The sequence below is a fragment of the Ictalurus punctatus genome, chromosome 19 (genome assembly GCF_001660625.3).
Source record: "Ictalurus punctatus breed USDA103 chromosome 19, Coco_2.0, whole genome shotgun sequence".
Taxonomy (NCBI): Eukaryota; Metazoa; Chordata; class Actinopteri; order Siluriformes; family Ictaluridae; genus Ictalurus; species Ictalurus punctatus.
In genome coordinates, this window is record NC_030434.2 from 7,677,001 (window position 1) to 7,821,179 (window position 144,179).

Consider the following 144,179-nt stretch of genomic DNA (forward strand, 5'->3'; position numbering starts at 1 on the left):
CTCTGCAGGGGTCTAGAATATCCCTAGAATGTAAATGTCTATAAGGGGTTATCTGGGATTGGGTTTAGAAATAATACCTTATACGGTCCAAAGATACTATAGGGATACCAAGGCAATGGTGAAAGTGTGACAAGAGAGCAAATTAAACTTCACAATTCTCTATTAATACCAGGTTTTAGAATAATTATAATTGATAGTGGAACACTTCAAATAAATGAAAGCAACTTTCTAAATGTCTTAAACAACACACCTCGTATAAGAAGAGTTTAATTTGTGTATTGTACATAGACATTAAGTATATACAGAGTAAAGATTCTTTCATTTCAAGTCAAAGACAAAATGTCTGTAAGGACCCCATTAAGTGCATGAGAAAGATGTAGTCCAGACAGAAGCCAATTATAAGGACCCTAAGAAAATTTGTCTACAACCGTAGTAGAAGCAATATCTCCAACATAGCAGTATATTGTAGCTCCATGAAACATTAACCTTCCACTGAGGCACATTTCTGTTGGTTACATATATTAATGTTGAACTCTAAGAATGTACAGAGTTAATGCTGCAATGTTGAAATGAAGAACCAAAAGACACTGAAACAGCATGCCCTATAATCCTGTGTTCAAAAAGGCTAAATCTACAATCCATAAGAGTTCATCCCTCTGGGGGAACTCTTAAGATTTCTATGAAACCCGTTTAACTGACCTCCACGTAGTAATTCTGTTGATTAGTTTAACAGTGGTCTATCTGCCATCTAGCCCAGGTTCCTCCCCTGAAAGAGCATCTTGTTTACAAAAGATCTGCATACTCTTAAAGCCAAAGGCTGTCAGCTGGAGCGACCATACATAAACCTACTTTTCATTTGCAAATGTATGAACAACTTATAATTTTGAATAAAAATTCTATTAAAGCTACTAAGTCATCATATTATTCTAAATTAATTAATGATGGTTCTGGTTATTCTAAAACTCTGTTTTTCATAATCAACACACTCTCAAAGAGAAATGTGGCTATTAATAGCAATATCAGCTTCACTCCTCACTCTAACCCAAATGATTACCGATACTTTGCCCTCCATTCACATATCTAACCCCATTGATTACCCATACTTTGCCCTTCATCTATCTAGCTTCATGATAATCACTGTTTGTGACATTTCAAACCTCATTTCTAATTTGTGGACCACCACTTGCTCTATTGATCCTATTCCTACATCACTCCTAAACTTGTTTACCTACAGTATGCCTGCAAATAGCTTCCATCATCAACATCAACTGCATGTGTTAGGGTCACCAATTGTCTCTTGATGTCAGTCGATTCTCCTAGATGTAAATGGTCAGTCATACCATGTTACTTAATTATATTTACAGCATTTGGCAGAGCGTCTTATTTGTTTATCTCATTTATACAACTGAGCAGTTGAGGGTTAAGGCCTCAAGGGCCCAGCAGTGGCAGCTTGGCAGTGCTGGGATTTGAACCTTCCAGTCAGAAGTCCAATGTCTTAACCACTGAGCTATCATTGCCCATGGACAAAAACTTCAGGAACAGCACTGAAATGGACTGAAAAGTCCTATCTATCTGAACGGTCTCACTCTGACACTCTCAGGAGACTTGGTGTCTGTAAAAACAAACTGTCCCACAAAGCTCTGTTCTCGGCCATATTTTATTCTGAACTTACATGCTGTCTTTTGGGCAGAGAATCAATTGAGCCATATCGGGCTATGATTTTGCAGATGACATACAAGTTTACATATCCCCCAAACCTGGCAAGACCGAGTCTACAATGATCCTCTCTGCTTGCTTGCTAAGGGATATTAAAATATGGATGCAACTTTCTGAAACTCATCTGTTCAAAAACAGTGGTTATTCTGAGTGGGACAGGCTTATCAATTAATAAAGGAAACAAAATAAGCCTAGCCAAAAACAATACTCTAGTATCCTCATCTTCACTGCATGCACACAGCCAGCTTATCTATGTTGCATCAGCTTTGTAGCAGGCTAAAACTAATGGGTGGTGGTGCCTTTTTTTTTCCTGTTCTTTTTGCAGTGCTTCCCAAACTTTGGAACGCTTTGCCCTATGAGTTCAAAATGCACATGGTCTCTTAAAACCCACCTTTTTCAGAAATGCATTTAACAGCATTAGTTAGAGTCCGCTCTGTTACTACAATCATGTGACATGTTATGTGCTTGTTTTTTATATTGCAATTAATCAATATTATTTTTGTGTGTTGATGTTCCTTCTTCCTTTTTTTTTTTACTATTTAATCCTTTAGTGCTTTGGGTCTAGAAAAGAACATTATAAATATATGTGTTATTATCCAAAGAATATTTAAGGAGAGAGAGTATTTAACCTTTATACTGGCTCAATACTAACTCACAAATCCCAGCATTTTATCAATGTAAAAAAATCCAATAGCCTGAGGCTATGTAAAAATTATTATTGGTGGAGGTCAGAGCTCCCCCATCATAAGCTTTGGGATGGCTTTGGCACTGTAGAAAAAGCATATTTTTTCCTCATATAATATAGATATAAGTCTCTTTCTGCCCCATGTCTGTAGTGTTAAAGGTGCATCTGTTTCATATTAGCCTATCCTCCTGAGGTTTCTGATTATTCAACATACATATTTTCGGAGCCATACTCCCAACAGGAGGGGAAAAAGCAAATTAATGTAAAAGAGAAATGTATAGTGACCAGTGTCATGTTATGGTTAAAATAAGATACACCATGCAGCTTGCTCACTCTCTCTAACTCCATAATAATAATAACAAGAAGAAGGAGAAGAGAAGAAGAAGAAGAAGAAGAAGAGAAGAAGAAGAAGAAGAAGAAGAAGAAGAAGAAGAAGAAGAGATGAAGAATCAGTCTAAAATGCCTAATATATTTGAGTTATTGAATGTCAAACTATTCAATTCCTTGAATACAATTTAAATTGACTAAAGTAAACTTCACTTCCTGGTCATAGTTTTCCAATATTTTTATTACCAATACTGCAGCAAAATTGTTGCAAGTTTAACACATAGATAGCAAAAGGATTGCTGCTCCCTAAAGACTGATTCAATGCATTGTTTAATTAGAGACTACTCCCGTATCTTGTGTGTTTGATTTTGGTAATTGTAGAAGTACTTGTCTTTAATCAGAATGTGCTTGACTCAATCTCTGGAAGTCACGTTTATTATATTCAGGTCAGTTTGAAGACAAAGTGCAATAATAATGCTTAAAATAACAGTTTATGAATAATAAACAAATAGTCTTTTAGTCTCTCTTACATAAACTACATCTCTTATTTGCAGACTCACATCTGCACACACATGCCTGCTAAGGGGTTTTGTGTGTAAATGTAATTTTTTTTTAAATACAGCTGCAAGAGGTTACAAGTATATCCAGCACATAATAATTAAGCCTATGTAATACATTCTTTATGCGATGGCACATGCAAACATTTTACAAAGCTAAGAAGTTACAAAGCTAATAGCTATTCACTAAAACAACCAAGTCACGTACTGTTATGTCATATTGGGCACTGGTCCACAAATGGCAGCCTCACAGAGTTGTATGAAATCTTAATTTGGTTCTGAGACAGTGCTGAGGCTTCTTCTGACAGCTCAAAATATCTGTCTCCTTTGTTTCTGCTTAGCGTTTCCTGTTACAATCTAAGGGTGAACCACTGATGGGATCCAGATGCAAGTTGTAAGAAATGGGCCTCATCTTTCTCATTTATTTGAATTCCCACCCAACATCCCCCCCCTCCCCCTCCCCCTGGTCCCATGATCAAGTATCAGAAGTGCAAACAGCTCCCACTTAGAACTTACCACAAGTTACAAAAACAAATGATGATGACATTTGCCGGCCCTAAGGAGCTGACTTTTTATGCATTCAATTCTATGTGGATTGATGATCAACATAACTTCACTCTACCTCTTGTTCATTCAAATAATGTTTCATTCATAATGAGTTCATACAATGGATAGTAAAAACATCTACAACCCCGTGTTAAAATGGCAGGTTTTTGTGGAGTAAACGAATGGAAGTAAGATAAAATCTTGCTGGATCCTTTTTCACCTTTAATGTGTGATTATAAAGTATACAAGTAAAGTGAAAAACAATCAGAAAATTTTATACAGGAAAAAAATAAAACAATAAAACATTTACATTAACCTAGTTGTGTAGGTGTGCACAGCCCTAAACTAATACTTTGTTGAATCATCTTTTGATTTTATTATACCATTTTTTGGGTAAGAGTCTATCAGCATGGAACTCTGTCTTGCAAAAACATTCTGTATCCATCAAATTGTAAGGGTATCTCCTGTGCACAACCCACTTCAGGTCACCGCACAGATTTTTTGTTGGATTCAGGTCTGGGCTCTGGCTAGGTCATACACAAACATTGATCTTCTTCTGGTAAAGCCATTAATTTGTTGATCTGGATGTATGCTTTGGGTCATTGTTGTGCTGAAAGGTGAAATTCCTCTTACGAGCTTACTAGCAGTTGCCTGAAGGTTTTGCACTAAAATCGACAGGTATTTGTACCAATTCATGATTCCCTCCACCTTGATAAAAGCCCCAGTTCTGGCTGAAGAAAATTAGTCCTAAAGCACGATGCTGCCACCACCATGCTTAACCATGGGTATGGGGTTCTTTTAGTGCTGTACTTCTGGTACTTTTTTTTGTACCAAACATACCTTTTTGAATCATGGAATTATTATGCCTTTTTGAATTGGTCTCACCAGACTATAATATATTTTGTCGCATGGTTTGGGGTGAGCCCCATAGCTCAGATGTGTGAAGAATGCTAGAGATTGTTGTCACATGCAGAGCACAATCAGTATTTGCCAGATATTCCTGCAACTCCTTTAATGTTGCTGTAGGTCTCCTGACAGCCTCCCTGGTAAGTTTTTGTCTTGTCCTTTTGTAAATTTTGGATGTATGTCCTGTTCTTGGTGATGTCACTGTGGTGCTCCATTTGCACTTGTTGATGATGGCCTTCGTGGTGTTCCATTGTACATTTAATGTTTTGGTAAAAATGTTGTGCCCCTCTCCTGATCAATTCCTTTCGACAGTGAGATCCTGTACATGCTTTGTCAGCTCTTTGAAGACCATGGAGTCAGCAGATGAAATCAAGATGTCAAGAAAGTCCTACAGAAATAGCTGATCTTTTGGGGTGTTAAACAGAATAATTTAATTGGGAAATGTTCTGACATGATTTATCTTTGATTTTTTTTTTTCATCACAAAAACTAGATTTTTATATCCACTGTACATCAGTATTCCCTCATCCACTCTTCAGCAGCTGTAGAGCAAGAGCTCTAATGCCCCTATGTTTTAAAGGTTCTCTGAAATGAACTGAAGTGGGGCTTTTTGATGTGCAAGTCGGTGATTTCCCCTCCCACACACATGGAAAAGAAGAAACAATCAATAGGGCAGGCCTGAAAACATTTCATAAACTTGTTTCAAAGAGATTTTTGACTCTCAGCTTAATGGTAGTTAATGTTTAAATGATGCCATGGTCTTTAATGTACCTGTGGTATTGTTTCAAGCATCAATATGTTCATCGACTCTGTAATTATCTGGGTTAAATTATACTCATAAGTAGAGAGTTAAAAGTACATCAAAACATAACAGAGAAAAACAGCTGTTTAAAATTGTTCTACATTCAGTTTTTTTTCTATTTTGTAAATAAATGCATACCTTAAAGATTTTCATGTTTTGTTTTGTTTTTTTTTATAATCTATCAGCTTTTAAATGTTCTAGGAATGGTAAAGAAATGTGGCAAAATAAATATAAATGAAAAATAAATTAGGCAAAAATACTTCAGTAACATGTGCTGTTTAAAACAATCTGTTAACTTTGACATTTCCAATGAATTCCCAAGAAACAGTTTATAGTACTAAAATTAGTGTCACTGGTATTACTTTGCAAATCATTCAGTTAACAACTTGCCTTCATATTAATGGAAATATACACTCACTAGCCACTTTAATAGGAACAACTGTACTCATTCATTGCCTGGTCTTTTTCTAAACTTTACCTTTCCCGTTTGGGTGAGCCTGTGCCCACTACAGCCTCAGATTCATGTTCTTAGCTGACAGAAGTGGAACCCTTTGTGGTGTTCTGCTGTTGTAGGCTATCTGCACAGTAAAATCCCTAGTGATGAATTAACACCCAGAGTGTTCATTTGTGTCCAATAGACTTATATAAACACTGTAGGGTGTGCATTCAACACTCTGGGTGTTAAATCAACACTGGGGATTTTGCTGTGTGCCTCAAGGTTCAATGTGTTGTGCCTTCTGATATCCTTTTCAGCTCACCACAGTTGTAAAGAGTTGTTATTTGAGTTACCATTGCCTTCCTGACAGTTCAAACTGGTCTGACAATAGTGGGCTGTCACAAGGTGGAGGGACAAAGAAAGGCCACATTCACCAATATGGGAGCATATTGTAGTTAGTGAATTACTTGTGGGCAGCTTCATTACTGTGTTCATTGAATCCTTTTCAGTTAATTTTTTAACCTGGTCAAGGTCTGTTTATGTTGCAGTCTGTACTGTCTTTTTTCCTTATGGTGTTTAAAAAACATATTTGATCAGATTATACTTTATATATTATATAAGTTATATTTTATTGTGTGCAATATTTTTTTCTATGATTTAAGAGTTGGGTTTCTCTACATTTCCCCATATCCATGCTGAGTGTAGCTTCCCTCTGCTTTTCAGCTCAGTTTTGCAATCCAACATTTTCCTCATTAGCAGGCCTGTGGTTATCTACTACATTAGATGAATTATTAGCAACATACTGAGTATTGCAGCCAAGCCCTGTTCAATTCTTACTTCTCTCTGCTGAGCCTATTTCCTTGTTGTTTAGTACTTCTTTGCATCACTTTTCTTTGCATGACAAACCACGGGACTGTGATACCTGCTACTAGCATGGTTTTCCCTTACCATACCACATCCTACTGTCACATTCTGATAACATACATACATGGGCTTTCCCTGTATCTCTGCCGAGCTGGCCTCCTCCAGCACTTCAGCTCTGTTCCACAGCCCCCACAGCCTCTTGACTAGCCTGTGGCTATGCTTAATTTTTTTTAGTTTTTTGGTAATCGATAAACAGCAGAGTGGTATATTACCTCAACATAGTGGTATGGAGTGTGGACCAGTATATTTCCAAAAAAACAAAACAGACTGGGGTTGAAGCTTTTTTTTTTTTTTTTTTTTACATCTGAAGACTAACGGGTCTGTGACTTGATGGTGCAGATGGTGCAGTAATTTTGTTTTCTCCACTGAGCCATTTTTACTCTCTTATTCTCTAGTCGGCATTCACGTCCAGTGCTGTCCGATGAGTACTAGGCATGTGACTGCATTCTACTAGCATAGTGTTTTTTCCAGCATAAAGTGCACTTTTCATGGATACAAGGATGACCCCTGTGACAGTTGTGCAGTGACACCAATTGTCCTGCTTCCAAGCCAAGTAAGTGATCAGAGTGTCTCTCAAAGCAAACTATTTCTGCAGTCATGGAGACATATTCTAGCTCACAGTGAACCAACAGTTGAACCACAATGTTCAACTTCATCAGCATCCGAAAGTGAATCTGATTTAGCACTTACCAGTTTTCATGCACTGCTAGCAAGCACCAAACTGTCTTGGATAGCCATTCTCAAAATGCCACTTTTGCAAGTGACTTGTAATGACTACATCACCCCGAGGAAGTGGGGAAAACAACCCAAATAAAGGCACACAACTGTGATCTACTACTTGGGTTTCCACACAAAAATAATTTTTATTAAAGCTAAAAAAAACTGGCCAAGTATTATTTAAAACCAGAAATCAACACAATCAACAGTCATTGGTCGGGTGAAACAAACACAAAACAAGAAGGAATTAACAATATTCATCATAGGAACACCAATCCAAATCATGCCCACAAAATTCACTGCAAATAATGACACAGCAATAATAACGACCCTTAGTGAAGTAAAGCCTAAAGTGCAGCAAAGAACACCCCCACCTCAGGAAGCACTCAGCTCCTACAAGGAGAAAACAAACAATTAAAATCACATTAAGAAAAATAATTATCAAATAAGCACCAATGCTACTAAGCAGCAAAATTTAAATAATAAATGGAAAAAAAAACAGTAATTCCAAATCAATTATTCAATCCAATATTATCAAAACAAAGCCCAAGAAAATCAATTGCAATATACTCAAAGTAGACAAAACAAAAAAACTAAATTTGGGGAAAAATATTTTAAGGAAGAAACGAAAACAAAAAAAAAATACTTATACTGGCACAAAAGCACAGAGATAACCCTAAACTCAAACTGATTACAGGTAGTAAGGTTTCAAAGAATGACCAAAACCACTACTACCACAAGGCAGTAATCGGCACGATTGATAAAGACTGTTACAAAACAGTCAGACTCAAGAAATCTGAGGTTATATTATATTGTGTGCAGTAACAAGGCACAAGGCTATGCCAACACAAATAAAGCAAAAGAAAAAATAATAATACCAAGACAACAAAAAAAGGGAGGGACCTTCCTGTCCATTTGGGCATTAGCTGGAGATCAGACTGGATACCAAAAGCAGCAATGTGGCTCAAAGACTGAGGTGGAGGTGGGGAGCTGTACTGATATGACTGCATTCACTCACCCTGCCTTAACGCATGCAAAAAGGACCCTAAGTACAACAAACAGATGTTACAACCTCAATTTGGGAAGCATATGAGATCATTTAGCTCTTATATATATAAAAAAAAAATGTACTTACCATGATCCGATGACATAATACTCACATCGGCACATACAGAAACCATACGATAGCTTATTTAATACCTACAACAGCAACAGCTGGTGATCCGACCTGGGCTGCATTAAATTGCCATGCTGCACAGATGGGAACCCTGATGGCACACCGCACTAAGAATGAGCAGCACACCACACATGCACACAGTCTTGGTAGCCCAACGTCACACTATACAAGTAAATCGCATGATATGGCTGGACAACACTAGCATCGAACAGCTAAGCTACATAGCTAAAAACACATATCTCCATAGCCCGTAGCAACAAAAGGAGGGGGCAGATTTTTGACCATGACGCACTGTGAGGCATAAACAACAAGCTAATATCCTGTGGTAGGGCTATAGCTCAATGGCCACGTATTTAATAATGCTGACATTTTAAGCACGTCACAAACCTCACTACATTCTACCTCCTATTTTTGTATCGTTGCCTCAACATTGGGATACAAGTCATTGGTATTAATCCTGAGGCCTAAATAACCCAGACCTAGATACAGACCCTGGAACAAATGCCGCATCCCTTACAATTTCCACCGCTCATGGAAGAAGGTGGACATTAGAATGTTGTCCTGCTGTGGTTCATTTCGTTCTTCGCACAGCTCCAACAGCATCCCTAGGCCCGGGGGGAGAAAAACAGATGTACCCGTAGGGCAAAGACACTATGTCAGAGGGCCCTACTACTTCTGGAGGAGGTGGCACTGGTGCTTCTGGAACACAAGAGATGCTGGTAGTTCTGAAGCAGCAGTACATAATTCCATGATTCGACCTAACCCGACCTGAGAGGCCTCTGGAATGGAATGGCCAAGACAGTTGTCTAACTGCTGGGGGGCTTTCAGGAGGAGCAACAACTGGGGAACCTCAATGTATTTAAGTCTTCATCAGAAAACGATGGACATGCCTGATCCTACCCGGATCATCCACGGGTACAACGCCATACACAGACCCTCCATCATTTGATGCCCACATAACCTGATACACCACTGAGCTCCAAAGCTCCTGGATTTTATGACATGCTATGATCCCGGAGATAAACCAGTTGACCCTCCCTCGGTGGTGGATCACGAACGTGTTGGTCATGCTCCAGATGGTCTCTGTTGGCTCCCCCTCAAATGCCACATTCATCCTTGCTCGATGCTCTACAATCCACAGATGAACTTCCCCCTCGGCAGGTTCCTGAACCCTACCCAACAGGAAGTCAACAGGGAGTCTAGGTTCCTGGCCAAACATCAGGAGATATGGAGACTCACCTGTGGCCTGTTGAGGAGTGATGTTATAGCAGAACAAGATCTGTGGAAGGCAAGATGCCCAATCCCACTTCCTGGAAGCAGACTGAGTGCGTAGAAGGTTATGAAGGGTTTGGATGAACCGTTCGCACTGGCTGTTACCAGTTGAATGATAGGGCATAGTATAAGATTTTTCAAACCCATAAAACCTACAGAGTTGTTTCATAAGGGAAGACACAAAATTTTAGCCCTGGTCAAAGTGGACATGACCTGGGACCCCAAACCTAAAAAAACACTCTGTGACCAAGGCTTGTACTACCGTCTCAGCCAACTGATAAAGCTTGATCCATAAAGCCCAGGGCAAGCAGTGGAGTTTCTGGACATCTGACATCGATCGCATTCCTGACACTACTGTGCCACTTCTAAAGACATCACTGGCCAATAACACTGCTGATGTATTAGTTCAGTCACCCAGGTGTCTATGGTGTTGATGCAACTGTATTGTTGAGTCAATACTTCACATTTTAAAGTTGCAGGCAAAATCAAATGTAGCACCTCCTCACCCCCATTCAGAGCATGACACACTGTGATAAAGGACTCTGTCCTTTTTCAAGAGATGATTCCATTGCCGAAGCAAAGTCAACACAAACTTGGGGAACTGCTGGTGCTCCGCAAAGCTGGGAAATGACCTCTGCTTCCAAAATGCCAAAATCATCTGAATATCAGGATCCACCTCCTGTAGCAAACTCAGGTCCTCAAAGGAAAAACTGGGCAATTCACTTATCACTGCTTGATTGACCTTTACTACCGGTTCTGCCTCCGCTGCCTGCCTCACCACTACTGGAATAACAGTAGCTTGTAAGAAACTCTCCCATGTCTCCTGACAAAACTGAGTCTTTCTAGAGGGAACGTCAGCATTCCGGTTGCTCATCCCAGAACTATACCGAACCTCAAGTCGAATGAGGCCAACGTTGTTCAGTAGCTCCCAGTTTACCAGATGCCAGGTGGCTAAAGGGATTATTGTCTGTATAGACAATGCACTTCTGGCCCAGCTGAACTTCTCAGTTATGGCCCACTTGAGTACCACAAAATCCAATTTCATGGAACTACAGTTGGTCATATTGCACTCAGTGGGCCTAAGACTGCGACTGGCATACGTGATAGGGCGCACCTTACCTCCTTGTTCTTGTGAGAGGACTGCACCAAGCCCACTAGGGCTAGCATCCACTTCTAGGATAAAGGGCCAAGAAAATTTCGCATAGGCCAACACTGGAGCAGTAGAAAGCCTGTTCTTCAGTCCCTCAAAGCTCGTCTGACACTGCTCTGTTCAAGTCTTCGAAAACTCCTGGTTGGTTCATGTTCAGGGTCCTGATCCAGCACATGCCACAACCAGCTTATGCAGGGGGTCCATCAATTTGGCAAACTCCTTCACAAAGTGGCGATAATAGCTGGCGAAATCCAGAAACCACCGCAACTCTGCCACGTTGGATGGACCTCACCATTCAGTCACAGCCTCAATCTTTGAAGGATCAGTTGATACCCCTTCAGCAGATATGACATGGCCCAAATACTTTCGAAGATCACACACTTGCTTAACTTGACCTTAAGTCCTTCATGTACTAACCAATTCAGGAGTACCTGCAAGCACTCCAGGTGTTGAGCTACCGAGGCAGAAAATACGATCACATTGTTCAGGTTTAAAAGCAAGAATTGGCACTGTTGGTCCCCGAACAACCTCTCCACTAACCTCTGAAATGTGCCTGGAACATTACACAGGCCAAAGGGCATATGGTTCCACTCAAAGAGTCCAAAAGGCGTATATAAAACTGTCTTAAATGGATCTTTATCTGTGACTGGAATCTGGTTATACCCACTGGCCAAGTCTAGGGTAGAAAACCAACAAGCACCACTTAGGGAGTCCAGGGATTCATCAGTTTGGGACAAAGTCAACACGTCTTTCTTTGACAAGCAAATTGACAGTTTGCTTTACTAAGAGCAATGTACTTACTCTGGCAGTGAAATGGTGCAGCAGATGCACTGATGAGGCAGTGCAAACACCCAGGAGAGTAATGCCTGCACCAAGAGGTGGTGCAGCAGATCTGGGAAATTCATCCAGACAGATGGACCTTTTTCTGACAGTGAGTCAGTTCACTGTTGAGTGTGGGTCTCCTTAGTGGAGCCGAACAAGCCTGTGGCAGAAGATAAGACTGTTCCTTGTGGCCTACTGTATATTTTTTTCACCTTCTTTTTGGATTCTGCCAATGCTACACAGCATTCTGCAGTCAAAACACAGATTTCTAATCAAGGCTCCAGAAATAGCCAGAGATTCATTTAATTCACGCTACTGCTTTTGTTTGTGGTTGGGATGCACAGAGAACCTCCTCCCCATGCAGACACATTATGACAGATTAACACGGAGGTGTGGCAGCCGCTTGGAATGGTGGGTAAATTGAGGATTGTCATAGCAGTTCAGAAAACGATCCTTAACACTAGAAATGTAACATGAGGACCTTGTATGTCCTCCACTGGAAAGTGTTCCAAAAATGCTGTGCACCATGTTGAGTCAACCCAGTGTTCTGCTCAATAACTAAAGTGCTAGACCTTTTTGCAGGGGCCTGGTGATTTGAAGTGAACCTATTATGGTTTTTCAAATATTACCTTTGTGTGCTATATAGCTGTTTATTAATGTAAAAATGTCTGCAAATTTTAAAAAAAATCAAAGCACACAACAAACTGAGTTATTGACTCCCAAAAGAAGGAACCGATTCTGAACACCTGAAACGAGTCGTTAGTAATTCCAGACTTACTTCTTGTACAAACCTACATAGGTTTGTAACAAAAACCCCACCTCTGGTCTTCATTGGCAGCTTATGAACAGGTGGAGATGAAACTTGTTATGGTAGTGGGCATTTCCTTTTCAGCCCAAACTGATAATGGTAGACCAATCACAACAGACTGGGACATCTGACCAATCAGAACAGATTATACTCTTATAAAGGAGGAGTTTAGAATAAATCCTTTAGAACGGATCATTGAACGAGTCATTTGTGACACTGGGGGAAAAAGGTAATGTTGCAATTTAAATTATGAGCACATTAAAGTGTTTTTTTTACCTTGGATGCATGTAAATCTATTGAAAAAGAACTTTAAAACAAAATTAGGCATGTTTCAAAACCATTATAGATGCACTTAAAGGTTAGCATTGGCACTCCCAGTGAGAAGAGTATGATGATCATATCCAAACAGTTCTGAGTTGGTTCCTCATAACATTGTGATATAGGTTATCCAGTTGTTAAACACCACCCTTGGGGTGAACTAGAACACTACCTATATGTAACTGTGGTTCTATGAACACCAGGGTTTCCTGTCACTCAGAAACATTGCTGAACCGGCAGGAACTCAGCAAGGTTTCAAGGACAGATATCCATGATGGTGGTAGTTTATAGTAAGTACTGCATCATATGGTCATCACGTACAGTGGGGGAAATAAGAATTGAACACGTCAAAAAAAAAATCAGTAAATATATTTCCAATGAGGTTATTCACATGAAATATTCACCAGACTTTGTATTAACTCAAGTAATCCACACACATGAAGAACTCCAAACATTACAGTCCATAAATTAAGTTATGTCTAATAAAGTGGAATGACACAGGAAAAAAGTATTGATCACGCTAACTGAAATGTAGTTAATATTTCGTGGAGAAGCCTTTGTTTGTAATGACAGCTTCAAGACACTTCCTGTATGAAGAAATTAATCAGCCACAGTATTCAGGTGTGATTTAATTGTTTTCTCTGAAACCAACTGACAGTTTCATTTGCTGTATGCTTTGGATCATTGTCCTGCTGGAAGGTCCACCCACATCTCATCTTCATCATCATGGTGTATGGCAGCAGATTCTTCTCAAGAATCTCCTGGTAAAGGGCTCCATTCATCGATTCATCGTTCCTTCAATTATATGAAGTCTGCCAGTACCATGTGATGAAAAACAGCCCCACACCATGTTGCTTCAACCTTCAAACTTCACTGTTGGTGTAGTGTTTTAAGGGTGATGTGCAGTGCCATTTGTTCTCCAAACATGGTGTGTAGTATGACAGCCAAAAAGATATTCTACACTCTCCCAGTTTTTCATAGGCTTGTCCACATGAGTTGTAGCAAACTTTAAATTAGCTTCGTCATGCCTTTTCTTTAGTAATGGAGTCTTACAGGGTGAGCATGAGCAGTGCATTGCCTGTTGTTTTTTCTGTGACGATGGCACCTGCTGCGTCCAAGTGTTTCTGGAGCTCTTTCCGAGTGGTCCTTGGATCTTGAGCTACTCTTCCGACTATTCTCCTGACTCCCTGGTCAGAAATCTTGTTAGGAGCTCCTGTGCATGGCCGGTTGATGACGGAGTGATGTTGCTTCCACTTGCGGATAATGGCCCCAATGGTGCTTACTGGAGGATTCAGAAGTTTTAAAATACGTCTGTATCCGATTCCATTAATATGTTTCGTAACAATAAGGTTGCAAAGGTCTTGGGAGAGCGTTTTGCTTTTATCCATCATGAGATGTTTCTTGTGTGACACCTTGGTAATGAAAAATCTTTTTATAGACCATCAATTTACTAACCCAGCTGATATTCATTTGCAGAGATAGGAGGGATAATTACTTATGGATTTCAGCTGGTTCCTTGCCTTGCCTTGCATTGGAGAACTGCATTTTCTTAGAATGTTCAATCCTTTTTTTCCCCGTGTCATTCTACTTTATTACGCATAACTTTATTTATGGTCATTAATGTTGTGAATTCTTTATATTTCTGTATTTCCTGAGTTAATACTAGTCTGGTGAAAATTTCATGTGAATAGCCTCGTAAAATATATTTACTGAAAGATATGTTAACACGTTCAATACTTATTAACCCCCACTGTAAGTTTGTGGTAAGGCAATAATATAGGTTTAATATAGGTTTAATATATGATGTCTTCTATATGACACTCTAATTGACTTAGCCTTAAGCAATTGTAATAGGCATAATTAGATTACAAAACTGAAGCCCAGGTGCCAGAATCATTAAATGAAACATTTTAATCACTAAAGTTATATGTTAGGTGACAGCATGTTTAATCAACTCTGTATGGCATCTGGAATTTCCGTTTAGGTTTAAATACTGTTCATGCACAACTGTGAGAATGATGTATGTTGTATATTGCAGTTCACCATTAAAAATGTATAAATTTTATTATCCATAGCTATGTCTAATAGTAATTGCCAGAAGGTATATTCATAGCAGCATTTACATATTTCTGTGTTCAATTTGCAGGCAGTCATTTCTCATATGTAAACCAAGATTAATGTAACCTTGCCCCAGAACCATATGTTGGGTATTGATCTTCATCCAAGATAAGTAAAACTAGACTATTGCTTCCAGGATTCTGGACAAGAAACGCAGTCAAGAAGATCTTCTATATTCACGTCTCCCAGGGGTGATGTGCAAGATAAGCTCCCTAGCTCCCTCCTGTCAAAGTGAATACACAGGCGAGGTTCTTGCCACACCATGAAGCTTAAGTAGCATGGTCACACCTGAACCTTTTTGAAAAGGCACACCATTCTGAATGGCTTCACTTTAAACCATCATTACCTAGAGAAAAACAGCATGCTAAAGTGGTAAAACTAACCTGACCTTTCCTCAAAACCAGTACTTCATAAATAAATCTTATAGTCCAAGTCCATGGGGTTCATTTCGATGGCAGGGTTCCCTGCGGCACTTCAAACAAAACATTAACAAAATAAATCAAAGGAAGCAGAAAATATTGTAAATACATGACTAACACAATTCCAGATGCACCTAAGGGCCTGGCAGAAGACCACAGAGTAAATGGATGCTGATAGAGGCAGGAGGCCTTATCTGGGACAAAAAGTGGTTAGATGTTCCCACAGTGAATAGTGCAAACAACAAATAAGAAAAACATGAAACAGCTGGCACACATAAACTCTGGTCTCTATTATTGAATTACTATTCTTTGAACCTCAATAGTTTAATCCATAAATGAACCAAAGCAATTGGTTTCTTCCTATGACGACTGTTCCAGAGGTGTCAATTCAGATTCAATCTGTTGCAGTTGGCTGTTATTACTACTGCTGTAAACTTTGGGGAGAACTGGTTCTTGGATGGGTTAGGGTTTTAGTGGATCTTTTCTGAAATGAAAACCCTCTGCTATGGAGCCAAACAACCAAAGAAATCTTTAATATGCTAGATGAAACTTTTTAAGAATGTAGTACATGTAATCAAATATTCACTTGATCATTAGCTCAGAAAGGTTATTGATGAATATGTATGGACATTGAACATACATATTATACATATAATATTTTAACACTACAAAGAGGGTCATTTTTTGTTGTAATGAAGCAGTACTGATGTTGAGCTTATGTTAGGATTTGTGCTATTACCTTTACATCTTGGTTCTACCAGACACATAAAACTGTACACAAAAAAATTGTATAGTAAATGTATATTATGTTATGTTTCAAACTGATGGAAGTTGTACATTCCCATGTTAGACAAGAAGTCCAGTGTTTATATTTCCTTTTTTTCTGCTTGTTTCTTTTTGTCTTTTACCTTTTTGCAATAGTATGTCTCCTAATTAGCCAGATGCTTCAGCCTGAAGAAGCACTTGATCGACTGCCTTCCACTTTACAGTCATTTCTCAACACCTACTTGCAGCCCTCAAATAACAACACAGGATACGTAATCAGGCCGTGGCTTTGACGTCCTGGTCACAGAAAACTCACTGCACATAGAGGTTAAGGACAGAGAGAGGAACAGACTCAAGTTGCTGCAATGAATGACCCCCAGCTGAGACAGAAAAGGGGGCAGAGGACAAAGATCACCAGGCTGAAACAGTGCTGCAGTCTCCAAAGAGCGTTTTCACAGAACTTGGCCTTTGAAACGAACAGTACATCCTCCGAGTACATTTGAGTGTCCTTCAGTTTGACAAATTGTAGGCTTTCATTATGTTGCATAGAAAAGGAAAAAGACTAGATAGAAAAAGACTTTTTAAATAATCGTTTTAATCTGTTAATACATTTCAGCTGGTTTGTTTCTATGTCACTTACATCTTGATATGTACTGTATTTTTAAGATTGTGCTAGTTTTGTGGTGGAAACAGCTGCCACCTATCATTTGCCACTTATAATTGCCCACTACACTCCATATAAGATTAGGAAAGCATATCTCGGGCATTGAGTCTGTTTGCTATCTGCAGATCAAATTCAATGTTATCTACCAACCTGTCAAATAATCTGTGGCTATATAACCCACTCTTACAGGATTAGATGGTCAGTAAGTTGTTTTGAAGTTAAACACAACAAGTTGGAGAAGCTGCACAATGGTGTCATGGTGTGTGAACGTCTCAAAATACAGGATTGCCCAAGAAAAAGTTGGAACGATTTATAAAGACTCCTGGTAGAGATTAGGATATCCCAAATTTCTACATGAAACCTCACCGCAGTCACCATACCGCCCCCTATTGGAACCTTTGTAAAAGAGCAAGACTTACAACACAAATATTCTCTGCAGGTTTATGGATTTTGAAATATTTAAAATTGCGAAATTCTAAAAATTCTGGGTAACCTACATTACACTTGGGTGAGTCTGATACTAGATATGATTTCCTCAAACACCCCCATCAGCTTAATTCTTGTGGGACACATGTGGCAAGACTTTAGTGTAAAAATTTATGGAGTCAAAAGGGCTTTATGTGGACAGATGATGATGATGATGATGATGCAGTTTTCATTGCTAATTCCCAATTTTCACTCTTGTGTCAGTTTTGCAGTGTCTGACTTTACCCTTCACTTTAATGTTCTAGTTATATAAGTGTTATGGTTTTAATAAAAGAGGGAGAGAGAGGGAGAGTGAGTGTGTGTGTGTGTGTGTGTGTGTGTGTGTGTGTGTGTGTGTGTGTGTGTGTGTGTGTGTGTGTGTGTGTGTGTGTGTGTGTGTCTGTGTGTCTCTGTGTGTGTGTCTGTGTGTTTGCATATATATTCATGTCATCTGCCTCTGCAATGGTCATCTGATTTTTTGGACGTGCTTCTCTGGGCACCATGGAAACGCCCTGAAAGAGTGTGTGGGGTCATGGTGGGAAACGCAGCAGTGGCTCTTTAGTCCTGACGTCATCACTCAAAACCCATTTTGAAACTTGCAAACTTGTAAAATGAGCCTGTTGATTTAGTTAGTGCAGATGAACATCTTGTAACCCTTCATATGTCTAACAGTGCTTTATCTGTGATCTTTTCCAAGTCACTCAGGTCTTTAGACACAGGCAGCCGCATTATTTACAATCAAAATAATATAAAGAGAACTGTTTCTTATGGCTTACTTTTTATATAATGAAAAGAAATACCTTTGCTCGTTAGACTTTTGAATGAAAATGGCTGATGCTGAGTTCACACATATAATGGGCCACACTTTATCAGAGTAAATTGGCAAAGCCTTTTCTGCATGTCATTTACTACTGAGCTGTGAATCGATATAATTTGCCACTGCCACAAAAAAAGAAAGTCAGTAAGTGAAGTGTTGTGAAGAGCTCAAAAGAATGTAAACACTAAACAGAAACAATCCATTCACACAACGCAAACAAAACAGGGAACAGGAATATTACAAAAATGTAAGTTCTCAGGATTCTATCATTGTCCCGCCCATGCTGTGTCCTGCATAGCATTAACTCTAATGGGGCTGGCAGACGTCTTGCAGGAAGGCAGTGCCTACTGAAGAAAGAAAGAGAGAGAATAAGACATTGAAAGACAGAGAGAGGCCTAACTCTCCAGAGACCTCTCAAAGCACATTGATTCTTTCAGAAGAGACTCTGCCACTCTGCACGTACACCCGAATCCTCTCCAGCTGCCTGGCCTCAGAGTGTGAGAGTTAGAAAAAAGGGAAGGAGAGATGGAGAGAATAGGAGGGAAGGAGCAAAAAAAGCACGAGGAAGGGAAATAGAATGGATGAAAGAGAGACCTTTGTTGGTACTCTGACTGGTGAAATTTTCCGTCACTGGCACACTGACATTTCCCAGATTTCTGATCATAGTGAATACACAGAATATACTAGGAAAGTCTGGATTTCAGAAATGGCCCTTCTGAAAAACATAAATTCAGACATATGGGGTTAAATAGATTTTTTCTCAGCATATCTAAGTGGGATCCTTTAAGCCAAACATTCAGTTGATTTCCTTGCATCCACAGTTTATAAAATGCAAAACAGTAAATTTCAAACCACCCACCCATCAATCTGGCCAGTGATGGAATCATCATTCCCAAAGATATCTGGTCCAAATAAAATACTACCAGTGAAGATGTTGAAAGGTGTTGCATCATCATATTTAGTCCACTGTCACTCACCGACAAAATACTTTGTTAGTCACAAAAATAAGTCATTTACTTGTCACTGAATATGAGTAAACGACCTAATATTGGACTCTGATCAGGGTTGTGTCTCCTTGACTTTAGTGCAGCTTTTGATACTATAGATCATACTATTCTCCTTGATAGACTAGAAAATGGTGTTGGCATTAATCTCCTGGCTCAGGTCGTATTTGACCGATCTCTATCAGTTCGTAGATGTAAATGGCGACTTCTCCACGCATACCGAGGTTAAATTTGGTGTTCCACAAGGTTCTGTTTTAGGCCCACTGCTCTTTACTTTATATATGCTACCTCTGGGTCAAATTATTCTTAAACATGGAATTAGCTTCCACTGTTATGCTGATGATACACAGTTGCATGTTTCAGCAAAGCCAGAGGACAGACAGCAGCTGCATAAAGTTGAGGAATGTGTAAAGGACATTAGACTTCAGATGCTTATTAACTTCCTTTTACTTAATTCTGACAAGACAAGAGTACTTGTACTGGGACCACGTGCAGCGATAAGTAAACTTTCTGATTGCATATTAACGCTGGATGGCCTTTCTGTTTCATCATGTACAGCAGTAAAAGTGTGATTATTGACTCCGTCTTTCATTTAAAGCTCATGTAGATAATATTACTAGGATAGCCTTCTTTCATCTCAGAAATATTTCTAAGAGTATATTTCTTATGTCACTGCATGATGCAGAAATATTAGTTCATGCTTTCGTCACCTCTAGACTAGATTACTGTAATGTCTTTCTGCCTGGATGTTCCAGTAGGAGCATAAACAAACTCCAGTTAGTCCAGAATGCAGCTGCAAGAGTCCTCACTAGAACCAGAAAGTATGACCACATCACCCAGATCTTATCCACATTGCATTGGCTCCCAGTGAAATCTTGCATTGATTATAAAATGCCATTATTAACTTATAAAGCATTAAATGATCTCACACCACAGTACCTGAGTGAACGTTTGGTTTTTTATGATCCGCCACGCCTACTTAGATCAAAAGGTGCAGGATATTTGTTGGTACCATGAATAGTGAAGGCTACACCAGGGGGAAGAGCTTTCACTTACAGCTGAGAGAGTTATGGAACAGCCTTCCAATTAGTGTTTGGGACTCAGACACAGGCTCAGTGTTTAAGTCTAGGCTGAAAACAAATTTGTTTACTCAAGCTTACCATGAATACACTTTCTTTTACGCAAAGTTTACAGTCTTATCCATCACAGGATAGTAAGCATACCTAATAATCTCTCCCTCTCTTTACCTCCCTCTCCCTCTCTCATTCTGTCGAGCCACACATGATTTTATGGAGATGCCAGTGATCCTGACCCTTTCTGCTCTCTGGACCTGCCTGATCCGTCCTGATGCTCTACCTCTGGATGGAGCTCTAATCAACTTCAGGCTACAGACTGGAGAATGCTTAGGATGGTACCGCTTGAACTACCATGGAAATGGTTTTGGATCTCAATTCCACATGGATATTCTCGCTGTGTTGCTGGGACTAAGGTTGCTATTATGGCCTTGAGACTGCAATTACCACATGCAGTTTTCATATCATCTTATGAATGCCACCGCCACACCATCTTATCAACGCCACCGCCTTGTAGGGATAAACTCACACATTTAAAATCTGTATCCTGTGTTTATATGTTTCTGTAAAGCTGCTTTGAGACAATGTCCATTGTTAAAAGTGCTATACAAATAAAATTTTATTTAATTGAAATTGTTCCAGGGGTGCATGGTGACTTAGTGGTTAGCACGTTCGCCTCACACCTCCAGGCTTCAGGGTTTGATTCCCGCCGGGGCTGTGTGTGTGCGGAGTTTGCGTGTTCTCCCTGTGCTGTGGGGGTTTCCTCTGGGTACTCCGGTTTCCTCCCCCAGTCCAAAGACATGCATGGTAGGCTGATTGGATCAGGAGATGGGTATAAAAGAATTTCAAAAACATTTAATCTTCCATGAAGACAATTATCAACAAGTGGAGAAAATGGAGTACCACTTTGACATTACCAATAACAGGATGTCCCTCCAAAATGTACAATAGACAAAAACTTACCAGGGAGGCTGCCAAGAGACCTACAGCAACATTAAATGAGCTGTAGGAATATGTGACAACATTCTCTAAAATTTTTCATATATCTGGGCTGTGGGGTCTGGTGGCTTTTTCTCACAAAAAACATCCAAGTTCAACTAAATCACCCCAAACCAAGTGGCAAAATTTGTTATGGTCTGATGAGTTGGAATTGGAATATATGGCATTATTATACCAATTCCAGAAGATATGTTTGGTGGAAAAAAAGCACACCAACAAACGAACACCATAAAAACACGGTTAAGCATGATGGTGGCAGCATCATGTTTTAGTTCTGCTTCTCTTCAGCCAGAACTGGGGATTTTATCAAGGTGAAGGGAATCATAGATTGCTACTATACAAATACCAGTCAATTTTGGTGCAAAACCTTCAGCTGTCTGCTAGCAAGCTCAAGATTTAAAGGAATTTCACCTTGAGCACAACAGTGACCCAACGCATACATCCAAGTCAACAAAGGAATGGCTTAATCAAAAGATCAATGTTTTTGAATGGCCTAGCCAGAGTCCAGACCTGAATCCAACAAGTAGCATCACTCTTTTACTTCACAAAAGCCTGCCATTTTAACCCAGGGTGTGTAAGCGTTTTATATCCACTGTATCTCTAATGGAAAAGGTCTACATAACCTCTTAAAATTAAGGTTTTAATGATGTTAAAAAAAAAAAAAAAAAAAAAAAAGAAAGAAAGAAAACTAAGTGTAACAATTTTTTCCACATTTCATGTGATATACCAACAAAATCCAAGTGAAAAATCAAATACAAATGTTTTAGGAAAAAACTTATAATAACCTGACTAGACTAGACCTGACCATCTTCACTAGAGCCCCAGTCTCAGCCGAAGAGCAACAGACCCATAGCATGATGCTGCCACCACCATGCTTCACTGTGCGTATGGTGTTCTTTAGGTGATAATCTGTTTTGTTTTTGCACCAAACATATCTTTTAGAATTTGGTCCAAACTGTTTGGTCACTACATTGGCCTCATCAGACCACAGAACATTTTGCCTCATGGTTTGAAGTGATTTAGCCTGCTTGGCTGATTGTTTTTTATTTTCATGACAAAGGGCTTCTGTCTAGCCACATTACCCTATAGCCCAGATGTAAAGAGTACAAAAAATTGTTGTCACATGTGGGGAGTGATCAATACTCGCCAGCTATTCCTGCAGCTCCTTTAATGTCATTGTAGGTCTCTTGGCAGCCTCCCAAATAAGTTTTCTTCCAGTGCTTTTGTCAAATTTGAAAGGACATTCTGTTCTTGGTAATGTCAATGTGGTGCTCCATGGTAAATCTAATATTATGGAAATTCTTTTGTACCCCTCTCCAGATCGATACCACCAATCAACAATGAGATCCTGTATATGCTTTGTCAGCTGTTTGTGGTAGCTTCAGCAGTCAGATGAAACCAAGAAAATGTCAAGAAAGAATTCTACAGAAACAGCTTTTCTTTATTAAGGGGTTAATCAGAATCACTTCATTGATTACAGGTGTATGATATTTACTTTTGAACATGAGTTGAATGTGATGGGTTCATTCTGAGAACAGTCACATGACCCATTATAAAAAGTGTTTGCTCACTTATGCAACCAGGTTATTGTAAGGTTTTTTTTCTTTTTCTATCTATCTATCTATCTATCTATCTATCTATCTATATATATATATATATATATATATATATATATATATATATATATATATATATATATATATATATATATCTTTGTGGTGCAGTACAAGATTCAACTCCAGAAACTTTCAATAGATTGAGTAGCATTGAGCAATATACAAGCTGCTACATGGAACTTTCCCTTGTTTTTTTCTACTATCACTCCAGCTGCTTCAATCCTTATGCCTCTGGAAGAGCTAACCTTTCCATACACATGCTCTTTTTATTGCCTGCAGTCCTGCAAATTAATCTCCTTTAATTTGCGCTCAGCTCTGAGTTTAGTATTTTGCATATCAAAGCACTCTGAGAAGGCAGACACATAAAAGGACATATTCTTGGGCTGTCTTTCATCTGGGAATGTGACGGCCAAATTTATTTGGAATTAGTTTTAATAATTCCAAAGTTACAGCCTATTTAGTATGAAATTCCCTCTTATTATTTACACAGACTGAGGTTCCTCACGGATCTGTGGCAGAGTGGCGTTTAAGTCTGTTGACGTTATCTGGCATTTACTACTCAAGACGTGCTCAGAGAAAAGTTTTTTTTTTTTTTTTTATTGCACATACAATAACATGGCCTGTATGTTCTGTATGTCCTGTATGTATCAATAAATGTTTTATTGGTACTTTTTTGTCAAATATACATAGATAGATAGATAGATAGATAGATAGATAGATAGATAGATAGATAGATAGATAGATAGATAGATAGATAGATAGATAGATAGATAATTTTATTTGTCCTCAAAGAGGAAAATTGTTTCCACCGTGGGTGCATAGAAAAACATAAACACAACAACACCATACATATTAACCATCAGAAACAATCACAGACATAGAGGGGAGAAGGATACAATAAAAGAGAAAACATCAGCATAATACAAAAAATGCCAGACCATAAGAAGGCATCACAATGGCTGATTACCTATGTGTATATAGGTATAGTCATAGGAATAAAACTCCTACCATAGCTGGCCTTTCTGCACACGCATAGTCTATACCTGCGGCCAGAAGGAAGGGTGTTGAAATATTGATAAAGTGGGTGGTCTGGATCATCTAAAATTTTATGTGCCTTCCGGAGCATATATGAAATGACACAGTCTGATAAATTAGGGGTGGGACTACAAATATTTTTTCTCGCTAAATTAGTTATCTTCAAGAGTTTGTTCTTATCGGTAACTGTTAGCATATGGAAAAAACAAATGGAACCACACATAAGAACTGGTTCAATAATACTTCGATACAGAAAAAGAAGCAGACTAGGCTGACAGATATTTAAGTTTACGAATAACTGTGAGTCTCTGTTGACAGCACTTGTAAATACCTAGAGTGTGCTGATTGAAGTTATGATGTTTACCCAACGCAATGTCCAGATATCTGAAATGCTCCACTATTTCAACCATCTCTCCGTTAATGATAATACTGGAAGGATGGGTCAGTATTTTTGGAAGAGCTAAAAACCAGTTCCTTAGTCTTTGCGATATTATGGTGGAGAAAGTTATCATCACACCATGTACTAAAATGTGCTAGGGAGCGTTGATAGTCCAAAAAAGAATCATTGTCCTTACTAAGCAATGCAAGAATGGCAGTATTGTCTGCATGTTTAAAATAATGAATGGTGGTGACTCGACTCTGACAATCATTTGAATAGAGAATATAGAGAAGTGGACTAAGTACACACCCCTGAGGGGCACCAGTGTTGAGAGCAATAATGGGTGATAATGCATTGTCCACCTTTACCACTTGTGGTAAAGAAAGGAAATTATAAATCCAGTGTACTAGTCGTGATGGGACTTGCAGACATTGTAGTTTCTTGATTAGCTGATGATGCTGAATTGAGTTAAAGGTGGAGCTAAAGTCAATGAAAAGAAGTCTGGCATAATTTCCAGGAATATCCAGGTGTCGAAGTAGATAGTGCAAGAGACAAGCCACTGCATCCTCTGAACCTCTCTTCCGCTTATATGCAAATTGGAGGCAGTCCAAAAAGGGTGCAACATTTATGGAAGCATAATGTTTTGAACCATTTCCTCAAAGCAGTTCATTATCATCGAAGTTAATGATTCCGGCCTGTAGTGATTTAACTCTGTTGGATGAGGGTTTTTGGGAACAGGAATAACAGCTGATGTTTTAAATGTGACTGGTATTGTTATAGTACAAAGTGATTGAAGCACAAAGTGAAGAAAAAGAGAACGAAGAATGGGGGTTAATTCCAGAGCTCGGTTTTTCAAGACCCGACCTGGAATTCCATCTGGCCTGGGAGCCTTATCCAGTTTGCACCTAATAAGCTGGAAATATGATGATGTAATAATATAATGAATATATAATCATGAATTAATGTTTGAAATTCAATGTTGAATTCAAGTTTCTTCAACTTTCACATTGAAATCAAATTTAGACTTTTAGAGGGCCTGAAACGACCTGAAAAAGACAGACTCAACTTTGTTGAGACATCTGGCATAGTTGTCTTTTCAATGAGTTTTTGCTGGATGTAATACATACATGCAGACTGATTGAATAAACATTCCGAATGTTTTAACTGAATAAACATTCATTAGAATGATGCTGAATGTATGTTCTCACTTTCCAGATTAGATTAGTAAAAATCTGTTGAATGTTTGGCTGCAGAATCCCGAGTCACAGCACTGTAGTGTACATGTTGCCTAGAGGTCTAGACTGTAGTCTATACATCATTGCAACTGTGACAAATATTAATGAGAGTTAACGAAAATTCTTTTTGGGAAGCATATCTTGAGCGGTCATATTTTAATTAAAGGAGTAAGTATTGGCATGAAAAACTTAAGAAATATGTGTTTGGTTCAAAATCATACACATCTGAAACACATTTTGTTAGCACTATATTTGAATCACATTACTCTTTGTTAGATGAAACAACCTAACAAAATCCCTTTGCAGCATTCATTTGTATTCACCTAGTGTTATATAAGTATACATAGTCTAGGTTGTAATTCAACACTGAAAGTGGTTATTTAACATTGGGCTGGGGAATTTTTTAAAGAAACATGCACCAACCCATTTCCCAGATTCGAGATGAGGCTACGTTATCAATCAGATTTAACCAGTGACAAGTTGGACTAATGGGGGGTTGGAGTAATGAGAATTAGGGGCCATGGGAGAGGCAAAGAGGGTCTTTAGTGAACAAATATTGTCCTGGTGAATGAAAGTTGTCATGGACAAGGGGCCCAGGGGATTAACCTGTCATGGGCCCCAAAATTCCTACCAGCACCCTTGTTTGTAGATATCGTAATTGGGTGTTGCTAATTGTGTACACAATCTGACAGTAAGCTTATGAAAAGAAAATTATGCAGAGTCTATAGTGAATTTGTCATCTAGCCTGCTTTTGCATAAAAACTGTTTTACCATTGTGGTCATCTGTCTCAGTGATAAACATATAAAACCCCAAACACTCAAAATGTTGCATTCCAAATAGTTTTTGTGTTGCAAATACTTTCAACAGACACTAAAAGTTTAGGTTAATGGTACATAGACTAGCTTAATTTTATTGGTTCACAGGTATCAAAATGAACCATATCAGAAGTAAAATTCAATTAATTTGATTGCCTTACACATCCCTTTTGAGTGTTTTGGAACAGATTCAGTTTAATTTTAGGTCCTCAATTCTGTCAAGCTAATCTAGTTCTAGGCAAATCATAGCACAAATAAAGTAAGCAAGATAGCAAATCAACTTTATCAACACACATATGAAAACACCAGATAACATAGCACATTTCTAAATGAAGATTACTGTGTATTGTATAAGACAATCTTACAAACAAATTTTCTCGTAGCAGGAAAGAAGCTAACTTTTATCTATCAAAATGATTTCCTAGAAGAATAAGTCCATTTGGTTAATGAACTAGTGTAATTATTAAATATTTATATTCCTGCATATACATAATGGGCTAAATCTGAAGTAACCCCATAACAACAATGGTTACTATATAGTGTTTTTCGCTATTCTAAATAGTCTTTAGGTTCCAAGATAATATCTATATGCTAACTTCTTGTCCGTTAATCAGTCCCTTAATCATTTGTGGCATGGTGTGAAATCAGTGGCATGAAAAAGTACTTGCCTCATCCTTATTTCCTCTTTTATCACATATTTTTCATATCACATATAAAAATAGTCCCAGTGCCAACTGAAGAAGCAGCCCCATAGCATGCTGCCATCAACATCCTTCACTGTGTTCACTGGGTGATAAGCTGTCTTGTTTTTGTGCCAAACATATATTTCAGAATTGTGCCAAAAAGTTCTACCTTGGTCTCATCAGACCATAACATACTTTGCCACATAGTTTGGAGTGGCCTGTACTTTAATAGGTTAGTCAGTCCTTAAATAATTTATAGTGACATTAAAAAAGTACTTTCTCCCAACCCGATTGCATCATTTATTGTATATTTATCTCATTGAATAGTTTCAGATCATCAAATAACATGTAATATTAGTCAAGGGAAACTTGTTTTGTAAGAATGCATTTATTTATTTAATAGAAAAGGTAAAAATTTCCCATTTTGCCGACATGAATAACCCCTTCAGTATTACTACTGAAACAAAGAAATCAACTTAAAATAATCAAGTAATTGTTAATTAGATTTAGGTGTTTGAAATTAGATTCAGTTGTTTGAACACAGCAAAGGTGGAGTTTAAATGGCATATACAGTGTATTGAGACTTACTATCAGAGAGAAGTAGTCACTACAAACTCTATACAAGCAGTAGACTTTTGGGACAATATTCTATGAACAGTTGGGTCAAAAGTGGAACTTTTTGGAGGGTGCACGTATTGCTATACCTGACAAAACAAATACAGCATTCAGCTGTAAGGATGTCACACCTACAATGAAACACGGCGGTGGCAGTGTGATAGTATGGGAATGTTTTTCTGCTTTGGGAAATGGGCAATTTGCTATTATTGAAGGAAGCATGTATGTGGTGATGTACGAGAAAATTATTAAGGTGAATGTCTGACCATGTATGTGTTAGCTGAACCTGGAGTAATTGTCTCATACAAAAGTAAAATACTTCAAAACACCGAAGCAAGTTTATATTGTTAGGAAAGAGCTAAATGTAAATATTGGAGTGGCCTAGTCAAAGTCCTGACTTTGTCCTGTGGAAGTACCTGACAAGAGCAGTTCAAATTTGTCTTACAAAATTGATCAAATTAGAGGAAGCATTTATTTGCAGTTGTTCCCACTAAAAATGATCCAAGTCCAACCAGTTATTAGGTTTAAGGGGGCATTTAGTTTTTCACAGGAGTGCGAGAATAGGGCAAATACTTTTTCAAGCCACTGTATAAACATGGGTCATGTAAATTCCTAGAAATGTTTGTAAAACTGTGCTTTGAGGACATGACTACCCATCCATTTAAGCTACTTATTTCCTGTATGTTCTGCTACTGACTTTAAACTTGGCAATGAAAACTTGTATGCTCACTCAAAAATAGACAATGGTCAGGGCAGATGGTTTATCCAAATTTGTCATTAGTTCCTGGAAGACTATACTCATCACAACAAGTGGTTGGAAGTTACCACCACATTCGTTTCCACCAAACAAGGTTCACTGACATTTACAGAGCTTCTAAACAGTGAAAGGATATAAAAGTGGTAAAATACCGTGCACATAGCAGCAGTCCTGATTAAACCAGCTATAAAGTTCCTTAGTCTGAATTGTCCACAGAAAAGTTACCATAAACCCTTTTCATGTCACTTGGCCCAGACTGTATTTTGCATTCTGAGAACAGTAAGCATACTGTATGGCTGGCCAAAAATTATTTTTCTTTGTTAGACTTCTCTTTGCAAGTCACAGTGGATATAAGTGCCTCACAGATTTAAATGATCCATTTAAGTGGAAAACAAAAATAAACTGGATGTCTTATGGTCAAACTCCCTAATGAATGTAAAAATTATTTTACTTATACAACTGAGATTAGAGTCATTTGCACCTAGGAGTAAGTGACTGGTCTTTGTAAAGATGAAATAAGGTGGTTTTAATCCTTATCACATTTCCTTCATGTCTTATTTATACTCATCAGTATAATTAGGAGGTCAAACATGTAAAGGGAAAGAGACAGTGACAAACTCTATCTCTATAATTATTGTATTAAAAAATGTGAAAACTTTGTTGCAGTATAATCAAAAGATGTCAAAAGGTTTTGAATGGATGTGACTATGGCAACAACAACTATAGGTAGTACATCCATCCATTTTCTGTACCGCTTATCCTACACAGGGTCACGGGGAGCGTATCCTAGGGGACTCTTAGGCACAAGGCATGCAACACCCTGGTCAGGTGCCAACTCATCGCAGGGCAGAATCACACAACGCTTGCCTTTAGATAGGGAAGGAAACTGAGGAACCTGGAGGAAACACCAAACCACGAGCAGAACATGCAAACTCCACACACACACTCTCAAACCTCAAAAATACACAGAGGTAAATAATATCTATTGCTACAAATATCTGTTGTTAGCTACATTTAGTATTTGTGTAGCCTATCCTTTGTTTTCACGTGATGTCACACAAATGTGTGTACTTTTCTGTCCACTATTTTGATTCCCCACACAAACGCTGCATCTCTGTGGGAAGACTGCCACACTGTGTAGTAAATATACAAAACAAGTCAGGCTTCTTCAAGCTTCCAAAAGTTATTACGAATCAAGGCTCAGAGTCTCAGACACTGTCTGGAAAAAAAGTAAGTTGTGGAAGTGTGACATTAATCGTAAGGATATCATCACCAAGGAGAAGTTGGCTCGAATGAACGTATGGTCAAATATTTTTGCTCTTTCAACGTCTTTCGTGACAAAATAAAATGTTACATAATAAAATACGAATTTACATAGTGAATTCTGAACTACCAATCTTTGATTACCTCACCCAGCTTACAGTTGATTATGGTAAAATTAAACGTATGCACTGTTTAACTCATTCATTCTCACAACTCCATAGATATGGTGGACTGAACAAACTTTGATATGAGAAGTACAACTTAATTAGACCATTTTATTTATTTATTTTTTAATTCTCAAAACTATTGTCAAACACCAAAGTTCTTTCAGGTGAGATCTGAAGTCCCATCTTGTGGCTAAAGTATAAGTAGATACATTGTTACTTGAGATGAATGCTTTGACTATAGGACATTTAATGAGTATTTAATGTTGCTTTTCAACAAATTGGAAAGATTGTTTTCAAGAAGTTACAGTAAATGTCATATTTAGAATTTCAGGTAAGAAGGCCCGTCTGCATGACAAGACCAAATTCATTAGGTATAGGCATAGAGTACTGCAGGGATGACGTATTTTTGTAGGTCAGCCTGGAAGTTAGCATCACCCTTGTTCCCTTGACAAAAAGCCAATGGGATTTTTCCATTGGCTTTTGGATTATTGCAGAAAATAAACTCTGTGTCCAACAAAAGTTTATGCTTCTTACACTTTTTCATTCATCAAGATAATCTTCACAAATGAACACAACTTTTATGAATTTTGAAGCCTAAATACAATCGCCAGAAGTAAAAAGCTAAACGTAGGCTATAAACGAACTACATCCTGGTCACATGACTTCAACGTTACCACTACTAAGGTTTATAGCACTATAATTTGTTTAAAAAAAAAACACTACAATTGGTAAATAATATAAAATGATAAATCTACAAGTTTCAAAGTTTGAGTTGGAGTAGCTTGCAAGAGCGCAAGTATAAACACAACGAGGATGTAATAGATGAGTTTTCCTGCTTGGCGTGATGGCGTTTAATGTCATCGACAACCTCTGTAGTCCCATTTAGCTACTTCTTATCAACCGTCTTTGGGGTATTACTAATGTATTTTATGTTGTAGAATAAAACATGAACGTTTCTTGAGCTTATGTTAATCACAGATCTTATTTCAGGCCTTTAACTGAAAAACCCCAAAGTGCTAAGATGCTAACTAATTTCCGGGTGTTAGGACTCGTTTTTGCAGCACTCTATGTAGCTAGGGAATTTAAAATCGCTGTGTATTCACTAGTTGCATTTTGAGTAATTGAGTAGATTGTGTTGTGACAGCCTGCTGTTATTATCATCATATGATTAGGGATTCAGATATCCAGCTTTAATGTGTGCTTGCTCACATGTCTTGGTGAAAGATGACTAATTTACTGATTAATATCAGTGTATGATGTGAAGTGCAGACTGTGGGGTTAGAAGATGTGATTTCACTTTTACAAGATTATTTGTGTAGGTTGTGTAGAGGAGTCTTTGCACTTCTCCCACTCTGAACGGTGATAAACAGTCACGTGACCACAATACGAGGCTAGATGGAGGATATTTGAGAGGAATTTCACTGATTTCATAACACAGAGAGAATCACTGTGAACCAATCATTGTTGTATCAACAGGCCCTAATGTGAAGCTTCCAAAATTATTACTTTTCTTTATTTTTATTTATTTATTTATTTATTTTAAATGAAGTAATTAAAAACAATTACAAATGTTTTAGTAAGGAGAAAAACTAAAATGATGACGAAATGACTAGTTGCTTACGTAAAACCAAAGTCTAAGAAAAAATTTATATAACAGCGCAAGAATTAAAATAAAATAAAATAAAATAAAATTTAAAAAAATGCAGCACTTGTATGAAAATATGTCCATAAATTGGGTTCGGAGCCAGTGGGCGGGGAATTAACTCTAACGACACGCCCCTTTGATGACGCGGAAATTCGCTACAACCAGGAAGTGAAGGTCGTGAGAAACATGGCGGCGCTCTGTGTGATGAAGTCTGTAAGGACAGCGCTCAGTGCCGTCCACTGTGCTATCAACAACAGTTTAATACCGAGGTTATTAAATGGACCCCAGCTGTCGTTTTTCGGCTGCACGTCGAGTCGTGGTATCCGGCAAGGTAAGTTTTATGAGCTGTTTATTTATTTAACCTGTTCAGTTAGACACATGTGCATGGTGCAAACGATCAATGTCAGACTGAATCTCAAACTGCACAAAAGTTAGTTCATATCCTGTCTGTGCACTATGTGAGAATGTGCTGTTTACATGTCAAATCTAAACCTTATCCGATTAAATGTTGGATGGTTGAATGTTCCTCAATACTTTCTGCATGGAAAATCACCATCAGATCTGTTATCATCACACATATACAGCTGTTTACACTCTCACACAGTTTACTTTTAATATTAAATTCAGATTAATCCTGAGTATTAGCACCACTTAGAATATAACCTATGTATAAGTCTGCTTTTAATCAAGAGCGGTATTTGAGCATGTTGTGTAACAGTGGTAGATGTGAGTGCATACACAATATCTAAAGGGTTCAACATTAAAATTGAACATAGTGTGTAAAAGTGAAGATTTTATTTATACACTTAAAATAAACGAGTGTGGCTTGTGCCACTTGTGCACACTCTTACCCTTCCTGTGAATTAAAAGCCAACTTTTCACCCTGAGACTAGAGACTAGCACAAATAGACGCGCTGGGCGATTTGGTGGAAATATCATATCATGATACTTGAGGACATTTCTATGATACACAACGCGTATGCCGATATGTAATGTAGCTAACAAACTGTCCGCAAAACAGTAGTAAAATAAACAAAAAAATGTTAAACTGAGTTTCACGATACTTTTCTTTAATGCCTACAATGGCAAAGATAGTTTTTTTTTTTTTTTTTTTTTTTTTTTTTTAAATGATGTCAGCTCAACAGTATCCGTTCAGTACCATTTATTATGTAATTATTAAAAATGTTTAAAAAAAAAAAAATACATCACCATACCAAAAATATCTCAGAAAAGTGTATCGTGAAAACATTTATAATGATATCAGTACTATATTTATATATCACCCAGCCCTAGTTGGAGTAAAACTGTCAACATCTTGCTCAACTTTACATGTATTGGTTTTGCGGTTGCTTTTACGCAACTGACTTTGGATCCAAGCGTGCACTTTTGCTAGCTCTGAACTCGCTGAACAGTCTTATGTAGAAAAGGAAAAACAGATGATGATTCAAACGCCAACCTTTCTGCGTCACTCGAAGGAAGAAAAAGTCATTTGGTACTGCTCTTGTTTTTAAGTACACAGATTTGCGTTACTGGCTGTGTAAATTCTCAGTACTGGCATTTTAACTTCCAACCTTCAGGTCACTAAATCCCCATCGTTGATGAACCTGAAACCAGTCGAATCTCTTCAAAATTGTTTTCAAAAGTTTCTGCACTGTCTTCACTCACAGCCCATTTGTCGGAGAAAGTAAATCAAAAGAAATGGTGTTTAAATTGGTTAAATTGGCAGTAATGGGATAATGCAGGGTAAAATCTCACTTTATATTCATATGTGCGGCCACATCAGGATTGTAATTTTCTACAAATAAATGAGTGATCCAATAATGTGGTCAAGGGATTGTGATGCTGATTCACAGCTCCAGGGTCAGGGTCATGTTCTCCAGTTTTGTTCTACCTTCCAAAAAACATTCCAGTTGATGGTAATTTGGAGTCACCAATCCCAGTGTGTGTCTGGACTCATCTAGAATCTCACCATGATCCGTTTTAAAGAAAACTTGGAAATTGTCTTGTGTTGATTCATGTTCATCCTGATGCAAGAGTTTGCACTAAACTGATTTGGGTAATGTTTGTCTTTTTTGTTGTTGTTTTTTTCAGTGGTGGAGAAGCAGGAGGGGAAAACTACAGTGGTAGGTCTTCACAAATGCATTTTGTTTTGTTTTCTTTTATTTATTAACTGGTGTTTTGTATCGTTTTTCAGCAGTGGATTTTCAGCTGTTTGTTTTACTCCTAGATTGAGGGTCTGACAGTGGCTGCACCCGAGAGTCCGCAACCTCCTAACCCAACCGCTAAATGTCCGATTTACCGATGGAACCTCCAGAACAAGTACACATACACAGTAAGTGCTATGAGTTGAGTGATTTCAAGCAAATTCACAAGACTCATAGTATTCACACTCCCCAGAACACTCTCTAAAGGGAAAAGCTGTCTTTTAATGGGGCTGACGGAGTAATGTTGTCAAATCAGAAACAATTCTCCTTTTACTGTTGCTCAAAGCAGTGTTTCTCACGTCTAGTCTTGAGACCCCGCTAACCTACTCGCTGTAATTTTTTCTTTATCCACCTCATCCAGCCTGTTCATGAGCTAGATCAGGTTTATTACTTGTCCCTGTATACAGCATCGGTTCCGTAGAACTACAATTACGACACCTTGGTGTAAATCAAAGCAGCACACACTGTTTATTCATTACCGTTCCTGGGGGGTTTTTGTCAATTAGTAATTCTACTAGCACAAATAGTAAATTGCATATTTGTTTCAAGGTTTTGTATACCTTTGTAGAAGCTCTACCGCTAATTTTACCTGAGTAGCTAAGTCCATTTTTATAGTTTTGCAGTGAAAACAGTGACCAGTCTTCTCCTTCCCACAACCTCCCCACTAAGTATACCTCACACGTTGGCTTTTAAGAAAAACAGGACCTGAGCAGCTTTATTCTAACATGGAGTCTTTTTTTAAAGCTGAAAAAAATGGTATTAGCAGCCCGATACTAGCTAGCCACATCTATTGTATGGAGATCCTGGGGACTCTATAAATGGAGAAACAAAACCATTGTGTAATTTGTTTTATACATTATATAGGCAGGCATGGTGGCTTAGTGGTTAGGACGTTTGTCTTGCACCTCCAGGGTTGGAGGGTTTATTCGCGCTTCCACCATGGAAACTCATGGAGTTTGCATGTTTTTCCTGTGCTTCAGGGTTTCCTCCGGGTACTCTGGTTTCCTTTCCTTTTCAGTCCAAAGACATGCGATGTAGGCTGATTGGCTTCTCTAAATTGTCCGTAGTGTGTGAATGGGTTGGCACTCCGTCCAGGGTGTCCCCCGCGTCCCCTGGGATAGGCTCCAGGATCCCCCATGTCCTTGTGTAGGATAAGCATATTTGTCATTTGTCATATTTCTGATGTTGTACTCTACAATTTTGATTAATGAGCTCCACTCTTCTACCATTTCTAAATCTATAGGATGTTTTACTACTGAGTCAGTTCATTCGTTCAGATGGAGGGATGTTGCCAAGACGCATCACTGGCCTCTGTGCTCAGGAACATCGCAAGATCGCCATATGTGTGCAGATGGCCCATCGAGCAGGTCTGTAACATCACTGGCTTTAGGTAGTGAATGACAGTGTGTGGCTACACAGCGTCGGGAAATACATGTTTTGTGCCAACTATTGTAAAAGAAAAGATCAGAATCAAGGACGTTTGTCACACACATTCAATATCAGAATTAAATGCATTTGACTTTTCATTAAATTCCAGTCAGTTTTGTAACCTACAAAGGTATAACATAACAACATTGTAACATGTCAAGCCTGTTTTTGAGAAACTGGAAAGCACAAATCTCTCATTCCTGAAGGCTCTCTTGGCAGATATAATGCTATATCAGACTTCTAGTTTGAAGTGAACGTGTTATCAGAGTGAAAAAGGAGCTACTCTACTCTATTGCTTCTTTCTTACTGCTCCAGGTCTCCTCCCAGACCACAGACCACATCTTCCTGAAGGCCACGTACCAAAGCCCAAACCCAACCCGCCACTCAACAGGTATGTATGTTCCATCCAACACCCTAAAGACTTCATTGGTTTGTTCCTCTGGGTGAATAAAGCACTTGCATAAAAACAAAATGATTTTGGAAACATGCTGTGAAGCTTGCTTTTAACCAAGCAGTGTTAACAACATTAATGAGTTATAGTGGGGGAAATAAGTATTGAATGCCTCAACATTTTTTTCAGTAAATATATTTCCAATGAGGCTGTTCACATGAAATTTTCACCAGACATCAGTATTAACTCAAGAAATCCACAAATATAAAGAATTCACAACATTAAAGTGCATAAATAAAGTTATGTGTAATAAAATAGAATGACACAGGAAAAAAGTATTGAACAGGCTTAAAAAAGCAGTTCTCCAAGGCAGGGAATCAGCTGAAATCCGTTAGTAATTATACTTCCTATCTGTGCAAATTGATATCAGCTGGGTTTGTAAATTGATGGTCTCTAAAAGGGCTTTCCGTTACCAGGGTGTCACACAAGAAACGTCTCATGACGGGTAAAAGCAAAGAGCTCTTCCCAAGGCCTTCGCAACCATATTGTTGTGGAACATATTGATGGAATCGAATACAGACGTGTTTAAAAACTTCTGAATCTTCCAGTATGCACCATTGGGAAGTGGAAGCATCACTCTCTCATCAACCGGCCACGCACAGGAGCTCCTTGCAAGATTTCTGACCAGGGAGTCAGGAGAATAGTCAGAAGAGTAGCCCATGAGCCAAGGACCACTCGGAAAGAGCTCCAGAAACACTTGGAGGCAGAAGGTGCCATCGTCACAGAGAAAACAATAGGCAATGCACTCCACTGCTCACGCTCACCCGCAAGACTCCATTACTAAAGAAAAGGCATGTTGAATCTCGTTTAAAGTTTGCTACAACTCATTTGGACAAGCCTATGAAACACTGGGAGAGTGTAGTCTGGTCAGACGAGAGCACAATTGAACTTTTTGGCTGTCATACTACACACCATGTTTGGAGAAGAAATGGCACTGCACATCCCCCTAAAAACACTACACCAACAGTGAAGTTTGGAGGTGGAAGCATCATGGTGTGGGGCTGTTTTTCATCACATGGTACTGGCAGACTTCATATAATTGAAGGAACGATGAATAGAGCTCTTTACCGGACGGTTCTTGAGAACAATCTGCCGCCATCCACCAGGATGATGATGAGATATGGGTGGACCTTCCAGCAGGACAACGATACAAAGCATACAGCAAAGGAAACTCTCAATTGGTTTCAGAGAAAAAAAATCAAGGTGTTAGAAGGGCCCAGTCAATCGCCTGACTCGAATCCAATTGAACAAGAAATTATAATAAAAAAAAATAGAATATTATAAAAAATTAAAGACAATATGTTTAGAAGAATGGGCCAAAATCACACCTGAATACTGCAGCTGATTAATGTTTGGATTTCTTTATATGTGTGGATTTCTTGAATTAATACTGATGTTTGGTGAAAATTTCATGTGAATAACCTCATTGGAAATATATTTACTGAAAAAAAATGCTGACGTGTTCAATACTTATTTCCCCCACTCTAAGTGTGAATGCAAGCCTATGGAGAATCCTTTTTGTGTTATCAGTGCATTCTAGAGAACACTGATTTCCCAACAATATCTGGGAAATTTAAGCAAATAAGCTAATACATTTACTGGAAAAAAAACAGATGATGTGCTTTTGGATGACTAGATATCCAGTGATGCATGGATATCCTTTAAAACAGCTGTTTTGAAGCAATAGCATGGTGACTCAAGTCTTGTGAGTTCCACAAAATACCTAACCTACAGCATGAACTTAAAAAAAAAACTAGAACTTAAACAGTCCAGGTTCCTCCTGTGGAAAGACACCTAAATGCATGGCCAGTCTTTGGGACCCCCTGTAGACCCAGACTGGAGGACCTGGTTGGTACAGAAGTTCTTGAGAGGCAGAGACATACACTATATGGGTAAAAGTTTGTGGACACCTGACCATCACACCCATATATCATTTTGAACATCCCATTCCAGATTTAGTCTCCCTGTGTTTGCTGTTATAATAACCTCCACTCTTCTAGGAAGGCTTTCCACTAGATTTTGGAGCGTGACTGTGGGGATTTGTGATCATTCAGCTACAAGAGTATTAGTGAGATCAGGTACTGAGGAGGTCTGGGGTGCAGTCGGTGTTCCAGTTCATCCCAAAGGGGTTCAGTGGGGTTGAGGTCAGGACTCTGTGCAGGACACTCGAGTTCTTCTACTCCAACCTTCACACACCATGTCTTCATGGAGCTCGCTTTGTGCACAGGGACGTTTAATGCTGGTATAGATTTGGGTCTCTTAGTTCCAGTGAAGGAAACTGTAATGTTACAGCACACAAAGACAATCCTTACAACTGCGTATTAGTGGCAACAGTTTGGAGAAGAACCACATATGGGTGTGATAATCAGTCCACATACTTTTGGCCATATAGTGTGGTAGTATATACTTGGAATGACAGGATGCTGGTACATCTGACAGTGAATGGATACGTGCTTCTGTTTGTGAGGAACTATAGTAGCTAGGTTTTTATTAGGTTATGGTTTCTTAAGATTTTTAAGTCCAAACAGGCAAGTTAAATGTTTAAACTTAAAAATGTATACAAAGAATGCAACTGTATTGGTGTAAGTGGCAGAGCTGTGATGAACTTAGTATTGACTTGAATCTGATGATGATGTTTTTTTTTTTTTTGTTTTTTTTTAATAAAGGTACCTGACTCGTTACTCTGTGAAATCGGTGAAGCCCATCTACAGGAAAGGGATGAAGTGGTGTAAGATTCGTATGCCTGTGGGACATCCAGCTCTCAAGGACAACATCAGATACAGCCCTAAGCCACTGTACACAAAACACTGACGCATTTCCAGTTGCAACAATAAAGGCGTCAGTGTAATCAGAACAGCTGGAACCTACAGAGATCTGCAAACTGATAATTATTGGGTTTTTTTCATGGCCAGGACATGCTGCTTTTGATGGTGCTCAGGCTGCTTGTTCACACACACACACACACACACACACACACACACACACACACACACACACACACACACACACTTTTGACAGAATCTGTTAAACTGTGAGAACTGAATCTGACATAACTTCCCTGGAAATGAATGAATCATACTCAACACATATTTTTTGTCTTTAATATGCCTTCACAGTCACCTCAGTTACTGTTACAAGTTCTGTGTCTGTGGGAAGCTGGCCCTAGCTTCCCGAACTACAAATGCTCCAAATAAAAAGTTGTGGCTTTGTGTACCGCACTGAAACAGCTGCTATGAGTGTATGTGTGTGAGTGAATGTGTGGATGAGGGAGTGTGTAAGTGGGTGTGTGAGTGAATGTGGATAAGGGGGTGTGTGAGTGAATGTGTGAGTGAATGTGTGGAAGAGGGGTGTGTGAGTGAATGGATGTTGGATGTACATATGAATGGGGTGGGAAGTTCAACTGACAAGACAGCTTTAACACTTTACCTTTTTTCTGTACACTTACAAAAAAGCTCATCACAAGAATAAGACATTTACACAGACTGGTGTGATTTTAATCCCTCTACATCATGAAAGGCAGGTCCATGTTCTTGAGGCCGTCTCCTATGTAGATGTAACCATGTTGGGAGGTTACAGGCACGTGGAAGAAGGTCAGACCAAACCACAGCAGACTTCGGATTACGCAAACCCTGCTGCCATGCTCAAACTGCAAACTCCACGATCCTGTGCACAGAACATTGTGAATGAGTGTCAGTGCTGCTTTCGAATCCGTTCCAATTTCACAAAGGCACTTTTACTTGACCAGAATCGAAATACTGATGTGGCAGTTGAGTGAAACAAGACCTACCACAATTCCTGGAAAATGCAAGCAGAAACCAATGCATTATCAGGAAATAAGGATCATGTGCTTTTTGGTGACTAGTTATCTCATAATGCACTGATATCCTTCCAACAGATGTTTAAAAGCAATAGTGCAATGATGCAACAAAAGGAGGAAGAGTCTGAAGTAAAAACAGATTGAAGAATTATGGAATTATAATAGAATTATAGGAAAGAAGAATTATGCCAAGATCGAAATTCGCTGTCAAAGCTCCAGCAGAGAGCCTGACGTAAAGAGTGAGGTGATACATGATAAATAAGCATAAGTATTTGAACCGTAAATATCAACAAATTCACTGTGTATGGAATTTGTTTATGTCCTATGTAACTGGACTTTCCTACCATGAATCCATGCATTTTGGTCAAAGTATAAATAAATAATAAATAAATAAATAAATAAAAGGAGAAATCCAAGGTGGAAAGTCTTTTCAGGTTGAGTGTGAATTTATTTATTTTTTTGTAAGGAGTAATTTTTTTTATGTGTATGCCATGTACACAGGCTCTGGCTGACGTATTGCCAGAGTAACCCTTAAAAATGAATGCCACATGTAAAATAAACATTACCTACCCTAATTTTGCATTATTAAATTCACTCACAGAACAGTTTATTAGGAACACCTGTACACCTACTCATTTGTGCAATTATGTAATCAGCCAATCGTGTGGCAGCAGTGCAATGTGTAAAATCATGCAGATACGGGCTGGCAGAATAGGGAAAAAATGTGATCTCTATGATGTTGATCTTGGCATGTTTGTTGGTGCCAAACGGATGGTTTGAGTATTTCCTTAACTGCTGATCTCCTGGGATTTTCACACACAACAGTCTATAGAGTTTACCTAGAATGGTGCAATAAAGAAAAAACATCCAGTGAGCATCAGTCCTACAGGTGGAAATGCATTGTTGATGAGAGAGGACAACAGAGAATAGCCAGACTGGTTTGAGCTGACAGAAAGGCTACAGTAACTCAGATGACCACTCTGTATAATTATGGTGAGCAAAAAAGCATCTCAGAATGCACAACACATTGAACCTTGAGGTAGATGGGTTACAACAGCAGAAGACCACATCAGGTTCCACTTCTGTCAGACAAGAACAGAAAGCTGAGGGTACAGCGGGCACAGGCTCACCAAAACTGTACAGATGAAGACTGGAGAAACATAGCCTGGTCTGATGAATCTTGATTTCTGCTGAGGCACACAGATGGTAGGGTCAGAATTTAGCACCAACAGAATAAATCCATGAATCTAAGGGTGTGTCAACAGTCCAGGCTGGTGGAGGTGGTGTAATGGTGTGGGGAATGTTTTCTTGGCACACTGTGGGCCTGTTAATATCAATCACCCATCACTTCAATAGCACAGACTATGTGAGTATTGTTGCTAACCATGTGCACCATGTCTATTTCCAGTATGATAATGCACTATGTCACAAAGCAAAAGTCATCTCATGACTTTTCATGAACATGACAGTGAGTTCGGTGTTCTTCAATGACCATCCCAGTCACTGGATCTGAATCCAGTAGAACACCACTGGGATGTGGTAGAACTGGAGATTTGCAGCATGAAAGTGCACCTGAAAAATCTGCAGGTATTGCGTGATGCAATCATGTCAACATCGACCAGAATCTTAAAGGAATGTTTCCAACATCTTGTGGAATCCATGCCACAAAGAATTCAGGCTGTTTTGAGAGCAAATAGAGGCCCTGCCTAGTATTAGTATAGTGTTCCTAATAAAGTGTTCAGTGAGTGTATATTTCCTATGTATCAGGGTCAATTGAATGTCAAAATCTCCTGACAAAAATTAATTAATTAGTTAGTTAGTAATAAATTAGTTCATTGTACTTTTATGTGACATCAGACCTTTGGAACTCCTGGATAAGCAAATGGGAAAGCATCCAGATGAACCCATTCACTTTAAGAACATGTTTTTGTCTGCATGGGAAATGTAAGAAATATTTGTTCTTCTTAAGAAAAAAGTGCAAAAACAGTTTTGAGGGATGAGGACCAGAGAAAGTGTGTTCTAAATAAGCAAATGAAATACCAGGCCAAGGCCAAGTGTCAGGGCCATTTTTTCATGTTAACTTTCAGTGCAGTGATCCAATGTCCGAGTGCAGTATTTTTTAATAGAAGCCCAAAGACTTGCTTTAGGGAATTCCTTAAATATTTTATTTATTAAGTAATCCTATATCATAATGGAAGGCATTCAAAATATGGCACTGGTTCACAGAGTTGTCAGTTTGGCATTTTCAGTGTATGGGTGGTGACTGGAACAGATGAGATTTTGGAGTAAATATATGCCTAGACTTCACTGCAGAACTCATAATGGCTAGAAACAGCAGTCACGTTGAGTGATAGCTTGCTAAGTTCCCTATGATATAGATTTATATAGATATTACTAATATATAGAGTTCCCACCATGGATGGGAGCCATGCTTCTGTCTTTTCCAAGGACTCCAGGGATTTCCCTGCCATACTATACTATTAAGATTCCATCTGGCTTAGGAATATGAGCAAAACATTCCATGGAATGAGAAGAAGCTTCAAGTAAAGGCAAACTACAAGTTGAAAGTCATTCAGACTGGACCTCATTCCCCACTCATAAACCACAATATGAGCACTCATCAGCAAAACCACCACCTAGTCTGACTATGAGTTTTAGTAGTTTTCCTTGCCAGACACAGTGAAAGTTAAATAACAGGAATAATGGATTTTCATGGTTGTCTCCATGTTCGTGGTTGTGTCAAGAGAACCACCAAAATATGTGGGAAAGAATGATTGAATTATTGCTCATCTCTTATGGGAAACAAAATGGACATGGAAAAAGAGAGAACAATGGAATCACAGTTCACAGTACTATGCCTCCGTTGTGTCTCGGATCGGCCAGTTACCAATTTACATCACTCAACAGATGGGAGTGTTCCTGCTACACAGAGCAAAAATGTTCACTGATCATTGACATATTTAATCCATTATCACATTTCTCTTGGCCATTAGTGCCATTTGACTGTCATCATCATCTCTTCGATTGACTTCAAACTGCACACAGGATCATCATTCACCCCATTCTTCAGAGTTATGTGTACTGGATACCAAGTTGTTTAAGTTCTACTCAATTATCAGATATTGTATTACTGTGATTCTTAATTTAGAACCTAAATTTTTTTTTAAAAAGAGTAAAGTACTGAGTAATGTCATGGACTCTGAAGTCATGGTCTCCGAAGGTGCCCTGTGGTATCTGACACCAGGACCTTAGCAGCAGATCTTTTAAGTCCTGTAAGTTGAGAGGTGGAGCAGCCACGGATCATACTTGTTGTTCCAACATATCCCACAGATGCATAAACTAATTGAGATCTGGGGAATTGGGAGGCCAGGGCAACACCTTGAACCTTCTTCATGTTCCTCAATCCAATTCTTGAACAATGTGCCTCATTTATCAATTGTTTAGTAAAGTTGTGTGTAAATATTTACATAAGCCAAACTGGACTAACATTTTCAGCCGGATTTACAAAAGGTTCACCAACGCTGATTATCACTGTACTTGCATACAATGCAGTTTAGGTTGATCACCCATAAAGTGCAAAGCGCATTTGCATTTAGTGACACCTGGAAATTCCATAAAAGGTTGCGTGCACAGACAACTGGGAGCATGAAATGAACGAACAGGTTAAAGCTTGGAAGACAAAAATAGAGGTTATTTTGACTCACTTTTATGCCAAGAAATATTTAATAATATATAATATTAATAATAAACAAGTGCCAAATATTCCATCAGCCTAGTCATCCAGCACTTCTCTAACTCTGCTAAATAAGAGCATCTGCTAAATGTTCTAAACATAATAAAAAAATAAGTAATTTACACTTTACATTTATGTAAATGCTCATGCAAATGATTTCTGAATACATTTGTTCATATCCAGCTTGGCAGGGTGTATAATCCTGCTTAAAGAGGCCACTGCCATCCTGGAATACTATTGCCATGAGGGGGTGTACTATGAGAACTGACTATTCACTCAGCGTCTAATATATTCCTTGACCTTGACACGAGCCATTGTTAAGAGATAATCAACGTTATTCACTTCATCTGTGAGTGGTCACAATGGTTTTGGCTCATTGGTATATGTATTGCGTTTTTAAAAGTTTCACCTTTGGGAATGTCATCGATTAGAGGATCCAAGAAGTCAATGGAAGGATTCAGATCAGCCAGTTCCAAAATGGACTTCTTCTTCAGGTTCTTGGGCTCAGAGAAGTGTAAATAATTGTTCAACTTTCCTGCCTCTGTGGGGTTCAGGCCTAAGGATAGAATACCGAAAATTATATGAAGGACTATTCACACTGTTTCCTGTATTGTTCCTGCGTAATACTGTCACATATTACTAACACATTATGACGAATTGTTATTGGTCAAGAACTTAACACTACAGTACTACTAGTTTTGAAACAGTTCGATTTTTCCTGAAAACTCTGAAAACTTACTTAAACTAAACCATGAAGAAAGAGGTACTAAAGCTGAGTCACTGTAATACTTACAGACAGCTGCATTCTATCTCCTAAAGTAAACACAGACACACACACACTCACAAGACAGAAAGTCATGCAGTAACCATACCCTCAAAGCTGCGGTTCGTCTGTACAATGCCATTAGGGCTCTTAATGTATGCGCCACGTGGTACAACAGCCACCTCATTATTGATGGTAAAGACAGTCACAGCTAGCCTCTTCTCTTCACTCACTTTCACCTACAGAGGAGAAACAGCATCACTGCAACATATTAACAAGCACGTATTTAAAAGTGCCTTGTAGATCATACTTCAACACACAATGTCCTGAGTCTAAACATTACAATGTAAACACCTCGTTTATCACAAATTTATGTTTACTCGGACTGAATTCTTTACAGATTCCAGATTTACAAATTGGACCATTCATTTAGAATTGTTCGTACTTCATAACTGAACCAGTTTCTGTAACCATTTGCCAGTTTAAAGGACTTATGTAAATATACAACAATGATAATATTAAGTCAAAATGTCATCCAAGACTTTTTTTTTTATGTCATATCCGCTATTGTTTGATATGACTGTGTTATTACTGGCTGAGTATGCTGGCTAGTGACTGTCCCAAGCATTTCTCTGACTCACCATGACTTCTTCCTCCACAGCATTATCTCCTTCTCCTTGGTGCCGTATCACAGTGTGCTGGTATTCATGTGATGGTTCGCCCATAAAACGTCCCCGAGCTGCTACAGCCACCTCTGCTGTCAGGGCCTCGGTGGCGAGAGGGAGCAAGTGCCAATCCATGCAGTTAAAACTAGATGAGAATCAAAGTTAACCTTTAACAAATATCCTTAAATATCTCCTACAGCAAGATATTTATGTGAAGAGTTTTTTAGACACACACGACCAGTCAAAAGTTTGGACTCAATAGATTGAATATATATGTCTGCTTGTCTTAAAGACACGGTTTATACTTGGCATTTGTTTCTGTCCATTTCTGAATAAAGCATTTTAATAATTATAAACTAATTATAAACTTTATGCTTCACATAACAAGTAGTTTTCATTTAGAACGTTGGAGAAGCAGTGCTTATTTGTGGAATTTTAGGAAAAGCCTCCAGCGAGAAGTTCCTTCATGAAACTGTTTACAATGTACAGTACAAAGCTTCACCAGGAATGCTGTTAGCAATGTAAAAGGGTTGTTTTGCTTAAAATTCTTCTTGGCTACTAGGGTTTTAATCCCATATGTGTTATTTCATAGCACTAAAGTCTTTATGACTATTCTAAAACAGTAAAATCTAGTACTATTGAGCAGGTGTGTTTCAAATGTTTGACTGGTATTGTAGGTGTAAAGGAGCTGGAGACAAACATGCATGTTCATGTATATCCAAGAGAAAAAAACGAGTTGCCTGTTTACTGAAAATAATATAATAAGGAGGGCAAAAAGCTTATTTGACTGGCAGACAAATCCAGACGTTTCCCTGACCAATGCCAGAGGTTAGACATAAAGATAATATATGCATACAGTACATCATATATTGCCTTTTGTGTACACTTATATGAATATACGGTACCTCCAGAAAGTACCCCCCCCACACACCATCCCCCCCCCCCCCCCCCCCCCCCAGTGATTTTTTTTGTCTCTTTTTGCTGTGTTCAAATGTAATTACAGTATATTACAATTGGATTACTTTCTGATGCAGAAATTAAATTAAATATAATTTCAGATGTCCTCAGATAATCTATTAATTTAAACATAAACATCTATTAATCTAAATATTGCATAATTTATTAGTATCCCCACTTACTCCCTATCTACCATATCTCAACACAAAATTTCTCCCACTCTCTCAATTTAGAGAGTCCTTCCAGGGATTTTTAAGTGGTTTTAAGTCTGGGCTTTGACTTGGCCATTCAAAACAAAACCTCTTTTTTTCTCAAGCCATTCCTTTGCGTATTGTCTTGTTACATCGTAAATTTTCGCCCTAAAGGGGTCCTCAATCATCCACAAAGGACCGGTGTGACTGCAGGCTTTCATTCCAACCAAGCAGGAGCTACACCTGATTCCACTTGTTTAATCAGTTCATCTTGGTCTCCATTCAACTATCAAGTGTGCCTCCTATTTGACTGCAGTGAAAGCCTGCAGCCTCACTGTCCCTTTGAAGATAAGATTAAAGAACCCTGACATAGATTTCTGGCTGACTAGAACAGGTTCTCCCTAACAATTAGCTTGGATTTGGCTATATCCATGTTGCCTGTGATGCTACCACCACCATGCTTGGTAGTAGGAAAGGTGTTACCTGGCTGTTGGATTGTATTACTCCAAACACAATACTTTGCATTTAGACCAAATATCTCAAAATCCTTTTGGAAAAACTCACAGATTTTGTTACATGCCCTTCTAGCAAACCCTAGGCATGTCTTTATGTTAGCTTTTCTCAGGACTAGAATCTGAGGCCAGATCTGTGAAGAGCTGATGACATTGTTGAGGTCTGCACAGGTTCTCCTATTTCAGCCAGTGAGCTCTGTAATCCGTTCAGTGTTGTAGCTGGATTCTTGGACACTTCTTTAACAATTGCCCTTCTTGCCCAAGCACTCAGTTTGGCCTGATCTTGTTAGTGTCTGGGTTGTGGAACATTTTCTCCACTTTCTCCACTGTTATAATGGATTTCACTGTGCTCTTAAGAAGGCTAGTACCTCCACTTTTCTGGGAAGGCTTTCCACTAGATTTAATAACGTGGCTGGGTTCTTCCACTCCAAACTTAACAAATCATGTCTTCATGGAGCTTGCTTTGTGCACCAGGGTTATTGTCATGCTGGAACAGTATTTCAAGTAAATAAGCCTTATTGATGAGAGAGGTCAGAGGAAAATGTATAGATTGGTTCGAGCTGCCAGGAAGGGAACAGTAACAAATATAATCACTCTTTACAACCGTGGTGAGCAGAAAAGCATCTCAGCATAAACAAAACATCGAATCTTGTGGTGGATGAGCAACAACAGCAGAAGAACACATCGGGTTCCACTCCTGTCAGCCAAGAACAGGGATCTGAGGCTATCATTGGCATAGAGTCACCCAAACTGGGCAGTTGAAGATTATTAAACAAATCACCTGGTCTTTTTTTCCCTAACCCTGACCCTTTGCAACTTTCCAGGTGAGTCCGTGGTCATGGGTTCAGAGATGCTTTTCCGCTCACCATGGTTGTAAAGAGTGCATATTTTAGTTATTATAGACTTTCTGTCAGCTCAAACCAGGCTGGTCATTCTCCTCTGATCTCTCTCATCAACATCTCTCATCCAAGTACAAGGAAGCCCCTTTGTTGTTCTGGCACCTAGGTGGTGTAACGAACTTCCCCTAGATGTCCGAACAGCTAAGTCACTGGCAGTCTTCAAATGATGACTACAGACCTACCTCTTCATGAAGTATTTGAATTAGCACTTTATTTAAATACATAAAAAAAAATATTGTGTTATCTGTGTACTTTTCTTACTATATTACCTCCGCAACAAAGATTTTAGGCTGATAATACTCTTAGTCTGTAACCAAACCAAATGAACCAGTATCAGGGTGCATTTATTAATCGAGACTTCAATGCACTTCTGTAATTCACCTTGAATAAAGGCAGCTGACAAATGCCATAAATGTAAAAGTAAGTGTACAAGGTGTTTCACCCTGCAGGCCTTCTGCTCAAGGGATGTCTTTTGTTTTTCGCACCATTCTGTGTAAACTCTACAGACTGTTGTGTGTGAAATTCCCATGAGATCAGCAGTTTCTGAAATACTCAAACCAGCCCTTCTGGCACCAACAACCATGGCACGGTCACAGTCACAGAGATCACACCTTTTCTGATGTTTAGATGTGAACATTACCTGAAGCTTTTGACCTGTATCTGCATGATGTTATTTATTGTTCTGCTGCCACATGATTGGCTGATTGGATAACTGTATACATGTGCATGTGTACAGGTGTTCCTATTAAAGTGAACGATGAGTGTATTTCTTACCTGTATAAACACTTCCTGTCCCTCATTTCATCTTCTCCAACCCCCTGAGCAATGAAATAATCCTTTTTAATTCCCAGGATTTTCCCCCAAAACAGGACTCGGTTGAATTTGTAATTTCTCTTCAGAATGAGCAGAGAGGTGTGCAGAGCTGCCTTCTGCTCGGTGCTCAGGGTCAGCCCGTTCCCACACACTAAATCCAATGAATACATCAAAGTGCTGGAGTCCATCTCTGTTAGCTCATATACAAGTACTGATTATAATAATCTGAAGCTGTTAACACTAGTTTGCAGCCTCCTAGCTGTAACAGTGTGTTTGTGGTTGCTACGGTAAACAAACTTCCTGGATACTAGTTGCCGTAGCAACACGACACGGAAGCGCGCCTGTCGTAACAGCAGAGCTTGTTTTTAGCTGTGTAGAATTTTTATTTTTATTTGTTTATTTTTATTATTTTTTCGAATATGTGTGCATATTTTAAGATTCTCGCTGATAATGTCCTTATTATGGCTTGTGTGCACGTTAGACCTTGTTGACTTAATATGTTTTTTGTTTTTTTTTAATCTAAAAGATTTTTATGAAGAAACAGTTAAAATTCCACATATATATGCAATATGTTTGTACATATTAAAAACGAAAAGCCATAACACAAAAGCACACGTGTATTCCACAGTTTTGGCAGAATGTAATGTACACCTATACATATACACTATAGATGCCAAACGTATGTGGACACCTCACCCTCACACTCATATGTGGTTCTTCTCCAAAGCATAGAATTGAACATGATGTATTTGTATGCTGTAGCATTACAGTCTCCCTTCAGTGGAACTAAGAGGCACAAAGCGTTCCAGCATCACAGTGTCCCTGTACACAAAGCGAGCTCCATGAAGACATGGTGTGTGAAGGTTGGTGTAGAAGATCTTGAGTGTCCTGTACAGAACCCTGACCTCGACCCCACTGAACACCTTTGGGATGAACTGGAACACCGACTGCACCCCAGACCTCCTCAGTACCTGATCTCACTAATACTCTTGTAGCTGAATGATCACAAATCCCCACAGTCACGCTCCAAACTCTAGTGGAAAGCCTTCACAGAAGAGTGGAGCTTATTATAACAGTGAAAGGAGACTTAATCTGGAATGTGAGACCATATAGTGTATGTTACATACATAGCACTGAAATAAAATACCTATGCAGGAATGCAGGCAGGAATTTCTTTGATAAATGTTGGCCTGACTCCTAACTGAAGGTTGGTCTAAAATATTTGATAACATATCTCAAATGTCATGCTCTGGGGAGTAAGTTTTTTTTTGTTTGTTTTTTTTGGTCATATTAACAGGTATCAGTAGTTTCATCAGTAGGGTCCCCTCTGAAACTATTGGAACAGCAAGGCCAATACATTTTGTGCTGTACACCAAAGATATTTGGGTTTGAGATCAAAAGATGGATATGAGACGAGAGGTTAGGATTTCAGCTTTTCTTTCCTGGTATTTACATCTCGATATGTTAAACAACATAAAACATAGCACATGTTGTATAAGACTTTTGTAGGTATGCAAAATTATAGAAACAGATCAGTCTTGAAGTAAATTAAAGTAATTAGCATTTAATATTTGGTTGCATATCCCTTGCTTGCAATAACTGCGTCAAGCCTGCAACTCACTGACATGACCAATCTGTTGGTTTCTATTTTTTTGTGATTTCCAGGCTTTTACCACAGCTTCTTTTAGTTGCTGTTTGTTTTTTTTGGGGGGGGGGGTCTCCCTTCAGGCTCCTCTTCAGGAGGTGAAATGCTGCTTAGATGGGTCAAGGTCTAGTGATCAACTTTGACAGTCTAAAACCTTCCACTTTCCCCCCGATGAAGTCTGTTGTTGAGTTGGCAGTGTGTGTTATATCATCGTCTTGCTGCATGATGACGTTCCTCACAATTAGATTGGATGCATTTCTCTGTAAATTGGAAGACAGCTTGTTTCTGTAGACTTCTGAATTAATTTTCCTGCTACTATCATGGTTTACATCATCAATAAAGATTAGTGAGAATGTTCCAGAAGCAGCCACGTGATCCCAAGCCATGACACTATCTCCACCATGTTTCACAGATGAGCTTGTATGTTTCGGATCATGAGCAGATCCTTTCTTTCTCCACACTCTGGCCTTTCCATCACTTTGGTAGAGGTTAATCTTGGTTCCAGAACTTTTACATCTCATTTCTGTATTTCTTTGCAAATTCAAATCTGGCTTTCCAATTCTTACTGCTGATGAGTGGTTTGCATCTTGTAGTATGGCCTCTATATTTCTGCACTTGAAGTCTTCTTCAAACGGTGGATTTTGATAACTTCACCCCTGTCCTCTCAAGGTCATTGGTAATAATCACTTACTGTTGTTTTTGGGTTTTTCTTCACAGCTCTCATAATGTTTCTGTCATCAACCTCTGTTGTTTTCCTTAACCACTCTGTTCTATATCTGGTTGCTAGAACACCAGTGGTTTCTTTCTTTTTCAGGACATTCCAAATTGTTGTACTGGCTATTTCCATTGTTTGTGCAATGCCTGTGATTGATTTTCCCTCTTTTCTCAGCTTTTCTTTGGTCTTCATATTAGTTTAACCTTTTTAACAACAAACGCAATCTTCACAGGGTAAACTTAGGGTTCAAACCAAGAGTAGACATTCAGAACTGTTAATTCTTTAAACAATCAATTTAACAGGACACACCTGGGCAGCAGGAAACAACGAGTTAGGTAAAATTATGTACATATGTTTATAATCTTATTTATTTATTTCAAGCATGGTTTGTAAATTGGAACAGTTTCAACGTGGAGTGAGAGAAAGTGAAGAGATATAATGGATGTATCAAGTGATGCATGAAACACTCCAAAGCTATGGTTGAATGATGAATTGATGGATTTTATATGTATTAAATTGTGTTTTTAATTTAAAGACCTAAACCAGTGAAAATGTATCCCAAACGTAAACCCCTCAAATAGCTCAGGGCTTTTATTGGACATTGACTGCATTTCTGTGCAGCACAATTTCCACACACTGATCAAAGTGAAATGCCGTGTGACTGGGAATTACATTTACTTCTGATACGAAGTTAGCCTTTACTTTTGCTATTCTGTCATGTTGTTTACTGAAGAGATGTAAGGTCAAGGCAGTGTAGGACTTATTGTCTAGCTTGGAACATTTTCTGCACGTCAATAATGCAATGCATCACCATTTGAGTACTGCATTTCATGTTCTTTTACTGCTGGGATTGCATTCCTATTTTAAACAAAATCTCACAGTGAAATGCAGTGCAGTGGTGTGGATAGCTTTTTAATGTTGGATCACATTCACCTCTGATGCAAATTCAGCATTTATTTCTTAAAAAGCCATCCTCCGCTCTTTGTATTTCATTGAAGAGATCAAGCGACATAAGAGCTTGATCTCTTCAATGAAAAGCAATGAGCAGAGAACTGCATTATTGAGGTCTTACATCTCAGTGTGGTATGGTGCCCACATGCCACAAATGAAAGTCTTTGTATTGCATTTCATGTTATCAAACACACATGATTGCTTTTCTCTCTGGTCTCCTCCATAAATGAACACAGACACACACACAAGCACATAGAAGCTCCAAAACAAAATTGCGCCTTGTTGTTTCAGCAGATAATATCTGTCTTATGGCTGCTTTACACCATACAATTTTTTTTCCAGAGAAAAAACTTCTCACAATATTTTTTTCCCTCATTGTTTATATGTCTCTATTTTGCTCTACGTAATAACTGGGCCAAACTAAGAGCATCTGAAAGGAAATGGCGAAAATCTAACAATCCAACTGACCTAACCAATTACCAGACACTTCTCTCCTCTTTTTCCAATAGCATCTCCATTGCTAAAGCCACATACTACCAAGAGTAGACTGGCAGTTCTCCCAACACCTGTACTCTCTTCAAAACCTTTTCGTCTCTTCTCTGTCCCCCTCCTCCCCCTTCCTCTCTCACTGCAGATGACTTTGCCACTTTCTTCTCCAACAAGGTTACATCAATCAGGAACCAGTTCTCAACCCCAGACATGCATGCTCCTCCTCCATGTAACTCCCAACTGACTTCCTTCTCTCCCCTCTCAGAGACTGATGTCTCTAAACTCCTCTCTAGCTGTCCCACAACCTGTCCTCTTGACCCTATCCCTTCTCATCTTCTACAGTCCATCTCTCCCACACTATTACCTGCACTCACACACATCTTTAACACATCCCTCTCTACTGGCACCTTTCCTATCTCATTTAAGCAGGCCCGGGTTACCCCACTGCTTAAAAAACATCACTTAACCCTGCTGTAGTTGACAACTACAGACCTGTTTCCCTCCTCCCTTTTCTTTCCAAAACCCTTGAAATAGCCGTTTTTAATCAACTCTCCAATTTTCTCACACAGAACAACCTCCTGGACACCATGAAGTCTGGCTCCAAGAGCAATCACTCCACAGAGACTGCTCTGCTTTCCATCACTGAAGCCTTATGACTAGCAAGAGCAACCTCTAGATCATCTGTCCTCATCCTACTCGACCTCTCTGCTGCTTTCGACACTGTGAATCATCAGATCCTCCTGTCAACTCTCTCTAGCCTGGGCATCACTGGAACGGTTCTGTGCTGTGTAGAATCCTATCTCTCAGACAGATCCTTCAAGGTATCATGGAGGGTAGTTATTTCTGAAACTCAGCAACTCACAACTGGCACTCCACAGGGGTCAGTTCTGGGTCCACTCCTCTTTTCTATCTACACTACTTCTCTGGGGCAGGTGATTGAGTCTCATGGCTTCTCTTATCATTGCTATGCTGATGACCCCCAGCTCTATTAGTCCTTCCAGCCTGACGATCCATCCATCTCTGCACGTATCTCAGCTTGCCTGTCGGACATCTCGGTCTGGATGAGGGAACACCACCTTAAGCTCAACCTGGCAAAATCTGAGCTTCTCGTCATCCCCGCCTGTCCCTCAATCAACCTCAACCTCACTGTACAGCTCGGCTCAACCACACTCAAGCCAACCAGGATGGCCATGAACCTTGGGGTGATTCTTGATGACAGCTTGACCTTTACAGACCACATCTCAACAACTACACGGTCCTGTAGGTTCATCCTGTACAACATCAAGAAAATCAGACCCTACCTCACCGAACAGGCTTCACAGATACTAGTCCAGGCTCTTGTTATCTCAAAACTGGACTACTGCAACACACTACTCTCGGGCCTCCCAGCCAGCTCCATCAAACCCCTTCAAATGATTCAGAACGCACCAGCACGCCTCGTCTTCAACCAGCCCAAGAGAACCCATGTCACACCTCTCTTCATCTCCCTCCACTGCCTTCCTGTAGCTGCCCGCATCAAATTCAAGGCCTTGATGCTCACCTACAATACCTTATCTGGAACAGCACCCTCCTACCTCAACTATCTCCTGAAGGCTTACGTTCCCTCACGCAATCTGCGATCGATTAGCGACCGACGCTTAGTAGTACCTACTCAGCGTGGCTCAAGGTGCCTTTCAAGAACCTTCAAACTAACTGTTCCTCAGTGGTGGAATGAACTTCCAAACTCAATCCGGACCGCAGAATCTCTCACCAGCTTCAAAAAACAGCCTAAGACCCACCTGTTCCGTGAACACCTAACCAACCCATAAAAAATAATAATAATAATAATAATAATAAAAAATTCTCTGTGCACTTTGTTTCTTCTGGAACTCAATTAATGGATCTTGTATGGTAGCACTACTTGTATTGTTCTCTGCTTTATATATCGCTTTGCTTGTATTTTCTCATTTGTAAGTTGCTTTGGATAAAAGCGTCTGCTAAATGAATAAATGTAAACGTATTTTCACTCATTCCTCCTGACAGAACTGGTTGGTGGGCCTCCTCAATCAGACACACATTTTCAGTTCAGTCCACAAACTTTCTGTGGGATTCAGGTCAGGGCTTTGTGATGGTCACTCCAATACTTTACTTTGTTGTCTTTAGCAGGATGCTTATAGGATCATTGTCCTGCTGGAAGACCCATTTGCGATCAAGTTTACCTTTCTGTCTGATGACTTGAGGTGTTGCTTCATTATTTCTAGATAATCCTCCTCCCTCATTATGTGCATCAGTGCCTTTTATAGGAAAACACCCCACAATATAATGCTGCCACCCCTATGCTTCACAGTTGGGGTGGTATTCTTCAGATTAAAAGCCTCCCCCATTTTTCCTTCACACATAGTGCTAATCATTACGGACAAAAAGTAAAAAATTTTGTTTCATTTGCCCAGAGAACAGTCTTCCAAAAGGCTGATGATTATCTGCAAACTTCAACCTAACTTTTTTATGCCGTCCTTGGTGTTAGGGCTTCTTCTTGGATTGTCCCATGGTATCAAGGGCAAAAACACACTGCCTCTAAAGGTTCTTTTACCACTTAAAGTGGCTCTTTTACAGCCATAGGTGCACTCCCAGTTCACTCCTAATAATGAGCTTTTAAAAGTCATTACATAAATTTCTGGAATCTTCCAGGCTGTATAAAGAGACAGTTACCTTGTTGTATGTAAACTTTTGAACCCTTTGGAATTCTGATATAGTGAAATAAAGGTGAAATAAATCTGTCTCAATTGATTGTTTTAAAATGACCTCTGATGTGAACAAATTAGATGTCAAAAGAAATGTATGATAACATGAAATGTGTGGAGTGTGGAGTGAAAAACTGAGATTTATATTAGATATATGTAAATTGCACAACTCTTAGGAGACTCATGTTAGTTCACAGTCACAGGGCCAAAAATAAGCACTTATTCAGGTAGGGTAACAAGAATAGTAAAAACAGACCTCTTAATCTTGCAAATCTGTGGGATCCCGGGATCCCTGCACAAGCCATTAGATGGAGTCCTTCCCATGAATGCAGGCATCATAGAGGAGGTTGGGAATGACACAGAAATGTGTCTGCATACTACAATGCTTAAAAAGCAATTCCACCAACTCATAAAAATTTTTACAAGATGAGTTGACAAAAATAAATCCTGAAATATTGATTAATTTGTAACAGTCACATTTGTACACCTGCAACAACCCAAATGAAACCTGCCTATGTGCATAAAAATGCTCCTTACTAAATAGATGAGAACATGCATTTATGCCAACCTTAAAAAAAGACTTGCGATCTGGCAAAACCTAGAAAAAACAATTAGAGATCTAAATCAATCCCTACCACCATAGTAACAATAGTGGTAAGTCTTTCTAGTGTCTCTTGAAAGAAAGTACATATTAGAATGTAAACATTTCAGAATGCCCACTCTGCTGGATTTAATTAAAGTTTGGAATATTGTTCCTGCAAAGCCAGGCCTCTAACATTCTGCTACAACTTTGGTGGTTATGTTACAAGTAACTGCTTGTAAATGAAGTACAAATCTTTGGAGAGTTTTATTAGATCATGCTGTCCTGCAGGGCCTCCAATGTCCAGTACACCACGGACCTGAACTGTAAACCTGGAAAAACCTACAACATTTTCAACTTAGCTTCATTAAACAACATAAATTATTTGGTTAATAGACTAATCTGAGAACTTCTAATAAATCTGAGAACCAAACTGTTGTGAAGCACACAGGGAAGTATCAAATTAAGCTGACCATTCTCACTGCCCCGGTAAAGTTCAGTGGGTTTTTAATAGTGCTTTTTCACCTGTCTTCTGCATCAAATCCATTGGTTCTACACCATATGAGACAACTTAAAGTAGATTATAGTCATTTCATGTTTTATATGTGAACGGATATCTGGATTTAATACACTTTCTCAGTGGAAATGAGGAGAGCCAAATACCGAAGAAGAAGGCAATAAATTTTGCCTAGTCATGCGCATTTGGTTTATTTGAAATTCTAGAGGAAAATGACTGGCTTGTATTTTATGCATGCTGCTCCACCCCAAATGGGTTATTGTTTTGGCTCTATATACCAGCACATTGGATTTAAACAAATGAATGTGGGGTTAAAGTGCAGACTGTCAGCTTTGAGGATAAAGCCTATATTTGAGGATTCAGGAATTACTAACCTCTTTATGCATAGGCCTCCCATTCCAGGGAACCATATGTTGCTACATAAAGTAACACAATTGTGGACTCGATGATGCTCAGTCAAATCAGACAATGAATGTCTGAAGTCTGCAACCCAGACATAATGCAGATATTTGCAGTTCCTGGGTTTTCTAACAATACAGATTAAACTAATTTATTTTAAACAATTGGTGTAATTTATACTTATACCAACACCACATTTTTTTATCATACTTTTTTCCCCTCACTTTATTTCAGTATACACTTCAGTAAGAAGTAAAACAAGACTGTATGAAACAGAATTTCCAACCACACAAGAGCAAAACCAAACCTTTGAATGTAAATCCAAATATCCTCTCTGATTAAATGCTGAACCCTTTAATAACATAAATCACAGCGAAATCAGCATGCAGTTGAAAACTTTATTTGAATGTGTAACGAACATATGATAAAATCTGATCTGCGATTATTTTTACATTTGTCTTCAGCAACTTCTTTAGTAACAAATCATTGGGAGGTGGGAGGAAACCAGAAAATGTAGCGTAACAGCATTCAGATACGAGAACATGTGAAAACTCCGCACAGACAGTAACCCGAGCTCAGGATCCCAGACCATGAATCCTGCACCTGTGAGGCCACAAGCAAACTACAAAGAACTGAGATTAAATGTTAAGCTATTGGACTGTAAGACAGATTGTGGCCACAACCATGGCAAACTTTTATTCTTTTTCATTATGATCAACACCACTTATTTTCATATAGTGGTATACGGCACTTGTGACAGGCCTGTTCCAGCATCAGGTTCCATTCCAAAGTGGCAGATGACAGGAAAGATTGTTTAAAGTCATTTCCTTACATGGCAGTGTCAGAAAGACAGAAAGATGCACCAGGTTAGCTTCTCTGAACCTAAAATGTATACCTTTATTATCCAGACTTCTATTTTATCTAGCGAAAAAGTAATACGGTGGGATTTACAACTACTATAACTTATACTTCAAACAAACTGATTACTAACCAGCATTAGTGCATAACAAATTTTATTCTTCAGTGATGCCACAAAAAAACCCTTTCTAGTCTGTGACTGACAGATGTGTTCATATGTGAGGCAATAAATTGTGTGAACTTCCAGGAAGTGTTGGCTCTGCATGATGAAACACAGGCTTGAGGAGACATCTTATTGTGTGTGTGTGTGTGTGTGTGTGTGTGTGTGTGTGTGTGTGTGTGTGTGTGTGTGTGTGTGTGTGTGTGTGTGTGTGTGTGTGAGAGAGAGAGAGAGAGAGAGAGAGAGAGAGAGAGAGAGAGAGAAAACAGACTTTAAAAATATGCAGACTCACTTCTCATAACTTAGAGATAAAAAGGGTAAGAAACAGTGGAAGGATACACAAGACACAAACAGAACACCATATTCTTTTGTCCTGCACCAAATACAAAAACATCACGTTTTTCCCCAATACACTGAAATAGACATCTGTTTATGTGAAAACCAAAATAAGAGGAAAAATATGTAAGTCTAGAAGAAACACCAGACAAGTCAATCCAGTTATACAACTTGTATATGAAAACAATAAAATTCTTGTTCTACAGTAGTGTTTTCCTACCGCTAACATATATATTGCACAGGAAATAACAACATACAGAGAAAACATCCAAAAAACATGAGAGACAATTGCACAAGTTTGAGATTGCATCTAATATGAATAGCGCATGTTATGAATGATAGGTAACACAATATAGTGCAATTAGTGGTACAGAGGTACATGTATGCTTGTATACATCACCAAACACTTCAAAACAATGCATAGTATGTAGAATACACTATATAGCCAAATATATGTGGAAACCTGACCATCACACCTATATGAGCTTGTTTGACATCCCATCCCATTCCAAAACCATGGGTATTAATATGGTGTTGTCTCCCTTTTACAGTTCTTACAGCCAACAATGTTCTGGAAAGCCTTTTGTTTTTGTGCATTTTTTTTTACATGATTTTGGAGTGTGTCTGTGGGAATTTGTGCCAATTTAGTAAAAAATTTGTGAAGTTGGGCACTGATGCTGGAGGAGAAGGCCTGCCTTACAGTCGATGTTCATCCCTAAAATGTTCAGTGGGGTTGAGGTCAGGGCTCTGTACAGGCCACTTGAGTACTTTCACTCCAACCTTGGCAAATCATTTCTTCACTTTGTTTACAGGCACACAGTCATGCTGGAACAGGAAAGGTTCTTCCCCAAACTGTTGCCACAAAGTTGGAAGCATACACTTGTCTAAAACAGACCCAGACTATTATCCCCACCTCCACAAACTTTACTGTTGCATTCAGATAGGTAGCATTCTCCTGGTATCTGCTCAAACATAGATTCGTCTTTCAGACTGCCAAATACTGAAGTGTGATTTATCACTCCAGAGAAGACTGCTCCAGAGTTCAGTGATGGTGTGCGTTACACCACTCCAGCCAATGCTTAGCATTGTGCATAGAGATCTTGGGTGTGCAGCTGCTCGACCATGGAAGCCCACTTCATGAAGCTCCCAACGTACAGTTCTTGCACTGATGTTGCTTCCGGAGGCAGTTTGGAACTCTGCATTGAGTGTCGCAATAGAGGATAGGCAACTTTTCAGCACTCTGTGGCCCCATTCTATGAATTTGCATAAACTGCCACTTCCTGACTGAGCTGTCATTGCTCCTAGACACTTCCATTTCACAATAACGGCACTTACAGTTGAATAGGGCAGATCTAGTAGGGCAGATATTTCATGAACTGACTTGTGGCAATGGTAGCATCCTATGTCAGTAAAATGTTTAAAGTCACTGAGCTCTTCAGTTATGACCCATTGTATGACTATGTGCCAGATTTTATGCACCTGTTAACAATGGATTTGGCTGAAACACCTGAACTTAATCTTCAGGGGTGATGTCCACATACTTTTGCCCATATAGTCTATGTAGAAATAGTATGAGTCTATGAGTATAGAAATAAAGATGATGCTATATTTAAATGAGTAGTGTCTTTGTAATTACATTGAGAGGAACATTGAATCCTTCTGCCCTCCAGACCTGCCTGAAGGTGCTTCCTTTACCTGAGAATCACTCACCGCTGTTGAGGATGGCCCTGCTTGGATAGCCTAAAAATTGCACCTACGACTTCCGGCCGAGCGATAGCTGGAGTAAGACGCAACTTTCGTAGCTCCTGCAACAACTTTTAATATTATGTTATAGGCACTTTTTTGTGGATTGTTTTTGTTGTAAGTCGTGTCCAACACCTTAATCTTCACTTTTAACGTCCAAAATGCCAGCAAAAGCCAAAGGCGGGAATGTTTCGTCCGCACCGCTTCAGCGGCCTGCTCCACACGCTGCTTCCTTGCCTCGTAGTGGACCCTCCTCCACCTGCAAAGGCGTTGTTATGCCTGCTGTCCCCCCCGGTTTCAAGGAGGAGCTCCTCGTTTCAATCCGACACGAAATGGTGGCCATTTTCAAAACTCCAGGCGGCCTTGGGCGAAAACTTGACTTCTATTGAGGCAGAGCTACAGACTGTAAAGGCGGAATTAACAGTCAGTATTACGGTTATCCAGTCGGAGGTGAGCACCTTGAAGAATACCATGGGTGAGATGGAAGCTTCACTCTCCAGTTGCTGTGATGACATTGCTACGCTACAGTCTAAAGTGGAACGCTTTTCTGCCGACCTGGGGAGAGTGGAAAATAAGTGCGAGGATCTCGAGGCTAGATCACGGCGCAACAATCTGAGAATCGTAGGTGTCCCTGAAGACTCGACCAGTGCGTCCACATCAGCAGCTGTTTCCACTCTGCTTAAAGGGGCTTTTAAGCTGGACAAAGAGCCACTTCTGGACCACGCTCATCGCACTCTGCAGCCGAAGCCCAAACCCGGCGAGCACCCCCGTCCTATAATTGCTCGACTCCATTGTCATGCGGACTGTGTGGACATCCTTCGGCGGGCCAGAGCCCAACAACAGATGAAGGTTGGTGACATGGTTATCTCTCTTTCCCGATCATACCGCGAAGGTAGCCCGTGCTCGTGCTGCCTTCAATGACTACCGCCGCCAGATCCATGAGTTACCGGGAATACGGTTTGGTCTGCTTTATCCAGCGCGCCTAAGTGTTACACACGACGGAACTGAGAGGGAGTTTAAATCTGCGGAGGACACCAGAGCCTTCATTAAGACACTGATCAAGTAAGAACACTGATAATATAACAGGCTGATTATCCGCCTCTAGAAGTGAAATGGACGACTATTGACTCTACAACACATGATTGTGCAGTGACTATGTTTATGTGCCTTGCTCTTTATCATTGTTTAGTTTGCAGGAGCCCAACCTTGGTTGACTATTACCATTGGGTCAACAGCTGTTAGCTTTACTCTTAGGGATTTGACTCCTTGTGGAGTTTGCACTGGGTTCTCCATCGTTTGGGGATGGGGACGATGTAAGTGCTATGGGGAGGGGGGTGGGGCTGTTCACTGTGTTTGTTGGGAGTGTGTGAGTGTTTTCTCTTCTATTTTTATATTTTTTATATATATCTTTATTTTATTTATTTATTTACTATCACTTTTTACTTTTCCTTATTTTATCTTGGTTTTTGTCTTTTTTCTTTTCTTTTCTTTTCCCCCTCCTGTTTCCTCTCCCCTTTTCCTTCTCTCAGAGGCGATGCTTCATTTTCATTCTCTTCCTGCCATAAGCACTTGATAGATGCCCACTAATACTGGTAATTCTGGCTCACATGTGAACTTTGTGAGCTGGAACATTAAAGGTATGGGGAGCCCTATGAAGAGATCTAGGGTATTTGCTCATCTGAAACGGCTCAATGCGGACATAGTGTTTCTACAAGAAACTCATATGCGCACCACAGACCAGGTTCGGCTTAAATGTCCATGGATTTCTGAGCTGTTTCACTCTAATTTCAACTCTAAGGCCAGGGGAGTCAATTCACTTTTCATCTTCCGAAGTAATATCAGATGAAAATGGCAGATACTTAATAATTTCAGGTAAACTGTTGCATGTCCCTGTATTATTAGTTAATTTTTACGCCCCAAATTTTGATCACCCACACTTCATGAATAAGCTCTTTGAGCGCCTCCCTTGATTACATAATACTCTCCTTATAGTTGGAGGAGATATGAATTGCGTTGTTGATCCTAGGTTAGACCGCTCTACTCCCAAGACCATGACACCCTCACTAATGTCAAGTACGCTTTCTGATTTCATGGCCAAGAATGGTTGCATTGATCCTTGGAGAATCTATAATCCCAGTATCAAGGAATATTCTTTCTTTTCGCAGGTGCATAAGTCCTTCTCTAGAATTGATTATTTTTTCATCGATGCCAAACTGTCAGACAACAAATTTAATGCATTTATTGTAGCTTCAATTGACGATTTTATTGGAATCAGTCAGAACGAGATTGAACCTATTTCCTGTTCCCTGCTGTGGGAGTCACTAAAAGCATTCTTGCGGGGCCAAATAATTTCCTACTCCTCACATTTAAACAAAACACGTACGGCCAAACTTCAAGAGCTATCGAGTAAAATTGACGAAATAGATAAATTGGTCACTGGCCCCTCTTCTGCTTTACTTAAGGATCGGGTTGAATTACAGGCTGAATTTGACCTTATTACAACTGCCGATGCAGAGCGCCTTCTACTACGTTCACGCTCCGCATATTATGAACATGGTGATAAGCCGAGCCGACTCTTGGCCCACCAATTGCGACGTCAGGCAGCTTCGCGCATAATCCCTCAAATAAAAGATTCATCTGGCATACTCCACACAGACCCTAATACCATTAACTCTGTCTTCTGCTCATTCTATTCCTCATTGTACAGGTCAGAATTTCCATCTGGGACTTCTGATATGAATGCTTTTTTTAAGCAGTCTCAACTTCCATACCATTAACCCAGATGTCGCTAAAGATCTTGATTCTCCATTAACCTTAGAGGAAATCAACCTAGCCTTAAATAGCATGCAAAACAATAAAGCTCCTGACCCTGATGGATTCCCAGTAGAATTTTTCAAAAGATTTCAATCTAAACTGTCCCCTTTATTGCACTCTGTACATAAGGATCTCTACAGGATGGCTCTCTTCCTCCTACTTTGCAACAAGCCTCTATAAATCTGCTTTTAAAAAAAGACAAAGATCCGAATCTCTGCAGCTCTTACAGACCCCTCTCTTTGATAAATGTGGATGCTAAGATTCTTCCTAAGGCTTTGGCTAGTTGCTTGGAAAGAATTCTTCCTGTCATAGTTACAGAAGAACAAACTGGATTTATAAAGGGGTGTCAGTTATTTTATAATGTCCGCACCCTTTTGAACATTATCTACTCCAAATGCTCTACTACAACCCCCGAAGTGGTAATCTCAGTCGATGCTGAAAAAGCGTTCGACAGGGTTGAATGGGACTACCTGCTTACAGTATTACATACATTTGGATTGGGTGATGCATTTATCTCTTGGATACGCCTTCTGTACACATCCCCGCAAGCTAGTACTTCCACCAATGGTATTCAATCAACTTATTTTACTTTATCCCATGGCACTCAACAGGGCTGTCCCTTGTCTCCTTTACTTTTTGCATTAGCTATAGAGCCCTTGTCAGTTTATCTGAGGTCCTCCCTCTCTTTCACTGGGATATCACATTTAGGAATGGAATTTAAACCATCTCTTTATGCAGATGATTTATTACTGTATGTTTCCAACCCAAGTCACTCTTTACCTGGAATTCTCTCCTTTATCCAGAGATTTGGTTCATTTTCAGGTTATAAAGTTAACACTTCCAAAAGTGAGTGCTACCCGGTTAATACTTTGGCATTATAACTAAATCGATCTAATATCCCCTTCAGAACGAGCCTCTCTGGCTTTAAGTATTTAGGAATTAATATAACCAGAACTCTGACTTCACTTTTCTCTGCTAACTTCTCCCCGTTGATGTCTAAAATCAAAACGGACCTTCAGCGATGGAGGTCTTTAGCTCTGTCGCTTATTGTCTCCCTCTATTCTTATCAAAGCGTTTTTTTATGATTATTGATCAGGACATTTCTAGGTTTTTATGGTGTGGAAAGACACCCAGAATAAGTAAGTCAATGCTTCAGAGATGTAAGCTCAATGCTGGCCTTTCTCTCCCAAATTTCCAGCTGTATTACTGGGCATCACATATTCATAAAATCTTATTTTGGTCGAGACCAGTGCATTCCCCATGGTGTACGTTAGAGGTACATTCATGTGGCTCGTCCTTTCCGATGGCTCTGCTTACCTCATCTACTTCTACCAACTTTTCTGGGTTTACAGATAATCCTGTGGTTAGCTCAACTCTAAAAATCCAGAACCAGTTCAGGAAGAATTTTCAATTTGTTTCCGCATCTGCCTTAGCTCCGTTACTGAAAAATCACTCAATCCAACCTGCATCATCTGACCCCACATTTGCTATCTGTCATGACAAAGGTCTCAAAACCTTCAAAGATCTCTATAAGGACGGGGCTTTTTGTAGCTTTGCAGATCTCTCGAGTGAATTTCAGCTTCCACCATCCCATCTTTTTTGCTATTTCCATGTTAGACACTGCGCAAAATCACTGTTTCCTACTCCCCTCCCCCAACCACCCAAATCAACTATGGGATGATTTTCTCTCTTCTTACCCTCTTCAGAAATCTCATATTTCAAAAATTTATAATAAACTTTTGTCCTACGATAGCTCACCTATCACTAAAATCAAGGTTGGTTGGGAGGGAGAATTGGGGTTGACCTTGCATGAAGCCTGGTGGGACGTTGCTCTTAACAAGATCCACTCAAGTTCATCTTGTGCTCGTCTCTCTTTGATACAGTTCAAGGTATTGCACAGGATTCATTTCTCCAAAACACGTCTGTCAAGATTTATCCCACTGTCATTGACAGATGTGATAAATGTCATGCCTCTCCCTGCAACCTAACTCACATGTTCTACGCCTGCCCATTGTTACTCTCCTTCTGGCAGAAGTATTTCGATAGCATCTCAAAAATACTGTCCATTACTGTTAAACCCTCTCCCCATATTGCCATATTTGGGTATCCGGAGGATTATAACAGGTACAACTCGAACCAATTAGATCTCTTGGCGTTCACTTCCTTGTTAGCAAGACGGCGCCTTCTTTTCCATTGGAAATTCACAAAGCCTCCCTCCAGCACTCAGTGGCTCAGGGATGTAATGTCTTTTCTAAAATTGGAAAAGATTAGGTACTCTCTGGGTGACAAGTTTTACAGGAAGTGGCAGCCTTTCTTAACCTGCTTCAAATCTCTGCCATTTTTGCCTTCTGATTGAGGGAACCCAAGTATTTTATTTATTTACATTTTATTTAGTTTATTCATTTATGTTAATATTTATTTAGTCATTTAATTTTATTTGTATTATTTTCTTTGTGTTTTTATTGGGTATGTATGAACGTATGAATGTGTGTTCTAATCTGTACAAAAAATAAGTTTGGCTCCCGATTTGTTGATTCACTGAGATACAAAATAATCTCTGTAACTTTTTTTCTCCTTTTATAAATGTGGTTCTCAGTGTACTGAAGGTTTTTTTTTTCTTTCAATGTGCCATGTCTTTCAATAAAAAATTTTTTTTTTTTTAAATAAAAAAATTGCACCTACAAAAAACAGTCTACTCATTCATTATTCAGTGGATAAATTTACTTTGATACTAAAAACTAATAAATAAAAAGAAAAAGAAAACTGTGATGCTCACAACTTTACAACACACACAATACTGTTTGACTTTATAGTATAATACATTACAGCTGTTTGACCTTATATTATTATGTAATACAGCTGTGAATTAGTAACGATCCCTTCTGAGTCTGGTTCTCCTCGTGATTTCTTCCTCATGTTGTCTCAGGGAGTTTGTCCTTGCCATTGTCACCTCAGCATTGCTCATTAGGGATCTAGATCTCTATCCATATCCAGATTTCTGTAAAGCTGCCTTGTCATCATGTTCCTTGTTACAAGCACTACATAAATAAAATTGAAGTGAATTATATTGAGGTTCAATTCAGTTTTATTTGTATAGCGCATTTAACAATGGACATTGTTCCAAAGCAGCTTAACAGAAATATATACATTCAGGATATAGATTTTAAATGTATGAATTTATCCCTAATGAGCGAACCAGGCAAGGGTGACAAGGAAAAACTCCCTGAGACGATGTGAGGAAGAAACCTTCAGAGGAACCAGACTCAAAAGGGAACCCGTCCTCATCTGAGTGACTCCGGATAGTATGAATCCGTTCTATAAATGTACTAACATTATATGTGCAAATAGTGCAGTTGTGTAACCAGGAAATTCATTACAGTTTTTAGATGAAGTCTGTTTTTGTGAACTTCTCCACTGTACACTGATGGAGACTTGAGTGCAAAACTGTTTGTGGCAATTGCAATCCTAAAGCTATCATACAATTGTGGTCCTAGACATCATAGCATAACTGTTCATATGAATTTAGGTCCAAAGAAATCTTTATGGTTTGTAAGTGTTACCATCCTCAGCAATCTCAATGATATTTAGGCTGCACAATGTGCAGCCATCCTCAGCAGCAGCATGTGACTCTCAATTAATGAGAACTTCAATCAGAAGTAGGGCATCAGGATGGGTCAGACAGGTGTGGAAAGCAGAAGGGGAAGTTCAGAATATGTTTTCTGAGACTTACACTTACACTGAGACTGTGTTTGATTCCCGAACACTAATTGGAAGGCTGTTCCATGACTGTGGGGCTTTGTAAGAGAAAGCTCTTCCCCCTGCTGTAGCCTTCAGTATTCAAGGTACCAACAAATAGCCTGCACCTTTTGATCTAAGTAGGCGTGGCGGATCCTAAAGACCAAAAGTTTGTTCAGGTACTGTGGCGCAAGACCATTTTGTGCTTTATAGGTCAATAGTAGTATTTTATAATCAATGCGGGATTTCACTGGGAGGCAGCACAGTGTGGATAAGATCGGGGTGATGTGGTCATACTTTCTGGTTCTAGTAAGGACTATTCCAGCCACATTCTGGACTAACTGGAGCTTGTTTATGCTCCTACTGGAACATCCAGACAGTAAGGCATTACAATAATCCAGCCTAGAGGTGACGAAAGCATGAACTTATTCTTCTGCATTGTGTAGTGACATTATATTTCTTATCTTAGCAATATCTAAGCAATAATGGATTACTTATTTGTTTCCTTTATTCTACTTTGGCAACAATTGGTAAATACAATTCATGGCAATAAAGATATTCGAAATGGAAAATGAGAGAGGGAAAAACAAACAGAGAGAGTCTGAATTTGAGGAAATGCAAATTTACAGAGAATAGTACACATCTCTACATGAATTCTATTGAATTGTGGGCTCTTTGGCCAGAAAGACAAACAAGAGGATCGAGAGGAATAGAAACAGATGGATATGAAAGGAAAATACACTAGTCTTGTTATGAAATGAAAGGATTTAGAGTATTTTCAGAAACAGATGGAAAATAAAACATGTCAGCTAGATGGTGAACTCAATGTCACCATCATTCAGATACAAAGTGTGCTATCTTATAATTGGCCTATGGATGTGGATAATGAGAACTGCCACTATTGGGCCCTCGAACATCTGTTCAAGACAATAATATCTGCCAAATGAATGGGACTGTGGTTTGTACATCTCCCACTCTATGTAAACCATGCTATTCTGAATAAAATTAAAAACAAATTTACAAGCCTACGACATACTTCCCTCTAAACATGCTGCTTTTATGAAGCTAAATACTCTCAGGCTCTCTGCATAGTGATTTAGCTAAAGAACATCAACTTGCAAAAATGGCAATACATTTACAATCAGTGCTAGTCACTGGATGTTAAAAATAATATTATTCTAGCTATGAATGGTACAACTGTGTGTGTGTGTGTGTGTGTGTGTGTGTGTGTGTGTGTGTGTGTGTGTGTGTGTGTGTGTGTGTTGGAGAAAGGGGTTGGTGAGAGAAAAGAATAATTGAACATATGGTCAAAATGTGTTGGTTCATTTTGAAATATCCCACGCTGCAATCTGTATACCGTCCAACCAACACACCCACTCTGTAAAAACAATTACTCAGCTACAGGATTTCAACAATTGTAGTCCATAGCCAGCTGGAACAGGATTATCTAAAATGTGCACTAACCATTGAGGTGAACTGAAGTCTACAGCAGACCACATGCCACGTTTGAAAGAGACCATAAACATGGTGCAAGGTGCTATAGAAAAGCACAACTCAGGATAAGGTTTGGAAACAGAATGTCGACATGATCCAGAAGAACAGCAAGGCCAAATCACTCCCACTCCTGCTCCAAAATACTCTCTGGATATCGCCTCTGGTTCCCATGATCTTTCCTAATGCACTGGCATCAAGACTAAGCATTTTTTCTGCTTATCGACTCCCTCCTCTCTTCCCTCTAGGTATTAAGAGAAGGGTGTCACTTTGATATCTTCAAGATTTTATGACAAAGTATGGTGCAAAGGAGAAAACAAAATGTGTGGGTTTTTTCCCCCCCTCTAGGCTTTGTTTTCTCATAAATTATAACTTGAGCCAGACTAGACTTTGAACACCCCTGTCTGACTATCCACTAGTGGAAAAATGCTCAGATCCTCACACAATAAATACATTGAAATACTGTGTGATGTGGCCAGAATCAGATCGTGCCTTCAGTATCCTCATTTGTGATTAGAATACAGAAATTGGATTGTGTATGTACAAAAACTGAGCACTTTATTAGGAACACTATACTAATACTAGGCAGGGCCTCCCTTTGCTCTCAAAACAGCCTCAATTCTTTGTGGCATGGATTCCACAAGATGTTGAAACATTCCTTTAAGATTCTGGTCGATGTTGACATGATTGCATCACGCAATACTTGCAGATTGTTCAGGCGCACTTTCATGTAATGTATCTCCAATACTACCACATCCCAATATTAGTATTCTATCAGATCTATGTATTCTATCGGATTCAGACTGGGATGGTCACTGAAGAACACCGAACTCACTGTCATGTTCATGAAACCAGTTTGAGATGACTTTTGCTTTGTGACATGGTGCATATGGTTACCAACAATACTCACATAGTCTGTGGTATTGAAGTGATGGGTGATTAGTATTAACAGGCCCACAGTGTGCCAAGAAAACATTCCCCACACCATTACACCACCCCATGCCACGGTCAAAATCCCAGATATCACATCTTTCCCCATTCTGATGGTTGATGGGAACATTACCCTGAAGCTGTTGGGCCAAATCTGCATGATTTTATGCATTCCAATGCTGCCACATGATTGGCTGATTAGATAATTGCATGAATGAGTAGGTGCACAGGTGTTCCTAATAACGTTCTCGGTTAGTGTAGCTCTATCTACAACATATATGCATATTATACATTTTAACCTTCTCTGCCATTTCCTAAAGTCAAGGATGACTTCTCTGAACAATGCCATGATCTGGCTTCAGCCTACATGCATGTGCACACCTACAAATACCCACTACATACAATGTAAGTCCAAATGTATATGGACACCTGACCATCACATCTACATGTGGTTCTTCCCTAAGCTGTTGCCACAGAGTTAGAAGCACACAACTGTATGGAATGTCTTTGCAGGCTTTAGCACTGCAGTTTCCTTTCACGGGAACTTAGAAACCCAGACCTGTTTGAAGTGGAACTTTCGAGTTTCCTGCACAGAGTCCTGACCTCAACCCCACTGAAAACCTTTGGGATGAACTGGAACACCGACTGCACCCCAGACCTCCTCAGTACCTGATCTCACTAATGTTCTTGTAGCTGAATGATCACAAATCCCCACAGTCACGCTCCAAAATCTAGTGGAAAGCCTTCCCAGAAGAGTGGAGCGCATTATAACAGGAAAGTGGGAATAAATCTGGAATGGGATGTTCAACAAGCACATATGAGTGTAATGGTTAGGTGTTCACAAACTTTTATGCCATATAGTGTAGCTACAGCATATAGTGAGTCTCAGTGCAAAGTTGAATGCAAAGTGCATCCAAGCTAAAGCTCATTTTGAGGCACACTTATCAGCCCTGGGGCAGAATCTTTTGCTAATCTATATTTGACCTGTCTGGCTGTTTAAATATTACTGAGCTACATGCTTTATAAGTATAAACCACAATATACCAAAAGCCTTGTATCAGTTGTGCTTGGTGCTTACTGAGGCACACTTTTCCGCCATCAAACTCCATCAGGGATTTACATCTGAGTTGGCTGGTTGTTTTAAATGGCACCTATATGGTGTTTTATATACAAGTTCATCTTCTGGTTATTGCCCTACTAAGCCTCTTAAATGTTCTGAAGTTTTTATTTAATACAAAGCTGTTTCGAGCTGTCGTATTTTACAGGAAATAAAGCTATGAAATTGTATATATAATAAATGTACGGGTTTATGTACATTTTATGATGCTGTGCACATGTGGTTTAGAGAATAGAAATCTCTCAGAGAAATGAAATACATAAGTTTATCCCAAGGCAATTTTTTTTGACATATCATGTTTAAACTGCCTACATCTATGAGTTTATATCTGTGCCATTCATTAAAACGTTACAGTAGATGACACAGCTACAGAGACAAGGCAGACAGCAGACTCTTATCTAACATCAAATGTACTAATGTTCTTATTATAAATAAAGCACAGGGCCTGAAACAGACATGGTCTGTTTACAGAGTCAGTGGGTCTGCAGTTCTGGAAGAGTTTGTGAAGTTACCAGCCTTTGTCTTTTCATTATTATGATGCTTGTTGGATATTCCGAAACTGTTCCCATTAAAATCTGTTTTCAGCTCTAAAAGGCATCCTAGAAAAACAGTGCCATCTACAGAGTGTATTTCAAATGAGCACTTTTAGCACTTATCATCTTACAGAATGGTATAGGAGTCAAGGAGCGAGCGCGCACGCGCGCACGCACACGACAGCATACGACAGCATGGATAAAACTCGTACAGTGTATTTTTCAGAAATCAGATTTTTTTTAATATATATATATATTAGAAGCATCAACGTAGAATATCAAACCGTTTCAAAAGCAGGATATCAAATCAGAACATGTCCGACTATAATTTTACATTTTCTAATAATACCTTTGATTTTCATTTATTTATGAACATAACACAAAAAAATTCAATCGTCATTCATTACACTGATAGAAAATGTAATCAGTCGTTTCTAACACAGCTGTTCAGCCTATGAACTCATTTGGTCAAAGTAACTTTTAACCCAAAGACAAACAGACATGATTTATTTGGCTTCTTCTCCTTGGTAAAAGCTCCAAAAGGCTTGAGCAACATTTGGATTACGCCCTTCATTGGAGCACTGAGTAAACCATTCTTGATGAAGAAGAAAACCCCAGAGTATATAGTTATAATCAAACAATCCCATCCCACCATCCCTGAATTTATTCTAGCCCTACAAAGTGTCCATTTTGTTGTTATGTGGTCACAGTCTGGGGTGTAACGGTATGAAAACCAAACAAACTGATGTCATGGCTTTCAAGACATCATAATATTTACTTACAACTTTATAGGAGCGGATGGCATTAAATAATTGTGTCACACGCTGTGATAGTAAATCGTTATGACACAACTCTGGACTGGCAGTACAAACTATTTGTTGACAGGTCTGCTCTCATCCTTCAGTAATGTATCAAAAATTGACTCATGTTCCTTGTTTTAAAACTCATAAATATGACACCCCACATCTGGAAACAACATTTTTGTGACATCATTAAAATATTAACACCATGACTAATTTCAGATTTCAGGTCCGCTTTGTATACTCTGTCAAGCGTCACACCCCCGTCATCTCAGCTTCTTACACCGTCCGGCTTGCATTGTAGATTAAGTGCATGAAGGCGTGAACGTTAGACTGCTTTTTAGTTGCTTGACGGCCATGTCAAGTGTCCTAATCTCACTGCAGTTCTTGCGTGCTGAGAACAGCTGGGCTTGTGTCCGTAGTTCCGTATGAATGGGGCTGGCTGACCACCGCAGGAGATTCGGAGGCATCTTCAGGGTACATAACCTTGGGAAGGTACACCTGCAAAAAAGACGAACGCATGGTTTACTACATGACTTGGCAAAAATAAACAAGGTTTATTGAAGAAAAGGGTAAAAGGGAAGTAAAAGGGAAATTCCATCTGTTATAGGACACTGAGAATAGCAGCATTGTTTCCTCATAACGCTTCTCATTTCACAGCAAAAAAGAGCAATGCGTGTGTGTGTGTGTGTGTGAGAGAGAGTATGGGTGTGTACGATCGGGAGATGGAGAGAGGGAGAAAGAGAGAGAACAGATAAACCAGCAGTGGACTCAATGAACTAAGTGGGAACTTACAGAGCCAGTGGAACTTTCTGAAGTTGCATCAGAGTCTTCATCTTTGTCCTTAACCTATTTAGTATGTGAGAACGTACACACACACACACACACACACACACACACACACACACACACACACACACACACACACACACACACACATACACACACATACACACACACACACACACACACACACACACACACAAATCAGGAACTGAAAATTGAAAACTGAAAAAAATCACTGTGTTTTGCTTGTTATAAATGAGAAAATGTAAAAATTAATTGAAAAAATATATATATATTTTTACTTTAGATGAGGCTCTGAACTACAGCTTCCCTTAACTGAAATATATTTCTTTTCTTTTTCTTTTTTGCATGTATCACAACAAAAGGTAAAAGGTATTCATTTTCAGTAACAGCTTTGTCCTGATCAGGATAAAGCACAGTGGATCCAGAGCCACTCCTGGGAACATGTGCCATTCATTATGTGAGGAAATAACAACGTTTAAGACATACAGTATTTAGACAGACTGACTGTTTTTTTTTTAGCACACAACTGGATCCTTACTCAATGTGATCTTAGCCTAGATTATGAGGAGGAAAAAAGAAAAAGTTTTCCTAGGCCTCCACTTATATTTTATATCGTAGTTCCAAGTAATCGTAATCAAACTATTCCTAAGAGAAAAGGATTGTTTAAAAAATGACTGATATGAAAGACACACTTTTCCTGTAGTGCTAGCATTTTACAGTTCATTTTTCCTGAGTAAACAAGGGAGTAAATATATGCACACACAAAATGATCTTACAACATAGTTATGAGGACTGAGGTACTTGAAGTGGCCAAAGCATGTGTGACTAATGCCAATGAAAATGGTCACACACAGAACCACCAACGTGAAGAGAGAAGTGGCAGCCATGAATCCTGAAAAACAAAAACACACATATAGGGAGTCAAAACAGTTACAGGTAAAATTGTCAGAAGTTATTACAATAAAATAATTGTTTGATGGATGGGTTTTACCTGTCCTCAACACAGAGAAGAAGAAGAGCCAGAACAGACAGATGATTGGAGCGGCAAGGGCTTGATTGACAGCTCCCAGGTGTACCTGTCGGTCGAGGCGAGCAGGCAGGTACGCAAAGTACAGATTGTGTTTGTCCACCAGGTACTTCAAGGTTATATACAGAAAACCTGCATATGTACACAGACACTGTATTTGTAAAACATGTCAAATTTGTTTGTATGGTGTGATGTAGGGAATAGGGCTGTAGTCAACACCACCAAGTCCAAGACAATTACAAGATCAGGACTAGCAGAGATCGAGTCAAGCCCGAGTCTCAAGAGGGTCGAGGCCAAGCCAAGATCGAGTCCAAATAAAAGTGAGACCGAGTCAAGTCCAAGACTGAAAACATCAAATCCTTTTCAAGGCCAAGCCTGTCCTTCAATTAGTTGGCTTCATTTGTGCATTTCGCCAATGATTAAGCTGTTTGTTGTCAAAATGCATGCATGCGAAAAGGCCAACACAAATATAATTTCTTATAAACTCTCCGTAAAGAGCAAGAATAAATTTAATGAGACCAATGCCCAAGTACAAGTTTAAGTCAATACACAATGCGCACACAGTCTCTCGCTCTAATATTATACACACGCATTTTATATATATATATATATATATATATATATATATATATATATATATATATATATATATATATTTTGTATATAGTGGCCATTTTGATAGTCATTACAGTAAGAGCACACTGAATGGGAATTTGCCATCTAGAATCTTTTATCTGAAATGTTGTGCCCATTCATTCTAAAAGGGGAGCGGTAAAAAATACAGGGACTGTGGGGCCGTGAGCAGGTAAGACTTTCGCTACGTGGCAGCAGAAAAATTTGAGCCGATTTCAACCTAAATTACAAGTGGCAGCCACGTAATACTGACCCATCGTGACTGTCTGGCCACAAATGATGGTCCGCAAACACAGTATCTACCGTACGTCATACATTCCTCCCAGAAACTGAAGCACAAAGAGGTATTTATTCAGGTTCTCTGTAATCCAGGACTTGTGTACGAATCTGCACTATTGTAACGATAAAAATAAAAGAAATGTCATCTGGCAGATGCTTATCCACACTGTCACTGCCCACTTTGAGTGAAAAGCAGGTAGAGGCTGAACTGCTATATTAACGGATTAAAATAACATGTCCACTGTTTAACTCACCCGCCTATATAGACAGGTAATGGAAATGTATATGGAACAGACTAGTATAGAGCATCTTCAGTGTCCTTTTACAACGAAACTTAATTGCAACTTCCTTACTAGATGCTATATGTTTGAAACTTTCAGGTTCATTGGTAAATCTTCTCAAGTTCAGTGTACCTTTAGCCCTTCTCATGAATAAAAACATACGCATGTATTACTTACTTATTAAACCATAATGCCATCTACAAATGATTATGCCCCATTACCTGAGTGTAAACTGCCTGTGATTGAATAAATCATGAGTCATCAACATCTATACATGACTTATGCATGCATTGTAAGTAAGACCTAACAAAAAATTGTTTTGGACCATAATATGGGTGCTGCGAAATGAATTCTAATGGTTCAGGCCAAAAGTAAATTTATAATCGTTCTACATCTGTTTACTAGTGCACTCCTACAGCTGCCCTTGATTATCCTTACAACTGGTTTGATTATTACAATTACAGATGCAATATCCCTGTAATTATGGACTATTATTTTTCCAAACATGGTTAAAGCTGTGCACATCCAAAGGGCTATTGCAGTTTTTGTCCATATAAGCACAGGTCTAACTACATGCAAAAGGATGGGTTGAAGAGGAAGATAAATGGGAGAGTATTTCATTAGAATTGTCTGAGTCAACCTTATTACTCATCACACAGCGCTCATATTTGTTATGCAAAGAGCGCACTTCTCTTACCGAATGGTGCTATAACGGGACAGGTGATGCTGTAGGCCATGATGACTGTGAAGACACACAGAGTCCATCCATACATTGCCCCATATTCAAACTGGTATGCCTGATTCTTCACAGAACAAACAGAGATGATGTTTGTCACCAAAGGTGCAGTATATAATACAGTAAACACTTGCAATAAACATCATACATTGATATATTAGGATCAGCAGATGGAGAATATCTCAAAGCTATTCGCTAAGTAACATAAGTCAGGAGTCATACATTTACCTGTTTAACATATTTCCTCTCTGCAGCAGAACGTGCAAGAGCCATGCGCACAGTGTAGAGCAGTAAACTCGGCAGTCTGAGCAGCTCCATCCCGGAACCTACCAACGCAGCAGTGATCACGTAATTCACAAAGAACGCGCCCTGATCTGGCAAAAACACACACCTGTGGCAAAAATGAAGAATCATCAATTATTGTTATGTGTCACACTTTATAACAACATCAATAAAATAATATAAAGGTGTTGTCGTGTAAAGGTAACGATGTAAATACCAGAGAACACCAAGCTTAACTTACTCAAATCTCAGCTTCCGCTCTGACTGAGAATCAAAGAGCCATCGGAAAAACACATCTAAACTGTGAGTGGAAAGGAACAATATGCAATAATGTAATGTAATAATATTGTTAAATTAATAAATAAATATACAAATACAGTGGGGGAAATATGTATTGAACGTGGCAATATTTTTTTCCGTAAATGTATTTCCTATATATATATATATATATATATATATATATATATATATATATATAAAATGAGGCTATTCACATGAAATTTTCACCAGACTTCAGTATTAACTCAAGAAATCCGGAAATATAAAGAATTCACAACATTAAAGTCCATAAATTAAGTTATGTGTAATAAAGAGGAATGACACAGGAAAAAAGTACTGAACACACTAACTGAAATTTATTTAATACTTCGAGAAGACGCCTTTGTTTGTAATGACAACTTATATATATATATATATATATAAAAAATTTAACTGAATATTTATGTTAGAATATTTACAGTTACGGTGTTGAAACACCCACATATTATTTAATTTGATTACTAATGAGAAGGAGGGAAGAAAAGGAAATAGAAGCGAATGTAACTAAACAGAATGAAATACAACTGAATGCTCATTGGAATGTAATGTAACAAAATATTATTGTATGTTATCGTAATGTAATAGAATAGAATAGAATGTTCGTTGCAATATAATACAATAGTGTGTTCAATGTAATTTAATGAACACAACAATTTATTTAGAACAGAATAGAATGCTAACTGTGAAGTAAAGCAATAGAATAGAATAGAATGATGTATGTAATAGGTGTAACAGAACTGATATAGAAGATAAAGTCTAACCTGGTGAGGCCCATCGATGGCAGGATGAGTACCATAAAGAGCAGGAAGATGTAAAGCTTGTACATCATACTCATATTCTCACTCGACCTAGGCACAAAGTCTTCCAATTAATTTCTGTATGTCTAAGAGTGAGTTTGTGTGTGTGTGTGTGTGTGTGTGTGTGTGTGTGTGTGTGTGTGTGTGTGTGTGTGTGTGTGTGCGCGTCTATACCTTGTCCAGTGGGCCTCCAGCAGTGTAGAATAGTAGACTATAGTGGGCAATAGTGCAGAGAAGGACCACAGGAGCAGAGTTGGGAAGAACTGACTGATGATAGCACTCTGGTGGATCAGATACACAACAGGAAATATAAGTAACAGAAGGAACCATCAACAGTGTAAGAACACATTTGTAGCACACAGTATGTGCTGTTTGTGCAGATGTGAGCTACAGTGCAATTGTGCAGTCACACACATTTAGGTAGTGGATGGGTTTTGTGACATTGAACTTGTCAATAGTAGAGATGATAATCGATGGAGTGGTGAGGAAGAAGAGCAGAATGAAGAGTAAGATGTTCAGCATTAGATATCGAGACCACCAATACCAGCTCTGCATCGACAGGTTCTCCCTGAGAGAGAAAATGACATTAGGAAGATAGAAGATATTACAGAAAAGTCATCAAAAGAAACAACTCAAGTACAACATTGTATAAGAAATGCAGTTAATAATTATTATACCAATAGATGTTATTTGGATGGGTTGCATAGCTCACTCTCCACTTTTTTACTTTCAGCTGTTCACTAGTGGATGAAGGCTGAGGCTCCCTATGACAGCCACATGTTATTTTTCTCACTCTTGCCATTTCCTGAGACCCAGTTCCACATTCAAGAGCATTGAAATCTTTTAGAATGCTGAGAGAGGACGAGAGAGAGAGAGAGAGAGAGAGAGAGAGAGAGTGAGAGGGGACGGCACACATATCGTAATCAGAAATTCCTTCTGAGAGATCTCACGGCTCATAAATATTTTAATACACTAATAAACGCAGACTGTTGTCAGAATAATTGCTAAAAAAAAACAAACCAATAATGTGGTGTGGTCAGAAAACGCATGATGCGGTCTCTATGATCTTTTCTCGTTAATTATGTTTCATTCTTGAGACTGCCCGCAAAAATAATATACTTCTGTCAACCATATTTAAGCACTTGTAGATTTTACAGCACCAATTAGTTCATCACAATTCAAAAATGTTTAAAGGACTCAGAGGACAAAATTCAGAAAGAAACACAATGTACTTTCGTCAGATGTTTTTAAGCATTGCTGGGTTTTCTAAATGCCAATCTTGTTATGACCAACTGCAAAAATCACTGTGTATCAGGACAATAGACATATCACACAGTGCACACTCGGTATGAGGAATAAACACTGGTTTATAAGCACCATATTTGATGTATAAAAAATAAATTGTGAGTACTGATGTGGTAGCATGTTCTAGGGCCATTGTTTAAAAAATGTAAACAAAACAAGATTTTGAGAATAAAGTCAGAATATTTCAAGGATAAAAGTCCTAGTATATTGAGAGCAAAAAAGTCAGAATATCTTACATTATGAGAAACAAATTGAGTATTACTGAAATATCATATTAATCAAAGTTGTATTAAAAAAGTCACTATATTTCAAGAATAAAGTCATAACAATACTATGGCAAAATTGTATCAGAGCATAATTGTGTTAAAATGATGAGTGATGAATGTTAAAATGAACACAGTATTTTTAGAAGAAAGAAGAAGTATATTTAGAAGAAAGAACCATGAGTATACTAACAATCAATGGCAACATCTGCGATGTAACAGCTGTAACTCTGGTGCACTTAGTACAGCAATCGAGCATACAATGCGTTATGGCATATGGACTTGCCATAAGGCTTAGATTGATCATCTACATGCCATAATGCACTGGGGACCCTATGCCGAATGCGCCGGAGTTCCATTCCTTCAAGATCGATAAATTTGATTCTCAATGGCTCCTGTGCAACTATATACCCTCTTGAATGGCATCCCTTTCACTGCCTATGATTTCTCCATCAACCAAAGAGACAATAACTTCACCAAACTCTCACCGTCCCTCATTTTAACACACAAACTTTGCCCTGATGTGTAGAATGAATTTATTATGATTGATATGTGTAAAAAAAAAATAAATTAAACAGTGGCCCTAAAACAATTTGGTATGTTTCCCTTTGAAGGACATTGTGTAGAAATTTACACAACTGAGAGCAATTTTTACAAAAACAGCCTTCATTTGCTCACTGCACCAATAAACACTGTTAAATGAATACTTACTAAGCTGCCATGGATTCAGTCTGGAGCGTGACAAAAGCCATTCCCAGTGGACGCTGCATGTTACTGTCTTTTTGCCTTCTCAGTTCTTCTTCAATTTGAGCCAACTGAGAACTGTAGTATTCTATAGCATCAATCTGTACATGCACGCACACACAAACACGCATCCACTTATTAATATTTTGAGTCACAGCTCTTTGTAAGGAACATTAGTGTTTTCAATGGTGCCATACATTGTATAAAGGTTTGTATTGTACACCTATGTTACAGAATTCCAAGACATTATGAAATAAGAACATAAACATTATGTATTATAATATAGAATATTAAGCAGCAGCTTTTCTCTGGATTCTGGCTTGGCCCCTCATATTGCATATGATTTTCCCATTTGGTCCAGTGAAGTTGCAATTTCATAATATACACTAATAGTTAAGTCCATGTTACCCCATTACACCCTAGGCATGTGCAGCAGCTGCAGAGATGCCCACAAGGCCGGGGGTTGATGAGTTCCTGCTGCCCTTGGGAGTCAAGGACCTTGCGGTAATACAGCAAGTTTTTCTCCGCTCTCTTCCTGTGTGAGATCATCCAAGAAAAAAAAATAAAAAATCAAATGAACTCTTCTGAAACATTTTGTTATCCTTGTGAGATGGAATATGAACAGTATACCGGTTTAATCAGGCTAATAATTTTAGACTGTAATGCAATGCATAACCATTCCAGCACATTACTGAACTGAGGCCAGGGAATCATATTCATTTTTTATCCCACCTAAGTGAGTGCATGCAAGGGTCGTTTTTAAAAAAGAAAAGAAAAACGGTGACGGTTACTGATGTGAAAAGTCAACGAGATAAGGATGTGAGAAAACACATATTTCCTCGTTGCTTGTGTGGAAAATAACAGAAAAAATATATCAAAATAGATCTTGAGTTTCATCGTTGCAGCAAAACAATGATAAATTAAAAAAAAGAGAAGATATTCTAGAGTTTTCCTTACTTTTCAGTTGTGAGGTGTATCAGCTTAGCCACATCGTAGCATAAACGAACATCCTTCACCTCGCAGGTTGGGTATGCCTCTCTGCATGTACAAGAGAACAAAAGGGGGAAAGAAAGATTTAATGATAACACGAACATTCTTCTGATTACCTGGCTTTTTAGAGAGAGAGAAAAAAAGACTGGACATGTATTTGGTACTATATTGTGCTATGTACGTACTATTACCACCACTACTACTACTACCACTACTACCACCACTACTACTACTACTACTACTACTACTACTACTACTAATAATAATAATAATAATAATAATAGTACCACTACTACTACTACTACTACTACTAATAATAATAATAATAATAATAACACTACTACTAATAATAATAATAGTAATAATAATAATAATAATAATACCACTACTACTACTACTACTACTACTACTACTAATAATAATAATAATAATAATAATAATAATAATAATAATAATAATACCACTACTACTACTACTACTACTACTACTAATAATAATAATAATAATAATAATAATAATAATAATAAAAATAACAACAACAATAATGAAGGTGTAATGTAAATTAAAATCACAGGTCAAACATTTTGAAGCTTTTATAAGCCTCATGGTATTTACATTTACAGCATCATCCAAAGCGACTTACATTTATCCAAATATATCACATTTATATATAATAATAATAATAATAATAATAATAATAATAATAATAATACCACCACCACTACTACTACTACTACTACTACTACTACAACTACTACTAATAATAATAATAATACCACCACTACTACTACTACCACTACTACTACTACTACTACTAATAATAATAATAATAATAATAATAATAACACTACTACTACTACTACTAATAATAATAGTAATAATAATAATAATAATAATAATAATAATAATAATAATACCACTACTACTACTACTACTACTACTACTAATAATAATAATAATAATAATAATAATAATAATAATAATACCACTACTACTACTACTACTACTACTACTACTACTACTAATAATAATAATAATAATAATAATAATAAAAATAACAACAACAATAATGAAGGTGTAATGTAAATTAAAATCACAGGTCAAACATTTTGAAGCTTTTATAAGCCTCATGGTATTTACATTTACAGCATCATCCAAAGCGACTTACATTTATCCAAATATATCACATTTATATATAATAATAATAATAATAATAATAATAATAATAATAATAATAATACCACCACCACTACTACTACTACTACTACTACTACAACTACTACTACTAATAATAATAATACCACCACTACTACTACTACCACTACTACTACTACTACTAATAATAATAATAATAATAACACTACTACTACTACTACTAATAATAATAGTAATAATAATAATAATAATAATAATAATAATAATAATACCACTACTACTACTACTACTACTACTACTAATAATAATAATAATAATAATAATAATAATAATAATAATAATACAACTACTACTACTACTACTACTACTACTACTACTACTAATAATAATAATAATAATAATAATAATAATAAAAATAACAACAACAATAATGAAGGTGTAATGTAAATTAAAATCACAGGTCAAACATTTTGAAGCTTTTATAAGCCTCATGGTATTTACATTTACAGCATCATCCAAAGCGACTTACATTTATCCAAATATATCACATTTATATATAATAATAATAATAATAATAATAATAATAATAATAATAATAATAATAATAATACCACCACCACTACTACTACTACTACTACTACTACAACTACTACTAATAATAATAATAATACCACCACTACTACTACTACCACTACTACTACTACTACTAATAATAATAATAATAATAATAATAATAACACTACTACTACTACTAATAATAATAATAATAGTAATAGTAATAATAATAGTAATAATAATAATAATACTAATAATACCACTACTACTACTAATAATAATAATAATAATAATAATAATAATAATAATAATAATAATAATAAAAATAACAACAACAATAATGAAGGTGTAATGTAAATTAAAATCACAGGTCAAACATTTTGAAGCTTTTATAAGCCTCATGGTATTTACATTTACAGCATCATCCAAAGCGACTTACATTTATCCAAATATATCACATTTATATATATAATAATAATAATAATAATAATAATATATATAATATATATAATATATATAATATATTACATTTACCCAAAGCAACCTACATTATCCAAAGTGATTTACATTTATTTTATACAACTGAGCAGTCATGGTTTAAGGGCCTTGCCCAAGGGCACAGCAGCAGCAGCTTAGCGGTGCTGGAATTTGAACTCACAACCTTCCAATCAGAAGTCCAATGTCTTAACCGCTGAGCTATCAATGCATATTGATTGCCATTACTTGAAATGACTGGTGGAAATGAAGCAGCCCTCGAGATAAAGAACTATTCACTGGCACATGCTGAGAAGTTTTTGCACTTACGTAAAATGAACCCTTAAACTGTCTTCAGTGGTGGTGGGAGGGATGGAGCATACAAACAGCGTTGTTCTAGCCTGGATGAAAAAAGCAGAACTAAAATGTTAAATAATCCATGTTTTTGTGTGTGTGTGTGTGTGTGTGTGTGTCTGTGTGTGTCCGTGTGTGTGTGTGTGCGTCTGTGTGTGTGTGTGTGTGTGTGCGCACACTCAACTCACTGTCTCTCTTCTGGTGCCTTTCATCAGGGAGGTGTGATGTCTCAGCAGTACCACCGTGAGGATGAGGTATAGAACTGCAAACACTGTGTGCAACCATAGCAGTTTATCCCTGAAAAGCAAGAACACAGAGACTTCAGTTTTCACTAAATGGATATACATGGATACAATAATTCTATTAAAGTCAAGCCATTAGATTTCCCTCTGTAATGCTCCAATCTGCTGCATCAATGCAAATTTAAAACAGCACATTATGCGTAGCTTTCAGAAGACTATTTACACAACTGGAGACAAGTCTATGAATTTTGATTTTAGATGATAAGACCATGACTTCTTTTGGAGATGCATCACTATTCAGAGTTTGGACTCTTTTTTTGGATTTAAAAAACTCATATTGTACCACTTTTAATTTGAAATCATTGTAATTGACTGAATAAATTAAAACATAGAGGGATTAACCTCTGACTACGAGCATTCATCTGAAAATGGCTAACAAGGACCACAGTGTTTGATGGTTGATTGCATATCATTCACAGACATCACAACATAGCATGCACTGTTCATGGTGATGCGTCCCTATCCCGGGAACATCATCATGGCTTCTTATCATGTTTTACTCCCTTTAGAGAGACCGAACTAGCTTCATTAATCTCTTCAGCAAAATCGTCAACTTGTATACTAGATCCTGTCACTACATGTTTCTTTAAACACATTATTCTGGGAGTAATCCAACCCCTTCTAAAAAAAAAAATCAATTCTTCCCTTAGCACTGGCTATGTTCCTAAATCATTTAAACTAGCAATTATCAAACCCCTGATTAAAAAACCTGACCTCAACTAATATCTCCAAGATATTAGAAATGGTTGTAGCACAGCAGTTATGCTCATACTTGCATAGGAACAACATTCATGAAATGTATCAGTCAGGATTTAGATGTCATCATAACACAGAGACAGCGCTAGTTAAAGTAGTAAACGACCTACTACTGGCCTCTGATCAGGGTTGTGTCTCCTTGCTTGTGTTACTCAACCTTAGTGCAGCTTTTGATACTATAGACCACACTATTCTCCTTGATAGACTAGAAAATGTTGTTGGCATTAAGGGAACAGTCCTCCCCTGGCTCAGGTCTTATTTGACCGATCGTTATCAGTTCGTAGATATAAATGGAGACTTCTCCATGCATACCGAGGTTAAATTTGGTGTTCCACAAGGTTCTGTTTTAGGCCCACTGCTCTTTACTTTATATATGCTACCTCTAGGTCAAATTATTCATAAACATGGAATTGGCTTCAACTGTTATGCTGATGATACACAGTTGTATGTTTCAGCGAAACCAGAGGACAGACAGCAGCTTAGTAAAGTTGAGGAATGTGTAAAGGACATTAGACGTCGGATGCTTATTAACTTCCTTTTACTTAATTCTAACAAGACAAGAGTACTTGTACTGGGACCACGTGCAGCGATAAGTAAACTTTCTGATTGCATATTAACGCTGGAAAGACTTTCCGCTTCGTCATGTGCAGCTGTAAAAGACCTTGGAGTGATTATTGACTCCAGTCTATCATTTGATGCTCATGTAGATAATATTACTAAGAAAGCCTTCTTTCATCTCAGAAATATTTCTAAGAGTATATTTCTTATGTCACTGCATGATGCAGAAATATTAGTTCATGCTTTCGTCACCTCTAGACTAGATTACTGTAATGTCTTTCTGCCTGGATGTTCCAGTAGGAGCATAAACAAACTCCAGTTAGTGCAGAATGCAGCTGCTAGAGTCCTCACTAGAACCAGAAAGTATGACCACATCACCCTGATCTTATCCACACTGCATTGGCTCCCAGTGAAATCTCGCATTGATTATAAAATACTACTATTGACCTATAAAGAACTAAACGGTCTCGCCACAGTACCTAAGCGAACTTTTGGTCTTTATGAACTGCCATGCCTACTTAGATCAAAAGGTGCAGGCTATTTGTTGGTCCCACGAATAGCGAAGGCTACAGCAGAGGGAAGAGCTTTCTCTTACAGCTGAGAGAGTTATGGAACAGCCTTCCAATTAGTGTTCGGGACTCAGACACAGGCTCAGTGTTTAAATCTAGGCTTAAAACGTATTTGTTTACTCAAGCCTACCATGACTAGACTTTCTGTTACACAAACTTTACAGTCTTATCCATCATGGATAATCTATACCTCTCTTTACCTCCCTCTGCCTTTCTAGTTCTGTTGAGCCACACATGATTTTATGGAGATGCCAGTGATCCTGACCCTTTCTGTTCTCCGGACCTGCCTGATCCATCCTAATACCCTACCTCTGGATGGAGCTCTCATCAACTGGAAGCAACAGACTGGAGATTGCTGAGGATGGTACCGCTTAAAGTACCATGGAAATGGTTTTGGACCTCAATTCCACATGGACATTCTCGCTGTGGTGCTGGGACTACGGTTGCTACGATGGCCTTGAGACTGCAATTACCACATGCAGTTTTACACTCAGCTCTCCTTTAGTGAACAGTGGACTAGTTCAACAAAGACCTCATGTTAAAACCATAATGAACTGTCCTTTACTTTCACACTGTCCGTCGTTACCCAGATGAGGACGGGTTTCCTTCTGAGTCGGGTTCCTCTCAAGGTTTCTTCCTCTTAACATCTTAGGGAGTTTTTCCTCACCACCGTCACCGAATCGAATTGAATTCTTGCTTTAAAAATAGCTCTCAGGGAAGTGCATTTTGTGTCTGTGATCTATTGCATGATATGGCAGGTATCTAGGCAGGTCACTTCTAACAGCATTACCATCATCAATGAACAAAGGTAGTTTGCAGTTACAGCCATACATTGCTGAGCCTCAACAATACATTCGACTAATGGTCGTAACTTGTCATTTCTGCCCTCCGACTAGGAAGAACGAAAGAAACGCCCCCCTCCGGAACTCGGGACGGTCTCAACTCTGAGCTCAGAAAGTTCAACATGGCTGCTCACAGCATGAACAGTAAACAAAGTAGCACTTCTTACCTTTAAAAGAGTTACGCTGTATATAGCTTTAAATCAACAAAACGGACATATTAGGACAATGTTATAACACTGATTACACCTGACTCATAATCACAGTTCCGCCTTCCCGCTAGGTTGAATGCAACATTCATTTGTTCCACTTTTGTTCTTAAACTGTTGGGTGCTGAGTGAAACTAGTCATAGCAGGTTGTGGAACTGTTCTGCTCTTCATATGTAATTTATAAATGGTTTAGCAAGGGTTTATGTTGGGCCTTCACATGTGTATTTAATACCTTAAAGAAACATGTTTTAATGCTGTTCACCTTGAGATAAGTGCATATAATGAGAATTTAATATCAAAATTGCCATAAATATGGAATTAAGAGCTATTCAGAAGTGATTCTATTCAAAAGTAGTTACTCTGAGAACATTTTGCGGGTGAACACACGAGGAAGTAAGAATAATACACTTCCTACTAATTTTAGAATAGTGAAACTCCAAACATGATTTATTCATTTGTCTTCAGGAAGCGCTTTACCATGGTGTCATGGAATACACCCTGGATCAAACGCCAGTCCATTGCAGGTTCCCCTGCTAACACAGTCACACCTAGGGGCAACTCAGCATAACCAATCCACCTACCAATATATTGTGTGGACAGTGGAATGAAACCAGAAGACCCAGAGGAACGCGCTGAAACACAAATTTCTACAACTCCACACAAACAGGAAGCTGAGCTCAGAATAAAACCGCAGCCCTGGAGGTGTGAGTTTGCAAAGCCTCCACAAATATTTACATCATAAAAACCTACATCATTTCCGAATTACTAATTAAAAGCGGTATGAAGAATGTTTTTTACACTTTAAGAAACATAATTGCACACAGTAAGGTCTCTTGCTCAAACACACACACACATATACGCAAGCCTACTTACCCATTCTCAAGATTTACAATGGTTGTTCTGCCAAAATTATACGGATCTTGCCCTGTAACAGAACAGATTTCAGTTATGTGTTCACAGTCTAACAGTTCTCACACACACACACACACACACACACACACACACACACACACACATCACCATATTTGCAGATATTTCTCCTTTTTGCTATTATTTTTTATTTATCATTCTGCACATCTCATACATTTCTATATAAGGAATAAACTGCTTCTTATGAACTCAATAAAGGAAAAGGAAATATAGTTGCAGCGTGGAGATCTCTGCAGATTACCTAACCACTTACATCCACTTACTTACATCACACGCGAGAAACTCTTCACACATCTATTCAACTATGTGTGATGCTGAATCTTGTATGAGTACTTGCTCTCAAAAACGTACCAAATGTACAAACGCGAGTATTACACACCTAGCAGGTTTCCAGACAGATTGACTGGGAGGATGACAGAAACAGACAGCACACAGACGATGAGCAGGAGAAAAATAAGATGACGCTGAAATGACAGATAGTGCACAGCATCCACCCCGCACCTCTCTTTCACCACTGTTTCACTGCATACACACACACACACACACACACACACACACACACACACACACACACATAAATATTCATCCAAAGTTCCCCAACCAGGTTGAATATACATCATATGTAAATGACACTGGATGTATGACTCGCTGATGGCATGAAAGCACACATGAAGGAACTTTCGGCTTGTGTGTTATGTTCCAGTTTGTGTGTTTAGACCAAAAAAAAAACAAAACAAAAAAAAACAACTCACTCCATTGTGATGATGAAGGTCATCCAAGAGCATAATCCCTATGAGAAAGTAATATGACATCACACAGAATCTATATAATAAGGATAATGATGATCATGAGAGAGAGAGAGAGAGAGAGAGAGAGAGAGAGAGAGAGAGAGAGAGAGAGAGAGAAAGAGAAATAGATAGATAGATAGATACCCAAACTCACCCTCTCATGGTCACTCTCCTCATTGGACATGAATGATGTCATCCTTCCATAACGACGTTTAGAAATCTCATTAAACCTGCAATTGCCAAGGGTCATTACTTTGATTTATTTGAAGCAGCATAAAAGCAAATTATATGCACCATTAAACCTTATTTAGTTGCCACTGATGTGACATGACTGTTCTAATGAATTCTATATGCAAATTTTATATATATATATATATATATATATATATATATATATATATATATATATATATATATATAGATAGATAGATAGATAGATAGATAGATTGATAGATAGATAGATACGGCAAATGTGTGTCAATCTTAATCAGCTCTTAAAAGATCTCAGAAACTAAATGACTAAACTCACTAAATGTCCAGACTCAAAATTATACACAGTTTTGTATATACAGTGCCATAATTTTGCATATTTGTCACACTAAATGGCTTCAGATCCTCATACAAAATGTAACATAAGACAAGATGAACATGAGGAAACACGATCATTTCATTTAATGAAGGAAAATTATGCAACATCTATAACATCCTTGTGAAAAAGTAACTGCCGCCCCTAAAAATAATAACTGGTTGTGCCATCCTTATCAGCAACAACTGCAACCAAAAGCTTCTAATAAGCATCTAATCTGCAGGTCAGACTTTCAGATCATTGTAGAGGAATTGTGGCCCACTCTTCTTTGCAGGATTACTTTAATTAAGCCAGACTGGAGGGCTTTTGAGCATGAACCACCCTTTTAAGGTCCTGCCATAGCATCTGAATGAGGTTCAAGTCAGGCTTTTGTGTAGGCCACTCCAAAACCTTAAATTTTGCTTCCTTTGAACCATTCAGAGGTGGACTTGCTCTTATGCTTTGGATCATTGTCTTGCTGCATAACACAACTGCACTTAATCACAGACTGATGATTGAACATTCTTCTTCAGGATTTTCTGGTAGAGAGCAGAATTCCTGCTTCAGTCAATTATGCCAACTCATCCAGTACCAATTTTGGTATTGCTGGAGTCCCAGAGCATTACAAGTGGCTTTGTAACCCTTTCCAGACTGATATAATTCAGTAACATTCTTCTTAATCTCTTCTAGAATTTCTTTTATGTGCTGCATGTTGAGACCTTTTAGCCTACTTCCAATTGCTGGAAAGATTCTATTTAAGTGGTGTTAGGATTCAACAGGACTGGCAGTAATCAAACCTGGGTGTCTCTAGTCTAATTGAACCCAATTATCAATGAAATTTGGTTAACTGGGTGATTGAGTAACTAAGGGTTACTCTAACTAACTAACTAAAGTGACACAGTTCATGTTGGATAACTTCAATAAATTTTAATAAAATACAATAAAATAACTTTCAATAAATAAAGTGGTCATATAAAACTGTGTTTTCCATTTACTCAGGTTGTCTTAGTCTTATATTAGATGTTGCTCGAAGATCTGAAACTATTAAGCACGACAAATATGCAAAAATGTAATAAATCAAGGAGGGGACAAATACTTTTTTTGTGGCACTATATAAAGTCATGATATTTACACAGTGTTATTACACACCCTTCAGCCTCCGCTACTAGTGCAATTCTCCCATAGTCCCAGAGTTTCTTCCTGATACAAGAGAAGACCAGCAGCAGCACCTGTGGAAATGCAGAATTAAGAGCCATCAGACAAATATTCTAACTTTGCAAAGAATATATAATAATAATAATAAAAATAATAATGCCCTTGTGGTTCTTAAATACACAACCCTTGAATACACAAACTCTTAAATACACAACCCTTATGTACAATGGTCATAAACTCTGATAAGTTATAGCAGTGCTATACTGTAAGTTCCTGGCCAAGACATTGTTACAATGTCACCAAGTTGTATGTTTAAATGGGCTGTTTACTTTTATTCAGGCCACAAGTTCAAGTTCAGAGACCGGGTTGGTCTCTCATTTACGCTTTCGAGTTTGGATTAAATAAATTGTGTTGTTTAGTGGAACTCACAGTCAAACCTCGCAAAAGTCCCTGAGCCACCAGCCTCAAAACAAAGCATGAATCGTCCACCAACATATTTTACAGCGAGGTATCGTGTGTTTTCCGTGTATGCAATCTTCTTTTTTTCATCAAACATGTAAATGCTGTTCATGGTCAAACGGTTTGGTCTCATCTAACCACAGCACGTGATTCAAGTTGCACTTTCAATACCACACATTGAAATTCAGAAATGATGTGTATATTGATGTATTTTGTAGACTGTCCCCGGGAATGGATTCTATTTCGTAATTTTGTCCTGTTGTGTTGGAGGCGGTGTCTGAGACGCGATTTTGAAACACTGAACATTAAAATGTGTCATTCTTAAATTATGATCTCTGGACTACTCTTTTATTTCCTCACCTGACTGAGTGGGAAGACAGTATGCTTATGTGTCCAACACTATGTCTATTGTCTGTCGAAAACTTTTTCATTACTGCTCTGGTTGTGTTTAATTGTGTTCAACCATCTGTATCTTTTGCAGTGAAACTTCTTTGGCATTCTTTCCCACGGTGATGGATGACAAAGAGACTTTACGTCTGTGCAACATCATATTTATATCCAAGGGAACTAAGAACAAATGCAAAATACTAATTTTTATATATATATATATATATATATATATATATATATATATATATATATATATATATATATATATATTTTTTTTTTTTTTTAAATGATGACCATTTTTGGCATTTATTTAAAAGCATAAACATTTTTGAACTTATTCATGCGAGTAAATGGGGGTGCAAAATGTCCACCACATACTGTATATTCTTAATTCAAAACAGTGTTGTTTTTAAAAAGTAGCAGCGTTTGTTAGAACACTGGTAAATATCCGCACCTTTTATTTGAATGAATTACTGTCTGTATTGTTCTTTTCATGCAATCATTTCTGTGAAATTTTCCAAAGGGTGCCAATAATTCTGGAGGACATTGTACAAAGCATGGTATGAAACTGGTATAAGTAAGCCAGCCATAAACAGTAAATACTTTCAGTACAGGCCTGTAGTGTTTTTACCACAAGGGAATCTGTTTGACACCGACTTTAGGATGCCGATACGTGTGAACGATGCGGAATTTGTGAAATGGAAAACATTATGATGTGAATTTATTATGAACGTGACACCAATTTCTAGAATTGCTAGCTCTACGAGACTTGTGTCTGACACCCCTGGATTAAACTGAGACGGCATGCTTTGAAATACAACTCCAGTAGGGGATGATCACAACGAACTTATATTTACCTCAGGGATTATTTTCATTCTCTTTCTCCTGCACACTTTCAATAGAGACACTAGAAACTTACGAGGAAGACGAGGAAGTCCAGCAGCAAAACAATAGGCACTCCGCCAAAGCTCACGCCCATCAGCACCGTGTTCTGGGTGGCACTGAAGCAGCTGTTGTCCGAGCGCATGGTGTGATTTTCCACCAGCGGCATGAAACGCTCCCACCCCGGTGAAGCCATAAGTACTCCTGAAAAGAAGGATGAAAAGATTGCTGTAAGATTGCTAGCACTAGATCAATGTTATGCACTAGGAATGCTATCGAAAACAATATATGGTATAATAACTCTACAATTCTACAACAATATCGCTTTTACAAGAGCACATACTATTTAATGACAAGTACTGAAATATTTCTTTAGGGAAACCAGCTGGGATATTTAGAGTGAAGGAGGAAAGAGCTATTCGGACACTTTTGTTTTTATTATTTAACATACTTCCAGTGCATAGAGCCCCTTCAAATTTACACACATTGATGTGTTTTGACTTTGTGCTCTATGTTCTCAAGGTTGCATTCTCTCTCTGTCTCTCTCTCTGCTATTAATCACAGTGACACTAGCAAATTATGAGCGTCTGTGAATCATGCATGCAGAAGTGGGTAGATAGCACTTTCCTCGAAGTGCGTTACACTGCCCCCTGACGCTGCATGAGCAGCAGTTTAAAAAGATGCGGTCGGCTGGTTTCACACGCGACAGTGGAAGCACGTGATAGCCTTCTCCCTGTTTGGGAGCGGTCATGTGATAGGGGAGCGCTGCTGGATAGGTGGCCATGACTAAATTGGGGAGGAAATAAGGGAAAAATCCACCCAAAATTTTTTTACAAATTGAAAAAATAACACATTTCCATTGGGTAGGAAGACTTCACGCAACAAGTAGCATTCATGTTTACGGTGAAGGAGCTTCCTAAAGGGACACATTATTAACAACCATAGTAAAGACCTTAAACATCCATGTCAGTACAATTCTTTCAATAATATACAAGTGGAAAGTTCACGGAACCATGTCATGGGAACAAATCGTCACCAGACCATTGCACCACCCAAGATTTCAAGTCACACTCTCAGACTAATAATAAGGAAGGTAAGAGAGAAGCCTGCAGTGACTGGAAAAAGAATGAGTTGCAGGAGGACCTGAAAGCAGCAGGAGAAACAGTTACACAGAGAACAGTAAGCAATGAACTACAACATAATAGACTCTTGCATCCCATGCAAAACTCCTTTGCTTAAAAACAAGCGCAGGGATGCACGACTAAAATTTTCACACAAACCGTGGACTCTTTTGGAACAAAAGACAAATCACAAATAGAACTCTTCGTTAACAATTCAGCTCGCAGTGCTTGGAGAAAGAATGCTTGCGCTCATGATCCCATGAACACCATACCCACAGTGAAGCACGGTGCTGGGAGCATCGTGTTATGGAGCTGCTTCTCTGCTAACGGTACTGAGGCATTACACGCCATCAAAGGAAACATGAATGAAGCAGGATATATTAGAGGAGAATTCAATCTCACTGGCCAAGAAAATGAACATGGGGAGAAGATGGACATTTCACCAAGACAACAACCCCAAACATGGACAAAATAACTCAGAATTAGTGTTTGTATGGCCTAAGTTCTAAGTTCTAAGATCTCCAGTAACCTTGGAGAATTGAAGATGATTTGTCAAGAGGAATGGGCCAAAATTGAACAATAATGCTGCAAAAACCTAATTATTTCTAACTTGTTAAATGACTCAAAGCTGTAACTGCAATCAGACACACAACAAACATGTCTTTTCATGCTTATGCATACATACTTTTTGTTCATATCTGTACGTACAAGATCATTGTGTGTGTAAATCTGAAGTGGATGTATGTATTTATCTACTACTTATTTAACTAAGTACCCCGTTCTCTACCAGTTGACATGCATACATTCCTTTCTGGCCCCCTGGTTCTTTTCAGAACATGGCTAGGATTATTCCTGAGGTCTTCCAGTGTCCTGGTGCTTCAGTGCAGTTTTTCATGCAACACTGACATACAAAGAAGCTTTCATAAAAAATTCCCATTAGGTGGAGAAGCAGCAAGCTGCTTTCTTATCATTAGGACTACTCAAGAAAATCAACTTCAATATATTAGGTTACTACATGATTTTTTTTATTTATTTTTTTAAATTGAAATCCTCTAATTCACTATGTAGTTGGAGCAGTCTAATCACTACAGGATTTTCATTAGCAATTAAAGACAAGTGCTTGTTTTAAAAGGGTCTGTTGTAGTGCTCTGCTCTACAAAAATCTGGCAACCTCAGGGTGTGAACTGCATGAACATCATTTCAATAGTCCTTATGCACCACCCAGGAAAACTAACAGCTCATTAGCACAAGTCTGATCATGAATCATATTTCCCACATAACTACTGACATTTCTTTTACACTTAAGTCTGAAAATGATTCTTACTGTAAACTACAATATAGCTGGGTGCCACTGGTAGAAAAAAGGGCTCTTTGTGATACGGAAACAAGATGTATGCACAGACTTGATTACATCAAAACACAATGATGTTGCATTAAGTCAGCCTGATGGCAATATAAAAAAAAAAAACATACACTTAGCAGTTGCTTAACAGTCAATGGTCTAGGTAGGTTTTCTCATGGCATCACTATACAGTCCATACAAGATTTTTTTTTTTTTTTTTGTGACTGTTGAAGAAAAATACCTCATTCAATTCAATGCACAATTTCACAGTGATGTTTGCTGGTAAAGGAGACCTTTTAGCTGTTCGACACACGTGAATCGTAGAGGGCTTTGGCTGAACGCGCATTGTGATGACGTCACATGACGTGTCTTGGCTCAAATCTGCAGCAAACCTGTGGGAATTTTGGGTCTGTGATCACAAAATCGCGAAATCCTGGAGGGACGGACTATAGGCACAGACCAATGATTGAATATACGAGTGGGAATCTTAGAACGGATTCGAGATTTAAACCAAAATGTGTCTGGGGCCCTCTATTGGCTGGCTGCAGTACAATTTTAAACCCCACCCATTCCCATATTATTGAACTCAAACATACATTTTAAGTCACATCGATACAAATTATTTTCGGGAAGAGTGTTCTGTCCAGTTCAGTTGACCTTGATATCTCTTCAAATACTTTTCCTTACAATGAATGAGATTTATAGGCGTTATTTGATTATAATTAAAAGGGCATGGTTGACGGGATGATTGACAGTTTTGGACATGACAGTCGAGTCTCATGAATGAGCACGCACTTTCCAACACAAATTCTGCAGCAAAGCCATGCCCTGTTGTGTTGTACACTGTTCTAACACACCCTCAGCCTGGAGTTCTTTGCCGTTTAGCCAGTCAACTCTTTCTAAACAAACTCCACCCATGGAACAAGCAGAGTGCATTTCTCTATTTCGATGGGTAACTTACTGCAGGTGTCTCTGTGATCCACTCATACAGTATATACAGTCATTGGCGTAGACATAGAACTAAACTGTCTGACCTTTACGCTGAACTGATTTTGAGTTTCTCAACTGTGATATTAGTGCTCTGAAAGCAGAAATTTGTCATCACACAGAAAAGTACTGGTATTGCTTTCTTTTCAGTCGTAAACTGTGGTTTCCTCCAACCTCACTCAAACACACGCCAGTGAGATGACAGGTGAATATAAATTCCTCTTACCTGTCTCCATCATGACCAGTATTACCAGGATAAGCTCTGGATCCACTACGATCATAACTCCACTTATACGGCGCGGTCCAAAAGTCTGAGCGCACTAGTGAAAACACTTCTATTTTTCATTCTTTTCTAATTTAATACAACAATTTTCACTACAAAGTATATTATTGACATCAACTTGAGTGAAAAGTGGAATCTTTGAAATATTCACATGAAATTCAGGATTTTTTTTTAGTATTTGGTACGTTCCCTTTTTGCATTGATGACAATGTGGACTCCACAAGTTTGTGTAAAACCATATGATCCATTTTAGATAAAATCCATCAGAGTGTCATCTGATCGTGTGCTTAGACATGAGGAAATCTGACCTTTTGTACAAAGTTAACATGGCGTGAACAATATATATATATAAATAATATATATATATATATATATATATATATATATATATATATATATATATATATATATATATATATATATATATATATATATAAATAATATATATATATATATATATATTCCGTTTAAAGTTGGAAATAAACCGAAGTTTTTAGAAATTTGAAATATTTAAAACAAAGCAAGTACATGTTCTCCAGTACATGACTCTACAAGACCTCTGAAGGTGTGCTGTGGTGTCTGGCACCAAGACGTTAGCAGCAGATCCTTTAAGTCCCGTAAGTTGCGAGGTGGGGCCTCCGTGGATCAGACTTGTTTTTCCAGCACATCCCACAGACACTCGATCGGATTGAGATCTGGGGAATTTGGAGGCCGAGTCAACACCTTGAACTCATTGGCATGTTCCTCAAACCGTTCCTGAACAGTTTTTGCAGTGTGGCAGGGCGCATCATCCTGCTGAAAGAGGCCACTGCTATTAGGGAATACCGTTACCATGAAGGGGTGTACTTACGTCTGCAACAATGTTTAGGTAGGTGGTACGTGTCAAAGGAACATACACATGAATGCCAGAACCCAAGTTTGTTTTCCCAGCAAAACATCGCCCAGAGCATCACACTTCCTCCACCAGCTTGTCTTCTTCCCATAATGCATCCTGGTGCCAAATCTTCCCCAGGTAAGTGTCACACACACACCTGGTCCTCCACAAGATGTAAAAGGGGGAAAAAAAGTGATTCATCAGACCACGCCACCTTCTTCCATTGCGCCATGGTCCAGTTCTGATGTTCATGTGCCCATTGTAGGTGATTTCGGGAGTGAACAGGGGTCAGCATGGGCACTCTGAACGGTCTGCAGCTACACTGTGTGTTCTGACACCTTTCTATCAGAGCCAGCATTGAATTTTTCAGCAATTTGTGCTACAGTAGCTCTTCTGTGTGGCTAACCTTCGCTCCCCATGCACATTAATGAGCCTTGGGTGCCCATAACCCTGTTGCCGGTTCACCGGTTATCCTTCCATGGATGGCTTTTGGTATGTACTAACCACTGCATACCAGGAACACCACACAAGACCTGCCGTTATGGAGGTTCCCTGACCCAGTGACCTAGCCATCACAATTTGTCCATTGTCAAAGTGGCTCAGATCCTTACGCTTGTCCAGTTTTCAACATCAACGACATCTGACTGTTGCTGCCTAATATATCCCACCCCTCCTGAACGTTTCGAGTTGTTGGGACACAGTTACGAAATGTCACGTCTCAAGGACAATTATCCCAACACAAGCAACCGCTCTTAATTAGTTCACATCAATCTATCTTCTGTGAGCTGGCAGGAGACACCACAAAAGGTTCAGAAACTCTGTGACGATGAAGTGTGTCAACCGAGATCATCTAATACCATAACGCAGTGTGAAATCATTCAATAATATAAAGTAGGGACACTTTAAATAGACAGTATAATGCAGAGACAGTGTATAACTTATACTATATTAACTATATAATTAAATTAAACTATATAATGGGTAGACAATGTGGAAAAACATACAGTATGTCATATGACAAAAAGAGACACATCTGTTTTTCATTTCCCTTCCATGTCTTTTCATCAGATCAGAGAAGCATTAGTATTCATTCTGTCTGTACTGTAAATATTGTTTAAACCTAAACAGCATTAAAAGATCTCCAAATATCAACCCATCTGTTAACAACTCCTAACAGCTGTTTGAGGAGCAACTGCATACAGAATGGCCGTTAATGAAGCACAACACTAATGCAGCAGGTGTATGGATCAAAACAATTTAAGGCAAAACCTGTCATTTTACCAGCTAGTCTTTTCATAATAAACAACCTTTGTGAACTGTACCGCTGTTATGGTCGTTCCTGAACACCAACACGAGCATACAAACACAGGAAACAAACCTCAACTTCTCAGCTCCTAACCCCGCACTGCACTTCTCACTGCACTCCGCTATCTTCTGTAAACTTCTTCGGCAACAACACACACCCGCGTCACCGCAGACATTTTACAGAGCCGCTTGCATTGTGAAAGACGTTTCACTTTAGAGCTGTTACGTTTCCCACCCGTATTCGTCAGACCCCGCCTCCTGCTTCAGGATTTGCTTAGAGGATTTCTGTACCTGCTCTTGGATTGGCTGCGGAGTGCCGTGGGAAGGGACTACCGACCAATCCTCGCGTAAGAGGCGGGTTCTTATGAATGCGGGTGGGTGAAAAAACGCACAACAGGAAGATTACTGGCCTTTTCCCGTCCAAGGTTTCAGAGCTTTTCCAGACGTGAAATATTAGTCACGAGTCCGTTACACACGCCCATCCGGCTTAACAGTGCTTTTCAGCGGTAAGGAAATGAAAAACTAAACAAAACTAGACAAAAATGTAAATTAAAATCACACCAGGAAGAGAAGATAAACAAAGAAAGCCAGTATAAACTTATGAACAGATGTATGCAAAATAAGCATTCTGTTCTAGAAACAAAAATCTGTCACGTGGATAATAATGAATAAGAATTTATGCATGTAAATTTATCTAGGGTCTACGACTTAACAGCCGCCCCCCCCCGCCCCCATGTACTGTAGTCCTTAAAGGGATAGTTCACCCAAAAATGAAAATTCTGTCATCAATTACTCACCCTCATGTTGTTCCAAACCCATAATACCTTCGTTCGTTTTCGCAACATATACGAAGGCATTTTTTTTTATTTCTGTCCCTCCGTTAAAGTCCAGTAACCCAAACTTTCATGCTCCGAAAAGTTCATAAAGGCGTCGTAAAAGTAACCCATGTGACTTCAGTGGTTCTATGTGACTCAGTTTGTGTACAGCGTGCCTCTTCCTCTGCTGTAAACACAGTAAAATCACTAGTGTTGAATTAACACCCAGAGTGTCCGATGGACTCGTATAAACACTGTAGGGTGTGAATTCAACACTGTGGGTGTTAAATTAACACTGGTGATTTTGCTGTGAACAGTGCAGCACTTTTGGGTGCCGTTGTGGGCGTTCTTTCGTTCTCAACAGGGTTTCTGTGTAGCCTCTCTACCCCATAGCCCAGTGGTTCCAAAATTTTTCCAGGGCAAGGCCCCCCAAATGGCATTAACATTTGACCGAGGCACCCCTTTTTGCAAGATGTCTTTAAAACACATTAAAAATACAGACTTCTGAATATATCCCCTTTTTTTTTTTTATTAATAATTACATCTTAAATCTTTACATTGCATTACATTAGGAATTGATTGTGTGTGTGTGTGTGTGTGTGTGTGTGGTTGTCTGGGAGTGAGAATTTATTTTTCACCTCAAATTGTTGAGGCCCTCAAGGGGCGGCCCCACTTTGTCAATTTTGGATGGACGTCCTGTTCTTGCCAATGTCCCTGTGGTGTCCCGTTTTCTCCACTTGATGACGGCTTTCACAATTTTTCGTAGTACGTCTGTTTTGGAAATTCATTTGTACCCCTCTCCTGATCGATGCCTTTCAACATTGGGATGCTGTACGTGCTTTGTAAGCTCTTTGCAAACCATGGCATCAGCAGTCAGATGAAACCAAGAAGATCCCACAGACACAGCTGATCTTTATTAGGGATTAATCAGAATCACTTCAGTGATGACAGGTGTAGTACAGTTTGAATGTGATTGGTTTATTCTGAACACAGTCACATGTGTAATTATGAAAGGGTGTACTCACTTATGCAACCATGTTATACCCTTCTGTCTGCTTTATTCATCTGCTCAATTGACTGATTTATACCATTAAGATCTTGCTCAAAAATTCAATAGTGGCAACATGGCAGTGCTGGGATTTGAAATCACATCCTTCCGATCAGTAGCCCAAAGCCTTTAACACTGGGCCACCACTTCCCTGAGAGATTTGCCATTTTTGCAGTCACAGCCCAAAGCATAGTGGAGAATATCTGGCAACTTAATGAAATGACACAATGATGAACATATAGGTACTGACTGTGTCAAACATCAAACTGCACTATAATAATAATAATAATAATAATAATAATAATAATAATAATAATAATAATAATAATAATAATAAATATAGCTGCAAGCAACAATGATCAAGGTTCAAGCTGTTTAGGGCCCGCAAAAATGTTAAAAGATATTAGTTAATATTGTGCAATCCTATCAGTACCTAAGTCAAAGAAAAACCAAGATCATTTTAAAAAATATCATCCTTCGTTAAGCTTGTCTAATAGCTGCTGAACATTGATTGACCAATGGTGGCCATGTTTTTCAAGATTCACAATTGTCCTTGTATATGTTGATTGGACCTTGGACAAGGACAATTCTTGCAAGATTTATTTATCAAGTCTATTGGACCACTGGTTCCACATTTAGTGCCAGTTTCATGTTTTGTTGTAGTGTCATCAACTAGTCACACTGGTAAGTATTTTTTATTTTTATTTTTTTTTTTTAAATCTGTCCTCAGATTGAGCCCAAACATAAGTATCCAAAGTTTGGTGAAAATATCTCATTCCCTTCAAGAGGAATTTTTTTTGGGCCACCATAGATTGACCTCATACAAAAGCATGCTTGGTGAAGATATCTCATTTCATTCAAGCGTTAAAGCCGTTTATGTAAAAGTGCCCACACCTACTTTCTGTGTTTTCGCATGCGGTAGCTACCTCAAGGCGAAAGTTTAAACTTTTTTTTGATAATTATTGATAATGAGATTCCATAGAATCATTTGGCACTGGTCCTGATTGGATGAAAAACCTAGGACTAGGACCTAGAAACTATTTTGCAAAAGAAGGTTTTACAAAAAATCCAAGATGGTTGAAACTTTTTATAGACGGAATGAAATCGGAGATACACGTTTTGTTCGTCTGGTTCCAAGGATTCCATAGATATAAGACACTGTGACATTGAGTCTGTGACAAAGGGTTCAAAAGTTATGGCAATTTTTCTAAAAATGCTCACTATAGCGCCACCATCTGGCTGATCATACCAAAACTTTGCGACGCTGTAGCACTCTAGGGGACTACCTTCCCTCCAATTTCAGCTCTCTACGACTTACTCATAGTGTTAGAACAGTCTCTTATATACTGTGGTTGTGAGCGTGTGTGAGATTGGACGCAGGTGTGTGTGATTAGAATGAGTGTTCTGTGTGTGTGTGTGTGTGTGTGTGTGTGTGTATGTGTGTGTGTGTGAGTGTTCTGGGAATTGCAGTCCATGGCGACCATGTTTGTAGTTTGTAGTGTGTAGGCCGCTGTGCAGTATGGGAAATGTAGGCACTGGTTAATACATATATATGTATATGTGTGTGTGTGTATGTATATATATATATATATATATATATATATATATATATATATATATATATATATATATATATATATATATATATATAATAATTATTATATATAAAAAATAAAACATCAAACTGCACTGCATTATGGGTATGTAGGCACTGGTTTGCTGTGCTATGACAGTAGCCTGTAATCTCAATGTGCACAATTTCAAAACTTTTTGGCATTCAGATCTTGATTATATATATATATATATGTGTGTGTGTGTGTGTGTGTGTGTGTGTGTGTGTGTGTGTGTGTGTGTGTGTATATATATATAATAATTATTATATATAAAAAATAAAACATCAAACTGCACTGCATTATGGGTACATAGTGCAGTTTGATGTTTGTGGGCATTAGTGACCAGGGCTCCATATCTATTACAGTAATTGTATTCCTCACAATGCAGCCTGACACCAAGTCCACATTTCCTATAAGTGAATACTATTTTCTGGAGCACATATTAAAATACTCATTAAAAATACTCATTCATACTTCACAGAATAAGTGAATAATGTAGAACTATTTCTCTTGGCTTATTATAAGGAGTGTGCCTAAAAAGTAAAAGCCCAGCAGATTTTTAAGGACTGAACAAATACAAATCCTTTTCTGTGCTATAATAGATTTTCTCTCTCAGAAGGATTAATGTCATGTCTAAGAAATGCTTAGTTGAGGCCTGTGCCTGTAGTGACGCATGAGAAGAAGATACCAAGACCACTGTTTGTTAAGAGGATGTACGATTACATGTGCTATTAAATATATTTAATGAGCCATCAATGGGCTCTTGGGAGACAATTAAGTCTTGTGACTTATATATAGTATATAGTATGTCTTATTCCCAATCAGAAAAAAAAAGATCAGCCACCAGTGATATCCAGCCATATTATAGTTTATAGGAGGGACATTATAAAGTTAATGTCTTATAAAGTAAGGGTCATATTCTCAGTTGCTGACTAAAGTTCAAAACATACTGTACAGTAGTTACTTGAGGAAAATGATCCATAATCAGATTGTGCTTTGGAATTGTTTAACTTGATTTTCTGGACACCCAATACAGATTAATGGAATTATCTGTGTGCAGGTTATGCTTCTGAGGTTGCCAGGTATTTTATAATTAGAAAACCAGGTGCAAACTGAATGATTCTAAGATAGACAGTATAAGACCTTTCTTGAGCCATCTTATCTTAGAAGTGCCAAAATCATGTTGAAAAGTTTATGGACCGTGCAGGATTTTTTCTTTTTTTTTTTCTTTTCTTAATGTTTCCGATTTTAAGATATTGCCATTTTTAACGGAATAAAGTCACTGATAGATTTAGAAAGACACATTTTTGGTTCTCTTTGAGGTACTTTGCAGGGAAATGGAATACGTTGGTCAGTGAACTACAAAACTAACAACAAAACTAACTAGAATTTGACTTTGGAACTAAACTATATGATGACGAGTGGTGAGTAAATGGTGACTAGTAGATTCCTCCCAGAATCAGTTGCAGATATTACATCCAGAAGACCAAGAACTTCATCTGTTCTTCCTGATTCATTCAAGTTCATCTTCTTCAAGCACAATCAATGAACAACACATTCATTTTTATTTAAAAATATTCTAACAATGCTATACATGTAAGAAGAAGAAGCCTTTATTTGTCACATATAAATTACAGCACAGTGAAATTCTTTTTTCATATATCCCAGCTTGATAGGAAACCGGGGTCTGGGTTTTGTTTGTTTGTTTGTTTGTTTGTTGTTGTTTTTTTGTGATCAAGTAATTTTGATTATTGGCCAGTAATATGCAGCACGATGTATTTTAAATTCTGTAGAGCAATGTGCCTCAAAGTGGTGTCCAAGGCTTCTTAGGGGTCCATGAAACATAAACATAAATTACTATAAAGATGTTAATAAAGAGCCTAATATTAGAAAAGATGAATTATGTTTATAAGGGGTTTGGGGAATTTACTTTAAGTTTAAAGGGGTGTCTGATGTTTGAGAACCCTTGCTGTAGAGCGCACATTGACGTTAAATATCAGTTGACAACAAAACGTTATTCTGGTTGAATAAAGACCTGAAATTGTTTACCTTCTCTGGTTCATGCCATGTTAAAACAGATACGCTGTTGTCCATTCTACAGCTATAAAACTATATCCATATTAATATTTGAATGAAAATGCTAAATCATTAAGTAATTAGCTAAATCTAAAAAATTTTTGGTAATTAATTTTTTTTTTTTTTAATTAGCCAATATTGGCTTTTAATGATAGTATAGTTGTAGAGATGTTCCTATGTTATTTTTAACAATATCTTGGACATTAGAAAACATTATAGACAATCTATTATTCTACATTAAAATTAAACGGTTTAAAAATGTTCAGGGATACTTTAACCTCTGAAACTGGTTCAAAGATTAATTGTACCAAAACCTTTTTTTTTTTAAATCATCCAACAAATTCAGGAAATCTAATTTTCTCTCCAAAGGATTTCCATGTATAATATATATATATATATATATATATATATATATATATATATATATATATATATATATATATATATATATATATAGGTCTGACTTGAAAATTGAAGGATGAATACAATTTCCATCATATGCAGGCTAGACTGATATAAAGCATAACTTCTATTCACCTTTAATACATTGATTTGAAAAGATCTTATTAAGGCAAGTCCTCGTTATTTTGTTATTTTAATTTATTTGAACTTATTTTGTTCATCAGATATAAAATTGTATTCATTTCCTTGCACTGAAAGTGAAATGTTCTGTTACTTCACTGATTGAGTGGGAGAGACCTAATTGTGACATTTTACTTTTATTATGGATTAGTTTAATACGTTGACCCCTTTTTACAGTCTATGAACATTAGAAAGACAACATTTTAGACAATGGATAAAGGAAAGAAGATAAAATGAAGTCTTATGAAATACAGGAGGAATACTTTTCTTTGGCATCCTTTAAACAGTACATTAAAATGTAAGAGTTAGCTTCATTCAGATCAGATTGGGGATATCTATCTATCTATCTATCTATCTATATATATATAATATATATATATATATATATATATATATATATATATATAGAGAGAGAGAGAGAGAGAGAGAGAGAGAGAGAGCGAGAGAGAGAGAGAAGGAGACCTGTGCTCTGTGACAATGCCCCTTCCCAATGAATCTTGACTGATTGACAGGTCTGCTTTATCTGTGCAATATCGCCCCATGCACGTTCTGATTCGTCTTTCGGTAGCCTTGTCCGACACTGTCTGACGAACAAATTAACCCCGGCAGCAGGCTGGAGAAAGGCCCCGAGTCGGCTAATCAGTGCCTGATTACAGCAGCGATGCTCTGGGAGATGCACAGGCCAAGGGTGCTGCTAGTGATTGGGCTTTCACAGCTCTGCTTTGTGTGTGTGGATTTTTTTTTTTTTCTTTTTCAATCAGCCCACGGCTCAAGTGGCAGCCTAGGAATACCAGCACAGCACACTTCTAATCAATGCAGCCATGAGTGGCAAATGAACAGTCCCAATGTGCATCAGAGCATAAACATACACACATATTCTGTATTCACATCCAGACCCTCAATTGCTTCTGTAAACTGTTATGCATGGAGCTGCTTCTATTTCCTTTTTAGTTTGTGAGGCAGCTAATTGAAGCCTACGCTAATTTGGACAAATGGTGGTTTGCTATTTCACATGCATTTATCTAAATACTGTTGCTTTCAGCCAGGATTTTTGTAAAAGCAACTAATCCCTGCAACAACAGCAGGAGAGCGTGAAAAATTTGGTTTCAGTTTATATTACAGTGGCTTTCTAGTGTAAAAACCAGTATGAGCTACATGCTACATGTAGCTACTACAATGTATTAAATATTGACTATCAATATTTATATTGATATTTATTTATATATTTATATATTTATATATTTATATATATTTATAATATCGACTAATTACAGTATGTATTTATGTGTATGTGTGTAATTATGCAATGTATTCACATATATTTTCACAAATCAGTACCAGAACTGATTCTGTAGGACTCGGAAACCTTAAATAATAGAAATTCACAGAGGATTACAAAATGAAACTTAGGCCTACACTTAAGGTTAGATCTTAGATCAGTCTTTGTAGTACCATTTTTATTTATATGCATTAATATATATTTCCCACTAGCCATAAACTTGTATTTACATGTCACACCTGATATTGGCTATAACAGGGTTTTAACAGTAGCCTACTGTACTTACCGGCATGCATTCAAACCTAATTAATTATCAAGCATCTTTTGAAGGGAATATGTGAGGCGAGTAGAGATATTTTCAAGTTTGGAAATACACATATTGATCAGTAATTATCCATGTTTTTCCATATTTAATATATGTACATCATGCATTGGTACGATGCTGTTATACGGGTTCTTAATGGAATCAGGGCAGTGCAGTATAAGATGAATTGCAAGTTATCATCTCTACAGTCTCCACAGTGTACATTTACAGTGTACCAACACCTACCAGATGAGGTTTTGCATTTCCTGTTCCCTCACGTCCAACTCCCAGGGGCTGTAGGAGAATTTAGTCATTTTTGTTGTTGTAGAACCGACCGACTTCAATTTACTTCTATATACACATTTTTAACCATGCGTGTTATTGCAACTTCAGGTCCATGGGGAGCATTTCTCCTGAACATGATGCAGACAGTTATCAGTTGGATCATTCACAAATCCGATACTCCTGACATGATTACCTGGAGAGACTAACAGCACTGATTACGTCTACCAAGGATGGAGATACTTGTAGGATCTTGACCTCCTCTGTGTTCAACATAGACCTGTGATTCAGATCTGAAGTCTCAGCTGGCCATTGATAAAGCATTCTTTGTGCTTCTTTAATAATGTCTGTTTGTATTAATGTATGTTTGGGTTAGAGTTAGGGGTCCTGTTATTTTAATAATGTATCAAACAATTCTTTAAACTGCTTATGTATTTTATTTTATATGTTAGTCAGTCTGTGTCTGTTTCTTTCATGTTAAAAACTGTTTGTTTTTCCCATAGTGATAGATGACGGGGATTTTAAATGTGTTCAACCTTGTATTTATACCCTTTTAAACTAGAATTTTGATTAAAGATGAGTTAATATTATTTGAATTTATTTGTCATATATATAAATATTCATTAAAGAAGTTAAATGGAATTGCCTTTTTTTTTTCATGAGCAGCAATTTGAAATCATGCAGAGGTTGGCTTCACCTGTCTCAGAGGAAGCATGTGTTTGGCCCACCCTCCCCAATAGGTAGTATAACTAGTGGTTGGGAATTGGTAAAACAAACCAACAAGGCCATTTTTTTTTTTTAATGTTAAAATGATCGAATAGATTAACTGAAACACCAAGGAGACCAGTTTCATGGTTTCTCTGTGAACAAAGTAAACCTGTACAGTGATAGTGATGGCTATAGAATACAGTCTCAGAATTATTAGGGCTGTATGCATAAATGAATGGTTAAGCCTGTATATACAGTATCTTATTATTGAGTGTGTCATTTGGTGTGCCATAAAAACTCATACAGTGCTCTCCACTAATATTGGCACCCTTGGTAAATATGAGGAAAGAAGGCTGTGAAAATTTGTCTTTATTGTTTAACCTTTTGATTTTTTTTTTACAAAAAAAAAAATCTTTGGTAAATATAGGTGTGCAACAATTATTGGCACCTTCATGAATTCAAATGAGATCAAAACAAAATTATTTGAACAAAGGATCAAAAGGTTAAACAATAAAGAGAATTTTTCACAGCCTTCTTTGGTCATATTTACCAAGGGTGCCAATATTAATGGAGGGCACTGTATGTACTGGAGGTGATAATGTTAAGCAAAATCCAGTCCAGGGTAAATAATATAGAAGTGTGAGTTGTGTATGGCTTTAGCAGTCTCAGAAGGTGTTTGGAGGAGATTCTGCCATACGGCATTTCTTATGTAAGGTTCATTCAGAGTCATGTGATATATCACTACATTACATTCTACATTACATTCTGGCTTGAAATACAATGCGTACGATAAAAACTAAATACAAACTCATATGGTAAGATGTGTAAATACTGTAGATACATAACCTTTAACAGGCCATCTATAGAAAACTTGACCAGTAAGTTATACAAGAACTCAACATTTTCAACTCAGCAATGTGAGTAAAGTTCTTGGAAGATGAGGCACTGGACACAGGATGCAGTAATAACGTTCTAGCTGATGCTACTTTAGATGTTTATATGACAGCTGTGGGTTTATAGTGTGTTTAAGTAGCTACATCTATTATAACACCCATGATTACTCACTGCACGCACCCTGGCTCAAGGGCAGCTTCTTTCCTCTGGCTGTAAGGATCCTTAACAGCGGACATTAACTGATGTTGACTTTCCCTACTTCACTACACTGAACCTCTCAATAGAACAGCAAATTACACGAGTCACTTACAGTACATATAGCATCCTCCTTATTTCTATACCTGTATGTTTCACAAACGTGTATGTGTGACAAATGCTTTTTTTTTAATGATAAAATAGTAATACACATGCACTAATCCTTAGCACATCAGGAAATAGTGAAATACATAGCCTATATTAACAGTGTCTGAGTCATACATGGATAGCCTGTGAAAATGGTAGCACTTAAATATTAACATCTTATTAACTCATTCAGTTAAACGATCATGACTTTCAACATTAATCATTTTAATGCAAATAATAAAGATCAATTACATGATCAAAAGTCTGTATGGAAACAATCTGAGTTCATATATATATATATATATATATATATATATATATATATATATATATATATATATATATATATATATATACATACAGTATCTCACAAAAGTGAGTACACCCCTCACATACATTTTTGTAAATATTTAATTATATCTTTTCACGTGACAACACTGAAGAAATGACACTGTGCTACAATGTAAAGTAGTGAGTGTACAGCTTGTGTAACAGTGTAAATTTGCTGTACCCTCAAAATAACTCAACACACAGCCATTAATGTCTAAACCGCTGGCAACAAAAGTGAGAACACCCCTAAGTGAAAATGTCCAAATTGGGCCCAAAGTGTCAATATTTTTTGTAGCCACCATTATTTTCCAGCACTGCCTTAACCCTCTTGGGCATGGAGTTCACCAGAGCTTCACAGGTTGCCACTGGAGTCCTCTTCCACTCCTCCATGACGACATCACAAAGCTGGTGGATGTTAGAGACCTTGTGCTCCTCCACCTTCCGTTTGAGGATGCCCCACAGATGCTCAATAGGGTTTAGGTCTGGAGACATGCTTGGCCAGTCCATCACCTTCCCCCTCAGCTTCTTTAGCAAGGCAGTGGTAATCTTAGAGGTGTGTTTGGGGTCATTATCATGCTGGAATACTGCCCTGCGGCCCAGTCTCCGAAGGAAGGGGATCATGCTCTGCTTCAGTATGTTACAGTACATGTTGGCATTCATGGTTCCCTCAATGAACTGTAGCTCCCCAGTGCCGGCAGCACTCATGCAGCTCCAGACCATGACACTCCCACCACCATGCTTGTCTTTGTACTCCTCACCTGGTTGCCGTCACACACGCTTGACACCATCGGAACCAAATAAGTTTATCTTGGTTTCATCAGACCACAGGACATGGTTCCAGTAATCCATGTCCTTAGTCTGCTTGTCTTCAGCAAACTGTTTGCGGGTTTTCTTGTGCATCATCTTTAGAAGACGCTTCCTTCTGGGACGACAGCTATGCAGACCAATTTCATGCAGTGTGCAGCATATGGTCTGAGCACTGACAGGCTGACCTCCCACCCCTTCAACCTCTGCAGCAATGCTGGCAGCACTCATACGTCTATTTCCCAAAGACAACCTCTGGATATGACGCTGAGCAGGTGCACTCAACGTCTTTGGTCGACCATGGCGAGGCCTGTTCTGAGTGGAACCTGTCCTGTTAAACCGCTGTATGTTCTTGGCCACCGTGCTGCACCTCAGTGTCAGGGTCTTGGCAATCTTCTTATAGCCTACGCCATCTTTATGTAGAGCAACAATTCTTTTATTCAGATCCTCGGAGAGTTCTTTGCCATGAGGTGCCATGTTGAACTTCCAGTGACCAGTATGAGGGAGTGTGAGAGCGATGACACCAAATATAACACACCTGCTCCCCATTCACACCTGAGACCTTGTAACACTTGTAACAGGTCACATGACACCGTACAGGTACTCACTTTTGTTGCCAGCGGTTTAGACATTAATGGCTGTGTGTTGAGTTATTTTGAGGGGACAGCAAATTTACACTGTTACACAAGCTGTACACTCACTACTTTACATTGTAGCAAAGTGTCATTTCTTCAGTGTTGTCACATGAAAAGATATAATCTAATACGTACAAAAATGTGAGGGGTGTACTCACTTTTGTGAGATATTGTATGTGACTACCTAAGAACTGCATGTAGTTTGAGCCTGATATTGAGTCTGATATTGAGTCTCACATTACAAAAATGTGAGGAGTGTACTCATTTTCGTGAGATACCGTATATATATATATATATATATATATATATATATATATATATGGTTAAAATTTTCACCTTTTCCACCAAATGTCAAAGCATAAAGTTTATAATGCATATTTCTAAAATCCTGACTCGAAGGCCTCAACAGCTACTTTTTATGAGCATATGCCACAGTCTTTACTGTGTGTTTTAATGGCTCAATCACCTGGTGAGCATCGTCATCAAACTCATTTTTATAGCATCACCCACAATAAAGTCATCTGCTTTGCATCATGTGACCTCAAACCAACTACTGATGTATGGTTTTACATCTGTACATTGTGAATACCATCTAAATACCCTACGGTTTGGGTTAACCTTCACTGTGTACAAATAGACAGTGTAAAATAGTGGTCACCAACCCTGTTCCTGGAGGTCTGGAGATCTACCGTCATCTACTTTCATCTCCAAGTAAAATCTAACACACATGTTTTAGTTGATCAAGAGTTTCTTAAGGCAGTGATTAGATGGTCAGGTGAGCACGATTATGGTGGTAGCTAAGGTTTTCAGGAAGGGACAGAATTGGTGACCACTTGTGTAAACTATCTTTATCAATACTGTGTAAGTCATGATATTAATCAACAATGAGTTAACATATGAGTTATTAATTAAAATATGAGGATTTTTTTATTAATACTTTTTATAAATACTTCAATATTGCCATTATCATCAGCTATTATGACTCATTGGCTGTTTTATATATATATGTGTGTATATATATATATATATATATATATATATATATATATATATATATATATATATATATATATATATATATATATATATATATATGTATATATATATATATGTATATATATACGCTTTATTATTTCCTGATGCACTAAGGATTAGTGCATGTATTGATTCATTATTATGAAACCATAAGTTAGTGCTAGTATGCAGCATTTCTTATTTGTGGATCTTATAGTAAATGCAGGAGCTTTCTCCCACTTATCATTATGTTGTATGCACTTCATGTTAACTGTAGGAGCTTGCTGCCATGGTACAAACATTTTATTCCTTTCATATGCTCTGTATTCTTGACAAATATGACAATGTAGCTGACCTGACTTGACTTTAAGGACCATTTGAGCTGTCAGTGACTTCTCTCTACCTGCATGCACTAATTAAAAATGTTTCTACTAATGTACTAATGGAAAAAAAAAAAAACATTTCATTTTATGTTAGTTTTGCCTGCACACATACAGTACATTACATACAGTAGGTGAGAGATTGTGTGGTCTTCGTTATAAACTATGACCGCTAGAGGGCAGTACAGTATTTGTCATTATCAACAACTGCAACAGGGATGTGTTATTGAATCTTAACCCCCATATGTGCTCATTTTAATAATGCTGTTTATTTTGGATATATGGTAAATACGACTGATATTATTTAGCTTTCAGATGCTGGGTTATTTGTGATGTACTTCTAAACAAGTAGAAATGACATGAATGACATATCTGTTTATTCAGCTTTATCCTGGGGTCCCAGGAACACTGGGAGGAAGGTGGGAACACACCCTGGATGCGATGTGAGTATGTTGAACAGGTCAGTGCTGATGTAAAGTGATGGAAAGTTTTGTCAGATATAGCATCATTAATATGAAGAATATTCTTGAACTGCTGTCTCAATGTGAATCAAGACTAATTGACAAAAATATATATATGAGGTTATCAAAACATCAACCTTTGGCCAGGTGAACTCATATGGAGAGAGTCTCTTCATTATCATGGATAGATTCCTGCCATTAATAATTCTCCCATGCCTGCATCGTGCTGGTGTTTTGTTGCAGCTTGGTGGGTTTTTTCTGTCTGTTTGTTTGCTTCCTGTAGGTGTGGGTGTTTACGTTTGTGTGTATGTGTGTGTGTGTGTGTGTGTGTGTGTGTGTGTTTTTTTGTTTAGAGCGTGTGTCGCTTTGACAGTTCCTCTGTCGGATACCTCCTCCCCTCCTCCCTCGCTCTCTGGTGTAGAATAACTCCACCAGATTACCATGAGATTACCATATCATTACCATCTCATTACCACACCATGCCTGCTGATGATCTCTACTGATGCAGTGTCAGATTAAGTCTTGCTTTTATTCTCCTTTTTCTACCCTCGCTGTCCTTTTTTTTTTCTTTCTTCTCTTCTCGACACTGGACGTGATGTTTATACAAGTCGTCGAATTATGCGTTTCATAAAGCATGGTATCACTGTGTTCAGTAGGATTAATGGCCATCAGTGATCAGTGATATCATTTGTCTCAAAAACAGTGGAGTAGTTTAATAAATGAAGCACCTTAATAAGTATTAACAGTACTATATTAGTATTAACACTGTCACGGCACAGGTGTAAGGTTGAAACTCAAGTTTACACACTGACACATCATCATCATCATCATCATCATCATCATCATTATTATTATTATTATTATTATTATTATTATTATTATTATTATTATTATTGTTGTTGTTGTTGTTGTTGTTATTATTTAATATTAGTAGTAGTTATTGTAATAACCCATTGTTTTTTAAATAAACCCAATTACTTGTTATTGTTGTTGTTGTTGTCTTGTTGTTGTTGTTGTTGTTGTTGTTGTTTTGGAGGGGGCTGGGCATAGATTATGCCATGCATTATTGATAAAAACCAGCACCGAGCAAGTCACATATTGGGCTAAAAAGAAACCTCTAAGAATAAGTTTTTGAAACTAAAGCTACATATATATATATATATATATATATATATATATATATATATATATATATATATATATATATGTGTGTGTGTGTGTGTGTGTGTATGTGTACAGAGAGAGAGAGAGAGAGAGAGAGAGAGAGTAAAAATGAATGTTTAGTGAATTGAGAAATGATTTTCATTTCTTAAAACCTTCCAGTAAAAAAAAAAAATAAATAAATAAATCGTTATCACTCTAATTAGGCACTTGTAACGCACCACATGTTTATTTATTTTATTATTTTTTACAGATAACACTACCATTGTCTGTATGTCTTTTTTTATAGGTAATCGATTTAACCTCCCAGTGTACCATCCCATTAGAGAGCGAGGATCTGAGCGTGACCAGTTGTTTGGTCTGCAGCAATAGCAGTACTTCTTAAGATTTATGAAACTGTATGCTGTAAACTCAAGGTGGCTGAAACATAAACGCTATGTACTGTACACACTACCTACACACTAAATATGTTTATATACACCCACTGACCACTTCATCAGTAACTCCTGTACACCTGCACACTCATGCGAATATTGAATCAGCCAATCATGTGGCAGCAGCGCACTATGTTAAATCATACAGATACAGGTCAAGAGCTTCGGGTAATGTTCACATCAAACATCAGAATAAGGAAATAAAACTTGATCCTAGGAAATATTTTTCCAGCAGCCCGGTTTCTGTGAGCTTTTCTGCGCAATGCGGTTGTAAAGAGCGGTGATTTGAGTTACTGTTACCTTTACACATGTCAAAAAAGCATTTCAGCCTGCACAACTGGATGTTTTTTTGTTTCGCGCACCGTTCAATGTAAACTCTAGGGACCGTTTCTGAACTACTGAAATCCACCCCTCCAGTTAAGGTCACCGAGATCACACTTTTTCCTCCGTGCTGATGTTTTATGTGAGCGTTAAGTGTAGCTCTTGACCTGTATCTGTGTGAGTTTAGGTATTGCATTGCTGCCACGTGATTGGTTGATTGGATAATTGAATGAGTGACCAGGTGTACCAGTGTTCCTAATAAATTGATCTGTGAGTCTCCTGGAATTCACAGTATATATTTATGTATATAGTCAAAGTCTTAGGCACCCTAATTATTTCAATACAAATTTTGCCTTGTGCACTATCGAGTCAGTAGAAAACATTTTAGATTTCCAAATATTTTCCAACAAAAAAATTCAGTGTTAAAGAAAATGTTTGGGTTTGTTTTTTTTTTCATGTCAGTAAAGAAAGTAACATTACACAACAGGCCACTTTTCACTATGACAAATAACATAATGGAGGCTGTCAGACTTTACCTGCGGAAACATGGGAATAAAGCTGCACAAAGTGTACCTGAGACTGCTGATGTATTTATTGGGCAATGGTGTCGTCATGCCAGATATTGACTTTGTCTGCTTTTTTATAGTAAATTGTTGGTCATGTAGAAACATTCATTTTTCATTATGTTTTTTAGTATTTCTTTTTAGCATTTAAATCATTTCTTTGTATTCGCATACTATAGAAACAGTACACAGTATATTTCAATACCAACACTGAACACTGATTGCAGCTATTCTCTCTCTCTCTCTTTCTCTCTCTCTCTCTCGCACACTCTTTCTCCTCCATTTCAATACTGAAGAGAGTTTTATTTAAGGGGAGGCTCAAGAGTGGTCGTGAACAGCAATTTTCCCTAAAGTGCTCCAATCCATCACAGGGACAGCAGCAAGTCCCAATGGCTAGGATGAGGAAAGGAGAGAGAGTGAGAGAGAGAGTGAGAGAAAGAGAGTGAAAGAGAGAGAGAGAGAGAGAGAGAGAGAGAGGGAGAGAATGTTGTCAGTTGGGAGTACTATAGCAGTACGCTGTTGAGTATCATAATATTAATGTGGATTTTAATTTGCATCTTTCAATTAGCATCTCTCTCCTTCCCTTGTGGTCTAGAATGGACCAGAGCCATTTCCCAATTTTCCACTGCAGGCTACAGTTATTAATCTTCTTAAATGTAAATACTGCTAAGCAAATGTTTAACGCTTTGTCCGTAATGAAGCAGAAGGAAAGACTTTTTCACGGCTTTGTAAGAAAATTATATATATATTTTTTTTTTTTTTCCGTCAGGATCGGGTCGGACGGAACACAACATGGCGCTAGTCTTAGCTAGCCTGTCGAGTAAACAAAAGAGACGTATAGGAGAGCAGGTCACGGGCAACGTAGATGCCTTAATTGTGTTTGTCTCGGTGTGAAACACGATTAGTGTTCCTGCTCATTAACGAGCTGATGATGGGACCGACCCGTTATGACGGAATGTGTAATGCGCTAACAGGCTAACGCCTCACACGTAGCAGGGCCTCGTGCACAAATCTGCAACAGAATCTAATCAGAGGAGACAGCGGCGCGTGCCCTTAATTGCTTCACAGCAATTAGATTATTATTTTGCACAAGTTTGTGTGTGTGTGTGTGTGTGTGTGTGTGTTGGTAAATGATGGGTGGGTGGCTGTACATACATCATACTGTTATATGAGCTGTATGTAATCACCACTCTCTTAGGTACACCTATGAGTGTGCGTGTGTGTGTGTGTGTGTGTGTGTGTGTGTGTGTGTGTGTGTGTGTGTGTACGTGTGTTTTTACATGTGTACGCGTGTGTGTGAGTATGCATGTGTGTGTGTGTGTGTGTGTGTGTGTGTGCGTGTGTGTGTGTGTGTGTGTTCTCCTCTCTTCTTGTGTCTATGTTTATCTCTGTACTCTGTATCTTTTTTTTCTCTTTCTCTCCACACACACACACACACACACATACAGTGGAAAGAAATGACCAAACATTATTGGTTTGCATAATTAGAAAGACGTTGGTGGAAAAAGTGAACATGTTCATGAAGAAGAAGAAGAAGAAGAAGAAGAAGAAGAAGAAGAAGAAGAGGGAAAAGAAAAGGAGGGGGAGGGAGAGAAAATGAGAGGATGAAGAGGTTGATGGTGAGTGAAGAGAGGAGGAGGGTTAGCAAGAGCGACAGAGTGGGGGTGAAGGAAATGTGATTGAGGAAAGGATAGAGAGAAACAGAAGGCCAGTGGAGGAAACGGAAAAGGAAAGAATCCTTCACTTTACTATCAGTCAAATCTCTTTCTTTCCCTCGTCGTCTCTCCGTCTCTCTCAGATGTTCTTATTATATTTCTTTGGTATTGGTTTGAAGAGCATGATCCTTGTGGGTCTATCTATCTATCTATCTATCTATCTATCTATCTATCTATCTATCTGAACATGCTGTGAGATTTTTTTTTATGCAGCTGTGTCTCGGGCCATCTTGTTTTGCTGCACTGAGTGAGTCTGTGTATAAAATAAGATTATGGATGGCTTTTTGTAAATCTCTCTTTTGTTCCTTTTCTTATCACATCATATGTGCCAGATTTTTCATTTTGTGTGTGTCACACAAATCAAACGTAATACAAAGGAACACACAATAAGTAGCTTCCCATTGCCCTTCTCTCTCTCTCTCTCTCTCTCTCGCTCTCGCTCTCGCTCTCTCTCTCTGCAAGTACGTGTGTGAGTGTATGTATGTGTGCCATAGCTGTTGTGGAGTGATATGGGCTGAGCACACACTCTGAAGTGAAAAGATATGAAAAAAGGCATTTCGATCTCACTCTCTCACTCTCTTTTGCTCTCTCCCTACACACACACACACACACACACACACACACACGCACAGACAAACCCATACTCCCTCTGATAGCACTCTTCTTTTCAGGGTGCTTGTCAATCAGCACGGTGTCAAAACTGTTCAGTTGGGACAGGTGTACTGTAGCACACGAGGTAGAAATGAGACGGAGGCCAAAACAAACAGCGAGAGGAGACGTGATGAGACATCAAGCAAAGTGAACCTGACTACACTACGCTCCATCCCTCCACCTCTCCTCACCATCAACCCCCCCCCCTTCTCTCTCTCTCTCTCTCTCTTTCTCTCTCTCTGTGTCAGTGGGTTTGACTGACAAGCTGCCAGAGATCAGTGTCTGGCTAAGGCGAGCAGGCGGGCTGAGGGTGACAGACCTGGAAGAACAGTAAGAGGGTTTATCAGCAGCGCTTAAAGCGGGGATGGGGGGTTGGGGGGTGGTGGCGGTGGTGAGGAGGAGGGCGATGATAGAGAAGAAGGGAGTGAGGGGGAAAAAATGATGAGGGGAGGAGGTGAGTGAAGGAGAGGAGGTTAGGCAGTGGAACAGAGCAGCTGCAGCAAACCTTGGACGGGGGGAAATGGGAGGGGGGAAGCTCGTGCACTGCCGGCATGGGATGTGACTGGATTCTCAATAAGCCCGAGCCTGCAGCTCAGAAGCGGAAAATACTGCAAACACACAACTGTGCACACAATTTTAAGCGAACACAAATATGAGCCATATATTTGCTCTGCGGCCCTGTATAATTTCTGCTTTGCAGCGTAAATACGCAAATCCTCACCTGATCATTCTTTTATGAATCTTTTATTTTCACCCTTGCTTTAAGGTTTCAAACCGAGAAATACATGTTGGTGACAAATTAAAAGGAAAACCAGTGGCTGTGTTCAGGGTGAGCGATCACCGTGATTCTATCCTAATGGGAGTGGCCTCTTGCAGGATGACTCCGCCCCCATCCACAGGGTACAAGGGCCAACTGAATGGTTTGTTGAGTATGAAAATGATGTAAAATCATGTGCCTTCACAGTCACCAGATTTCAGACTAGTTGAAGGTCTTTGGGAGATTCACCAATTGAAGGAACGTCTTTTGGAAGAATGGTGTTCGTCTTTCCGGTAAAGTTCCTGAGACTTGTAGGATCGACGCCAATGGCAGCCATATTGTGTTGGTTTTTCCTATAATTTGTCATCCATTTGTAGCTCCAGCTCCAACAGCAGTTACTGAAAATACATCACACACTCATCAATTCATCCATTTACATGCACAGTTTTAAATAAAACTGTGCACATATGTGGTTACTGCTTTGTTCGACATCTGGTTTGAAATCATTGCCGGACACACAGCATCGCATTTTTATGTTATCCCGGTTGCATTTTCAGCCTTTTATCCAGTTCTTGTACACAGGATGAGAAAAAGCCTTGAGCCGATGCTGCAATTGCTATCTGATTGCCACTCTTTACAGATGCACATCTTGGAAGCTGGCCAGCTAGTGAACAAATGCCATTTGTGTCATCCATCCAGCCCACGGAACTTACAAGCCTCTGTGCAAAAAAATAAAAATAAAAAATAAATCAATTCTGTCTTACAAGTGCATTGGCTTGAACTCAAGTTCAGCGCTTGTTGGCTGAAGGATAATAAGGTTACAAGAAAAGTGTACAGATGTGTGTGTGTGTGTGTGTGTGTGTGTGGGTGGGTGTGTGGGTGGGGAGGGGGTTGTTCAGAGTAAATAAGTTGGAACATTAAAACAGACATGACATCAGGCAGAGAAAAGTGAAGGTATCTGCATCGATACTGAAGCTGGGTTAAGAAAGCACACTGAGGTGATCTGCATCATTATCCACTCCAACACTTGCTGCAAAACTCCTCTATCCTTTCCCTTCTTTCTGCCTCCCTTTCACCCCTCTGTTGCTCTTGTGCACACACACATTTTCTCCCTTCATCTCTCTTCCACTCCCTCCATCAATCGCTCGTCTGTCACGGTGTGAAAGCAGCCAATCCATCACGGGTTAGAGTTCGGGGGCAATGCGACTCTGAGCATTTGAGCGTTCCCTTCCTCACCCTCTCTTATTCCTCCATCCTATACCCCCCTCTCCCTCCATCCCTCCATCCACCCACCTGCCTGCACCCTCAGCTCCTAAACGCACACTGGGCTCTGTGCAGCGGGGAAATGCATGCAGGGCTGATCATTCACTGAACACCGTTTGTTTCAGTGATGAATGGCCAGGCTGTGTGTGTGTGTGTGTGTGTGTGTGTGTGTGTGTGTGTGTGTGTGTGTGTGTGTGTGTGTGTGTGTGTGTGTGTGGAACTACAGAGGTGGTAAGAACAAAAGCATCTACATGCAAAAGGATGTGATGGCATGATAAATGACCTCCAGCTCGTGCCAGTCTGACTGTACAAACAGGTGCGCAGACTGTAGACCTGAAAATGAAGCAGACTTTTAAACTAAGGACTGTTTTACACGTTTGTACATCATTCATTTGAGATGCTTTATAAAAAAAAATTCTGTATAAAAAAAAAAAAAAGCTTTCAGATGAAACCGGTTTAGTCTTTTTTGGGAGCGTTTTCCAGCATGGAAAGGTCCTCAAAAACATCTACTCTATCTATTCAAATGTATTATTTATTTATCAGCTGAATACAGTGAGGTCCTTGCTATGGGTAAACATTGCAGAATGTGCTGGAATGTGGCCAAAATTATGTAGACAGGGAAAGTTATGGAAAGGACAATATTTCAATATATATTTTAGCTTATTATTTTACACAAATAAATGAGCAATGAACAGAACGCAAGAAAAGGCTGGTGTAACGGGCTGCGTAATAACTAAAACACGATACTCTGTGCTCTTATAGGAAAATAATTAGTGATGAGGTTGATTATTTTCACAATATCATAACGTCCCAAAGTATTTCATTCCTCTTCTACTACAGCAATTTGCCATCAATTAAAATGAAGAGACAAATGAGTTCCTGTTATCACTTATGTTACGGCAGCTATAAACCAGCCTCTCCTTTCTCTCTCTCTCTCTCTCTGTCTTAAATAATAAATGATAAGACAAATTATAATAAGAGAAACTGGGAAGTGGAAAGTACTCTATCCGGAAGACTTTCCCATGGCGGAAAATGTACTGACTGTTACCCCAGACTTCCATAAACGTCAAATAAACTGTCCATTTTTATTTGTTCAATAACAACACATTTTTGATCTGTTTATTAGTAGCATAAGATATACTATAGGAATGATAATATAGTAGAAAAATGACATTAATACAAGCCTGTGATTTTCCTTACAGTCAGAACACCTGACGGACTTTTCATTGTTAATAGTCTCAATCTTTAGATGAAATATACAGGCGGGTTGTTTTCTAGAAGGTTTTACCAGTGTCAGTTATATGGAAAAGCACATTGAGATGTGAATTCTCTTAATGAAGAACTTTCATTTTGGGGCAATTGTAGCCGTGTCTTACTCAATGCATCACAGCATTGTTCCGAAGTGGAATTAACATTCTCCGTTCATAGCATTTGACATCACATATTACATTCATACAGCAATCAGGAAAAATGGGCCAGTGTAAGGATCTGAGCGACTTTGACAAGGGCCAAATTGTGATGGCTAGGTGACCAGGTCATAGCATCTCCAAAACGGCAGGTCGAGTCTGGTCCGATCCCACAGAAGAGCTACTGTAGCACAAATTGCTGAAAACATTAACACTGGCTTTGACTGAAAGGTGTCAGAACACACAGTGCATCATAGCTTGCTGTGTATGGGGCTACGTAGCTGCAGAACGGTCAGAGTGCCCATGCTGACCCCGTACACCGCTGAAAACACCTACAGTGAGCATCATATCTGGACAATGGAGCAATGGAAGAATGTGGCCTGGTCTGATGAATCATGTTTTCTTTTGAATCATGTGGAGAACCAAGTGAGTGTGCGTCATTTACCTGGGGAATCGATGGCACCAGGATGCATTATGGGAAGAAAGCAAGCTGGTGGAGGATGTGTGATGCTCTGGGCAATGTTCTGCTGGGAAACGTTGGGTCCAGGCATTCATGTGGATGTTACTTTGACACGTACCACCTACCTAAACATAGTTGCAGACCAAGTATTCCCTAACGGTATTCCACAATGGCAGCCTCTTTCAGCAGGATAATGCACCTTGCCACACTGCAAAAATTGTTCAGGAATGGATTTGAGGAACATGACAAAGAGTTCAGGTGTTGACTTGACCTCCAAGTTCCCCAGATCGCAATCTCATCGAGTGTCTGTGGGATGTGCTGGACTAACAAATCCGATCCATGGAGGCCGCACCTCACAACTTACAGGACTTAAAGGATGCCAGATACCACAGCACACCTTCAGAGGTCTTGAAGCATCCATGCCTTGACGAGTCAGAGCTGTTTTGGTGTCACAAGGGGGACCTACTCAATAATATATTTATGTCTTAAAAAGAAGCCCATTTATGAAGTTGAGTGAAACAAATTATGCAATCTAATAAAAAAGATGCTAGTTTTCAAACAGGCCAAACATCTTTAGGTAAGATTGAAGCTTTTGAGTCAAAGCCAGCTGCTCTAGGTCTGATCCAGCACTACAAATTAATCTAGTTAATTTCTCTGTCATCCCGTCCATATACTCTACACAGATCCAGTGGGGCGATCATAAAGTGTAAATAGACTGACAAACGTGACGAATGAATATATGCAACACATTTCAATAAAACTTTATTTTATTTTACCAAATAATTCATAGTAGTTTCTGAATGATATGATGATAAAGAACTGAATAATAACACGAGGTTAATAGTTAATGCTTCATAATGAAAGGTTTCTGAAAGGGGAACCCTACATTGTTGTGTTCAACAACCTTAAAGCTACAAATCACAACAACCATGTAGGGCAACAGATGTTTTTTCTTTTTTTTTTTTTTTAAATACCGAGATTCATGATTAGCAGCATGTGACTGCAGTGCAAAACTGACATACTTAGGTAAATATTTGCGGAATTTGAGTTACCTCGGAGGTGGGAAGTCGGAACTCAGAACTCGGAATTACTTCACTTGCTCCTTCGATTGGGGGACATGAGCGCCTCCATGTTTGTCTTTTGTTAGCAACAAGTTAGCCAGCTAACTGTGATGAGCGATGTATATACCAATCAGCCATAACATTAAAACTCCTGACAGGTGACGTGAATAACATTGAATATCTCGTTACAATGGCATCTGTCAAGGGGTGGGATATATTAGGCAGCAATTCATCATTTGTCAAAGTTGACATGTTGGAAGCTGGAAAAATGGGAAAGCACAAGGATCTGAGTGTTTTTATCAAGGGCCAAATTGTGATGGCTAGGTCACTGGGTCAGAACATCTCCAGAATGTCAGGTCTTGTGGGGTGTTCCCAGTATGCAGTGGTTAGTACCTACCAAAAGCGGTTCAAGGATCAAGGCTAGTCTGGTCCGATCCCACAGAAGAGCTACTGTAGCACAAATAGATTGGACATCACTTACTGAACTTGAAGTTGAGGAGACCGTCCCAAGTTCCCAAGTAGGAATCCAGAGCTGAAGGGTGTTTTCTTTGATTTGATTCCTAGTTGGAGGTCAGAAATGATGAATTACGACCCTTAGGTGAATGCAGCAACAGCATGTAAAAGAAAGACAGTCCTAAGAACTAATGCCTAGAATCTAGATGATATTGTTATGCTGGCTATCGATGTCACCCGCCCTGGTTATGTTTCTTGTATCTAACCCAGAATGTTTTTCTGTCAGCACAGACTGCCCCGCCTATGTCAGATCTGACCTTCGAGCTAGATAGGCTGCATACCGTTTAATTAACTAACTAGACTCATTACCATTCATTCATTAATTCCTCTTAAACCTGTTCTTGAAATCCATACACACACTGAAAAATCTTGTCATGATGTACCGAGAGAGCTGGACGGTCAGACATGAAAAATGAAGTTTTTCAGTTGTAATATGTAGGGTGTGGCAGCAACATTGTCTTCAAGCTGACTTTCTCAAAGAGTTGGGGGTTTTTTTAATCAAATTTAACATTGACGGGGCAGATTAGATGGTTTTTAGAGTTCACTGGAGGCTAAAGCAAGGTTGCCTGGCCAGTACTAACTCAATGTTTAGGAACAAATGAACGTGCAGTAATAATCTGTTTCAGACTTTACTCTAACTAGAGATTTTTCTTATTTCATTTATGCAGTTTTAGACAGACATGCTGAAACCATATACTATACAGCCTGATTATTTGTACTACCGGGTGTCCAAAAAGTCTCCGTACATAGGGGAAATGAACACTTTTTAGCAGCATGTCTTCCAAAATTGTTTGTACATAGTTTATATTATAGATACAGTACTGTGGAAAAGTCTAAGTCACATGCAAAGAAATGTTGTAGAGCAAAGATGCCTTCGAAAATAATGAAATTAAATGTTTCTATGTTAAAAAAAGAAAAAAACTATAAAGAGCAGTAAATGAAACAAAGTAAATATGTGATGTGATGACCCTTTGCTTAAAAAAAGGGTCTCAGGTACAGGGTGTGCAGTTTTATAAGGAAAAGAGCTGTAAGTGTTTCTGAGCTTCTTGCAGAGCCAGACGGTTCTTCTGGAGACTTTGACTGTCGCACTCGCTTCTTATTTTTGCAGCAAAATCCAGCAGCCTTCATTGTGCTTTTTGTCTGAAAAGTGTCTCTTACATAATATGCTGCTTTCTTTGATGACATACAAAAATTTTTCTGTAACGTTTCATTTTGGGCTGGAAAACTAATGTTGAGTAATCTAAAGTGTTTTTTTTTGTGTGTGTGTGTGCTGACTCGATTCATCCGATCAGTTTTCTAATCTTCCTAACCTCTCCTCAGCCATCTCTCTTTTCTTCAGCCATCTCTACCTTTCTTTCCTGTCCTCTCCTCAGGCCCTTCACCTTCGTCTCTTTTCTTCTGCTCTACCTTGATTACTAAATATTAGCACTCTCGGAGTGCCGCTTGTCCAATCAAATCAGTGGACCGGAACTAACTGCTGTATAATGAACACTATGAACTGAATTGAGTGTATTTGTTTTTTGGAAGTGCCTGCGTTGAGCTACTATGCAGGTCTAAGATCATGTAATATCATGTCCTGGTGGCTGTGAAATGAAAAGGCCACTATGTTATCATGACAGTATGGAGGAGATCAGAGATGTGAAGAGGGGAAAAAAAGACAATGAGATGGCTGAGGAAAAGAGAAGGAGCCGAAGAGTGGGTAGAACAGAAAAACTAAACAGATGCTGAAGGCAATTCTTAAAAAGTGCTGTCATACTGTATTTGTATCACTTGTTGGTATAGTACGAATTACGTCCTTTTCATATCGTCATATTGAGACTGGTAAATCTTTCCCCACCCCCAAAACACTGCCGACTCGGACCTGGACTCAGGTCATACCACATCATAATGCTGAGTAAGAGTTTTATGACTGACGGTATCATTTCCAGCTCATAATGATCGATTGCTAATTTTTTCATTCTTTCTCATTTCTGCTCTCTGACACTGCTAGAGATTCATCAGCCTTTATAGGTTTGTAGTGTCGTAGAATTATAAACTCTTGGGTCTACAACTACCACTGGGTCTCTCTAAGAACAAATACTGATTTTCCACACACTTCTTACATGAACACACACACACACACATACACATACACACACTACGTGGGACAAAGAGGACACCTAGGATTGGGTTGGCTAGTGGTCTTTAATGAGGTCTGCCCTTGAAATTGAAGGGACATTGGGCATCTCTTCTTGTGCGTGTATGTGTGTGTGTGTGTGTGTGTGTGCGCAGACACGCGTGTGTTCATGGCTAAAATGAATGAGAAATCGAGTGTCTCACCTCTCTTCTGCTCCCTTATTGGAAATTGAATATGAGGGATTTGGTGAGTCAAATCCTCCTGACCCTCAAAGCTACTTTGATTGCTATTGGCCAGAGTGCAATCAATTCAGAAATTACCCAGCAGGCATCACGGTCCAGCATGACATTTTTAGTGATATCAATTTGTTCTCTCTTTTTCTTTCTCGCTCTCTCTCTCACACTCTTTCACTATCCAGGCTGCATTATTCATGTATTTGTATACTTTTAATCGGTGATTTGATTTAGTTTTATTTTAATAAACTTGGGTTATGTTTTACTTTTTTATGTTTAATATTATTCTCTTCAAAATCAAGTGAACAGTTTTCCCCTTGGTTCCAAATAGACATATTTGGTGTCCATTGTTTGCTTCTTTAGTGTTGTACTGGAGCTATATGAGGCTAATGTAACTGACAAGTAATGGTAGTTTGTCTCAATTCCACATGCAATGTTAAACAAGATGATCTCATTTTTTCATGGAAAAACTTTGCAAAATAGTAGCGACAGTCCATATTTACAAGTTCAATCAGGAAAAATGTATTCCTCCAAGATGACAGCCCCATAACATTACAGTATTCAGCTACATCATATGTACATTTCATACAGATTACAATGAATCATACTGAAACACTGGTGGCTTAGTGTGAGGTTCGCCTCACACCTCCAGGGTCGGGGGTTCGATTCCCACCGTGGCCCTGTGTGTGCGGAGTTTGCATGTTCTCCCCGTGCTGCGGGGGTTTCCTCCGAGTATTCCGGTCCCCCCCCCCCCCCCCCCCCAGTCCAAAGACATGCATGGTAGGCTGATTGGCGTGTCCAAATTGTCCGTAGTGTGTGAATGGGTGTGTGAGTGTGTATGTGATTGTGCCCTGTGATGGATTGGCACCCTGTCCAGGGTGTACCCTGATTTGTGTCCCATGCTCCCTGTGATAGGCTCCAGGTTCCCCGTGACCCTGTCGGATAAGCGGTATAGAAGATGGATGGATGGATACTGAAACCCAATTACACTGATATTTCTACAGTATCTCACAAAAGTGAGTACACCCATTATATTTTTGTGAATATTTGATTATATCTTTTCACGTGACAACACTGAAGAAATGACACTTTGCTACAATGTAAAGTAGTGAGTGTACAGCTTGTGTAACAGTGTAAATTTGCTGTCCCCTCAAAATAACTCAACACACAGCCATTAATGTCTAAACCGCTGGCAACAAAAGTGAGTACACCCCTAAGTGAAAATGTCAAAATTGGGCCCAAAGTGTCAATATTTTGTGTGGCCACCATTATTTTCCAGCACTGCCTTAACCCTCTTGGGCATGGAGTTCACCAGAGTTTCACAGGTTGCCACTGGAGTCCTCTTCCACTCCTCCATGATGACTTCATGGAGCTGGTGGATGTTAGAGACCTTGTGTTCCTCCACCTTCCGTTTGAGGATGCCCCACAGATGCTCAATAGGGTTTAGGTCTGGAGACATGCTTGGCCAGTCCATCACCTTCACCCTCAGCATTTTTAGCAAAGCAATAGATGTTATCAAGCTGGAATACTGTCCTGCGGCCCAGCCTCCGAAGGGAGGGGATCATGCTCTGCTTCAGTATGTCACCAACATGTTGGCATTCATGGTTCCCTCAATGAACTGTAGCTCCCCAGTGCCGGCAGCACTCATGCAGCCCCAGACCATGACACTCCCACCACCATGCTTGACTGTAGGCAAGACACACTTGTCTTTGTACTCCTCACCTGGTTGCCGCCACACACACTTGACACCATCTGAACCAAATAAGTTTATCTTGGTCTCATCAGACCACAGGACATGGTTCCAGTAATCCATGTCCTTAGTCTGCTTGTCTTCAGCAAACTGTTTGTGGGCTTTCTTGTGCATCATCTTTAGAAGAGGCTTCCTTCTGGGATGACAGCTATGCAGACCAATTTGATGCAGTGTGCTGTGTATGGTCTGAGCACTGACAGGCTGACCTCCCACCCCTTCAACCTCTGCAGCAATGCTGGCAGCACTCATACGTCTATTTCCCAACCTCTGGGTATGACGCTGAGCACATGCACTCAACTTCTTTGGTCGACCATGGCAAGGCCTGTTCTGAGTGGAACCTGTCCTGTTAAACCGCTGTATGGTCTTGGCCACCACGCTGCAGCTCAGTGTCAGGGTCTTGGCAATCTTCTTATTCTTATTCTTATAGTTATTTCACTTAGGGGTGTTCTCACTTTTGTTGCCAGCGGTTTAGACATTAATGGCTGTGTGTTGAGTTATTTTGAGGGGACGGCAAATTTACACTGTTACACAAGCTGTACACTCACTACTTTACATTGTAGCAAAGTGTCATTTCTTCAGTGTTGTCACATGAAAAGATATAATCAAATATTTACAAAAATGTGAGGGGTGTACTCATTTTTGTGAGATATTGCATATGACTACCTAAGAACTGCATCTAGTTTGAGCCTGATATTGAGTCTGTAATACATCTATCCATTTTCGATACTGTTTATCCTGCACAGGGTCCGGAGCTTATCCCAGGTAACTTGGGGCACAAGCCGGGGAACACCCTGGATGGGCTGTCAACCCATTTCAGGGCCCAATTGCACACACCTTAACACACTATGGACACTTTAGAAATGACAGTCAGCCTACAACGCATGTCTTTAGACTGGGGAAAGAAACCAGTGTACCTGGAGGAAACCCCACAAGCACTGGGAGAACATGCAGACTCCACGTAAACAGTTTGCGGAGGTGGGATTCAAACCCCCAACCCCGGAGTTGAGAGGCAAGTGTTATAACCACTAAGCCACCATGCAAAAAAAAGAGCATTTTTAGCATAAGTGAATATTTTTATGTACTCTTCCTTTAAAGGTGAAATTAGGTGCAATGTTGGCTCCAGTTGTAATAAGCTGAACTACAAAAACACTGGAATAATCGGTTCATTCAAAGTGGTTGTGAGTAGGTAGCCAGTTTTCCATCATCTCATTTCATGTCATAGTTAGCTATAAAAAACACCAATCACACAGCAAGGACTTCACTGATTTGTAAGAGTAGGTCAATAGGTTTAGGAACAAGACGAGTTTGGGTGTTTACAGCTTGGTTTTGGCGCACAACATCTGAAGAACAAGATTTGGTTTATTCAGTGCAGCAAGTTAAAAAAAATTTTTAGCTAGATGACTAATGTGGCAGTGTTTCTTTGAATATAACCCAACAGCTAACCTGTAAAGCATCCATGCTCACAGAGCGAGAAAGAACTATTGTGTCAGAGGCTCAAAATTTAGTGCTACATCCCTAGACAGTAAGAACAATAAATAAATATTGATCACTGCACCATGTGGCCCATGAGATTTTTTCATGATTGAGTGCCATTTGATTTCTGATAAATCATCTTCTGCCATGCTTTCTTCGGGTATAGGAATAGTTTTGGATATTTCATCATGTTTCCAGCACTTGCCACACCCCCTCCAATCCACAGCGTACTGCTGTTTTAAATAATTGTTGGATAAATATGTATTTTGAAGAAAGAAAGTGTTTAATTAGTTGCTAGATGTCATGTTATGATTATCACACTACCGAAACAAGAGTTCACCTGGGAAATCAGCGTATCACAGGATGCTGTCAGTCAAATACCCCAGCCTCATTAATCACACTCTCCAACAAGACTGCTGAGACTGTGTCGAAGGTCACATAGGGGTCGTGACACATGGCTCTGAACAGCAACCTCTGATAGGGGCCATAACCTAAATCTACATCAAGCTCCAGAGAAGCTTAGCTCTACCTTTAGCTATGAGACTATTGAGAGTAGTGTGTGTGGGAATGTTTTTAATGTCTTGGTAGGGACAGCACGTCCCCACAAGAACAGGAAAATCTGACACTTTCTGGATATTTGCTTGGAATAAAAACTGTATCGTTTTTAAAACAGAAAAGTTTTCCTTTTGCGTAGCATAGTATTAATTATCTCCGTTATCAAAAGGTCCTCACAAGGATAGTAAGACGATGATATGTGTGTGTGTGTGTGTGTGTGTGTGTGTGTGTGTGTGTGTGTGTGTGTGTGTGTGTGTGTGTGTGTGTGTGTGTGTGTTTGTGTGTGTGTGTGCATGCTGCTCTCTCTGAATCTTTTTCCTGTCTCCTCATCTCTCTGTTACTCTCTTCTCATCTTTTTTTTTTCTCACACACACACACACACAAACAGATTCTTGACAAGATCCAGTGGGACACAGAGGCTGGTCATGCATATTGATGCCCATCTAATCTAAACCCTCTCTCTCTCATCCATCTCACATACCTGCTCAGCTTGGCCTCTCTGATCCTCCACTCTCTGTTTTTTTTTTCTTCTTCTTCTTTTCTTACCATGAGCCTGTAATCTTGTCTCTGCAGAATTTATGCGGCAACTCAAAAGAGGTAGAAATCACCGAGTTCACATAGAAGTTACAGTGTCATTGCTAGAGAAAACATGCTACTCTTGTGTTTATGTTATATTTGTATTTATATTTATATCTTATCTTATATTTCTTACGTGGCCATGTGGTTTAATTACCTTATGGGATAAAGACAGCCTGTTTCTTTTATTCATTTATGTTAACCCCTTGCATAAGTCTGCATTCACGTGTTGTGAATATGAGAACAGTATTACAGTGTGAGCTGTATGTAATGTACTATAAGTGCATTTAGGTAACACTTTACAATAACAGTACATGCATAATCATGCACTAATACCTGAATTAATACTTACTTAATTAATTGGGCGGTTCAGGTGGTAGAGCGGGTTGTGCATTAATCGTAGGGCTGGAGGTTCAATTCCCGGCCCACGTGACTCCACATGCCGAAGTGTCCTTGGGCAAGACTGTGAACCCCAAGTTGTTCCCGATGGCAAGTTAGCGCCTTGCATGGCAGCTCTGCTTCCATTGGTGCGCTATATAAGTGTAGACCATCTACCATTAATAATGAACTTGATGAAATGAAGCATGTACTAATCACAAACGAATGAAGAGCTAACCTTAACTACGACGTGAGTCTTGTGAATTCATGCGTGAATAACAACCTGTTTCTTAGTTAATAGGGTAAACTAAATCAAACATGCTCTACAAGTAAGAATATGAAAAAAATATGCATTAATAATTTCATCTCAACTTGTTTGCGTCATTCTCCTTCCATTTCTCTTTAAATCCCACTTTAGTACTAGTCCATGCTCTGGGTGGCTCAGGCCCGGGGCACTACTCGGGTGAAATTAGTCAGTCCAGTCCAGGATTTCACGATTTTGCAGTTGCAGAAATGAACAGAAAATCAAGGAAACTCCGGAATATTTGGAGGAGCTTGCAATTTTTCAAAATGACATGTGACGTCATCACAACGCGCAGTCAGACAAAGCCCTCGTCGATTCACGTGCGTCGAACACGAGTACAGCTAAAAGGTCTCATTTACTAACAAACATCGCTGCGAAAGGCCTGCAAAAATATTTTGTGCGATTGCGATGTCGCCGATTCGAGTAGTTTTCTGAAAAAAAAAAAAAAAGGCACAAAAACTCGCAAATTTTTTTAAAAAGCCGCAGCAAAATCAAGCATTTTTAGCCGCAACAATCACAAAAGCACTTCTGTACGGACTGATAACACAGTAACATTTATTCATTTAGCAGGCGCTATTATCTATCAACGTTTAAAACCCGTGTTCTATTTAGTTTACCCCAACGTGTTAAGTAATACATTAACTACGTAACATGTACTAGCATGTACTTAAGGTGGTCGTTATTCACGCATGAATTCATAAGACACGTCGTAGTTAAGGTTAGCTCTTCATTAGTTCGTGATTAGTACACGCCTTAACTCATCATTATTTCATAATTAAGTAAGTATTAATTCACTAATGCGCACGGTTATTCATGTACTGTTATAGCAAAGTGTTACGTGCATTTATTAAGGATCTGTAGAAACAAATAAAGGATAAAATAATATCTAAACATAGTGTCAGGGTTTCAGGAATTGTGGCATATTCCTGGCTTTATAATCACCATCAACTCTAAAGAATCAGAGGCAAGGAAAGTAACAAAAAGAGAAAAAAGAACACAGAACCTCAGAAATCTCAGCACATATTGCATATCTCGCTACTCTAATCTGGGCCCTAGGTGTGAATGAGCTCGAATCCCATTTGAGGTGTATTTCCTTCTTACGTCCAGTCTTCCTGGTATAGGCTTCCAGATCCAAAACAACCCTGACCGGGATAAAGTGCTTACTGCAGTACTGAGTGAAAGAATGAATCGCTGAGGTGCGCCTTACAATACTCCTACTAGAGCCTGAAAATACAGATGGAACCAAACCGATATCTGATATCATATCGGGGAAAATATATCAGATATCAGATCCTGTAACAATAGGAATTTAATTTGGGAAAAAAAGTAAGGGGCGTGTTGTGGCTTAGTTGTTAGCACCTTCACCTCACACCACCAGGGTTGGGGGTCGATTCCCGCCGCTGCCCTTTGTGTGTGTTCTCCCCGTGCCTCCGGGATTTCCTCCCCCACTACAAAGACATGCATGGTAGGCTGACTGGCGTGTCCAAAGCATCCATAGTGTGTGAATGTGTATGTGATTGTGCCCTGTGATGTATTTGGACCCTGTCCAGGGAGAACCTCGCCTTGTGCCCTATGCTCCCTGGAATAGACCCTTAAGGATAAGTGTTATAGAAGATGGATGGATGGATATTCACAACGTAAGTGATTTTTGTGTGAAATATTTTTTCCCCCGAAGTGCTTCAGTAAAAACAAGAAAACGTCGTAAAGCTTAATAGTTTTTAAAGCAATATCGGCTTGATATCTGTATCGGCTGACGTTTCACTATTGCGAAAAAAAAGTGGTATTGTGCCATCTCTACCAGAAAACATTCTCCAGTGCTCATCACACAGGCAGTGCAGAAATAATTTGAAGAAAAAGAAACAAGTTGAAGACGAGGCCTGAATACAAAAGAGAAGAATATGAAATGTTAAGAGACTGGGTAGAGAGCTCTTTCATATGGAGTGCCTAAGCTTCAGACTGATGAATCTGAATATTACACAGGGGGCTATTGTTGATCTACTGCGTGTTTTATAAGGAGTTTATCGTGTGTGCCTGGTCTGGCAATATGTTCTTGTCTATACTTATGCTGCATTTGATTGACCTCAGAAGCGGGAAGTCGGAGCTCAGAATGACGTCATTTTTCGACCTCTGTGCGTTCGCTCTGCAATGTAGGGGGGAAAAAAACATGGATTCCTCCGTGTTTGTCTTTTGTTAACAACAAACTAGCCAGCTAACCGTGGTGAGTGCATGTGAGAGCAAATATGTCTGTATGTTGATTGGTGTTAAAGTTAATACTTATATATACAGTGCAGTACAACTCATTTAAAGGTAAGACGTGCTACTGTGTTTACTGTTCATGCTGTGAGCAGCCATATTGATTTGACATCACTTTCTGAACTCAGGGGTTGAGGAGAAGAGTAGGAATTCTGAGCTGACGGGAGTTTACTTTGGTTTTCCCCAGTCAGAAGTCAGTAATGACAAGTTATGACCTGTATTTGAATGCAGCAGTAACCTGTCTGTCACCGGCACATTTGACTTTTGTTGTAGAAATCTACAAATTGACAACATCATTATTGTACACACATGTTGAATAAGATTGTTCTAAGAGTGAAGATTTTACTAAAACAGGAGGCTTAGGTTGTGAATCTGGTCAGTAAATTAACTCCATCACATGCTGTACTTTTTGGTTAATGATAATTGAGTCTTTATTGATCACATATACATATTTACAATGAAATTGTTTTCTTCGCATACCCCAGAATGTCAGGAAGTTGGGATCAGAGCACAGGGTCAGCCATGATACAGCGCCCCCTGGAGCAGAAAAGGTTAAGGGCCTTGCTCAAGGGCCCAACAGCGGCAGCTTGGCCGCTAGGGCTTGTACCCCCGACCTTCCAATCACTAACCCAGAGCCTTAATCACCAAGCCCCCACAGATAACCCTTTACAGATTGGTGTTGCCATTTTGGCAACACTTGATTGATCACATTTTTGATAATCAATAATAAAAAACTATGATTGTCCTGTGTAACTGGAAAAATGGGGGCGTTAACTTTGACATAAAAAAAAAAAAGCCATTCTACACTGCCAGGAAGTGTTGATCCTTTTCTGCAGTCATACGGCATGGTGAAGGTCATCATCTGAGGGCTCTGAAAATTGTATTAATTTTTCAATATTTAGGCAGAACTACTTAAATGAAAAAAAATTATACACCCTCTGAGATAAGTTAACATTTAGTTGTTGTCATTTAAACAAGTTTATATATTTTGAGCATTCTGTTAAATGGCAAAACATAATTGCTGCCATATGGCAACAACATGCCATAATGGAACTGTGGTATGTGCATTCATGAACTGAAACAGGCCTACATAGCAAAAAAAATCTAGACACTAAGCTTCTCTAATAGTATGTTTACATTTTTTCACATTCAAAGTAGGAAAAATGTGTAATTTCAGACATAATTGTATATTTCAAGACAAGAATTTAAGAGAAAGAATTATAAGGATACTTTTTTTTGTATGTATTTTGAGTGAGTAAATCCACCCTTATATTTTTTACAACTGTATTTCCTTTCTAGAAGATATAACTTTTACATTCTTAATAGTTGGCAAAAAAAAAAAAAAAAACAACAACTCTGCAACTTCTAGTCTGGAAAATGTAGTAATTGTAATATCATAAATTTTGTGTTACTTTTGACTATACGTTACTTTCCACCATTGCGCATTGTTGCCATACGGCAACAATTGAAGTATTTAAATTTTTTTTCATTCAAGTAATCAAAGCCCATCATTTTTGTAAATATAATAGTTCGTGCAGTAGAGGGTTAAAATACCCACTTACCTGGTATACCTGGTGTGTATATTTTTGCATATTTTGTGATTTTAACTAGATAACCTGCTGTAAAAACAGCTTTAGCCAACAGACTGGAAGATGCCACCTCAGTGATCAGGCATGTTTCTAGCTTTCCAATTTATTTAAATGAAGAAAAAAATCCAGAATGGCTCCCATCACATCAAGCCGCATTAGGATTAGGAGTTGGAAACCATTTTGACTGAGCTATGGACATTTGAACATTTGAAAATACTCTTGCACCTTTGGTTAAAAACATTATAACAAGAATTTACTCATTTTTAGGAACATGAAAGCTGAGAATATGTGAAACTCACCAAATAATTGGCTTCCGTGTAATGAAAAGTCCTGCATTTTGTCTTTTTGATTGCAGAACCATTAACCGAGGAGGAATTAAATATTTTCCTTTAACGCATATTTTTCGCCTTCTGTGATCATGGCTTTGATAAAAAAAAAAAAGTGTCTGTGTAATTCTCTCTCTCTCTCTCTCTCTCTCTTGCTCTCTCTCTCTCTCTCTCTCTCTCTCTCTCTCTCTCTCTCTTGCTCTCTCTCTCTCTCGCTCTCTCTCTCTCTCTCTCTCTTGCTCTCTCTCTCTCTCTGTCTCTCTCTTGCTCTCTCTCTCTCTCTCTCTCTCTCTCTCTCTCTCTCTCTCTCTCTCTCTCTCTCTCTCTCCTCCTCCCTCCAGGGTAATAAGTGAGCACCCTCATTCCGTCGCATGCTGTGCCACATTGATCTGGCCTGCAGGTCAAGTTCAATAAGAACAGCTGAGTGGCTTTTTTTCCCCTCTCTTAAGGACCACAGCACAAAAATTCAAACACACACACATGCACACACACACACACACACACACACACACACACACACACACACACACACACACACACACACACACACACAAGCATAAATTTAAGCAAATCAACCGTCACGTGCCTTCTTGTCCCTCTAAGGAGGTCACACTTGACAACTGTTCCGCCCCCAAAAACAAAAACAGAAACCGGTCTCTTGCTTCATAGGCATGCAAAACACAGGCACGTTTTATAACACACTCACACACACACACGCACACCAACATACATAACATTCAGTAAAATGCAGAGTGCTCAGTTCCAGAAGTCAGCAACTGTGACACATTCAAGATGCTACACACACACACACACACACACACACACACACACACACACACACACACACACACACACACACACACACAGAAATGGAAATCCCTTGTCAGGAGCCCAGAGAAGCCCCTTGCAGCATTAAGTGCTAACTTTATTTTCACTCTTGTTAGTATCTCTGTGTGTGTGTGTGTGTGTGTGTGTGTGTGTGTGTGTGTGTGTGTGTGTGTGTGTGTGTGTGTGTGTGTGTGGCTGCTGCTTTGGAATAATTTATCCCAGAGAGAACGAGTGAATAAAGGAGAGCGAGACAGACAGAAACAGAGTGAGAGGTTTATAAACAAAATTTAATAGGGTTTGTTTTATCCAGAGCGCTGGGACTGATATCTATGGCACAGATTTATTTATTTATTTATTTATTTATTTGTTATTTATTTATTTATTTGTTTGTTTGCTTATTTATTGTTGTTCACACTGTTTCACAAATTTGAAGAGCAGTTATCGAAGTCATAATTTCTGCTACGCTGCAAGAAAAAAAAAGTCGTCTTAGCAAAGGAAAACATCTGTAATAAAGTCACATTGATCTTATTATTATTATCTTAATATTTTCTAGTTATTAATCAAATATAAGAATATTAAACCTCTTTCTAGACCTGTTAGAAACCTCTGGCAAATTTATTTTATTTTTTTTTTACTAATTTCAGGCTTTACAGTACGTTTTCATTTTACTTCTCTTTTTTTTAAAAATAAATGCTTAAAAACTTCAGAACATTTCAAGCTTGAAATGAGTACAAATGACATTAAACAGGTTTAATATTCTTATATTTGGTTTATTTTAATCTTGTCCTAGGAAATATTGACCGATTTGACTATATTTAAGATATTTTCACCTGCTAAGATGTCATTGTTTGAAGTGGAGCAATATTTAATGAAACTACATCTGCACTATTTCTGCAGCTAAATTTAATCCAAATATTATGGCTTTTTTAACATTGCGGTATCTCTCTCTCTCTCTCGCTCTCTCTCTCTCTCTCTCTCGCTCTCTCTCTCTCTCTCTCTCTCTCTCGCTCTCTCTCTCTCTCTCTCTCGCTCTCTCTCTCTCTCTCTCTCTCGCTCTCGCTCTCGCTCTCGCTCTGCTTCCCACGTGCATACACACAGGAAACAGTAATCAGTCCATTTGCACTGTGGCGTGACAAACGCAACCCATCTGTTAATGCACAGTGATTAAGTTTTCATTACACACCCTGCATGCACATTTCAACACACATTAAATGTTTCGGTTAAAAGAGTCGTATCATGCGGTTTGATGTGACACCAGCAAGACAAATCTTATAGATCGTTCTAAAACGAAGTAATGTGCGCAAAAGGGAAATTTGATTTCATTACAAAGAGCATTTCCTGCGTTCTTGCAATTTACCAAAGTGAAGCGTATCTTACAGTAGTCGTATTTTCAGCAGCACGTTTTCTACGCAAATTGGCGAGAGAGAACACGTTCTCTCACATCTCCTAAATCTGACGTATTCTTCCTACTGACGCTGTCAATCGAATCGAATCTTAGTTCCTATACAATGGCTTTGGTGTTTCAGAACATGAAAAACAGTAACTGAGCAACTGCTACTGCTAACTCTTGTACCCCTTGTTATAAAAGGATTCCAGTAAGAAACTTGTTCAGGATTCTAATAAGAATTTCTATGATATGTTGGAACCATTACTATAAGATTCCTATAAGTACTGTCTTATAAGACAAGACATAAATATCCTACTGGATTATAGCAGTACAGCCTGAAGATTACTGAGGACGGTACCGCATGAAGTACCAAGGAATTGGTTTTGGACCTCAATTCTCACTGTGGTGCTGGGACTACGGTTGCTGTGATGGCCTTGGGACTGCGATTACCCCATACAGTTTTACACTCAGGTCTCCTTTAGTGAACAGGGGACTAGTTCAACAAACAGACTTCATGTTGAAACCATAATGAACTGTCCTTTACTTTCACACTATCCGTTGTTACCCAGATGAGGACGGGTTTCCTTCTGAGTCTGGTTCCTCTCAAGGTTTCTTCCTCGTATCATCTTAGGGAGTTTTTCCCTCAACACCGTCACCGCCGGCTTGATCAATAGGTATAAATTCACACACCTAAAAATCTGTATCCCGTGTTTATACGTTTCTGTAAAGCCGCTTTGAGACAACGTCCATTGTTAAAAGCGCCATACAGATAAAATTGAATTGAATTGAATTGAAAGAATAACTTCTAGAGGATTATTTAAGAGGATCTATTCGGGTTGAGTTGTCAGCACAGTATATGTAAGCCTTAAATAAAGGAAATGAACTGTTTAAAACTTTGTGCTCCATGAATTATTAACCATTAGTGACCAATACGGATGATGATGATGATGATTACAGGATGGTTTCTTAAGAATCTTTCAAACGTTTAGGATTTGAAAACTCCCAAAGCACCCGTTGTAATTTCCAATAACTTTCCAAAAACAAGACATTATTTCCAATGTTTATTCTAAGAAATCAAATAAGATCCTACATGACAAACTGGAATTATTAGTAGGATTATTTTCTTACAAGGGACAGCATGCAATCTTACACTTTTTTAAATGTAATTTATATATATATATATATATATATATATATATATATATATATATATATATATATATATATATATATATATATATATATATATATCATGGAATAAAACATGACAGGAGGTGAAAAGAAAATCCATGACAGGGTGGTAATGCCCAAAAGTTTATTAATGTCCGTTAACAGTTCATCCATACCTGTTTTTATCCATTTATATTTATGTTTATAGTTTGCTCAAGTTGTTCCTTGCATTATGGTTATGTTATGTTTTCCTTCTCTGGTCATGTTTTCAAGAAACTGAAAATCATTTGTCCTGAAGACTCCTTAAATAAATGTTAAAGAAACGTCTCCTTACAGAAAATTATCTAACTGATATTGATATATTTGATAACTATATATTCACTATAGAAATGATTGCATGGTTGTTGTTGGGGTTTTTTGTTTAAAAACAACTATTTTAAAAGTGATGTATTCTCAGACTATATTCTCTGTACAAGTCCGTATGAATGAGCTGTTATTATAGAAACAGAAAATTTCACCATATTGAATGCACGCATTAACATAAACCTATCAGCTAAAACTGCTGTCAGATCTGCTGTTATAGACAATTCATCAGCACCTTCTGACCAATCAGCGTTGAGAATTCCGCAGGGCGGTGGTATAACAGTTGATTATAAACATGTTACCGTTTAGGTTGGTTATCATGTCTAGTGCTTCCAGTTGGTTCTCAACATTGAACCTTTCAAGTCCGTATTTCCTTCTGTTTATCAGCTCATGTGTTTCAGATTTTGTGTTTTGTTTAATAAATAATAATTGTACACTTACAAACACCATGAAATAGACTGGATCTCACGGAAAGCTAAAATTAATTCGGCACTGATGAAATACCTGGCGCTCAGTTCAGTTTAAAACACAGACGGAAGAGCCACGAAACAAAGTCAAAGTAGAGCAGTCGTGGAGAGCAGCCGATATTTATATAGTTCTATAGTCTCCTTCCACAGCCTTGTAGCCGGCATACTCTTATCACCGTGCACCAGAGCTGGTCAGACGAGGAGTTGCAGACCATGCTAGCCTGCTGTTATGACTTATTATTGTGGGCCAGTTCTTCGAAAACATCATCGCACTTTCATACAGCAGGAAGCTCAGAACCAGAGGAAACCTGATGTACTCCAACTAAGGACAGGGCTCTACTTTTACTGCAGAAGGTTAGGCGTGTGGTTTGTAAAGCTTGACCAGACTATTAATATATTATTTTTCCATATTTTTCCTTTTCTTGTACATCTGATCATATCATTATGCTTGACGTATTTGATTCTAGCTCATGCCAATCTGATATTACTCAAGTGTCTGTAACACACTGACTTGACTAGAAGTACTTTCAATGTTAAAAATGAAATGGAGTAAAAGTAAAAGTAATAAGGGAATTACTCAAGGAAGTGTAAGTCATCAGCCTTAGGTGCTACTCGTGCGGTTGTACTGAATATCGGCATGGCTGTGATTCAGTATAACCTCATGACTGCGTGTGCGATATCTTTTATACAACAGTTCTATAAACAAGAAATGAATATCGAGGAAGTGAAATCTCAGACACCAAATGACTAAATGGTCTGTTTAATTTTGCTCTGCTCGTGTAAACTTCCCTTCTTCCTTTTCATCTTTCATATTTCACGTCAAAAGTTATATTCATGAAAAAAGTTTGCCAAAAATCATTTGTCATGTCCACTGATGATGTCACCAACACTACCGTAGTAATGGTTTTGAACTGGAATTTTACGTGGTGAACATGAGCTAGACCCTGATGGGGGGGGGGGGGGGGGTTATGAAATTCTAATGGTTTCCACTACAAGTACCATTACAAACCATCAGTTAACCATTACCAAGTGTCAAAGGTGTTCTGTTGGTCCTTAATAGTATCCACTAGACATAACATGCCACTAGTAGAACGCAGCAAATTACCTGTAGAGACCTACAGGGACCATTACAGTCTCCATCAAAACCAATACAATTCCCCTTATAACCATTAAAACCATTACAAATTCTATGAGGGTATTGGTTGTTGTTGTTTTTTTTTCAGTAGCGGCGTGATACACACAGTGAAACATCCCAGTGTGGTTATAGAAAATATAAGCACACTTGGAACACCTTTCGAAGAAATCAAATTAGTGGACCAGACATGTTTCTAGCTGCATAGTTAGTTATCCAGCAATGGATGCCTCTTACACATTATCCTGAGTGTTACCTACAGGCTGTTTAGATATATTTAACACAGCAGGCAATCATTACCAAGCGTCTTAAGTTTAATACAGAACTTTCATATTGTAAACAATGAGATAAAAAAAATCTATCTAGCTAGTCTAGCTCAGCTAGCCAATGGTGCACCTGTATATGTTTCTACGGGGTTTTGTGCCTTATTTTATTTGCAGATCGTTATCAGTTTACTTTCTTTTCAGCATTTAAAACTGAAGAAACCTGATCAATTGGGCCAGGAAAACTCATCAGTCTGCATTTTGAGCCTCAAGTGTAGACTTTCAACAGGCTTTGTTTTGATTGGTTCTCGAAATTGGATTATTTAAAATTTGCACGTACCGTCTATTAATTGCCTTACAGTATTTCAGAGTAAACCGCATAATTAATGTTGTACTCTGTAATGATGATCAAAAAGAAATGTTAAATATTTTATTTGAAGGTAGAAGTACTATGATTTAATTACAAAGTTAATTATACTCAAACCGAGCCCTGATACAGATAACGACTCAAGGACTGTAACATGAGCATATGTAGTTTGTTACTTTCCAGCTCTGCTTATATGACGTGTTTTAAGATGTACAGAATAGTTTGAGAACAGTGCACGTCTTTTGTATTCCTCAGCGAATGCACTTACACATTACCAAGTTCAATTATGGTTTGATCAGTGTGGTTCTCTTTTACTCCAACACTGGTTCTTATCATATTCCAATACCTCACCCCAAGAATTAACAGAAATTTCATGCAAATAAAGAAGCCTTTGACCCCCAACCAAATTCCTACACTCATGAAATGCTTCTGCTTGATACTAGAGTTCAGGAAATACATGATTCCATCACTGGCTTGTACCATTATATCTTGTTCACAGCCCTAACCCCGTCTCCATCACTGATTGCACTGATCACTGATTGCACTGGGTGGTAGGAAAAGTACAGAGTTTTTGCTCGGAGAAATCTCAGTTTATTACTTACTGTCTAACTTACTATGTAAAAATCTGCATTTATTCTTTTTCATTAAAAAAAATGCAAACAAGATGTTCAAGGCAGTTTTTGACCTTTACTGTTTTTCTTCATATTATATTCATATTAGGGCTAAAATGAATGAACAATCTAGAATGACCCAGATGTGTATTAGCAATTACTGTGTAGCTTGTAGCAGGAAGAGTAGGTTATTGCTTGATGTAATGCTTATATAGATCACTAAAGCTAAGCTTTTTTTACAAATAGCAAGATGGTAAAGGAAGGCGATGAATGGCAGCTGAAAAAAAAAATCTGCAGTAATTTCCAGGAATATCTTAATCAGCAAAAATTGCATTTCTGTACGTGATTTTTGATCATATCTTTAGTGAAACGAGAATAAGTTTTCAGAGTGCACATCTTAGCCAGAGAATAACCTGTAGATTAGTCTACTTGTACTTCCAGGTTAATGCTGTTCATGCTGAAATGTTCTGCAGTGGATATTTTTTCATGAATATATATATATATATTATAGTTTATGAAGTAAAATAAGTGGAAACCATTAAACAGTCCATACGGGATTTTGCTGATTTTTATTTATTTATTTAGTTAGTTATTTTTGTGATTGTTGTGGCCAAAAATGCTTGATTTTGCTGAGGTTTTTTTCAAAATTTTCAAAGAGTTTATTTTGCTTTTTTTTTATGGAAAACTACTTGAATTGGTGAAATTTTAACTGCACGAAATTGTTTTGTCGTTCACTGTGATGTTTGTTGCTAAATGAGACCTTTTAGCTGCACTCATGTTGGACACACATGAATTGAAGGGGGCTTGGGCTGAATGCGCATTGTGATGATGTCACATGACGCGTCTCGGCACAAATCTGTGGAAAATCTGTGGTCATCGCAGGCTCTGCCGAATATTGTAGAGTTTCCTTGATTTTGTATTAATTTCTGCGATTACAAAGTCCTGGAGGGACTGATTAAAGACAAATATATACATATATGTTATACAAATATACAAATATATATATATATATATGCTTATTTACTTATATATTTATTTAAATTAATTGATTCCCTATGTTATTGTGTGGAAATTTTAGTGAAAACCAAAAAAAAATGTTTAAAAATTTAAAGAAGTCCTTTAAAAAAAAATTAATCAACACAACATACAGATCTTCAATGGCCTTCTGGGACATTCATCTGATTACAATAACATTTGACAAGGTGCATCCTCAGACCGCCCTGACAAAAAAAAAACTCTATAAAGAATTTCAATAGGACAGACACTCTGGTCATAATGCAGTCAAACTGGACAACGCCAAACAGGATGTGAGGTCATATCTCAGAAACAGTTTAGTTTTCCAGTAGGCCTATACAATTTGATAATTTAGTTAAGCACCATGTCTTAAGTGTGTGGCAAGTTAAAATAATAAATATTTTCATTTAAAAATGAAATACTGATTATTGAAACGTAGACACACCATCTAGATAAAGCCAAAGTGAGTTAAGATTAAATTATTATACTATATCATTTAATGACATGCTTATCAGTGGTGGCTTGGTGGTTAAGGCTCTTGGTTACTGATCAGAAGGTCGGGGGTTCAAGCCCCAGCACTGCCGGGCTGCCACTCTTGGGCCCTTAACCCTCTCTGCTCCAGGGGCTGCTGTATCATGGCTGGCCCTAACTTCTAACAACTAACATGCTGGGGTATGTGAAGAAAATAATTTTGCTGTAATGTATATGTGACCAGTAAGTGCTCATTATGATGACCTAGTTTTGGTAAAAATGTTTACTTTTTATATTATCCTGACAGTTGTTACAATTACAGAGACTTCATTTACTGTATAGAAATTCAAAGCATTTCATTCATTTTTTTAATGCTATGTTTAGAGAAAATGCACGCCATCTTGGCAACTTTTCAGTTAAATGTGTCGATAGTTTTAATCCAAAACAAAAAGTTTCTCTCGTATTAAATTTAAAGTTGAATTAATGGATGTGGAGACAAAAGTTCCCTTAGGGAAGACAGGGGTTTTAATTGTATTGCATTTGCTGCCTGTATACATTTGACCCGATTTGTCTGTAACAGCGTTGACCGATTTTTCTGTTAGTACACTGATTTCCAGAATAAATATTTCAAATCTTACATTTGAATGTATTTAAATGTTAAATAAGTTCAATGAAAAAAATGATTCCTTTTTTTTTTGTTTGTTTTCTTTCTATAATTACAATGTATCTGCAATTCTGGAATGGGAGATATGCAGTCTTGCACTTGTTGAAACGGTGTAATTGCAGTAACTCGGATAACCCTGAACTCTCCTCTCTTCTCCTTTGGGCTCGCATGGTAAAGACGAACTGAATGGCTCTTTAAGTTTTGGTTGGTCTTTTCTCAGGCACACACACACACACACACACACACACACACACACACACACACACACACACACACACACACACACACACACACACACACACTAGCACTGAGGGCAGGTTGGGGGCCCACACGGTTGCCATGGAACCAAGGGGTCATGCAGGTCGCAGCTGCAAGGTGCAGCTTTGTAAGGAATTGTGAACCAAAGGGGGTCTTGCTAATCTCTCACATACAAACACTCATTCTCATTCTCTCGCAAACAAACAGAGACATAGATAAGACTGGACACACATAAACTGGACATATAATATAGCGCCTCAGTCTTACTCAAAAATATTTTCTACAGCCGTCTCTCCTCCACTTTCTTTCTTTCTTTCTTTCTTTCTTTCTTTCTTTCTTTCTTTCTTTCTTTCTCTCTCACTTTCCCAGAAACACTCGCACACACGCACATACATATTCACTCCATGCCCGTGGTCCTTTATGATTAGAGGACAGATGGTGTCCTGTCTTAAAGCACTTCTTGTCTTTTTTTTTTTCTTCCTCCGGACAGGGGAGAGGGGCTCTTGGGAAAGTGACCTAAACGAGGTGAAAGCTTTAGTGAGGCTTGAGTGGATCTGAAGAGAGAGAAAGATGGGGGACTCAGTGGGTTTGTTGGTCCAACAAAGAGGGTGGAGGTGAAAGACTGAGACAAAGACGGTGCAAGGGAAAAAAGAAATGAAAGAATGGAACAGGGAGAGAAGGAGGAAAATAAGATAATTGGTATATTAGTTTATTGGTGTTATTAAGCTGGTTTTACTCTACGTGTTTATTTCTGATTAATTGGTTGTGATATTGAGGCAATGGAGAGCAATAAAAAAATGACTATTTCATTAAGAAACTGTGTTCGGTCTGGTTCATGGAAAAATATTCCATGATCATTTAAAGCACTGGAACTCACACACACACATACAAATACATTCGTGACCCAAACTACCAAAAATCTACCAATAAATCCTCATCTTTCCAGATTTCCATCCATTTCTTTTTATTATGCATTGTAAACAGGTTTGTGTGAGGCTGCATTGACCTGACTGAGAGTCACTATGTTAACCAACACTCGTGCTACAAACCAATTTACTCCAGCTTTTATCTCCTGTACCATGCACATTAGCACTGAACCAGGCAGATATACTGCCGTTTTAAACTGAAGTTCAGCCATTTATATTGATTTGGCCTGATATACTCCAGCTTTAACCTGTAGTGTAACCATCCACATCGATTTGTCCAGATTTACTCCAGGTCTAATCGCGGGTGGGGCCCATCTATATTGATCAGCTAAGACTTTCATGGCACTAACCTTCTGCACTGCTCTGAATATTCCAGGAGCCTATAAAAGAGCTAAAAGGCCCCCCATATCACCACATAAGTAGAAGTGACACTAGCAAGGCTAAATGCTGACATATTTTAGTGTTTGCTCTGAAAAGTTTCTCGGTAATGCTGACAACCTGACAAGCTTGAAGAGTAGAAAGAGAGGCTATGCATTTTCCCATTAACGCTTAACATGATCACATAGAGTAAGATGCTCCAACAGGAGTGACTAACATTGAAAAATGGCTCAACTTTTCATCATTAAGGCAGTTGTAAAGAGATGCAAGGTACTTAGTGACACATTTTGGATTTTTAAGCATTCTTGATATACTGTACATTATACAGTTTTTTTCCCATACCATGAATGAAGCCACCCATCCATCTTCTATACTGCTTTATGCTTTTCAGGGTCACGGGGAAACCTGGAGCCTATCCCAGGGAGCATCAGGCACAAGGCGAGGTACACCCTGGACAGGGTGCCAATCCGTCGCAGGGCACCCAAACATACACACACTCACACACTACGGACAGACCAATCAGCCTACCATGCATGTCTTTGGACTGGGGGAGGAAACCGGAGTACCCGGAGGAAACCCCCGCAGCACAGGGAGAACACACAAACTCCGCACACACAGAGTCACGGTGGGAATCAAACCCCCGACCCTGGAGGTGTGAGGCGAACGTGCTAACCACTAAGTCACCATGCGCCCCATGATTGAATGAAGCCCTTATTGAAAAAAGAAAGGAAATATCTAATCTGTTCATGTGAAACCACAACTACATAGTTGTTATTTTCACACAACACCTGTCTTTAACTCATTAAGCAAAACTTTTCAGGATGAGACCGTAACTGTTTTGATTAGCCGTAAAAAAAAAATAATAATTAATTTTAAAAAAAAACCTGGGCTTCAGCAATATTCTCTCTTATTATCTGAGAGCATAAATATTAGATTTAACATTATAGCATAGTGTTCGTTTATTCAGTCCGTCCAGTAACAATGCTAATTGCCGTATTTATGATTGTGTTCATCTTTGACAGACACCTAATAGAATATAAAGTTCAAGCTGTTGTCTTTCGGTTATATTGGGTCTTGCACAGCTTCGTTTTCCAGGCTGTGAATGCACTCAGTCATTAAATTAGTGTGTTAGCAGTGTTCTAACATCGAGTTTAGGAGAAACACCCAGCTGTAATTGAATCCTTGACAAGTTCCAAGTTTCATAATAACTAGTTGCTTAAGCATCTCAACCAAAGACAGGCTCCCGTTATGTAAATAATACCCTTATTATGCTGCTAATTATGACATCCTGTGCAGGCATCAGAGCCCTGGGATTACCCTGGTGATGTAGAGATGTGTTTTCCATTTCAGTGCCACTACACAATATATATATATATATATATATATATATATATATATATATATATATATATATATATATATATATATATATAGTGGGGTCCAAAAATCTGAGACTGCCATGAAAATCTGGGATTAAAAAAAGAAAGAAAGAAAGAAATTTAAACCAGAATGTTTTTCAAGGGAAATATTCAATATCTTTATCTTGATTCTGCACTATTTCTAGGTCCCTGTTTAAATGTAAACAAATGTGTGATGTTGACCCTGTTAACTGTCCTGTATCTGCTAGGCCAGTGATTTTCAAAGTGGAGGCCGTGGCCCCCTTGGCGGCCACCAGGGGGCGTCCAGAGGGCCTCAACAATTTGGTGTGAAAAATAAATTCTCACTCTCAGACAACCACACACACACACAATCAATTCCTAATGTAATGTAGTGTAAAGATGTAAGATGTAATTATTAATAATAATAATAATAAGGGGGGGGATATATTCAGAAGTCTGTATTTTTAATGTGTTTAAAAGACATCTTGCAAAAGGGGGGCCTCGGTCAAATGTTAATGCCATTTGGGAGGCCTTGCCCTGGAAAAGTTTGGGAACCAGTGTGCTAGGCCACAGAAGGTCAAACTTTCCTCATGCCTAATCTCTTCTGTTGAAGCACGTGATCAGACGACACTCTGATGGATTTGCTCTAAAAATGTCATTAAAGCAAACAGGGGGACGAACCAAATACTAAGAAACTCTGAAATTCTTGTAAATATTTCTATTTTTTCTACTTTATCGGTTGTTTCCGAGAATATTGTTTGTAATGAAAAGCTTTGAAAGAATTGAAAGAATGCCGAACAGAAGCATTTTCACTAGTGCTCTCAGACTTCTGGACCTCACTGTATGTAAAGAATAGCACACAGTAGGACATGCCAGGGACGTCGCTAGGCCTATTTTGCCCCCCCCCCAATATCTTTCACACACCCCCCCCCAAGCAAATCAATATGTCAGCCAATATATTTTCTTTTTGATTTCCTTTGTGTTTTCATCACTCCCCTGAGGAAATGATCCACACACGACACAGTTTACTTTTTAAACCTTTTGCGTTGGTTTTATTAGTGATGCTGAGCATGATCAAGGTTTCAGTCCAGCTGC

General features: G+C 38.6%; 3 protein-coding genes across 9 annotated transcripts; 1 reads left to right on the plus strand and 2 right to left on the minus strand.

Annotated features, from left to right (window-relative positions):
- Positions 1–31,843: 31,843 nt before the first annotated feature.
- On the plus strand, positions 31,844–38,998 carry mrps18a (mitochondrial ribosomal protein S18A). 2 transcript variants are annotated; one of them, XM_053688437.1, is made up of 6 exons: positions 31,844–32,028; positions 33,789–33,820; positions 33,925–34,029; positions 35,145–35,268; positions 35,645–35,720; positions 36,197–37,209. In XM_053688437.1, the coding sequence occupies exons 1-6, from the start codon at positions 31,884–31,886 to the stop codon at positions 36,282–36,284; spliced, it is 570 nt and encodes a 189-aa protein (XP_053544412.1). In that variant the 5' UTR covers positions 31,844–31,883; the 3' UTR covers positions 36,285–37,209. The 2 variants fall into 2 exon arrangements, with proteins under 2 accessions (XP_053544412.1, XP_017350409.1); XM_017494920.3 differs by lacking the exon at positions 36,197–37,209 and adding an exon at positions 38,447–38,998 and having other exon boundaries at positions 31,846–32,028.
- Positions 38,739–48,419, minus strand: rsph9 (radial spoke head component 9). 3 transcript variants are annotated; one of them, XM_053688436.1, is made up of 6 exons: positions 48,092–48,419; positions 44,735–44,903; positions 44,203–44,332; positions 43,740–43,886; positions 40,631–40,784; positions 39,955–40,436 (listed from the first exon to the last, which is right to left on the minus strand). In XM_053688436.1, the coding sequence occupies exons 1-6, from the start codon at positions 48,316–48,318 to the stop codon at positions 40,433–40,435; spliced, it is 831 nt and encodes a 276-aa protein (XP_053544411.1). In that variant the 5' UTR covers positions 48,319–48,419; the 3' UTR covers positions 39,955–40,432. The 3 variants fall into 3 exon arrangements, with proteins under 3 accessions (XP_017350407.1, XP_053544410.1, XP_053544411.1); XM_017494918.3 differs by lacking the exons at positions 39,955–40,436; positions 40,631–40,784 and adding an exon at positions 38,739–39,443; XM_053688435.1 differs by having other exon boundaries at positions 39,951–40,784.
- Positions 48,420–70,110: 21,691 nt separating this feature from the next.
- tmem63a (transmembrane protein 63A) lies at positions 70,111–96,604 on the minus strand. 4 transcript variants are annotated; one of them, XM_047162216.2, is made up of 23 exons: positions 96,273–96,604; positions 90,107–90,273; positions 88,333–88,412; positions 86,773–86,848; positions 86,583–86,620; positions 86,210–86,352; positions 85,774–85,825; positions 81,855–81,963; positions 81,643–81,713; positions 79,096–79,176; positions 78,547–78,673; positions 78,106–78,239; positions 76,504–76,677; positions 76,241–76,394; positions 76,001–76,107; positions 75,791–75,877; positions 74,953–75,012; positions 74,658–74,820; positions 74,391–74,496; positions 72,465–72,632; positions 72,250–72,365; positions 71,459–71,512; positions 70,111–71,164 (listed from the first exon to the last, which is right to left on the minus strand). In XM_047162216.2, exons 2-23 carry the CDS (start codon positions 90,263–90,265, stop codon positions 71,039–71,041), a joined length of 2,385 nt encoding a protein of 794 aa, XP_047018172.1. In that variant the 5' UTR covers positions 90,266–90,273; positions 96,273–96,604; the 3' UTR covers positions 70,111–71,038. The 4 variants fall into 4 exon arrangements, with proteins under 4 accessions (XP_047018172.1, XP_017350203.1, XP_017350205.1 ...); XM_017494714.3 differs by lacking the exon at positions 96,273–96,604 and adding an exon at positions 95,999–96,234; XM_017494716.3 differs by lacking the exon at positions 96,273–96,604 and adding an exon at positions 95,984–96,234.
- Between the last annotated feature and the right edge of the window lie 47,575 nt (positions 96,605–144,179).

Excerpts from the sequence above, each read along its gene's own strand:
- mrps18a (XM_017494920.3), top strand. The coding sequence starts at position 31,884 with ATGGCGGCGCTCTGTGTGATGAAGTCTGTAAGGACAGCGCTCAGTGCC. Across the intron at positions 35,269-35,644 it reads GCAGATGGCCCATCGAGCAG|GTCTCCTCCCAGACCACAGA; the intron begins GTCTGTAACATC and ends TTACTGCTCCAG. Across the intron at positions 35,721-38,446 it reads CCCAACCCGCCACTCAACAG|GTACCTGACTCGTTACTCTG; the intron begins GTATGTATGTTC and ends TTTTTAATAAAG.
- rsph9 (XM_053688435.1), bottom strand. The coding sequence starts at position 48,318 with ATGGACTCCAGCACTTTGATGTATTCATTGGATTTAGTGTGTGGGAAC. Across the intron at positions 44,904-48,091 it reads GACAGGAAGTGTTTATACAG|TTTTAACTGCATGGATTGGC; the intron begins GTAAGAAATACA and ends ATTCTCATCTAG. Across the intron at positions 43,887-44,202 it reads GACGAACCGCAGCTTTGAGG|GCCTGAACCCCACAGAGGCA; the intron begins GTATGGTTACTG and ends TTCTATCCTTAG.
- tmem63a (XM_017494716.3), bottom strand. The coding sequence starts at position 96,035 with ATGCTCGTGTTGGTGTTCAGGAACGACCATAACAGCGGTACAGTTCAC. Across the intron at positions 86,621-86,772 it reads AGGAGAGTGACCATGAGAGG|GGATTATGCTCTTGGATGAC; the intron begins GTGAGTTTGGGT and ends ACTTTCTCATAG. Across the intron at positions 76,395-76,503 it reads CATCCAAATAACATCTATTG|GGAGAACCTGTCGATGCAGA; the intron begins GTATAATAATTA and ends TTTCTCTCTCAG.